Source organism: Pongo abelii, chromosome 8, assembly GCF_028885655.2.
Source record: "Pongo abelii isolate AG06213 chromosome 8, NHGRI_mPonAbe1-v2.0_pri, whole genome shotgun sequence".
NCBI classification, from domain to species: Eukaryota; Metazoa; Chordata; class Mammalia; order Primates; family Hominidae; genus Pongo; species Pongo abelii.
In genome coordinates, this window is record NC_071993.2 from 96,501,803 (window position 1) to 96,606,946 (window position 105,144).

Sequence of the window (105,144 nt, forward strand, 5' to 3'; positions counted from 1 at the left end):
GAAACACATTAATCTTACTATTTCTGCGAAATAAATGTGTGAAAATTCACACTAAGTGAAACAAAACCATAAATAATATTACAATTTATTTACAAAAATATATTAGTAAATTTATTGGTAAATAACATTTTTAAATAAATAAGTTTATTGGTAAATGAAATAGGAAGATAAATATAGACCACACATACCATAAGCTTTTAATGCGTTTTGTCACTTGTGAAAAAGCTTCTTATTTCTAAGGAAATTTTAAGTAAAATTTAAAACTTATACTGATGAAAACTAACCCATAACACATATACATGCAATGAATGTTCATTACCTTTGATTGTCTGAGAATCTTGGATACGAGGTTGTTCCAGTATTACCACTGCCTATGAAACCAGGTTGGAGCTGGACATCTGATGAGCCAGAAATAGGATTGTCAAGAGACGAAGCAGCATTACCACAGAGAGCTTTATTAAAGACTTTTCCCAGTTTCACCTGCTTCCTTAACACAGGTTTCTGTCTAAGCAGTTTCTCTTTAATTGAGTAAATTGTCATCAGCTCTTGCTCACTGATAAATGTACATCGTTCAAGGTCAGCAATTAATCGGTCACACATTTTCACCATATGATCTATGGAGATTTTTTTCACCCAAATTCATAATGTCATCATCATTACTACTACCATCTTCATATTGATCTGCATTTAACACCATCTCAGCAATTTCCCCATCACTCTTAGGATGCACAATGGGTTCACCATTATCAATGTTAACCATTTCTTCAACGTTAGCTTCTTCTAACTTATTTACATTTTTGGCTGATAAACTTTTGGCATAGGTAATGAGTTATGCTACCATTGTTTTCTCATTAGAGTCATGAAATCTTTCAAAATCTTCATCAGCTAGGTCACTTTCAAACATAATTGTAGCCCAAAGTCTGTGCCAAGCATTTGTTAATGTTGACTTATCAACATCATTCCAAGCATTAGCAACTGTGTAGATGGCATCCTTAAGACTAAATTCTTTAAGGAAGTCCTGGATTTTCAGGCCTCTGTTAACTGAAGCAAGGATGCTTTTCAAAAAAGTGTTTATACTTGCTCTTCACGGAGTGTAGAATTCCTTGGTCACAAGGTTGTATTACAGACGTCACACTTGGGGAAAGTCAATGACAAAAGCATTGCTCTTCACAAGATGTTCAGGAGGGGGTTGTGCAGAACAGTTATCTAGAAACAATAAAATTTTGCACTTGACTTCCAGTCCAGTTTGCAATGAGCTCATGCTGCTGGCACAAAGTGCCTATCAAACCAGTTGGAAAAGATTTCCCATTACTGATGCTTTCTTGTGTGCATAATAATGTACAGGTAAATTATGCATACCTTTTAAACACCTTGGATATAGGCTATTTCCAATCACTGCCAATTTTATCTTGTGTGTGCCTGCAGCATTAGCACACTCAAGAACAGTTAACTTTTGCTTGGTATCTTTGACATCTGTTGTTGCTCTTTTGTTAGCCATTGTTAAAGTTTTTCTAGGAACATAGCACCGGTACAGAGCTGTTTCATCAGCATTGTAAATTTGTTCAGGGCTAAGATTTTCATCAGATATTACCTTAGCAAATTCCTCAATGTAATTTTCAGTAGCTTCATCATCAGGAGAAGATTTTTCACCACAGATTTTAAGATACTTGATTCCAAGACACTTTTTAAATTTCTGCAGCCAGCCTCCTGAATATTCACACTCTCCTTCAAAGTTCAGTTCTTCATGGTATATTCTAGCTTGTTTCACGACCAACAAACCAGTCAGTGGTGTATCTTTACTTCTTTGTCGAATCCATTCAATCAACACAGGGTCAAGATCTTCATTTTTGGCTCTATGCAATGTTTTTCTATTTTTCATTAGTTCCTGGTTATCGCTGTCACTATAAAATTTCGACAACCTGTCTGTTTCTTTAAGTCATATATCGTGGTGGTTCCCATACCATATTCTTCAGTAAGACACCTCACAGACATACCACCATCAAGTTTCTGCAATAACTCCACTTTCTGAGATATTGATAAAGACAGATGCTTCCTTTTCTTCTTCTCACTGTTACCCATAGGTATATCTTTAGCTCTTTTCGACATTTTCCATGGAATTAATCCCCAAGTCAGAAAATATCAGCAAATAGCAAAAGCATGTGTGACTTACAGATACAAGTGCTGAGACAATAGAGGCTTCATATTTGTTCACAGTAGGTTTTCTTTGGCATATAATCCTGGTGCCAAACTTACAAAAACACGTTTGGGTTTCACAGTGTTTTGTTTTTTGTCCTGTTTTGGAATTGCAGAGTAAAGACTGTAGACCTGCATTAAAAATATCATTTTAATGATGAAAAGACTGAGGCTCAGTCAGTATCTTGCTCAAGGTTATGCAACTATTACTTGTCTTTTCTGCTTATATTTAGTCTCCTAACATTTGGTTACTTTAATAGAAAAATGTTTGTTTTTTCTGGTATTGTCTGCCAAGATGATTTGAGCTGGAATATTTTTAGCACAGGAACCTGATACTCTTATTTGATTGACACAGTCAGTAGTTGAGCCCCAATGCTGAATAACATGGAGATGCTGTGGCAAGAGGTTAGAGTTCCTAAATTTATAGTTATTGAATATAGATTTTTCTTTTTGTACCAAACGATCTGTTTGGTACTTACTGCCTGTTACTTACTGCTTCACAATGAGCAATCAGGAAAAATGAAAGAGCTCACTGCAAATGTCCCAAACACTCCCACAAGTTTTCCCTAAATATCCACTCATTTAAAAGGCTTTTTTGTTTGTTTCTAAACTGTTCTGAAAATTGTACATCCCAACTGTGACTCAGAATTGTTAATCAAGTTCAGAATTAAAACACATTTTAGACATTCTAATAAAATGTTTCTTTTAATTTAGAATTTAGAAAGAATTCATTAGCATTTTTCACAACTTTTAAGCTTCTGTGGTTTGAGCCTTACTTCATGTACTCTTTTATAAGTTCCTATTGGAAGGCCAGCTTTTCTTCCTCATTCTCATCTTCCCCAGATTTGTTTAGATCTTCCTCAAATGTCTAATATGAACTGCTGCAAACACCTGATTCACTCCTAAGTCTTTCTTTCTTTTTCTATTGGGTTTAAGAGCAGTCCTTTTGGCTGGACTGTTATAAAAATGAGTAAAGCACAGTTCTATAAGACAAAATTCTAAACCCCCCAACTGACTGAATGGACCCCTCTCTTGGCCAAGGGCATTCCAAAGTAAACCTGAAAAACTAGTTCAGGCCATGATGGGAAGGGCAGTGGTTGGGCATATCTCATTGTACCCTCCTCTCTTTGGAATTCAGGCACAAGTGATCAGCACTAACAATAAAACAGAGATCTTAAGACTGGCAAAACAGACACTTTGTAGCAATAAGATACCAAATTCTAACCTGACTCCTGCACAGCATCACATGACAGCAGGCCCTGAAAGAAACTGAAGTATTTTACCCCAAAATATATTTCTTTGACATATTTTGAAATGGCTCTGCAAAGCTGTCTCCTGTGGGGAAAAGGATTCTATAGATAATCCTTTTTCTTTTCCAGATCTTTTCCTGATCCAGGAGAGACTAACTAAAGGTCTTACATAATACCTTTTCAGGTCTGATAAGAGACATTTGCCATCTATTCTCTCTGAAGCCTGCTACTTGGAGGCTTCATCTGCATAATAAGAACTATGGTCTCCACAACCCCTTATTTTAACACAGACATTCCTTTCCATTGATTCCAGGTCTTTAGATAATAACTTAACTCTTTCAACCTGTTGCCAATTAGAAACCGTTTGAATCCACCTATGACCTGGAAGTCTCCCCGCACTGCCCACCCCCAATTTGAGTTGTTCTGCCTTTTCAGACTGAACTAATGCACACCTTACATGTATTGATGTCTGCCTGTAACTTCTGCCCCTCAAAAATGTATAAAATCAAGTTGTAACCCAACCACCTTAGGCACATGTTCTCAGGACCTCTTGAGACTGTGCCTCAGGCCTTGGTCACTCATATTTAGCTCATAATAAATCTCCTCAAATATTTTCCAGAATTTGACTCTTTTTCATTAACAGCTAGTATAATTCAGAAGTGTTTCAATTCTAGTAAATAATTGGGTATTACGTGGAATGCCTGGGTAACAAAATTATCTGTACAACACCTGTGACATGCAATTTACTCATGTAAGAAACCTGCACATGTACCCCTTGAGCCTAAAATACAAGTTGGAAAGAAAAAAAATTCTAGTAAATATGAGAAATGTATAATATTGAGAATATATTACATATTATATTATATTATATATTTATATATAATATATATAATTTTACTCTATAAACTTTTATATTTCTTTTACTTTTAACTTTTTGACTCTGTAATAACACTTAGTTTAAAATACAAACACACTGTACAGCTGGGTAAAATACTTTCCTCCCTTATATCCTTATTCTATGAACTCTTTTTATTTTAAATTTTTTTAAATTTTTTTTTTTAAACTTTTTTGTTAAAAACTAAGATGTACACACACTGGCCTAGGCCTACACAGGGTTAGGATCATCAATATCACCGTCTTCCACATTCACATTTTGTTCTACCGGAATGTTTTCAGGGGCAATAACACACTTGAAATTATCTTCTCCTATGATAACAATGCCTTCTTCTGGAATAACTCCTAAAGGACCTGTTTGAGGCTGTTTTACAGCTAACCTTTTTTTTTTTTTTTCCAACTGCCTTTTTCCTGAGGCTAAAGCTAGTCAAGTTGACTCTGAAGAAAAATCACCACGACAGCTTACATTTGGAAAAACTTTGTACATGCAAACTACAAACCAGAAAAATATGTCAGATTCCTTCACTAAGGAGGTAATGGGATCTCATAGCCTAATACACAGTAAATGATTAACAAAGAAATGCTTTTTTTTTCTGACACATTAAATTTTCTTTTTTTTTGTTTTTTTTTTGAGACAGGCTCTGGCTACGTTGCCCAGGGTGGAGTGCAATGGCATGATCTTGGCTCACTGCAACCTTCGCCTCCCAGCCTCAAACCATCCTCCCACCTCTGCCTCCCAAGTAGCTGGGACTACAGCTGCACACCACTACACCTGGCTAACTTTTGTATTTTTGGTAGAGACGTGGCTTCACCATGTTTTCCAGGCTGGTCTTGAACTCCTAGGCTCAAGCAATCTTCCTACCTCAGCCTCCCAAAACACTGGGATTACAGGCATGAGCCACCAAGCCCAGCTAGGACACATTAAATTTTAAAAAATGTTTATTACAAATTCAAAAAGATCTTATAATAAAAAAATCTCACCCTTTCACATCTCCAGGCCTGCTTTCCAGGGGCAACTATTTTTATAATTTGTTTTTAGTATTTTTGGCAATTACTATACCAAATACTATAAATACTATATCTTTAAATGATATGCTCCTCCTAATATTATTTCTTCATGTATCGATTATAGATATCTATTTACTTCCTACAAAGACAGACAAGCACTTAGCTCTAGATAGTTACATATATTTTTTCCTGTACTGGTTACCTTTGCACACTGAAATAATATGCTTAAACTTCTACATCCTGTTGTCTCATTTCTTGATTTGCACTTTGTAAAATTTTCGTATTATAGACATAAGACTCAATCCTTCTTCTTTCTTCTCTTCCTACACTCTTCCTTCCATACCTCTGCTGAGCAAAACCTAGGCCTTACAGAATATAATTCTAGCTCTTCTTTAGCATGTCATATAGGGCCCTTTATGATCTAGCCTCTGCCTATTTTTCTTATCTCCTGCCATTATCCACTTCAGCTAATGCTCACAGTCATGCTGAAGTAGGTATTTAGTTTTTGGAATCTTTTGTGAACTCTTGTTCTTTTTATCATTGTCTCACAGCTTTCCATGGCCTGGAATGGCCTCCTCCTGTAATTCACTGGCAAATCCCAATCATTTTCTTCAGCCTACATGCTACATTACGAAATCTTCCCTAGTAGACATCCCTTATTACATCAAAAAGTATTTATTGAGTACTCGTTTTGTGCAAGGTACGGTTTTAGATGTTGGGGCTATAGAGGACCAAGATAGTAATGAGTTTGCATTCTAATGACTTAATAAACAGATTTAATAAATATTACTACCATTATGAAACCTACTATGTGCCAGGATTATACTAAATAACTTACATATGCTATTTTAATCCTTACAACAATTTTATGAGCCCTATAAGTGGCTGGGCTTATATTCAATCTCAAGTCTGATTTCACAGCCATTACTTTTAAGCTATGCTCACTCTGCTCCCATTATTCCTTGTTCATTTCTATTACAACATTTGTCATGTTTTGAAATACTTTGCATATGGATTTCCCCATATGAACCACAGGAGATAAAAAAATTATTTTCAGGATGGTGTAGAACCAGTGCCATTCTAGATGTATATGAAAGAAGTTAATACATTATATACAATGGGTGCCTAAAGGCATTAGGGATTAATTGTCTCTTGAAATCCCAGGTTGAGAAGGGCTGCTTTAGACGAAGGCCTCTTAAGGGTCTCTCAAGGGTAGAGACATCTGTCACTTAGTGGGTGGCTGATAAATTTTTGTTCAACTTGTTATTTAAACCTTTGTAATTAATACATACTCAAAAGTATTATTTTGGGGTTGAAAAGTGAGCTGCTTCAGTCTTGCTTCTAGAGATGGCTTTGCAGGAGGAGTTAAGCACTTAGTATTTTTTTAAGAGAATTCCAGGGGTGTTGGATCCAAACTTTGAGAGGCCAAAGAATGCACAGACTCTGAAGCCAGATCACCCAGATTCAAATTCCAGTCTCACAGTTTGTTATATAAATTGAAGCAAGTTATTATTTAACATATGCCGGATACTTTTATAAATACTTCACACTATTACCTGATTTAATCTTCAACACTTCTATTTAGTAGATACCTTTACTATTTCCTTACTAGCTCCATGCCTCAGTTTCCTCTTCTATTAATTGGCTATAACAACAACAAATTGCCTTACAGAGTTACTGTTACGATTAAATGAGTATAAAGTGCTAAGAATACTACCTGGCATAAAGAAAGTTAGCTATTACTAACAGTAGAGACCGTGGCCAGGGCAGAAAATCAGCTTGATGTAACTTACCAAATTTTTCATTTTACGTTAATATTCATTTCAAGGGCACAGATGGAATTCTTTGGAATGGGTACTAAATCTTAAGCACTTCCCAATCAAGCTGGCTCTGCATCTCCCTAAGGGAAAAACTCAGCAGCTGGTGCTGAAATGAAAAACTTCGGAAAAAGTACCTCTAAAATCTGGATACTTTTCTGCAACACCTCTGCCATCTTCCAAGTCCACATTATCATTATCTTTTCCTGGGATCTCTTGCAACAGCCTCCTAACTGGTTCAACAGCATCCTCCCTGGCTGCCTCTAGTTTCTCCAGGAGATTAACCTTTTCAAAAGATAGATGCACATTGGATTGTACCATGCCCATGCTTAAAACCGGTTATCCAGTAAGCATTTTGTAATACTCAAGTCAGTAACTTGGCTAAGGCTTACAGGGTCTGGCCTTGGCCCATGCCTACAGACTCACTCCCCCTGACTCCTCCCCATGGTCTCTACCCAGCCACATCAGCTTTCATTCATTGTTCAACAAATATTGATTTGCTTGTCTTGTGTTACAGTCATTGGGGATACATTAGCGACCAAACAAAACACAGTTATTCTACTCACAGAACTTACATTTTACAGGGTAGGGGAACAACAACAATTGCTAGTTGTAAAAAGTATAAAAATGAAATTGAACCTGCAAATAAAAAAAGAGTGCTCACCTGAGATACAACAGTCAGGAAAGTCTTCTTTAAGAAGGTACTATTTTAGACGTAATCTAAATGATGAAGGGAAGTGCCACGTGTTGAATGGGGAAAACAGAATTCAGGTACAAGGAACAACCCATGCAAAGGTTCATACATGCTGGAAAGAAGTTGGTGTTTGAGGTATCCAGAGCAGATCAACTTACTGTACAGTTTGTGGGGAGTGAGGTCGGCCGACACTTGATTGTGCAGGAACTGGGAGGCCATGGTAAAGATCAGAATTCTATTCCTTTTTCTCCTCCTCTTTTTATTTTAGAAAATCTGTTATTTTAGAAAGTTGCAAGACTGGTACGATGTACACCATTATACCCTTCACCTAGATTCACCAATTACTAATATTTTGCCACATTTGCTTTCTCTATTTTATTTTTTTGCCATATCTTTTGAAGGTAAGCTGCAAACACGGTGACATTTTGCTAATTACTTTAGCAAGCGCCTTCCAAAAACAAAGGCATTCTTCCACTTAATCACAAATTAATTCTCACATGCAATCAATTTAAAATTGATTCAATATCATCTAATATGTAGTTCATATTTAAATTTCCCCAGTTGTCCACAAATGTCTTTCGAAGTTTTTTTTTTTTTTTAATCTATGAACCAGCCAAGATTCACAAATTTCATTGGGTTTCTTTTGACTCTCGACTAAAGCAATTTTTCACTTCGTTTTTTTCTTTTTCCTGTCATGACACTGACACTTTTGAAGAGCCTAGGCCTGTTGTCTTGTAGAATATTCTACACTGTTTTTTTCTGATTGTTTCCTCATGATTAATGTCAAACATTTCTAGCACAAATAGTATCAGGTGATATTAGCGATGCTAAGTATCTTCACTTGGTTAAGGTTATGTCTAATAAATCTCTTCAGTGTAAAATTCTATTTTCCCTTTATAATAAGAAATGATCTGTAGGGTGATTCTTTGAGATACTAACATCTTCTTTCCGACAACTTTCCAGTTAATTGTTTGTTTTAGCATCTTGCATTCATTAGTTTTAGCATTCATAAGCTTACCTATATCAATTTTTAAACTGGCAGTTGCACAATGGGGATGCAGCGAGGGAAGTGACCCTCCGGATCCCGGGATGCCGAGCCTTTTTCGGCCCCGTAGGGACAGGACTAGGAAGTGGCTAGCCCGCCATTCCTCGGCCCGTCCTTAGGGGAGTCGCAGGACTAAGTGCAGTGGCAGCGGCCTCACCTCGGACCTTCGCCACATCTTTATTGCCTCGAGGACAGAATCGAAGATCGGTGTCCCAGCCAACAGCGTGGTACTTATGACAGCCGCGAGAAAGCGCACTACTAATGCCCGGCCAGCCGAGCTGGGAAGCAAACGAGACGGTCGAAACCCGGGCGGCCCACGCCTGCTTCCGCCCATTGGCTGCCCGCGTTTCAAGACCCGCCCTCATATTGGAGAGCTTCTTCCGGGAGCCACTGGAAAGCCCGCAGCGCGAGCCGGCTGCGCTCCCTGGCGGAGCTCTGGACGCCCCACCCACTCCCAGCGTTCAGTGCGGTGGCCTGGCCGCCATTGTTTGAATTTGAAAACGGTAACTTCCCAGTGCTGCTCGCGGGTCCGGCTAGTCAGGCGACGTTTGCAGGTGAGGAGGTGACCCGGGGGAAGGTCTGGGGAAGGAGGTGGGTGACTGCGCATGTATGGGGCCTAAGGTGGGGAAACGGCTTTGGCAATGTGGACATGTTCCGACAGGGCTCGTACCCCCGTGGAGGTTACTGTCAGGAACTGGGTTGCGGAGCGATGCGAACACCGGGTACGCAGCGAGGATTGAGTCATACTAATTCGGTTAGGGTTTAAATCTCGCCTCCACTGCTTATTAGCTGAGTGACGCAAGACAATTCATTTAATCTCTCTCTGTACCTTAGTTTTCTTACCAGTTAAAAGGCTGCAATAAAGTGTCTATTTCTTTCGGCTTTTGTGAAGATTAAATGGTAATGTGTAAAGTTGTTAGTGCTGGCACACAGTAGGTACTAAATGCTTGCAGTTATTAATATTATTATTGTTGTTGCTTCTGTTGTTGTTGAGGAACAGGCCTCTTTTGCCACACCTAGTTTTCTGAAGCTCCGAGGTGAGCAGTTTGCTCGGCTGGTAGGTAATACGGCCTTTTTGTGGGGGGAGCCCTGTGGTGGCCTCTGTGCACTTATTTCCAGACTACTCCTACTGGTGCTTGGGGCTTGCCCTTCTAGGGTTTTGCAGTGCCAGGCTGAAGAGTTTGTGGCACAGTGAATGCTGTCATTCCCCAGTTTAGAAGGCTTTCTCCATCTCGATTCGCTCCCTGGTTCAGTGATGCCTGTCTGGCACAGTTCTCTAATATTTCTTGCTAAACTACTAGTTTACAGAAGTTCATGCCTTATGGGTTAGGTAGTATGACAGTGTATTTATTTTATTACATGTCCAAGACTCCATATTTTAAATTGTAAAAATAACATAAAATACTCATCGATTAGTTGTGAAGACTTTTTTTGAGGCTGTGTGTTGTAGACCACATTCAGAAACCTCATTCAGTAACAGATTCTGCTATTTTTCACCAAAGTCTCCAATTGTGGATTCTTATTGGAGAGAAGATAAAGATGCAGTTTTCCAGTCAGAGCAGCCTTTTGAAATGAAAAATGAGGTCTTGAAGCCTGCTGTCACGAAAGATAATATTACAGACTAAGACCGATATTTTTTTTTTGGAAGAGTATTTTCTTTATAACCGTTATTTTAAGTCATTAGTCAGGTAGTCTTTATCCTTACATAAGTCGCTGAATTTGTTATAGGGGATACAGAGTGGTATAAGACAAGTTTCTTGCCATCAAGAAGTTTCCAGTTTAGTTGGGAAGGCCATGTATAAGTAGAAGTCATCTAAAATTGCAAGAAGATACAGTACGTCTCAACACTTTTAGAAATGCTAGGAAGTAGTTTGTTCATTGAAAAATGAACATATGAACAAATACTTTATTATAACTGCTTTTAGTACATAGGAATATTCTTTTTAATTCAGCAATTTAAAAGATTTATCAACACTTTTCTTTAAACCAAAAATTATTATTTGAAGCCACAGGTGTTTTTTAGTTTTCTGGGCATTTCCATGAAGTCTGTGTTATGAAATGTCAAGCCGGTACTTTAACGTTTTGCAGATGCTCCCCACTCTGCACCCCCTTCCCCATGATCTAGATCAGTGCTTTCCTTAGTCTTTTTGCAATTTAGGGGAAAAAAGTCAACTATGTTCTTGTGATACGTTTAGGAATTTCAGCCTGATCAAGGAAAAAGATTGACAACAAGGTGGCAGGAATAAACAAGGACTTTGACAGGATTGTAGGCAAAGGAAATCCCTCTCAGTATGGGACCTTTTCTAGACCAGTGTGAGGGGCCACCATCTAGAGGAGAAAGAGGGCAAGGGGAATAGGCAGTGGGGGAGGAAAGAATCATAAAGGTGCTTACATGCCTAAATGATGTTGCACAGTGGAGAGTCTCTGGATCATAGAACTCTCAAGGGCAGCAGTGGCTTGGGGGTCTTGATAATCCCAGGTTTTATGTGTCTGGCAAATGTTGGGTGCAGTTTCATGGGGCATTCAAACCTGGCAGGCTCTAAATGGCTAAAAATATGCTTATTTTGGGCCATATTGAAAGTAAATGGATGCTTCAGAATTTGAGTTTGGCGCCCCAACAGGCTTTTCCTTTTTTTTTTTTTTGACGCAGTCTTGCTCTGCGTTCAGGCTGGAGTGCAGTGGCGCGATCTCGGCTCACTGCAGCCTCTGCCTCCTGGGTTCAAGGGATTCTCCTACCTCAGCCGCCTTAGTAGCTGGGACTACAGGCGCACGCCACCACACCCGGCTAATTTTTGTATTTTTAGTAGAGACGGGGTTTCACCATGTTGGCCAGGATGGTCTCGATCTCCTGACCTCCTTGGCTTCCCAAAGTGCTGGGATTACAGGCGTGAGCCACTTCGCCCGGCCGTAGGCTTTTTAATTTTTATTTTAAACATTTATGGTCCTTGATCCAGTGGGCTTTTGAGCTAAGATCCCTACCAGCTGTGAAGAAGTTTACAATGTAGGGCTAATTATGCAAGGGCCATCTTTGGTTCATTTCATATAATACCTGTGGGTGATGGTCGTTACTACTTTCTTGAGCTAGGAACCTTAGTTTGGGAGTCACTGATCTGGATATTTTTAAATCTTGTCAAAAAACAGCACAGAGTCCTCCCCCTCTCTCTGGTATTGTACATCTAGTAGATTCTCAGTAAATATTAGAATGTTAGTATTTTTTAGTTAAGGTTATCCTTAAGTTTACCTTTTAGTTTAGTGATTTGATGTTTAATTCAATTGTAATAGTTTACTGATGCATTATTCCTATTTAACTTAAAACCTGTGATGTGTCAGGTACTGTTTTGAATGTGTTTACATATATTATTTTACTTTTTACTTGAATTTGAAATTGAAAGTAATTTTTCAGATAACTGAGTTTTTTTTTTTTTTTTTGACGGAGTCTCACTCTGTCGCCCAGGCTTGAGTGCAGTGACGCGATCTTGACTCACTGCAACCTCTGCCTCCCGGGTTCAAGCAATTCTCTGCTTCAGCCTCCCGAGTAGCTGGGATTACAGGTGCCTGACACCATGCCCTGCTAATTTTTTTGTATTTTTAGTAGAGACAGGGTTTCACCATCTTGGCCAGGCTGGTCTTGAACTCGTGGCCTCATGATTGACCCGCCTTGGCCTCCCAAAGTGCTGGGATTACAGGCGTGAGCCACCGCACCAGGCCCAGATAACTGAGTTTTAACTTTTAAATGCTAAAAGAAAGTCTGTAAGTAACATTCTACGGGAGTCACTAAGTAGATGACACAAGGTTATAATTTACTCTGTGATCTCCTTACTATTTGAGTTTTGAGAGGATTTCAGGGAGAGAGTAAACATTTTTATACCATCTTTACAGATTACCTGTACTCATGAAAACTCTTTGAATGGATATTATATGAAAATAGTAGGCTGTGTTCGGTATTATTAGATTCAGAGTCTGTAAATATAATTTGATCTTTAGTTTTTCCTGTAGGGCATTGTGTTATAAATGAAGCAATGTAATGCTTTTCTTTTCTAAAATCTAGTTATTTGGAGGGAAGTAGTGGGCTAGACTTTTGAAAGTGTGGGTGGCTTACATGCTGACTTATTAAGGTTGTTAAAGAAGTTGCCGTTATTCTTGCAGAATGGAATCTAATTTTAATCAAGAGGGAGTACCTCGACCATCTTATGTTTTTAGTGCTGACCCAATTGCAAGGCCTTCAGAAATAAATTTCGATGGCATTAAGCTTGATCTGTCTCATGAATTTTCCTTAGTTGCTCCAAACACTGAGGTAAGTACAAGAAAAGTATTGTGTTGATTATCATGCCTCCTTCTAATGCAAGGGTTGGCAAACAGTGGCCTGATTTTGTATTACTCGTTTTTTGTACTTAGATACAAGCTAAGAATTTTTATATTTTTAAAAGTGGAAGAAAAATCAAAATAGGAATAATGTCACATAACATAAAAATTATATGAATTTCAAACATCACTGTCCATAAATAAAGTTTTATTGCATCACGATCGTACTTATTGGTTTATTTACTACATCCGTTGTGGCGCTATAATGGCAGAGTTGAGTAGTTGTGAGGAGACTATAGGGTCTCTAGAACCTAAAATATTAGCTATCTAGCTCTTTACAGAGAAAATTTATTGACTCCGATTGGCATGATGTTTTTGAGATTTGTCATGTGTCACACATCAGTAGTTTTTCCCTTTTTATTGCTAAGTAGTTGTCTGTTGTGCAGATATGCCACATTTCCATTTGTCATTTGATGGACATTTAGGTAGTTTACAGTTTGAGGCCATTATAAATAATGCTGCTTTGAACATTCATGTGCAAGCCTTTTTGTGGACTTGTGTTTTCATTTTTCTTTGGTAAATACCTAGGAATACAAACTGTGTAAGTTTAACTTTATAAGTAACTACTAAACTGTTTTTTAAAGTGGCTGTTCCAGCAGTGGCAATGTGTGTAGGTTCCAGTGCTTCTACCTCTTTGCCAGCGCTTGATAATATAAATCTTTATTTCTAGTGGATGTGTAATGGTATCCTGTTGTGGTTTTAGTTTGCCCTTTCTAATGAGCACTCTTTGAAGTATTCTTGGCCATTTTTCTACTTTCTTCATAAAGAGTCTCTTCAGATCTTTTTCCCATTTAAATTAGGTTGTTTCGTGTTTTGTGAGAAATCTTTTTGTATACAAATCCTTTATCAGATTAATAGTGTCTTGATGATCAGACATTTTAAAATTTAAAGACATTCAATTTAACATTTTCTTTTCTTTTTTGGTGAATTTTTGTGTGTGTGTGTTCTCTTAAGAAACTTTTCGCCTTCCCCAAAGTTTTTGTCTTACTTTTTCTAGAAATTTTAGTTTTCATTTGAGTAGTTATATCTGTGGTTCATTTTGAACAGTTTTTGTGTGCAGTTGATATAGGGACCCAGGTTAACTTTTTTCTTTCTCTTTTTAGCTTCCATACATTTTTTTTTTTTTAACTACATAAATAGTTATTTCAGCATTATCTATTGAAAAGACTTTCCTTTCCCCGTTGTTTTGGTGCTTTACAAATGGCTGTGTATATGTGGATCTATTTCTGGATTTTATTCTCTTCCTTTGACCTATTTGTGCTTATTCCAACACAATACTGTCTGTTTCTGTAGCTTTATAATGATTCTTGAAATTAGGTAGTGTGAATTCTCCAATTTTGCTTTTCTTTTCTAGGAAAATTTTGGCTTTTCTAGGTCCTTTGCATATTCATAAATTTTAGAATCAGCTTGCCAGTTTCTACCAGACAGCATCTTGGGATTTTTGACTGGGATTGCATTAAATCTGTGGATCAATTTGGAGAGAATTGACATCTTAACAATATTGAGTCTTAATCCATGAACATGGTATTCTTCATTTTATTTAGGTCTTTAATGTCTCAGCAGTATTTTATACTTGTCAATGTAGAGGCCTTTCATGTCTTTTGTCAAATATATTTATAAACATTTTATGTTATTTGATGCTATTGTAAATAATATTTTTAGTTGCTTTATTTAGGCATAATGAAACACTGCATATATTTCAGATACACAGTTTGATAAGTTTTGACATGTGCATACACTTATGTAACTGTCATTACAGTCAAGATAGTGAGTATATCCATTACCCTCAAAGGTTTCTTTGAGGCTCCTTATAAGTCCTCTCTCCCATCACACCTCCAAGTAACCTCTGATTAGCATTCTGTTAGTACACATTAATTTTTTGTAGATTTGTTGGATTTTGTATGCGTGTGTTCATGTTGTTTCTAAATAAAGAAAATTTTATTTCTTCCTTCCCAATTTGGATGACTTTTGTCTTTTCATTTCCTTTTTTTCTTTTCCTTTTCTTTCCCCTCATCTCCCCTCCCCTTCTTTCTTTCCCTTCTTCCCTTCCCTTTTACCTTTCTTTTTCCTTTCCTTTTCTCTTCCCTTTTTCTTTCCCTTACTCCTCCTTTTTTCTTCCCCCATCCCCTTTCCCCCTTCACACCCAATTACACCAGCTAGAACCTTTAATATAATGTTACTAGAAGTGGGGAAGCAGAAATCCTCTTCTTATTACTCATTTTGCTGCTCATCTTAGATTGAGTCTTTCCTGTTAAGTGTGTTGTTAGCTATAGATTTTTGTAAGTGCCCTTTATCAGGATGAGGAAGTTTGCATTCATTACACTTTGCTGAGAATTTTTATTACAAATGGACGTTGGATTTTGTCAAATACTGTTTTCCCATCTGTAGAGATAAAAGTTTCTCTTCATTTATTCTTTTAATATGGTTAATTGCCTGGGTTGATTTTTGAATGCTAAACCGACTTTATATTCCTAGAATAAAACATTCTTGGTCAGATGTATTATTCTGTTTTATATATTGGCTAGTATTTTGTGTGGGAAATTTTGCGTATATCTTAATGGGGTATTTTGTTTTCTAATTTTTTCCTGAGGATATCTTCGTCAGTTGTGTTATTCAGGTTATGTCAAACTCAAAATTAGTTAAGGTATTTTCTCTTCCTATATTTTCTTAAAGAGTTTATGTACAATTTGTATTTTTTTTTTTTTTTTGAGACGGAGTTTTGCTCTTGTTGCCCAGGCTGGAGTGCAATGGCATCATCTCGGCTCAGCGCAATCTCTGCTTCCCAGGTTCAAGCGATTCTGCTGCCTCAGCCTCCCATGTAGCTGGGATTACAGGCATGCCACCACCATACCTGGCTAATTTTGTATTTTTAGTTGAGATGGGGTTTCTCTATGTTGGTCAGGCTGGTCTCGAACTCCTGACCTCAGGTGATCCACCTGCCTCGGCCTCCCAAAGTGTTGGGATTACAGGCGTGAGCCACCGCTCCTGGACTGATTATTTTCTTAAATGTTTGATAGAATTTACCCTTAAACTACTAGGGCCTGAATTTTTTTGTGGCATTATTTTGTTTGAAAGTGATTCAGTTTGCTTAATAGAAATTGGGTTATTCAGATTTTCTAGTTATGTCTGTTTTGATTAAGTTGTGTTTATCAAGTAGTTGTTTCCTTTTCACTTTTTTAAAAAAACGTTAAAACATTTCTTTAAAATTATATTTTCTATGCACATTTCTTTCTCAGAAAAAGTAACAAGGAGAATCTGGTACATAGTAAAAAAATTCTGAATGCCTCATGGAATTGAGCATTTGAATAATAGAATATTCTAGTTACTTTTGATTTATTCTAGAGTTATATTTTCCAGTGACTTAGGGCCTCATTAATTATATTAGGCTTTTGTGGAATAAGGCTTTTTGTAAACTTCACCTGTAAATACAGGAGATGGAGGAAATTGGATCTTTTTTGGTGTATTTTGTTTTTATTTAAATAGATTTATTGAGTTTTTCTAACATTATTAAAAGCAGGATAGTGACTGCTTAGAAATTCTTTATCATCTCAGATTATTATGTAAAAAGTAGCCATGTTAAGGAAAAATGGTCTCTGAAAAGCCATATCTTTCAAAAACACAATGTTGTTCTCCTTTATTTTTTAAGGCAAACAGTTTCGAATCTAAAGATTATCTCCAGGTTTGTCTTCGAATAAGACCATTTACACAGTCAGAAAAAGAACATGAGTCTGAGGTTTGTGTTGAATTTAATAGAATTTTAATATTTTACTTTCATTTAAATTGGCAAAATACTAGTTTTTATTTATTGGGGGTATGTATTCTAGGGCTGTGTGCATATTCTGGATTCACAGACTGTTGTGCTCAAAGAGCCTCAATGCATCCTTGGTCGGTTAAGTGAGAAAAGCTCGGGGCAGATGGCACAGAAATTCAGTTTTTCCAAGGTAAAACTGAAGTGTTTTTGTTTTTTGTTTTAAAGATAAAGAGACTTGGCTTAGGCTAAATTGCTATATAATTATATATAGTGAACTACACATTTTATGCTTATGCAACTTAGATTTTAAGGATAAGACTCAAATCTCAGGTCTGGAAATATATAATTGGATGTAAAGAGATCACTGTAGTGTTCTTAAAGTTATTATTAATATATTTTTAAGAAATATTCTTTTTAAAACTTAGGTGAGTACTTGATTCCCTGGTACAGATTTCTATCTTGAAAACTTTCTGGTAGTAAAACTATCAAATGTATTTGTGGGAGTGGGGATATGGCACCTGTTTTAAGAATGAATCTTCTAAATTTTTAAACAGTAGTGTTGGGATGGAACACACTATTAATATTAACTTGAATTTTCTAAAAAGAGTTTTTAAAAAATGTTTGCTTAGGTTTTTGGCCCAGCAACTACACAGAAGGAATTCTTTCAGGGCTGCATTATGCAACCAGTAAAAGACCTCTTGAAAGGACAGAGTCGTCTGATTTTTACTTACGGGCTAACCAATTCAGGAAAAACATATACATTTCAAGGTAAATATTGTTTTATTTTGGTTGGAAAGGATAAGGAAGCAATAATAATCGCTCAGTATTTTTATAATACATACATGTAGTTATGTTGCTATTACCTAGTATGTGTTTGCTCTATTTTTAATAGTACTAGCATATTATTATGTATTGCTGTTTTTTTTTTCTCGGTGGGGGACAGAGTCTCACTATGTTGCCCAGGCTGGAGTGCAGTGGTGTGATCTCGGCTCACTGCAACCTCTGCCTCCTGGATTCAGATGACTCTCCTGCCTCAGCTACTCAGCTTCCCAAGTAGCTGGGACTACAGGCATGCGCCACCATGCCAAGCTAATTTTTACATTTTTGTAGAAATGGGGGGTTCACCATTTTGGCCACGCTAGTCTCGAACTCCTGACCTCAGGTGATATGCCCACCTTGGCCTTCCCAAGTGCTTGGATTACAGGCAAGAGCCACCATGCTTGGCCTTGCTATTGGCTTTTAATTCAAATTTATTTAATTCATTTGTAAAAATACTTTACCCATTGATAGAGATTTAGATGATGATTAAAATCCAGAAGAAGTATTGATGTGATACAGAGAATTAAGCATAAATGACCAGGAAGAAATTTTATAGTTCATTTTACTTTTATAGTTTGTGATTATGGGTGATTACAAATCTTAATATGGTTGCATTATCTGAATGTAAAGTTTCACGTTTACATCAGAATAATAGTCAATAAGATGTTGGTAATACAGTGAATAACAAAGTGATGGAAAACTGAGTAATCCTCACCTATCATTTTCGTTTTAGTTGTTGACTCTTGCCTATTGGTAGTATAAAAGGAGCTTTAATAAACAAGGAAAGTTTCCTCTTTCCTAGTAGACTGAGAGAGTATAACACAAAAATTCCTTTTGCAGGCACAGAAGAAAATATTGGCATTCTGCCTCGAACTTTGAATGTATTATTTGATAGTCTTCAAGAAAGACTGTATACAAAGATGAACCTTAAACCACATAGATCCAGAGAATACTTACGGTTATCATCAGAACAAGAGAAAGAAGAAATTGCTAGCAAAAGTGCATTGCTTCGGCAAATTAAAGAGGTATGGAAATATTTTAGTATGTAAAATATGTATAATTCCTGACTTCTTATAAACCCTTTAGGTTGTTTCACCATATATTGGAATCTGTTTTGTGGTGGTAGTGTTTTTTGTTATTATTTATGTTTTCGAGAAAAATAAAGCTTAAAGTGTGAAGACATCTTTTCTATTTATATTATACCAACAACAAGAATGTTTACACAATACAAATGTAAATGGTTCTGAAATCTTTTTTGATTGTTGTAGAGCCAGCATTGTGCTTTTTATGTAATTATTTTTTAAAATTCTGTTTTTTAATTGTGAAAGTAATATGTACCCAAAATTTAAAATAGGGAATGTGAGAAGTAAAAAGTAAAAGTTTCCTTTAATTTCGTTCCTAAAGAAAAAATTATTAATAGATTGGAAAGTATCGTTTTTGGACCTTTTCTCTCTCTATATAAAATCCATACACAGAGCTTTCTATCTGTATATACACAAATATGGTCATATATATGATGTGTATATCTTCATACCTTTGTTTTTGTATGTGTGATATAATTTTTTTTAAAAACAAAAAAGAGATCTTACTATGCTTACCATTCTATGACTTGGTATTTCATTTAGTGTATCTTAAATCTCTTCCTACCTTAAATCATGTGCCTTTTATCTGTTATGTCTTTAACTTGTTTTTTTAAATTTTAAAAGAGCTTTTAAAACTAAGTCTCCGTTGATGGACATTTGTATTGTTTCTGTGTTTTACTATTTTGAACAGTGTTTCAGTAAAGAAACATTCCATTGCAAATATATTTGGTGCTAATTTTCCCAAACTCAGGCCAAGATTGGATATTTAATAATGTCTGGTTTGATAGGTGTAAAATGGCTCCCTTGAGCTTACTTTATATTTCTTTAATTGTAAATTAGGTGATTAGTACATCTTAGAATTTTTTCCTGTGAATTGTCACATATGTTCTTTGTCCATTTATCTAGTATTGTATGACTTTTCTTGTTTACTGATTTATTAAAATATATTTAAAAAAATGAATACATTATTAATGTATTAATGTATGGGTTGCAAATTTTCTGGCTTATTGTTTGCTTCTCCCCTGCCCCCATTGTGTTTTCTTTTTTTTCTTCCTTTTTTTAGTTTTTAGAGACAGGATCTTGCTTTGTTATTCAGGCTGGAGTATAGTGGTATGATCATAGCTCACTGCTGTCTTGAACTCCTGGGCACAAGTGGTTCTCCTGCCTCAACCTCCTCTGAGTAGCTGGAACTACAGGGGCATGCCACTGCTCCTGGCTGTTTTGATTTTTTTTGTAGAAATGGGGTCTTGGTATGTTGCCTAGGCTGGACTTGAACTCTTGGCCTCAAGAGATCCTCCTCCCTTGGCCTTCCAAAGTGTTGAGATTACATGTTTGAGCTGCCAAGCCTGGCCCATTGTGTTTTTCAGTATTCATCTACTCAACAAATTTTATTAAGTCACCTGTTTTTTTTCCAGGCAATATTTTCAGTTTTGAGGACAAATGGTACTGCCCTCATGGAGACTGACAATAAATAAATACGTAATATACTGTGAGGAGGTATTATTTTATATAAGGTGGTACCATATAAACTTTTAAAAATGAAGTTATACTTGTCTGTTTATTCCTCTTGTGCCTTCTGGATTTTGTAGTATATTTTCAGACATTATTCTGTTCAAGCCTGTTAAAAACTACTAATTGTTTTTGTAAATATTTTTACCTTATTAATGCAAATTTATCTTTTTGAAACATTTAGAAACCAGGGTTTTAAGGCAGTAAAATGTGTGTTACCAGTGGAGTTCAAAGTTGAGTCTGTGACTATGGTCTCTGAAAGTAAAATAGTGTTTTAACAAAATTTATGGGGATTGGTGGATAACTCCATAGCCAATTCATAGAGGAAATTAAAATCATTAATAATGAAAAAAATTTTTTCACTGGGCATGGTGGCTCATGCCTGTAATCTCAGAACTTTGGGAGACTGAAGCAGGCGGATCACTTGAGGCCAGGAGTTGGAGACTAGCCTGGCCAACATGGCGAAACCCCGTCTCTATTAAAAATACAAAAAATTAGCTGGGCGTGGTGACTCACACCTGTAGTCCCAGCTGCTTGGGAGGCTGAGGCACAAGAATTGCTTGAACCCGGGAGGTGGAGGTTGCAGTGAGCCGAGATTGCGCCACTACATTCCAGCCTGGGTGACAGAGCAAGACTCTGTCTCAAAAAAAAGAAAAAATTCTAACAAGTTATCCAGTTAAAACATGATACTGTTTTGCCTATGAAATGATTAAAATGTTAAAAAAAAAATGAGATAATATACTTTCATACATCGTAAATGGTTCTAGAAAGTAAATTGGCAATAGTATGTTAAGAGTGAGAACATTAAAATATTTTATATCTTTTCATCCACCAGTTCACTTTTAGGTGTATACTCCAAAGAAATGGGTTTATTTCTATTTCTAAGGAAATAATTAGAATGCAGAAGAAAATACGTAAAGGTGTTTGGCAAAACTTGGTGAATAATTTAAATGTTTAATAATAAGGGAATAATTAAGTCATTTCACATGTGTTATATAGTCATCAAATGTTGTAAACAATTTTTAATTATGGGGAGAAAAAGCTTACAACATAAGTGTGGGGAAAAGAATAGAAGGGAAATATTTTAAAATATGAATAGTAACCAACCAGAGTGGCAGGGATTATACATGATAACATTCTTTTTCATAGTTCTCTGTATTTTTCCATGAAACTATATTATTTAACTAGGAAAAATTAAAGAATTCATTGAATTGAGTAGATGAAAGGTTATGATTTGGTAGTGACTTATTTGGATAGGTAATTAATATCTTGATTATTTAACCTTAATGAAAATGTTTTTTTAATTTTTAAAAACAATCTTTTTTTTTAGGTTACTGTGCATAATGACAGTGATGATACTCTTCATGGTAAGGTTTCATTGCTCACTTATCTTTGATATATTGATTATATGAAGTACATTTGAAAAGCTTTTAATTTTTAAATCACTTCTAATGTTTTATTTTTATTATTAAAAAATTTTTAGGCCGGGCGCGGTGGCTCACGCCTGTAATCCCAGCACTTTGGGAGGCTAAGGTGGGTGGATCATGAAGTCAAGAGATTGAGACCATCCTGGCCAACATGGTGAAACCCCGTCTCTACTAAAAATAAAATTACCTGGGCGTGGTGGCACGGGCCTGTAGTCCTAGCTACCTGGGAGGCTGAAGCAGGAGAATCCTTGAACTCAGGAGGTGGAGGCTGCAGTGAGCCGAGATCGCGCCACTGCACCTCCAGCCTGATGGCAGAGTGAGACTCCGTCTCAAAAAAAAAAAAATTTTTACATTGTATTTATTTATTTTTTTTCTATGGACCTCTTCTTTGGTTACTAAGGATTTAATTTCTATAATGACATAGTCGGTGATACCTGGAAAATGATACATATTTATATGAAATGTCAGTCATTGTAATGTTTTGTTTGTATTAAATATTACAGATATCCCTTTTACTGGTTACAATTTTAATATTGAATTTGAAAGACACTTGTTTTTCTTTGTCCTGTACATTTAATTTCTATTGGTTCATTAACATATTTTCAAAATAAAGGAATTATAAGAAGTAGTCTAACTTTGGTTAATCCACATGTTATTTACATCTTCCTTTGTTCCAAAAAGTGTTTAACGTAGATGGTCAAAAGATTAAGCATACTTGGTTTTTCAAGTCTGAGAATCGATCTGTACTTTGGTCACATTTTTAGTCAGTTGCTTACTTTTGTGATTATTGTTTTTTCTTTTTCTTTTTTTTTGTAGGAAGTTTAACTAACTCTTTGAATATCTCAGAGTTTGAGGAATCCATGAAAGATTGTGAACAAGCCAACTTGAATATGGCTAATAATATAAAATTTTCTGTGTGGGTTTCTTTCTTTGAAATTTACAATGAATATATTTATGACTTATTTGTTCCTGTATCATCTAAATTCCAAAAGAGAAAGATGCTGCGCCTTTCCCAAGACATAAAGGGCTATTCTTTTATAAAAGGTATACTAATGAATATTTTTATTTTATTGCTCCGAAGTTCTCTTCCTGGGCTTTGTGATAGCTGTAAGACTAAAGCAAACAGAAAATTGAAAATTGTAATGCTAATTATTAACATTAAGAGAAGAAGATAATTTTGTGCTTTGGAAGTATGTTTTGGTATATTTATTAAACTTGAATATAAAAGGGTCTATTTTGGTATTGTATTTGCTTGAGTATCATTAATTGGATTTGTGGTGATGGGAAAAGCTGTGTATGGTTATGTTCACATTATTCTCCTGCTTTGTAACAGTGTCCAAATTTTGGAGCTATGAAATGTTACTATCCTTCCGGAGTGATTTTTCTAACCTTTTAAAACAATTATTCACAGTAGGAAATACATATTAATAACGTCATGACTCAGTACCTACATGCGTGTATATATATACATATGTAATATTTACAACTCAAAAGTTTCATTAATTATACTTTTACTACAAGGAATGCGCTGTGATATTTTCTGTATTCTTTGTCATTTCTATAAAATGCTGGCCAGATGCGGTGGCTCACACCTGTAATCTCAGCACTTTGGGAGGCTGAGGCAGGTGGATCACTTGAGCTCAGGAATTCTAGACGAGCTTGGGCAACACGGCAAAACGCCATCTCTACAAAAAATACAAAAATTAGCCTGGCATGATGGTATGCATCTGTAGTCCCAGCTACTCAGGAGGCTGAGGCAGGAGGATCACTTGAGCCTAGGAGGTCAAGGCTGTAGAGAGCCATGATCACGCCTTTGCACTCCAGGCTGGGCAACAGTGAGACCCTGTCTCCAAAATAAATAAATAAATAAATAAATAAATAAAAATTAAAATACTGGTCATGATTCAATAAATCTGATTTTATGATTCACTAATAAATTACAATCTTCAGTGTTTAATAGCTAGGTAGTTTTACAGGTTTAATCTGTACTGTATTTTGCCTCTCTTTTTTTTTTCCCTGAGTGTCTAATTCTAAGGAATTGTTACTGTATTTAATTTTCCGTTTGGCAGACTCTGTTGACAAACATTTACTTTGTGTGTTTGTGTAATTTACATTCTAGAACATTGTTATAATCTCCTCTGGTGTAACCTGAAATAGCTGAGTTGACTCCAGCTAGGATGTGTTGTTAGAAGAAAGATTTCATTATATGTCACTAGGAAAAGACTTTCAAAGAGATTACATTGTAGAGCACATTCTTTGTCTCAATAAATTAATATATATCCTCTTTATTTTTTAAAGATCTACAGTGGATTCAAGTATCTGATTCCAAAGAAGCCTATAGACTTTTAAAACTAGGAATAAAGCACCAGAGTGTTGCCTTCACAAAATTGAATAATGCTTCCAGTAGAAGGTAAAGAATAAACTCTGTGAGAGTAGACTTGAATCACTGATAGTATTCTATGCTAATTTAAACACAGCTAATTTTACATTAAACTGGGCAGTAGGTTTTCTCGTGTTAAATCAATTCATAAGGCATAAAAAACATTTGGTATACAGAATAACACTAAACACATTTATCAATACTGTTTCCTGTCCTGACAGTAGATTTATTAATTTATAGGAAATCTCTGAGGTGTTTTTACTCTTTCTTTATGTCAGTATCTAAGCTCAGTATTTTTGGAGTTGGTAATAATGGTGGCCTTTTCTCTGGGTCTTTCTCACTTATCCCCTGAATATTATATAAATATACTCAGTGAGGGTATAATCTCAAGGGGTTATGGAAGGAAGTTTTGATGGGATTGGGGGATGAGAGGCAGAGGAAATAAGTTTAAGCAGTGAGATAATTAAAAAAAGGCAAAGGAAATAAGTTTAAGCAGTGAGATAATTAAAGCAGGCTTTTTCTTAGAGAAGGAGCCCTGTTTCCGTAGTCAGTTGGGCATGGGACAATACACGATCTGGATCTATAGGTCAAATGTATGCTTTGCTTTAGGTGTGTATTCAGAGTATTGGCTAGCTGTACATAATATCATTTTAACTAATATTATCTTTTCAAACAAAATGTCGCTTTATTATAAATGATATTATTAATAGAATTTGAACTGTCCGGAGATAATTTGAGGGATTTAGAGCTAGGCAAAAGGTGATTTTAGGCATTTGGGTATGTAAGTGACAGTAGAACACTGGCTTGAAATATTTAACAGCTAATTGGAAAATGCAATGGTGGACTGTAGTTATACTAGGGTATAAATAAGATTGATTTGAATACTTGTCTCTCCTATTTAGAATGCAGAAATTAAAAATGATAAGATAACATTTAATCTTTGTATTTCAGTCACAGCATATTCACTATTAAAATATTACAGATTGAAGATTCTGAAATGTCTCGTGTAATTCGAGTCAGTGAGTAAGTTGAATGTTCTTTAAATTTAATTATTTGTAATTGTTTTGAAGAACTTTTAAAGTACTTTTTTTTTCTTAATTCAGATTATCTTTATGTGATCTTGCTGGTTCAGAACGAACTATGAAGACACAGAATGAAGGTGAAAGGTTAAGAGAGACTGGGAATATCAACACTTCTTTATTGACTCTGGGAAAGTGTATTAACGTCTTGAAGAATAGTGAAAAGTCAAAGTAAGTGTTTCTGAAAGTGTTATTAGCATATTAAATATTATAGTGTTCAAACTTTCAACTTTTTTGTTTTTAGGAAGTTCTTTTTTGATTTTTAACCTGCTTCTTATGTAATGACTGTGTATAGATTGTGATTCAAGTACTTAAGAGATCTTGGATTAAAGACAATGATAGAAATGTCAGTTGATGCCAGTAACTCATCAGGTAAAGTCAGTATTTTCCATGGCAAATCTATACCAATAGACACTGTAAATGAGAAGCTTCTAATGCTGGTTTAGGATCTAAAACCACTTTATTCTTATTAATGTATTGTGTATAGTTCTAGATGCAATAGATTTTTGCATTAGCATTTTAGGCTGAGTAAATATAAATCAGCTTTCACCATTTCTATTTAGGGTGTTTCGTGACATCTCTTATATACTTGCTCTATGCTAGGGAACATAACCCAGTTAAATGTGGTTTTCTTTATATTTTACATAGTGGGTTATTGTTAGTAAGTAGCAGCAGTTAAACAGCCAGGCATGGTGGCTTATGCCTGTAATCCCAGCACTTTTGGAGGCCGAGGCAGGAGGATTGCTTGAGCCCAGGAGTTCAAGACCAGCCTCATCTCTACTAAAAATAAAAATAAAAAAATTAACCGAACGTGGTGGCAGGCACCCATAATCCCTGCTACCCTGGAGGCAGAGGCAAGAGGATCGCTTGAGCCTAAGAGGTTGAGGCTGCAGTGAGCTATGATTGTGCCACTGTACTCCAGTCTGGGCAACCGAGCTAGACTCTGTCTCAAAACAGAAACAAAAACAAAAACAAACAAGAAAAGATAAAAAGAAAACTGAGAAGGACTATTACATCTGAAACTAATCACTACCCTAAAGTTTAATTTCATGATAGGTGGCTTAATTATTTCTTTGTAAAATGTGTCAGCACCCCGACTTCATGAGATGTTTTTTAATTTACAATGTTTTCTGAAAATTTTTTCCGTAGGTTTCAACAGCGTGTGCCTTTCCGGGAAAGTAAACTGACTCACTATTTTCAAAGTTTTTTTAATGGTAAAGGGAAAATATGTATGATTGTCAATATCAGCCAATGTTATTTAGCCTATGATGAAACACTCAATGTATTGAAGTTCTCCGCCATTGCACAAAAAGTAAATATTTATTTTATTAAGCCTCTTATTATTAGAATATTAACAGTTTTTCTTGAAATAAATATTTTGTACTTAATACTGTAAGCCTAGGAAATAATTGAAAATTAAAAAGGTAAATATTTGACCAAGTAGGAAGACATGAGAAAGGATTGAAAGTTGCCCATGCTAGGATTAAAATGACCTTTAGTAATAAGAGTTAATAATAAACATCAGTTATAAATTAATGAGTATTTTTGGAATGAATTGTCTGCTCTGCCATTCATCTTGTTCATTTGGTACTTCTGGGTAATTGGAAAACCCTCTGCTAAGATTAATGCTGAGAACTTAGCCCAGGAAGATAGATTTTTCCTCTAGTTTACATGTGTAAGTAGCTTTTTTCCTATCAGAATGTTCTTTTAGGGATGGTGATTCCTGTTTGTATGTTTGTTTGAATAGTTTTTCCTTAACACTTGAGTTTTCATTTGACTTAAATTTATAAAATAATCATTTTCTAGTGGACAGTTCTTGTCTTTTCTGTTTTAAAAGTCACATTGAATATTTTAACAGGTTTGTGTCCCAGACACTTTAAATTCCTCTGAAGAGAAATTATTTGGACCTGTCAAATCTTCTCAAGATGTATCACTAGACAGTAATTCAAATAGTAAAATATTAAATGCAAAAAGAGCCACCATTTCATGGGAAAATAGTCTAGAAGATTTGATGGAAGACGAGGATTTGGTTGAGGAGCTAGAAAACGCTGAAGAAACTCAAAATGTGGAAACTAAACTTATTGATGAAGATCTAGATAAAACATTAGAGGAAAATAAGGCTTTCATTAGCCACGAGGAGAAGAGAGTATGTATTAAGAACTCATACTTCTATGCTTGTCTTCTTATTCTGAAGTTAAGGTTAAATCTTAAGCCTCTCTCTCTTCAGTTTTTTCAACAGTACACTGAAGTTTTTGTGTTCAACTTTATATTTTGAAAAATTTCAAACCTATAGAAAGACTAGTACAATGAATACTCATTTGTCCTTCACTTGGATTCTCCAGTTACCATTTTATGAGAATGTGAATACACATCTTTTGGTCTGTACGATTTGGAAATAAGATCCAGACATAATGACACCTTACATCTAAATATTTGAACATGTTTTTCTAAGAACATGGGCATTTTTGTCATGATCACAAGACCATGAAATTTTCATACCCAAGAAATTTAACATTGATACACTAATATAACCTTGTATACTGTTTGTATTGAGATTTCTCCAGTGTTCCCAATATGTTCTTTATAACCACTTTGTTTTTGTCTACAGCCAGAGTTAACACATTGCTTTTGATTATTGTGTTTCTTTAATCATTTCTAATCTAGCACTGACATTTTTGAAAAGTGGATCCTAGTTTTCTCATAGAATGCCTGCAATCTAGATTGGTTTGATTATTTCTTCATGATTTAGGTTTAATACATTAGGGAAGCTTTTTATGTAGGTTAAGTTGTAAATTTTCCATTGCATCACACCAAGAGCCACATGATGTCTGATTTTTCCATTCTTAGAGATGCTAAGTTTTGCTCACTTGGTTAAGATAACAGTATTTCAGATCTTTATTGCAAAACCATATTATCTGTGGGGTGATACTTACAGACCATGTGAGTATCCTTTCACTAAGTGATTTTATGTATTCCATCAGACTTTTATTTTGCAGTCTCAAGTACAAGTGCTAAAAATATCTACCAAGTACCTATGATCCCATATCTTCAAAAACACTAATTGTTTGTCAACTTGTTACTATGATAAATAAATAAGATTTAACAGTTGTTTTTTTAGCCTCTGTCCAATTATAGTATTTATTTATGTATTTTTGAGAAAGCGTCTTGCCCTGTTGCGCAGGCTAGAGTGCAAAGGCACGATCTTGGCTTACTGCAACCTCTGCCTCCCGGGTTCAAGCGATTCTCCTGCCTCAGCCTCCTGAGTAGCTGGGATTATAGGCATGCGCAACCATACCCAGTTAAGTTTTTTTTGTATCTTTAGTAGAGATGGGGTTTCACCATGTTGGCCAGGCTGGTCTCGAACTCCTGACCTTGTGATTGCCCACCTCAGCCTCCCAAAGTGCTGGGATTACAGGCGTGAGCCACCTTACCTGGCTACCTATTCCCCTCTTTAATTGGCCATAACTGTGAGTATAGATGGAGTCCTCTTACCAGTGTCCTAGAAACACTAGTAGACTGTGTTCATGGGTGTGCTTTAATGGTGTTGACATATCACACATCACAGTACTCTTTTGGATTGCAGAAGTATAAGTAGATCGATGATGTATTAGGCTAAATACTCTCATTTTAATAATTTACCTTCATGTCCCTGAAAGCGATTATTGAACATATGTTTGGAAACAAGAATGATAGCTTCAGATGTAGTACAAGTCCCACTTTATCTGGTCACTATGTGGTTAGACCGTGTTACTTGGGCTTCTGTAATGTATTAAATAGTACCTCCTCAGTGACGAAAGGAGCCATTAATAGTCTAGTTTGGCTGGTTTAGTGGCTCACACCTGTAATTCCAGCACTTTGGGAAGCTGAGGTAGGAGGATTGCTTGAGCTCAGGAGTTCAAAACTAGCCTGGGCAACATAGTGAGACCCCATCTCTACAAAAAAGTAAAATTAGCCAGGCATGATGACGCAGAGGTGTAGTCCCAGCTACTTGGGAGGCTGCAGTGGGAAGATTGCTTGAGTCCAGGATTTCTAGGCAGCAGTGAGCCATCACTGCACTACTGCACTCCGGCATGGGTGACAGAGTGAGACCTTGTCTTAAAAACAGAGAAACAAACCAAAAAACCCAGTTTTTTTTTTTTTTTTTCATTTCAAAGTTGAAATTTTTGTATAATGTTGGTTAGTAAAATTTCTGAAGTTACTAGAGAAAAATATTTAATGCTATAGTTTATGATGGATTATATAGTGTAAATGCTTATCATATAAGATTGACTAAATATTTTAAGGAAATTCATCAAAATGTCTGATATTTGACATTTAAAAATCAATATGATTAGGTGTTGGCATGCTTTATTTTTTTCTTCTAGAGACAAAGTCTTGCTTTGTTGTCTAGGCTGGAGTACAATAGTGTAGTTATGGCTCACTGCTGCTTCAAAATCCTGGGCTCAAGTGATCCTCTTGCCTCAGCCTCCTGAGTAGCTGGGACCACAGATGCATGCCACCACCCCTAACTAATTTTTAAAAATGTTTTGTAGACATGAGGCCTTGCTCTATTGCCCAGGCTGATCTTGAACCCTTGGGCTCAGGCAATCCTCCTGCCTTGCAAAGCGCTGGGATTACAGATGTGAGTCAGTGTGCCCAGCCCTTTATTCACATTTTAATTAAAGGATTGGGACTTTTAAAAACCATTATAAAATACCTTGATATTAGCATACATATACTTAAATTCATTTAGCTATAATAGCCAGCCTAAGTTTTTTCAGCAAAAACTTTATCAGATGCTAACAATGATAAAAACCTAATTATTGAAAACTATTAAACTTCCCGCCAGGCGCGGTGGCTCATGCCTGTAATCCCAGCACTTTGGGAGGCCGAGGCGGGTGGATCATGAGGTCGGGAGATTGAGACCATCCTGGCTAACACGGTGAAACCCCGTCTCTACTAAAAATACAAAAAATTAGCCAGGCATGGTGGCTGGCGCCTGTAGTCCCAGCTACTCGGGAGGTTGAGGCAGGAGAATGGCATGAACCTGGGGGGCGGAGGTTGCAGTGAGCCGAGATCACACCACTGCATTCCAGCCTGGGCGACGGAGCGAGACTCCGTCTCAAAAAAAAATAATAAACAAACTTCCCAAGGTTTTTCCACATTCATTCTGATGTCTCCTTCAATAGTTATTATTTATTGTTTTACACAGAAAGTATGTAGTTTAAAATTACTAAAATAATATTATATATTTATAGTAGAGTGAAAAAGAAAATTTAAATATAAAGATCTCTCAAATCTACCACTCATGTTAATGGATTTTTATTACATATTACTGTTTTGTAACCTGGTATTCTTTATATAAAAATCAATTGTGAAAAGTATGAATTATTAATATAGGTGATCATTATTCATTACAGTAGTTTACTGTATGGTAGTACCATAATTAAACCAATCCTTTAACGTTGGTTGAGTTGGGTTCACTTTTTCTTTATTTAAACACAACTACCATCACAAAACAACAACACTGTGATCAGCATTCATACAGCCAGAACATGGGGTTATATTATAATTATTTTCAGTATAAATTCTTGGAGGCAGAGTTTCAAAGTCTGGATATCTATAGAACTATTTTCAAATATAAAGTTGAGACATTGGAAGATCTGTAGCTTAGAGTTTATTGTTTAATTTGTTGTTGAGTAACTTTAAAATAGAAACATTAAAAAGAATATGTAGCTGTTTCCTTAATGCTACAATTTATGTTACGAATGTATAATGGTCATGTTAAGTGTTTTATTTATTGCTTTATATAGTACATTTTTCATGATTATGTATGTGTTTCAAAGGCTATAGAATTGCTGTTGACATCTGGATAGTTATAAAAAGCCTAATAAGATAAGTTTATGTAACATCTTTATTTGACAGATTAGTAAGTGGGTGTTTTTAGCAACTTCTCTAGTGTATATAATCTTTGGGCTTTAGACTTTTACAGGCCACTTTTAAACTCAACCTTAGCATTTACCAGAGATCTGATCCTTATGCTTCCCACCTATGAAATATGGATGATACCAAGCTCACAGAAAGTTGTGGATTAAATGAAGCAAACATGGAACTCCCCAGAGTAGTTCTTGATACATAATAAATGCACTAATTAACTTTACTTATTTTCTTAGTATAGCTAGACAGTGAGACGAGTTACCAAAGGTCTATTTCTAAAATGTGGAAAGGCCAACCTGATTTTTCAGTTAACAAATCTCTGCAAACATATAATTTTCAGTGAGAACATTATCACTATTAAAAAGGACACATAATTATAATTGACTAAATGTAAAGTTTTATTTTTTGAACAGTTGGACGGTATTTCTCTTGGGATAATATTTATTATTTTATAAGAATTTTATCATTTACATGTTATAGAAACTGTTGGACTTAATAGAAGACTTGAAAAAAAAACTGATAAATGAAAAAAAGGAAAAATTAACCTTGGAATTTAAAATTCGAGAAGAAGTTACACAGGAGTTTACTCAATATTGGGCTCAACGGGAAGCTGACTTTAAGTAAGTTATTTATTTCATGTCCAGGTAAAAATTGAGAATTTTATTTACTTTTTCAGTTTTTTTTTTACTTAATTTACTTTTTACATTAGGTGGCTTCTGAATTCTGATCTCTTTATACAAGTTTGAAAATAGCTGTTACTAGTCTGGTGTGGTGGCTCACGCCTGTAATCCTAGCGTTTTGGGAGGCCTAGGCAGGTGGATCACTCAAGGTCAGGAGGTCGAGACCAGCCTGGCCAACATGGTGAAACCTCGTCTGTACTAAAAATAGAAAAATTAGCTGGGCGTACTGGCATGTTCCTGAAGTCCCAGCTGCTTAGGAGGCTGAGGCACGAGAATCTCTTGATCCTGGGAGATGTAGGTTGCAGTGAGCTGAGACTGTGTCACTGCACTCCAGCCTGGGCGACAGAGCGAGACTCTGTCTCAGAGAAGAAAAAAAAGAATATAGCTGTTACTAATCCCATGCATGATTATTTAAATTTTCTCTCTTTTTTTTTAATTTTAATTTTAATTTTTTGAGATGGAGTCTTGCGCTGTCACCCAGGCTGGAATTGAGTGGTGTGATCTTGACTCTCTGCAACCTGCACCTCCTGGGTTCAAGCAATTCTTCTGCCTTAGCCTCTCCTGCCTTAGCCTCCTGAGTAGCTGGGATTACAGGCGCACACCACCGCGCCCAGCTAATTTTTGTGTTTTTAGTAGAGACGGTGTTGCCGTGTTGGCCAGGCTGATTTCAAACTCCTGGCCTGAAGTGATCCACCCGCCTCCGCCTCTCAAATTGCTGGGATTACAGGCGTGAACCACTGTACCTGGACTAAATTTTCTTTTAATCTAGAATATACTTAATCTTAGATGTTTAAAACAAAAACACAAAGTAGTTCCTTTTCTGTTTCTTAATGGGATTAATTTGTATTTTGAAGGGAAACTCTGCTTCAAGAACGAGAGATATTAGAAGAAAATGCTGAACGTCGTTTGGCTATCTTCAAGGATTTGGTTGGTAAATGTGACACTCGAGAAGAACCAGCGAAAGACATTTGTACCACAAAAGTTGAAACTGAAGTATGTTAATTGAAGTATTTAAAAACATCCAGTGAGGTTTTGGTACCGGGGTTTAGTGTACCACATCAATGATGAGAAACATCAAGATAGTTTAGAATTAAAACAATGCTTTGTGTGTAGCTTTATTATAATTAGGCATGTTTTGTTAGGAGTGTAAGGCACCAAGAATTTAAATATAGTGATTGGTTTTGAAAAATTTATACCTCTGTTATATTTATATCTTATTTTGGTATTGCTTGAATCATTGTATTGTAGGCAGATAGATTCTTTTTTGAGATTTGTCTTACTTAACATTTTTAAATAAAAAGTATTTTAAAGGTGTAAGAGACCTAAGTCGTCATTTACTTGCTGTTCTGATTAAAACAAAAATGTTTATATATAAAAAGGGTTGCCCTTGCCGGGCAACTACCATTTCTTACTCTTTTAAAATTTTGTTTGTTTATTTATTTATTATAGTTTTAGAGTTAGGGTCTTGCTGTGTTGCCCAGGCTGATCTTGAATTCCTGGCTTCAAGCAGTCCCCCTGCCCAGCCTCCCAGGTGGCTGAGATTACAGGTGCATGCCACTGTGCTCAGCTTATTCTTTACTTGTAATATAAGAAAAATTATCCTTTTCTGTTGCTTCCACTGAAGCTGAAATTGATCAGTTTTTTGGGGGAGTTTTTTTTGTTGTTTAGTTTTTTAATCACTCAGTTCAAGGGCCTGTGACAGTGGTGTTCTAGACGTCTGCTGTCAAGCAAACCTTATGTATCCTTGACGTGGTTTGGGATTGACTGAGTTGTGAAAATGGAGGTTTGTTTCATGCACTATCCCAACAAAACCTTTTAGGTCTCATTATATAATTGAAACTATACCTGAACTAGGTAATCACAATTGTTCTATAATGACTTGTCACAGTTTATAACATTGTTTTTATGTGAAAATATGCCTCATGGTCCATACAACAGAAAATAAATAATGGAACACAGGTTTTTCATAATTGGAGATGCATCTATATAATTTATTTTAAAGAATTTCAAGTGGTGAATTTTTTGCTTTTTTAAAAACTGTCTAAATTACATGGTACCACATATAAAGGGTGAACCCTACTGTTAATATTAGGCATGTGGTTTTTGCTATTTTTAGGAAACACATAATTATGTAGGATTTGAAGATATTATTGATTCTCTTCAAGATAATGTTGCTGATATTAAGAAACAGGCTGAAATTGCTCACTTATATATTGCATCTCTTCCTGACCCCCAGGAAGCTATTGCTTGTTTAGAACTAAAGTTTAATCAAATTAAAGCTGAATTAGCTAAAACCAAAGGAGAATTAATCAAAACCAAAGAAGAGTTAAAAAGGAGAGAAAATGGTAAGTGAATAAATTTTACTTTTATTTAGATATTGTAAACACATAAAAAGTACTCTTGGTAAGTATAAGAGATTTATGTAGCTCATTTACCATAGTGACCAGAAAAGTCTTTCATCTAGGTAACATATTTTAATATTTTACCATTTGTATGACTTTGTAGTAATTTACTACTAAAAATATTTTTTGACTTTCATTTATTTTAGACCAATATTGTTAGAAAATGAGCTTCTCAAAAAAAATCAGAACAAGTGTTAACTTTATGAGTAAAGCTGTAAATTTTGTTACTTTTTTTTTTTTTTTATGACAGTGGCTCGCTCTGTCACCAAGGCTGGAGTGCAGTAGTGGCATCACAGCTCACTGCAGCCTTCTACTCCTGGGCTCAATTACTCCTCCTGCCTCAGCTTCCTGAATACTTGGGACCACAAGTGTGCACTACCACAGCGGCTGCATTTTTTTTTTTTTCTTTTTGTAGAGATGGGATCTTGCTATGCTGCCCAGATTGGTCTTGAACTCCTAGGCTCAAGTGATCCTGCCTGCCTCAGCCTCCCAAAGTGCTGGGATTACAGGCGTGAGCCATGCTGTGCCTGGCCTTGTTCTATATTCTTTATGAATTCTTGCAGTAGAGAAGATTCACTCTTGGGATAGAGTGACTACTGTGGAGTGGTTTAAAGTAATTTGTTAGTTTGATGCTTCATTCTAACTAGGAGGGCATTTTCTTTTTCTATCTCCCCCCCCCCCTTTTTTTTTTAAAAAAAAAAAGACAGAGTCTCACTCTGTCACCCAGGCTGGAGCGCAGAGGCATGGTCATGGCTCACTGCAGTTTGCCACCTCCTGGGCTCAAGTGATCCTTCCACCTCAGTCTCCTGAGTAGCTTGGACTACAGACATGTGCCACCATGCTGAGGGCATTTTATATACATAAATAGAATTGTTTGTAATATCTGCATTTTAAGAATTAGTTGCAATAACTGCTCTGCTCTTTTTTGTGTGAAACAAGATGGGTAGAAAATAACATGTAAGTGGTGCCTTTGCATTATGAAATGTACTTAAAAAGCACTAGCTCCTTTTCTTCTCTGATGCTATGCCAGTTCTTTACTATTTAGCATATGCCGCCTATTTTTATCCTGAGTTTTAGAAGTGGCTTTTTCTGAAACATTACCCTGTTGTGGTTGAATTAGCAGATTTTTTTTTTTAATGAGTAGGGTGTGCTTCTAGTGCTATCAAAATCCTTTTTATTGAATGTAACAGTAAAGTGTCACTAGAGCAGCATATGTTTCATAGTTATTCAGTGATACATATTTTTAGATGCTTATATATTTATTTTCAATGTTCTTTATTTTTTCAGAATCAGATTCATTGATTCAAGAGCTTGAGACATCTAATAAGGTAATACTTTAAGTTTTATTTTGTCTTGATAAGTTATTTAATTAACAAAGGGGTATGAATGATGACTAGATTTATTTTAAAAAATAATTAAAGAAACAGTAATATAGTCTCTTGGTATGCATGGGGGATTGGTTTTATTCTGTTATTTTATCTGTTCTTCTCTGGCTTGAGTCTTATTTCAACTTATATTTATCCTTTCAAAAAGCTGAATATTTTAAAATATGATCAGATATAAATAATTCAAGATCTTGGTATCTAATATCCAGTATTTAAAGAACAAAAATGTACTTAGAAGACATTACACCTACTGTTTATACAATTCCTGTCTTTTCTTGTATTTTTTCTACTTACGAAAATAGTAGACACTAGTTGTATCAATTACATTAAGCTATATAAATAGAAAATAAAAAATTTCCCATAATATTCTTCCTAAATTTAAAGCAAAACCAAACCAACTTGTTTGGAAGCTCTTTAGACTGTTACTTTATGTATGTATTTATAGAACACTTACCATTTACCAGATACTCTTTTAAGTGCTTTTTATTAACTCGTTTAAATGTTAGAGCAACTTTATGATGTAACTTGCCCAGGGTTACATAGTTTTTTTAGTTTTATTTATTTATTGTTTTTGAGATGGAGTCTTGCTCTGTTGCCCAGGCTGGAGTGCAGTGGCATGGCTCACTGCAGCCTATGTTTCCTGGGTTCAAGTGATTCTCCTGCCTCAGCCTCCCAAGTAGCTGGGGTTACAGGTGGCCACCACCCCCGGCTGATTTTTGTATTTTTTAGTGGAGATGGGGTTTCACCATGTTGGCCAGGCTGGTCTCAAACTCCTGACTTCAGGTAATCTGCCCAGCAGGTAATTTGGCCTCCCAAAGTGCTGGGATTACAGGCATGAGCCACTGTGCCTGGCCCAGGGTGACATATTAAAAGGGATAGCAGCTAGGATTTGAGCCCAGGCAGTCTGGCTCCAGATTCCTCTTATATGCTATATAGCTTCTTTTTTCTTTGTGTGTGTGTGTGTGTGTGTGTGTGTGTGTGGTGTGTATGTAATTTTTTTAAAGGCACAATAAGATCATGCTGTGCATAGTGTGTTGCCACTGATTAGCTTTATTTAACTTTAAAATTTGAAGGAATTATAAAACCGTTTGCATTATTAATCATGTTTGCATTCTAGTTATCCCAAAGTATATTCACGAAACATTGCTTTTTCTTCTTTCCGAAGAAAATAATTACACAGAATCAAAGAATTAAAGAATTGATAAATATAATTGATCAAAAAGAAGATACTGTCAACGAATTTCAGAACCTAAAGTCTCATATGGAAAACACATTTAAATGCAATGTAAGAATTTAACTTTGTGTTATATTAATAAATTAGATAAACAAGTGTATGTTTTGGTTGAAAGGAAATAATTTAAAATAGCTTATGCAACTAAGACTAATTTACTGAGAATATTGAATTGCTTATGCAACATTGAACTCAATTTACTATTTTCCAAATCTGAATTTTTGAGAACTTAGACGAGGGTGTTTGACTTCTTTGAACATACTTTTCCACAAGATATGCTGGCAGTGCTTTGCATGTAAAAAGGAGAAGAATATGTAGCCTTTGGATGTTTAAGCCTCAGCTAGTTGGAAGGGGAGCTTTGAGGAGAAAGGAATTTAGGTATACTTAGAAAACCAGATTATAATGTTTCAGGGAACTATAACGTGAAATTCAGTAAAATTAGGTTTTTCCTTAGAGACTTGTTTTTATTATATGCATTGTTGCTATTGTTTATATGCTTAATAGCAAGGGTATTTTTTCTGAAAAGTTATATACACTGTGACATGTAAAGACTTAAAGGGTTTTTTGTCTTTCATACAAATTTAGATAATTTCATATTCAGTTCAGCTTGGAATGATCAGCTTGTCTTTTAATCCATGTCTTTTAAAATGGCTTTTGGTTTTCTTTTTTGGGGGTAAGCTCCTTCAAATTATTCTTTTATTTAGAAATGGTAAAATATATGGTAATAATGTAGTAAGCTGAGTAAACTTAGAGCCAAACATCTTGCTTTGTTGAAAGGTGCTTTTTTATGTCTTTTCTATGACCAAAAGAAGCAGGCGTGGTATCTTATAAAAAGTGACTGTTGAGTTTCTTTGTATCTTGATAGTCAAACTCTAATACCCACCAACATTCCCTGAATCATCTGAACTTTAGATGGGCTTTTGATACCACAGGGGTAAATGAGGAGCATTCTAGAAGAGCACTCTGTCTAATCTCCTATAGTAGGCCTTTCTTTTGGTATTTATTAGATACATGATTCATTCTCTGGTTTTTCTGTACCTGAACTGGGAGAAATATCCTAATATTTAATATGTTAATAATTAACTATTTAGTAAATAATTAGTATTTAATAAGGTGGAGGAGCAAGAAACACTTGTGGAGTGTCCAGCGTGTGCCAGGTACTATGCTAGATTATTGGAATTATACAGATTAATAAAATCTACTACCCTAATGATCCCCCAATAAGAAAAAAACAACAAAAATATAATACAATGTGCAGTCATAGTCAATGTGTGAATCTGTGAGTGGGTGGGGAGTTAGGAATACTTTGTGGAGAGGAAAATGATTAAGTTGAGCCTTAAAGGGTGAGTAAAATTTAGCCTTTTGAAGGTAGAGGAAGGGACAGTGGTAGTCATGAGAGACAAGAAGGTACATTGGCCTTCCGTGTACCAGAATCAGAGTGCGCAAAGTCGTGGAAATGAGAAATCTTTCAGTGAGTGCAGGAAAATACAAACAATTTGTTGTTTAGGAGGAAAGTTTGAAGCAAGGAGAGGTGAGAAATGAGGCTAGGAGTAGTAGAATAGGATAAGATGAAAGACCTTGAATACTGCATTAAAGAGTTTGGGAAGTCACTGGGGGAGTCATTTTCACCAGAGGAATAGCAAAGAGGAGTTTTTCATTTGAGCAGATATTTTTGGAAACTTGGAAGATAGGTTTGAGATAGAATTAGACTACAGGCAGAGAGACCAGATAGCTACCTCTTGGAAGAGTTCAGCTAATAGTTGATGAGGACTTCGATTTAGGGTAGTAGTAGTAGAGATTAAGGAAGAGGAAATTGATTTGTGAAGTAAGGGGATGTAAAACTTTTGAGACTTGGGGCAGTAAATTAATTGCTGGGCCTCCTGGCTCTCAGAACTTTTATTTGGTTAGTCATCACATGCTTTTTGCTCTCATCTCTTGATCTGGATTTTAAGTCTGTTCTTTGATTTGGTAAATAAAAACAAAAAGGAAAGTCAGAGACAGATCATTTCTGGCGACTACAACTTCAAATAGTTGGAAATTTCACATGGGATTATATTTATTGCTGTAGTATGTTTGCATACCATAATATATTAGCAATGTTTAAGGAAGTGATAGTAAAAAAAAAATCAATATTTGTAAATTAGTTAGTCCTTGCTTGTAAATAAACTTTATAGATGCTAGACCTTGTTTTATCAACTAAATACAGTGTGCTAAATTTAAATTGTTCACTTAAATACATAAAAATATGCAAAGTAGTTTGGAACTTACCTAATTGTGCTGATTAACAGTTGATCTAGGGTCACTGTTCCACATCTTGTCTTAAGAGCAAACTCTTTCCAATAATGAAAAAATTTAGTTTGAATTCTTTGCTTTTTCTACCCAAGCATACCCTGGGAGCAGAAAACCCTCCTTTCAATAACTATGACTTCTGAAGGATAGATTTTTGGTGAGGATTGTATATTTTGAAGCGGGGAAAAATGACGGGATCATTCTGATAGGTACTAAGGATCGGGGAAGGAACAACTTGGACTTGTTATGGAGCTGTGTCAGAGGTGTGATCTGCCTGTCCCATGATTTTGTCATTTATCAGTGACACTAAGGGACTAATTGTGAGAAAGCATGGAGATTGTTCTTTATGACATCCTTTGTTTAGAGATGCTAGAAAAACTTTGCCTTTTTTCTTAAATAACCCATTACTTTATGACTTTAAAAGGTTATTTTTATCTGTATCTCCTGCTAATACAATGTTTGCTGATTAAGCGGCACTCTTTATCATACACTTTGTTTTTTCAAATTGATTGCTACAAGTTTCTGCCTTTACCATACATTTGATTACTCCATAGACTTGCACTTAAATGCTGAGTTTTACCCTTCTTCTAAATCCATATTATACCTTTTTTTTTTGGAAATTCCCCCCCTCCCTCAGCTCCCCCGCTTTCTTTCTTTTTAGAGGTAGGGTCTCATCACTCTGTTGCCCAAGCTGAAGCGCAGTGACGTGACCATGGCTCACTGCAGCCTTGAACTCCTGGGCTCAAGAGATCCCATTGCCTTAGCCTTCCGAGTAGCTGGGACTGCAGGTATGGGCCACAACACCTGGAATTTTAATTTTTTGTAGAGACGAGTTCTCACTGTGTTGCCCAGGCTGGTCTCAAACTCCTGGGCTTGAGTAATCCTCCAGCCTCAGCCTCCCAAAGTGCTGGGATTACAGGCATGAGCCCCTGTGCTTGGTTGCTGCTAACCTTTTTAAGGGAGGCAGTCTGCCTTAAAAAAAAAAAGTCTAAATGACGTATCTAGAAGCTCAGTTTCAAAGCTGTCTGTAGGCTGTATATCTTTGAATATATATCGACTTAAAGCTAAGGGCAAAACTATTTTTCTAGGAGTTGTTAATGTTTAAGACAATACTAATCTTTAAGAGGCTTTGGCTACAAAACAAAATAAATAGTTGAGTCTCATATTGTTCTTTTCAAAGCATGTTTCTGATGTGACTTCAGAGATTTATCTTCTTAAGATTCTCCCGTTATCCCCAAATGTTACTTATTTGCTACAGCCATCAGTTATTTTAGGACGAAACTTAAGAAATAACTTAGAAAATGTCTCAACAAATTTGAAAATAAAATTTTTATGGTACACTATTGAAAGTAATTTATGTGATTTGTACATTTTTTGTAGCTTTCTGTATGTGAATTATTTTTAACTTATTTTGCTTTAGGACAAGGCTGATACATCTTCTTTAATAATAAACAATAAATTGATTTGTAATGAAACAGTTGAAGTGCCTAAGGACAGCAAAACTAAAATCTGTTCAGAAAGAAAAAGAGTAAATGAAAATGAACTTCAGCAAGATGAACCACCAGCAAAGAAAGGTACTACTTCAGCTGCCAGCAGCAGGCGTTTAAGAAAGCTAATTTCTAAACCAGTAAATAGAACAAGGCAAACAGAGGGGCATTCACTTGTCTAAGGAAAAATCTTGAGAAAATCTAAATGTCTTGAATTTTTATTCTGGAAAGTTATGAACTGTCTAGGGATGGGCATAGTTAAAGCTTTTATCTTAATAAATATGCTTTTAGAAATTGTGCTTTTATTGTTTCTTTCACATGTCTATGTAATAATTTCTGTGCTTATAATAGTTAAAACTCATTACTTTGATTTTATAAATGTAGTATTTTCTGCCTAAATCCCAGCACATTATTTTGTTTTCTTTGTTTGCATTCTTTATTCATTTGGAGAAAAGGATATTTTACAGTAAGACTTTGAGCTAAATATTACTAATAATAAATGTATTCAAGCTGTATTCGTGATACCAGGAGACAGTCTGATGAAAAATAATACAGTTGAAGTTTAGTTTTTAAAAAATCTTTAAGAGTTAAGTGGGCAAGTTAGTTGTAAATATAAAGAAGGGCAAACCTTTGAATTTTAGAGGAGGTAGACTCTTTAGAATAAACTGAAAATCTTGAGGAAATAAATAGGAAAATGTAAACTGCGAACATAAGAAAAGCTTCAAAAATAAACTCAGCAGCTTTTAAGAAAATACAGCAGGGATAATGGCTTATTTTACCCCTTCCTCTTTGAGGCTGGAGAGACAGTGTAAATTATAGATAATAAAACCTTGTGCACTGAGCTTTTAAAATTAATCTATATTGAAGAAAAGAGATCTTAGAATCCTGTAATGAAATTGCACAATTACAGCTTCCCAAGAACATTTAGACAATTGAGTGAAACGAAAAAGAACATGCATTGCATTTGAAAAATGAAGACTTACAAATAAAGGTTGTTTTTTGTATATACAGTTTCGAAGGTAAAACTAGATAAATTCTAGATGGGACAGGGAGGTAAGATTCCCATATTATATAGTGATTCTTGGGTGGGGGCATATTCTCACTGGGGAAAATCAATATCTTGAGAGAGCTAGGGGATTTTAATTTATCAAAAGGGGTCATAGGCTGGGCATGGTGGCTCATGCCTGTAATCCTAGCACTTTGGGAGGCCGAGGTGCGTGGATTCCCTGAGGTCAGGAGTTCGAGACCAGCCTGACCAACATGATGAAACCCCATCTCTACTAAAATTACAAAAAATTAGCCTGGTGTGGTGTTGCATGCCTGTAATCCCAGCTACTTGGGAAGCTAAGGCAGGAGAATTACTTGAATCTGGGAGGTGAAGATTGCAGTGAGCCGAGATTGCGCCGTTACACTCCAGCCGGGTCAACAAGAGTGAAACTCTGTCTAAAAAAATGAAAGTGGTGGTGGGGGGTCATAGTATTAAAAAACCTTGAGAACAAACAATCACATAAGTTTTTTCTTGTCCACATTATGGTAGTACCTGAGGGACCTTTCATAAATGCTTTGGCTTTTCCTTTATTTTGCTCATAACTTCAACTGTGATTAGTATATACGGAAATAGAAACTCGTTTGTATATAGCATGGCAGATTTCAATTTAACAAGCTTTGTAATGATCTCAAAAGTGCTGCCTTCTTCATCGAACAGATTCATTACATGTGCATCCCATGGGCTACTATCATCTCACAACTAGGATGCACAAGAGCCTGTGAGAGGCAGGCTAAAACTTACGGGTTTGAATTTCATAACTACAAGAGGTTTGACGTTTGGCTCTTAAGGAACAATTACATGCAGCAGTGCTGTCAGTTAAGGGCTTTGTAATGTAACAAACTGATATGTTAAGATCTCAAAGGTATTACGGAAGTCACTGTCAACTTCTAGAAATTTTCAAAAATAATACCCCAGAACACTAATTCTCAAAATGTTGTGTGTAAAATATATCCCAGACTTACCAAATCACTATCTTTGGTATTTGGTGCCAGGAATCTGCATTTTAATAAGGTCCCTGGATAATTCCTCCCAATAAAACTAGAAAATCACTCTTGTGTAAATAAATATTTTTCAGTGTTTAAAGAGAGAACATTAAAATTTTAAACAAAGTTACCATAAAGTAACAAAATTAATATAACTGGAATATGTCAGATTCATGAATTTACATATATCTAGAAGCAGAATAAATTACTATTGCAAAAATCTTAAAGATTATTTGTTTTCTATACCATGATATGTCTTAGAGATAGAAAAGAAGAACATACGTGGTGTAGTTAAGTTTCAAAAATATTACATTTAGAATTATTATTTTATTTAGGTTTATTGTTTGTGATGAGTGAGATACGGGGAGTCTGCTGTCAAGGAGCTTAAAATCTAGTAGATGAGAGAGACAAACATATTTCAATAAAATATAAAGAGCTGAGATGCGTAGGATAATATTTGGGACTCATTAAAAAGAAAACTGTACAATATACTTTTTAGAGTCAATTAGATACCAATGGAAAGTAGTAAGTTTATTTTATTTATTTATTTTTTTTGAGACAGAGTCGTCTTCTGTCACCAGGCTGGAGTGCAGTGGCATGATCTTGGCTCACTGTAACCTCCGTCTCCTGGGTTCAAGCCATTCTCCTGGCTCAGCCTCCCAAGTAGCTGGGATTACAGGCACCCACCACCTCACCCATCTAATTTTTTTGTATTTTTAGTAGAGACAGGGTTTCACCATGTTGGCCGGGATGGTCTCGATCTCCTGACCTTCGTGATCCACCCGCCTCTGCCTCCCAAAGTGCTGGGATTACAGGTGTGAGCCACCGCGCCCGGCCGGAAAGTAGTAGGTTTCTTAACTAGAAGGATCTCAAGCCAAACCTTATAATTGTCTTCTGCTCTTATAGATTAGTAACCCTTGTACTTCATATTATATCTGGGATCATTAAACATGAAGAATTTGATTCTTACATAGTGAGGATATCACATAAAAATACAGGTTAATTAAACAAAAATGGTCAGTGAGGGAGTGAATGGCGGTCAGAAGAACATATGGAATTGATTGTATTAGAGCAATGTCGTGTAGAAAATTCACATAAAAATTGTACTAGAACAATGTTGTAAAGTCCACTTGTAAACATCATATAAACATCAAACCATGAAGTATAACAAAACAGGAAAAAATTTCTAAAAACGAAGAGTCAGATTCTGGCCTGTTTTGAAGTAAGGTTTCGAGGATCTGAGACACTCATCTGACCCTTAATGGAAATTGTATGAAATATAAAAAGATATGTAGATATAAATTTATATATCTAGAAGATTGTTAATTGTATTTCAAGAATTAATTATGGAATCTATGAGGAAAGTTTAAAAGAATATAATTTATACTGGGCACTTACGTGGGGTGAGTTTTATTTTCAGAGTGAACTTATGAATTAAATTGTAGCTAATAGTGTATCTGTTCTGGGTATAATTTAATCTGTACTGATTATAATGGTTACAGTTCTTACATGTATACAACCTTTACATAGTCATTTAACTTACATTATGTGTTAACTCATTTTAATCTCTTAGCATTATTCTGTAGAGTAAGTTGGGCAGGTAAGGGTATCCTTATTCTAGCAATATACATATTAAGCCTGAAAAAGGCAAACTTTTGTGCATTTTCAATTAGTTGAATCCTTCTGTACAGATTTTCAGGTTCTATTAATAGTTAAATCTATCCAATGCACAGTGTTGTAAACTCATTTGTCATCTTGATCTTTACAACTTTGAGATAGGTGGTATTATTCCTGTATCACATTTGAGGAAACAGTCATAGTATGAAGCAGTTTATTGATGGTTACAGCTAGTAAGGCTATATTATATGAATTCCCAAAGTTTTAACATTTCCCTTCTAATTTTAGCTATGAAAATGTAAGATACTCCATTTGCCTATCGCTAATATAGTAAAAGCCACAATATAATTGTAGTTTAAAACTGTTCGTTAGGATATGGAATGTCTGTCTAGGGTTTCTCGTCATCTCCTCCTCTCTGTCCCATATTGAAATGATGATAAAGATTTGTGGTACAAAATTTAAATAATACTGAAAGTTAGAAATAGCTGGCAATGCTACTCAGAGGTAGGTGGCTGCCATCATTTTGGTGTACTTCCTTTGCTAACTTTGTATTACCTTGTGAAATAATAATTTTTACATAAATGGGCTCATACCACACGTTTTGTAACCTGTTTTTTTTTTCTCAACAGCTTATTTCATTTTTTTTTTAATTAGAAGTTTGCTTTTACATGTTTTGTATGTTTGAATATTGGCTTATATGGTGACTTTTTGGTTTTATTAAGGTTTGCCAGATAAATAACAATTTTCTTATTTTTAAAGGGTCTATCCATGTTAGTTCAGCTATCACTGAAGACCAAAAGAAAAGTGAAGAAGTGCGACCGAACATTGCAGAAAATGAAGACATTAGAGTTTTACAAGAAAATAATGAAGGACTGAGAGCACTTTTACTCACTATTGAGAATGAACTTAAAAATGAAAAGGAAGAAAAAGCAGAATTAAATAAACAGATTGTTCGTTTTCAGCAGGAACTTTCTCTTTCTGAAAAAAAGAATTTAACTTTAAGTAAAGAGGTCCAACAAATTCAGTCAAATTATGACATTGCAATTGCTGAATTACATGTGCAGAAAAGTAAAAATCAAGAACAGGAGGAAAAGATCATGCAATTGTCAAATGAGATAGAAACTGCTACAAGAAGCATTACAAATAATGTTTCACAAATAAAATTAATGCACACAAAAATAGACGAACTACGTACTCTTGATTCAGTTTCTCAGATTTCAAACATAGATTTGCTCAATCTCAGGGATCTGTCAAATGGTTCTGAGGAGGATAATTTGCCAAATACACAGTTACACCTTTTAGGTAATGATTATTTGGTAAGTAAGCAAGTTAAAGAATATCGAATTCAAGAACCCAATAGGGAAAATTCTTTCCACTCTAGTATTGAAGCTATTTGGGAAGAATGTAAAGAGATTGTGAAGGCCTCTTCCAAAAAAAGTCATCAGATTGAGGAACTGGAACAACAAATTGAAAAATTGCAGGCAGAAGTAAAAGGCTATAAGGATGAAAACAGTAGACTAAAAGTAAAGGAGAAGGAGCATAAAAACCAAGATGACCTACTAAAAGAAAGAGAAACTCTTATACAGCAGCTGAAAGAAGAATTGCAAGAAAAAAATGCTACTCTTGTTGTTCAAATACAGCATGTAGTTGAAGGAAAGAGAGCGCTTTCAGAACTTACACAAGGTGTTACTTGCTATAAGGCAAAAATAAAGGAACTTGAAACAATTTTAGAGACTCAGCAAGTTGAACGTAGTCATTCAGCCAAGTTAGAACAAGACATTTTGGAAAAGGAATCTATCATCTTAAAGCTAGAAAGAAATTTGAAGGAATTTCAAGCACATCTTCAGGATTCTATCAGAAACACCAAAGATTTAAGTGTAAAGGAACTCAAGCTGAAAGAAGAAATCACACAATTAACAAATAATTTGCAAGATATGAAGCATTTACTTCAATTAAAAGAAGAAGAAAAAGAAACCAACAGACAAGAAACAGAAAAGTAAGCTAAATGTTATTCAAAATATTTTAAAATACACAAAGCATTCATTTTGCTATGCAGCTTTAAAAAAGTTAGATAGTCATACTTAATCTGGTAAAGCGTAGCATGTATGATGAGTGAAGAACTTGAACTTTGTCCATATAAACCTTTGGACCATAGGTTATATGAAAAGATCAGCTTATAAAAATCATATGAAATCTTTTCTGAAGAACTCATTCATAGTTTGTTGGATATTCCAAATTTGTGAAAAGATATAATTTTGTAAAGATTGTTACCATTTCACATGTATGGTCGTAAGCAGTTAATGATGCATTACCATAGAAAAGTGGTATATGTTTTTTAGATTGAAAGAGGAACTCTCTGCAAACTCTGCTCATACCCAGAATCTGAAAGCAGATCTTCAGAGGAAGGAAGAAGATTATGCTGACCTGAAAGAGAAACTGACTGATGCCAAAAAGCAGATTGAGCAAGTACAGAAAGAGGTAGGTTATTTGAAAAGTTATATGGCCAGTTTATGATAAGATTGTTTTCCTTATATATCAAACTTAGACATTAATCTTAGGATTGAATAGAACATTTATCCACTTTATAATTTTTCTTAAAATTACAAGAACAGTTACTTCACGAGAGAAAATTTAGCTGATTTAAACAAGCTGAAGAATGTCCAACATTAAGAGAAATATGTGCCTTACGAAAGATTAGTCTTTTTCTTCTTTAAGAATTGCTAAATGTAAGTCCTTACAAAAAAGTAGAAAGCAACTTGTTTACAGATAGTACTTAGGAGAATGTGCAGTATGATTTTTTAGTTTTTATTATAACGTAATTTTTAAATAGGGAATGCAATCACATTATTCTAAATTTGAAATATAATAGATGTATACAATGAGAAGGAAATACTTCCCACTCCTTCGAGCTGTCAAGTTTACCTTCACAGCATCAAATGTTACCAATTTCTTTCTTTTTCTGCACTTCTCCCTCCTTTCCTTTTTCTTGTATGACCACTTCATTTTCTGTTGTACTTAGACCTTCTCTAAAGATTGGAGCACTTTTTTTTTTTTTTTTTTTAAACTTTGAGGTAGTTACCAAAGAATACTTAAATGTGTAAGGTCTGACAAATATTAATACAACAAATGCTGTTTCTACCACTATAAAAGTGACTACTGAATGTTGTGTTTATCCAAACTTTAGTGATTTTTTTTTTTTTTCTGAGACGGAGTCTCGCTCTGTTGCCCAGGCTGGAGTGTAGTGGCGCGATCTTGGCTCACTGCAAGCTCCACCTCCCGGGTTCACGCCATTCTCCTGCCTCAGCCTCCCGAGTAGCTGGGACTACAGGCGCCCACCACCACGCCCGGCTAATTTTTTGTATTTTCAGTAGAGACGGGGTTTCACCGTGTTAGACGGTTAGCCAGGATGGTCTTGATCTTCTGACCTTGTGATCCGCCCACCTCGGCCTCCCAAAGTGCTGGGATTACAGGCGTGAGCCACCGCGCCCAGCCTAAACTTTAAAAAATATAATTTAACCATATTTTTTGAATCTCTAAACAGTATTTTCTTCTCAGAGTTTTATTTTTCACATCATATTTCTGAGATTGATTTTGTACAGTCGTAATTAATCATTTTCACCTGACTTAGCGCAATTTATTTAGTCTCTTGTTGATGACCATTTAGATTGTTTATTATTTTTTGCCCATAGCCATAGTGCAAATATCTTCTATATGCTCTTGGTACACATATGCAAAAATTTATATACCAAGTGGGGAATTACTGAGTTAGAGGATATGAAGGGTTATCTCATGGTAGTTTTAATTTGCATTCTTTTGATTGCTAATGAAGTACAGCTTCTATTCATATTTTTATTTCTATTTGTCTATCCCAGTTTCTGCTCTGTTGAAGTCATTTATTCATTTTAATTGTGCTGTCTTTTTTTTTTTTTTAAAAGAGTATGTAGTTTTTATTTTGTATTTATTTATTTAAAAAAAAATTACTGGTTTATTATAAAGGATACAACTCAAGAACAGACAAATAGAAGGGATACACAGGACAAATTAAGGGGGACAGAGGGTGGAGCAGAGCTTCTGTGCCCTCTCTGGGTGTACCACCCTCCTAAGACCTCAGTGTGCTCACCAAGTGGGACACTCTGAACCTCACTGTACAATAGTTCTCATGACTCAATCTCCAACCCTCCTCTCTTCCACAGAGTTTGGTGGGTGGGACTGAAATTTCTGACGCTAATCATTTTTGGTCTTTTGGTGAGTATCCCTACCCTTAAGCTATTTCAAAGGAGCCTCCACTCAAAGCTATTTCATTAGCATAAATTCAGGTATGATTAAAAGGGGGCTCTTTTTTCTTAAGTTTATTTATTTTGTTTTGGGACAGGGTCTTACTCTGTCGCCCAATCTGGAGTGCAGTGGCGTGATCATAGCTCACTGTAACTTTGAACTCCTGGGCTCAAGTGATCCTCCCATCTCAGCCTCCCTAGTAGCTGGGACTACAGGTGTGCCACCATGCCCTAGCTACTTTTAAATTTATTGTATTGTTAAAGTCTTTTTTAGTGCTACTTATAGAGGTATCTCTTTTCAAGTAATGTTTTATTGTATAAATAGCAGTCCCCAGCCTTTTTGGTACCAATAATCGGTTTTGTGGAAGACAATTTTTCCATGGACCAGGGTGGGGGCTGGCTGCTTTGAGGATGATTCAAACACATTACAGTTATTGTGCACTTTATATTATTATTACATTGTAATATATAATGAAACAATTATACAATTCACCATAATGTAGAATCAGTGGGAGCCCTGAGCTTGTTTTCCTATAACTAGATGGTCCCTTCTGGGGGTGATGGGAGATAGTGGCAGATCAGCAGGCATTAGATTCTCATAAGGAATGCGCAACCTAGGTTCATCACATGCAGAGTTCACAATAGAGTTTGCACTCCTATGAGAATCTAATGCCTCTGTTGATCTGACAGTAGGAGCTCAGGCGGTAATGTGAGCGATGGGGAGTGGCTGTAAATACAGATGAAGCTTCACTCCCTTGCCTGCCGCTCACCTCCTGCTGTGTGGCCCCGTTCCTAACAAGCTATGGATCAATACTTGTCTGTGGCCAGGTGGTTGGGGCTCCCTCCTCATATAGATGACTATTTAACATTACTCTAATGATGGGTATTAAGAGTATTTTCTATTTCTCAAATGTGTAGTTTTAAAGCAAATGATAATAATTGTAGCAATTTAGTTTAGGCCAGCTACTATGCTGAGTTGACATATTATCTTAATCCTCACACAATATCGGGTATAGACACTGTTTTTAACTTCCATTTTGTTGATAAGAAAACAGACATTGAGAGATACAGTAGTCTCCCTTTACTGGTAGTTTTGCTTTCTGTGGTTTCAGTTACCTGTGGCCAACCATGAGCTGAAAATACTAAATAGAAATTCCAGGAATAAACAGTTCAATTGCAGGCCATTCTGAGTAGTGGGTCAAAAGCTTGTGCCATCCTGCCCTGCCTGGAGTTGGAATTATCCCTTTGCCTAGCATATCCACATTGTTAGTGCTACCTATTGATCACTTAGTCATCTCAATTATCGGATCACCTGTCATGGTATCAGGGACAGTGTTTGTGTTCAAGTAACTTTTATTTTACTTAATAATGGTCCCAACATGCAAAAGTAGTGATGCTGGCAGTTCAGATAAGCCAAAATGTTGTTGTAAAGGGCTTCCTTTAAATGAAAAGGTAAGAGTTCTTAACTTAATAAATAAAGAAAAAAAATTGTAATGTGAGGTTGCTAAGATCTATGGTAAGAACAAATCTTCCATCTGTGAAATTGCGAAGAAGGAAAAAGAAATTTATGTTAGTTTTGCTGGTGCACCTCACTGCAAAAGTTATGGCCACAATTCATGATAATTGCTTAGCTAAGATGGAAAAGGCATTAAATTTGTGGGTGGAGGATGCAAACAGAAGTGTGTTTCGATTGATGGCATCTGGGTTCAATACTGTCCACTGGGGATCTTGAAATACTATCCAATGTTTCAGATATCCACTGGGGATCTTGAAACATATCCCCTGTGGATAAGGGGGAACTTGTCCTTGTCTAAGTTCACTTGTCTTAGTCTTAATAAGACTTGTCTAAGTTCACTCAGTAGTAAGTGCTAGAGCCAGAATGGAAACTGAGGCAGTCCTTACATGCATCTTTGTGCAGCACATAGCCTCTATTATTGTTAGTTATATAGTTGATGAAGATGGTGGTTATTACTTGAAGCCTCATATTTTTAAACAAAATAAGCAAATACTATGAATATGTGATTATCATGTATGTATTATTGGAACATAAAGCTTAAAACAATGTAAGAATCCTCTGAAACCATACCACTCTGAGCTGCTATAAGGGCATCTTCAAGCCTTTTTTTTTTTTTTTGGGCGAAGTCTCACTCTGTTGCCCAGGCTGGAGTGCAGTGGCATGATCTCGGCTCACTGCAACCTCCACCTCCCAGGTTCAAGCGATTCTTCTGCCTCAGTCTCCTGAGTAGCTGGGACTACAGGCACGTGCCACCATGCCCGGCTAATGTTTTTTGTATTTTTAATAGAGACGGGGTTTTACTGTGTTAGCCAGGATGGTCTCGATCTCCTGACCTCGTGATCCACTTGCCTCCGCCTTCCAGAGTGCTGGTATTACAGGCGTGAGCCACTGTGCCCGGCCTTCTCTATGCTTTTTATGGGGCATCTTTTCATTTAATTTCCTTCCGTTTTTGAGCTCTCTAGTGAGTGTGAAAATGGAGTTTTGGCAGTAAAGCTCCACAAGGGAATAGAAGAGAAGGCTCTGCTGCCAGTTAGATAACTTCCCTCTGGAAATCCTGGCAAGATGTACTGAAAGGTTTCAGAGAGGGTTGGTATGATGGAAACTAGTATAAGGATGTACCTATATTAGCTTTTTTGGGTGAGGAATTAATATATATATTAGTCCATAGTACCTCGATTTCCCTATGTTTATGGAATTAGATTACCGGCAAGAGCAGAAATCAATTGACCTTCCCTTGCGTGGGTACCTTTTGATTTTGTGATTGTGCCATTTTCTTCCCTGCATGTCATTATTAGCTTTTAAAGTTTTTCTTGTATTCCTGGATTATATTACTCAATAAACTTTGGAAATTTGAATCAGTATTTTTCTCTCAGAATATCTTTATTGATTTTTCCTTGGTAATTATTTCCCTATTATGTATAGATGTTATGATGATTCTTTTTTGAGAGAACTTAAAAAGTTTGAGATTCTTAAAATAATGGAACAAGAAATTGAGTTTTTCATATGCATTCTTCATTAGAGTATTAAAACATTTTCTAATAATTTGAAGCTATAGTGTGTTTGATTTGTAGTATATTAAAATCTGTCATTTTTCTTTTAGGCTGTAAAGGATGTGAATCTTTGAACACAGTTGCCATGAATCGTAAATAACAAAAAGCAATTAGTATTTTTAAAATATTCCATTTGTTTTATAAACATGATTTTGTAGGTATCTGTAATGCGTGATGAGGATAAATTACTGAGGATTAAAATTAATGAACTGGAGAGAAAGAAAAACCAGTGTTCTCAGGAATTAGATATGAAACAGCGAACCATTCAGCAACTCAAGGTAAACAGTTTTGTTTTTAAAGATGATTTAAATGCATTCTCTTGGTATATTTTAGTGTACAAAAATGTACAAGTTTGTTTTTAATAATATCCTGTTTTGACTTTTTCTAGAATCTAGAAATAAATTATTTAAAATTAAATAGGCAAAAAAGAAAAAAAAAGATAAAATTAAGTAGGCCAGTAGTGACTCTCTTCTACCAAATAGAGTATGGAAAAGAAAAAATAATAACTTTATAGTGAAGAAACCTAGCAGATACCACTTTAACCAAGTGTTTAAGAATAACATTACCATTAGTCATATTGATGCTGTGTGCTTCCTGGTTTGATGTGACCAGAAGGGCACATCCCCTCTTTGGTATTCTTTCCCTAAATTTATAACCTCAGTCTCTTCATGAGAAAACATCAGACAAACCCAAATGGAGGATATTATACTTAGTGCTTGACCAGTATGAAGTATAAAGTGTCAGAGTCATTAAAGACAAGTAAAGACTGGTGAATGATGGTGAAGTCTGGAGTGTAATTAATAGTAGTATACCAATGTTAATTTCTTGATTTTTGATAAATGTACCATGGTAGTGTAATATGATAACATTAGGGGAAGCTAAATTCTTTGGAACTCTTGCAAAGCTAAAATTATTTTGAAATAAAATGCAAAAAAACAAAAACAGTCTAGGTCTTACAGCAAATTCCTTTTAAAAATGATACTTAAAAGGCAAAATCCCTTTATTGTATATGGTTATTTTTTGCTTGATATCAACCAAGTGGATGAGGCAACAATAAAAAAAAACATTTGTTATATTATTTTCATGTTTGCTTTTAAATGAAGCAAACTAATGAATATTCAGGTATAAATACATGATTTTAATTCTTAATGTAATCATAATAAAGCATTCTGTAACAATAGGATTTGAGATCTCCATGTTCCGTAATGATTCACTCTTAAGACTTACAAAGTGATGAGATAGTGGTGACGTTAGATGAGATTGGGGGTGAAGTTTGGATTACATGATAAGTTAAAATTAGAAGTGTAGGATATCTGGTACCCATAATTTAATCTTGCCTCTTAAGGCTTATTTTTTTCCAATCTTGCAGCTACTTTCTAGGTAAAAGGGGTGGAGAGCTCTTTTTTCCTTCATTTACCAATGAGGAAGCTTTTAATGGTTTTTCTTGTTCCTTCTATGTTACACAGTAGAACTTCATTTTCCCTTGTTTCTGCTTTTTGTGGTTTGTAAGAAAACATTTATCTAAAATGTTGAATAAGTAAAATAACCGGGTCATAACGTAGATTAAAAGTATAGGCCGGGCGCAGTGGCTCACGCCTGTAATCCCAGCACTTTGGGAGGCCGAGGCAGATGGATCACCAGGTCAGGAGATCGAGACCAGCCTGACCAACACGGTGAAACCCCATCTCTACTAAAAATACAAAAATTAGCCAGGCGTGGTGGCACATGCCTATAATCCTAGTTACTCAGGAGGCTGAGGCAGGAGAATCGCTTGAACCCAGGAGGTGGAGGTTGCAGTGAGCCAAGATTGCGCCACTGCGCTCCATCCTGGGTGGCAGAGGGAGACTTCATCTCAAAAAATAAATAAATAAATAAATAAATAAGTATAAAGTGTTTTTTTATATTTTTTAAATTTTAATTTTAATTTTTTGAGACGGAGTCTCGCTCTGTCGCCAGGCTGGAGTGTAGTGGCGCGATCTTGGCTCACTGCAATCTTGGCTCACTGCAATCTCTACCTCTTCTTTCCCCTGCTCTCACCCTACCCTTTTCTCCAAGATGAAAGACAGTTGGAAGCTTGAGACTGGTACCAGCTGGTATACCAGCTATATAGGAGACTGATTTCAAACTTAATATTGAGCCCTGTTTTCAAGATCCACTGTTAAATGTTGTGTTTTTAAGTTAATTTGCATTTAATTCATATTCTTTCAATTTGTAGGAGCAGTTAAATAATCAGAAAGTGGAAGAAGCTATACAACAATATGAGAGAGCATGCAAAGGTCAGGAACAAGTTTGTACTTCTGGAACCGGAAAAGTTCTCTTATTCCCCTCGCAGGGCATGCGATGGGGGTATGGCTTGCTTCATTGGTGCCCTGCAGCTCAAACCCCTAGGGGGAGCATGCAGACGGGCAGGTCTTGAGTGTGGGCTCTGACCCCATGGCAGCATCTAGGGTTGAGTGTTTAGAGCTCCTGAAGGCCCCAGTGGGCGTGTTCTACAGGGTGTTTTTTCAGCCTAGCCATCCACAGGCGGCTTGTGTTAATCAGCTCAATTAGACCCTCTGCCTTATTGCAAGGACAGAGGGCTTTCTGTATCCCGGGATTCTTGCTCTGGTGTACTGGAAAAATCGGATCACACGTGGGCATGGAGAAGGTTTTATTGAGTGGAGGTAGCTCTCTGCAGATGTATGGGGAGCCAGAAGGGGATGGAGCGGGAAGGTGGTCTTCCCCTGGGCGGCCGGACTCTCCGACTGCCCCCAACTGAATTCCGTGTCATCTCACAGTAGATGGCCTGCCAGCATCTGCTGGTATCTGCTGGTGTGTTCTTCCAGTGTGTTCCTCTAGGTGTTCAGCTGCTTGTGTGTGTGCCTGCCAGGGTCTCAGGGTTTTTATAGGCACAAGATGGGGGCGTGGCAGGCCAGGGTGGTCTTGAAAAATGCAACATTTGGGTGTGAAAACAGGAGTGCCTGTCCTCACTTAGGTCTGTGGGCACAGGCCCGAGGGTGGAGCCTTCACCAGGGACCCTGCCTTTCTGTACCAGCACTTCCCTGCCTGCCTCCCATATCACTTCCAGTACTAAAATTACAAAACAAGTAGTTGCAATAACAATTGGTTAACATTTCCTTTGAAAATTCTGAAGGGAAGTGAGGGCAACATAAGATGCAGCTTTATCAAAAGTGAAAAGTAGTGATTCTAATGAATAATTTATTAACTTAAAGCTTATTCTTAGAAAAATAAAATAAATACTCAGTCAAAGCAACATTGATTTCTTGTAATGGCCAGTATTTTGTGAAAAATAAAGCCAAAGTTTTATGTAGGTCACAATGAATGGCATAGATTTCTGGACGAAATTGTGTAAAGAATAAACTTCAAATAAAATATCTTTAAAATTAAATTAAAATGTGTATTTTAAAAATATTTTAAAAAGCTGCTTAATAATTTAGATTCAAATCCTAGGTGCTGAATTATGAATTATGCTTTTCTTATTCAGATTGTATTGATTTGTTGTTTGAAATATTACAAAATTACTTTTTTTTTTTTTTTTTGAGACGGAGATTTGCTCTTGTCGTCCAGGCTGGAGTACAGTGGCACAATCTCAGCTCACTGCAACCTCCGCCTTCCTGGTTCAAGTGATTCTCCTGCCTCAGCCTCCTGAGTAGCTGGGATTATAAGCACCAGCCACCATGCCTGGCTAATTTTTGTATTTTTAGTAGAGATGGGGTTTTGCCATGTTGGCCAGGCTAGTCTCGAACTCCTGACCTCAGGTGATCCACCCGCCTTGGCCTCCCAAAGTGGTGGGATTACAGGCTTGAGCCACCATGCCTGGCCACAAAACTTCTTTTATAGATGACACATATTTCTGTTTTTAAAATGATACAGACTCCTCTCCTCCTCATTACCCCTTAACTTCTTTGTTCTGTGAGTGCCAGAACTAGGATTTGAACCCAGGTGTGCTTCACTCTTAAGTCTCAGACTCTCTTTACTAATCCATGTTATTTGTACTTGGGCAACAAAAGAAAGGGTAAGACAACCAGATTATTACTTATTTAGCTGACTTGTACATTGGTGGGATTAACTTGGATGGATAACTTGGATGTGAAAATATATCTCTGCACACAGTACTGTTTTCTTCTGCCTTTCTTAGGCCTTGTCACCCTAACGTCTACTATTTCATAGGAAATAGTTCATAGCTATCTTTTAGGATTCCCCTTTACTTTGGCTCCTTTATCCCTCTTGGTGAATGTGGACACATCTTAGATATTCTGGAAAAGTCTACCCTTGGACCAGGTTGCCCTATAGTTTTTATCATATTTTAATTTTTGTTTTCTTTGCCAAATATGGAGAAGTATGACATAGGCCCACCGTGACTATTTTAATCTGACTTCCACCTTTTCTGTGCTTCTAAGTCACTTGTAACCTACATATGTTAAAATCTGTCAGCATTTTGCAATCCCTGCTTTTTATTTTTTATTATTTTGGTGTTATTGTACACTCTTCTTTTCCTCAGTTATATTTATAAAGTAGTATTTATTGTATGTGTAGTTTTTCTAAATATAAAGGTAATCTATAGCTCCTCCCACCTTTTGAAACTCTCTTGTCTCAGCTTTTATGATCTATTCTGTACTAGTTACCACTTTTCTCTCAGAATGAGTCTCAGCCACTCTGGCAACTTGCCTGATTAAGATGTCGTCATCTTTTTTTTAAATTATTTTTTCCTTTAGAGAGAAAATGCTCCTGTGATTTTAGTTGTGTATGAGACATTTCCCTACAAACAGACAACAAACAAAACTATATCTTTAACTCTTAAGGCTTTCCCTGCCTTCTAAATTTCTATTTATTTACGGAATGCCTTTCACTTACCTATCTTTAATAATGAATTATTAAACAATGGAGATCTAATACATGTAACATAAAATTTACCTTTTAAAAGTGTACAGTTTAGTGGGCTTTAGTACTTTCTATTCACAAAATTGTACAACCGTCACCACTATCTAATTACTGTATGTTTATAGTAACGTAAAGTGACAAAAAAGTGAACATTTTTGTCACTTCAAAAAGAAACCCTGTACCCATCAGCAATCATACCCCATTCACCCCTTCCCTCCAGCTCCTATCAGCCACTAATCTACTTTCTGTCTGTATGAATTTGCCTATTATGGACATTTCATGTTAAGTCAGTTCATACAATATACGGCCTTTTGTGTTTGACTCTTCTTAGAATAATGTTTCCAAGTTTCATCCATATTGTGTATGTATCAGTACTTTATTCCTTGCTATGGCTGAATAATATTCCGTATTTTATGTATCAGTTGATAGACATTTGGGTTGTTTCCACTTTTGGCTTTTATGAACATTTTTATATGCAAGTTTTTGGGTAAGCTTATATTTTTAATTTTCTTGGGGTTGGTAAGCAAGTGCTGAATATGCAGCACTTGATTGCTTGTTCATTTAATACTCATTTATTTCACTATGATTGCTCATAGCTATCCTTAGATAATATCTTTAGATAGCTATGATGAGATATCTATCTCAGACTTCTTTACTTTGCTTTATTTTCCATTTTATCAGTTGTGTATTTTGGTGTGTATTTTGGGGTTCTTTCCTGAAATAAAATGTAAATTGCTGGAGTCAATGACTGATTAAATAATTATCTTTTTGCCTTTACTGCTCTAGTTTGCTAGCTTTCAAATAATAGGTGACTAGCCATTAGCGAGGTTATCATTGGTGTTCTGGAAATTTTTTAATTGATAACTAGATTTGTAAATTCTTTTTCTAGTCCTCAGTTTAGAGTCAAAAATGCAAAGTGTAAGAGGGAGGGAATTCTTTGAATAAAATTATAATTAATTGTGTAATATGAATATATTTGAAAATCATGCTTTCTGAAAGAGATTTATATGATAATATGAAGGTGACTTTAATCCTAGGAGGAATTCTGTTTTACTAGCACACCTGAAAGCCTGCATCAAAGGAAAAATACTAAAAACTGCTCATACAGTTTTCTCTTACTGTTTAGTTTGTTTTACCTTTGTTTTATGTGTACTTTGAGGGAGCCATCTTTGGGTATTTGTGTTACTAAAAGCAGCCTGAGATTGAGCTATGCATTTATAGCTTTATCACCTCTGACATCAGTAATAGTTGGTAAGAGTTCTCTGAAATGAGCCCTGCTACTAGGTGCCATCACCAGAGGCAACAAACCGATCTTCCCTCTTTATCCATTTCCTTCAGACAGGGTTAATATATAGTTGCTTACAAGTAATTGCTGTAGTCATTCTTCAAGGGCCAGAAACAATTTTAGGAAGGCTGTTATTACTAGCTTTTCAAAAGCCATTTCTGAGGAGCTGGTTTTAAATAAAAATTTAAAATAGAAATAAATATTTGACTCTGAATATTTTTCTGGAAAAAGTAACTACTTGATTTAAAAAAATAGTTCAAATTGGGATTGAGCTTTTTTAGTTTTAGGAGGTAAAGGTTTTAGTTTGATTGGAGAATATTAACCCTGAAAATAAGTATTTTGCCAAATAATGTTTTTTCCCCCTAAATCCTAAGATTTATGTTTATAGTAATAGTTGTATTGGAATAGTTTAATTGTATTAGAAATTGTTAATTTTACCTGAAAAAACTTTTTTCCATTCATCCACTCTTGCAATCATCCAAGCATCCATCTTTACACCAAATATATATTTAGTATGTCATATATACCAGTACTGTTGTAGACATTGAGGATATTGTGATGAATAAGACAAAGTTTCTGCCTATATGGAACTAATATTCTATTACAGTTAATAAAAATGTATTTTAATTTTGGAAGAACTTAAGAAAAATTGGATATCTAGAGGCTATTAATTTCTAAAATGTTCTCCCCCAATTTTTAGATCTAAATGTTAAAGAGAAAATAATTGAAGACATGCGAATGACACTAGAAGAACAGGAACAAACTCAAGTAGAACAAGATCAAGTGCTTGAGGCTAAATTAGAGGAAGTTGAAAGGCTGGCCACAGGTGAAACAAGATTGCTTACATTTCTCTAAATATACTTTTTCATTTTTAAAAAAAATTTCCTAGATTTTTTCCCTTGTTAAAGTAGTATGTATTTTCAGTGATTGATAATGGAGAAGTATTTGGTGTTTTTTGAATGTCCTATTACTTGTCATTTTCCACTGTGATGAAAATTGTTTCAGTAAAATTATATGCAGTAAAGGAGTAAGGACACTGCATGATAACTTACGAATTATAAATTGCAAGTTATGGATGATAACTTGCAATGTTCCCTAGATGTTAAGAGTAAGTTTTCAACTGAGTTTCACCTTTGTCAGGCTTTTAGCATTATCTTGTATGTTGATCTCAATAAATACTTTGATTTCATTGCTTTCAGAATACCATCAGAGTTTTTCTAGAGTATATGGAAAAATATAACATTTACTAATAAAAATGTTATGTGTGATTCTTGTAGAAAGGGCAAGAAATTTAGAATTAAGAAATTGTCTATGCCATTTTATATATAACCTTGGCAGGGTACTTGTGCTTACTCAGCCGAATTTTCCTCATCTGTAAAATGTGGTTGATGATGATAATGCCATATATACTATTGCACATTATTCTTTCTTTAAAATCATCTGACTTGAAGATTCATATTGTACATTATTCTTATCAAGATCAGATGAGATGAAAAAATGTAATAATACTTTGTAAAGCCTAAAACTCTATTATAACTGTATTTTGGTGGATGAAATTGTGATGAGGATGAGGACAGTGAGTCTATGTGACTTCATACTTTTCTAGCCACTTTCATGGACATAGAAAACTTTTTTCTTGAGAACTGCATGAAGTTTTCTATATAATAAGGTTGACAATGAATTTATTATACTATACTTGAATACTATTCATTGGATTCCTGAGAAGTCCCTGTAGTTCCTCTTCACTAAGAATTTAGTAAGAACTCCTAAAAGTTAAACTATAGAATAGCCTCAGTTCCATCTTGGTCGGTGTTCTTTATCTGGGCTCTACTGATTTGTGTCTGTAGCCCATGTCAAGTGTATCTCTACATGGTATAACTTTTGCATATGCTTTAAAACATAATTTTATGTCTTCAAATCAGAACTGGAAAAATGGAAGGAAAAATGCAATGATTTGGAAACCAAAAACAATCAAAGGTCAAATAAAGAACATGAGGACAACACAGATGTGCTTGGAAAGCTCAGTAATCTTCAAGATGAGTTACAGGTATGACTTTATATATGTTTTTATGTATGAATGTATCTGTCTTCATTATATTTCTAATAAGAGGAGAATTCAGTATTTTATATTTTGTAATTAACTTAGATATAGGTGAAATAATACCTGGCAAATGTTAATATGTAAATATAACTTTTCAGTGCACATTGAAATGACATGGGGAAGAAATTCCAAGATACAGCCTATTAAGTGCCAGTGAAATATAGTGATTGGGTCCTCAGTTTTATATTTTACATATTTAATTCTTAAACCATTGCTTCTAATGTCCTTGTGCTCATTTTTCTACTCCTTAAACTTCTTGCTCATCAAATACTGCTGTGGAGAAAATGACCATCAGGAGAATTATTTTGATTACTTTAAATCTCTTCAAAGTTTAATTATTAAATTGGAATAGAATTGTATATCTGAACACGTATAAAACTATACTATATAGAAGATATTCTATTTTGTGTGTGTGTGTGTTTTTTTCTTGTTCAGCTTTAACATACAACATATGGAGGAAACTTTTTTTTTATAGGATTTACCAAATACTATTATATTTTGTACATTTTATTAGAAGTGGCATTCATAACAGAAGCTGTAGGATTGAAGGAAACATAATAATAATAGTTTTGGGAGATTAGCTGCCTCTAAATTTTTTAAAATTCTGGCTGTATATTAAATATATGCTGAAAACAAATACAAAAAACTACTTTTTTTGTTACATATTATATATTCTAGAATTTACCCTTTTCATTGTGAAATTCCAAAAGCAGTTAGAACAAAATAAATATTATGAAAAAAGTGTATCAACCATATTGAGAATGTTTGCATTAAAAAGTATTTGTGTATTTTGCAGTGTTCTAAGATGATATAATCACATTAGTGTAGATTATAAACTTTGTAATCCTGGAATGGACTGCCATACTTTGTAATATAGTGATTTTAGAAGTTTTCTTTTTGTTTTTTTGAGACGGAATCTTGCTCTGTCGCCAGGCTGGAGTGCAGTGACGTGATCTCGGCTCACTGCAGCCTCCACCCCCTGGGTTCAAGCGATTCTCCTGCCTCAGCCTCCCGAGTAGCTGGGACTACAGGTACACGCCACCTCGCCCGGCTAATTTTTTTGTATTTTAGTAGAGATGGGGTTTCACCATGTTGGCCAGGATGGTCTTGATCTCCTGACCTCGTGATCCACCCACCTTGGCCTCCCAAACTGCTGGAATTATGGGCATGAGCCACCACACCCAGCCTAGAAGTTTTTTAAGTGGTATTATTATTTTTATTTCAAATGAAGTTCTACTTGGGTTTTTTGTATATATTATTAAATGCCTCTGAACCCAAAGAATCTGTGGTACCAGTTTGAAAATTGCGGATCAGCAGTATTCTCTGTCCAGCTCTTCTGGATGTTCTTTTAATAAATATCCTGTTGCACAAGTTATTTTTTATTTGGCATCTCATAGGCCCAGGAATATTTTATTTTTAGAACCATCCAATTAGAAATGACCACCACAAACAAAGTCTTTTTTATTCTCTTGGCATTTAGGAAGATTTGAGTCAGTTTAACTGTTTCAGAAATTTGAATTATTTATTTTTTCTTAAGGTCACTGATAAAAGTATTTAAATGGACTTCATAGCAAAATAAATTTATAAAGGAAGTGCATTTAGGAAAGCAAACCAGTTATTTTATTATTTTTTAAATAATCTGAAGCTTTGATCTTGTCATTTTTTAAAGTGAAACATTTAAAGTTTATAGAGGTGAAAAGTAATGGATTGTATGAAAATGTTATAGAAACATGTGTTAACTACTTTGTAGGCATGTGATAATAACTTATACCATTTATATATACAGGAGTCTGAACAGAAATATAATGCTGATAGAAAGAAATGGTTAGAAGAAAAGATGATGCTTATCACTCAAGCGAAAGAAGCAGAGAATATACGAAATAAAGAGATGAAAAAATATGCTGAGGACAGGGAGCGTTTTTTTAAGCAACAGAATGAAATGGTTGGTAACAACTGTGTCTTTGATGTGTTTCACCTGCTTTCCTTGGTGTGTTAAATGTATTGCTGGAATTAACAGTTTCTACATGGTTTTCTGTTTTTGGTTTTTTAAAGGCAAGTTGTCATCTTTATAAGATAACTTCTGAGCCAGTTTATCTTGACATTCACTAATGTTCTTGTTTTAACTTGTTTCAGTTGATTTAGCATGTTGGGAGAATACCTTATTGCTTCTTACTGTCTAGATACTGAAGTTAAAAATCTCTTCCTTTTGACCGTTACAGAGTATTCCCTATTATATTTTAAAACTTTCTGCATTTTGAACTGTAGATTCTAATATTGTGTACATTTTATCACATAAAGTCACCTAAATAGTTTCTAAAAGACTATATATATAGTAGACATGACCTTCAGTTTTACATTTACTAGTTGTAGGTCTTGTAATGATTGTCTTAGCCTGTTCTTTTTTTCTAATTGGCACTTAGTCTGTTTGACATGCAATGTTGGCAATCAGAAAAAAGAAGCTAAACGTTATCGTTAATCCGAGGAAAGCTATTGAGCAACAAATATCATTTTAAAATGAAAAACCAGTGTCTATAAAAATAGTAACTTCGCAGTATCATATTGTCATCTGTTGGCATTTCCTTTTTTTATGACAGCATTTGACTAAAAACAGTTAAACTTTCCTATAAAAACTGGAAGATTTCCTTCCTTCCTTCCTTCCTGCCTGCCTGCCTCCCTCCCTGCCTCCCTCCCTCCCTGCCTCCCTCCCTCCCTCCCTCCCTTCCTTCTTCGCTCCCTCCCTCCCTCCTTTCCTTCCCTCCCCTCCCCTCCCTCCCCTTTCATTTTTCCTTTCCTTCTTCCTTTTCTTCATCCTGTCCTTCTTCCTTTCCTTCTCCCTTTCCTTCCTTTCTCTTTTCCCTTCCCCGTGCCCATCCCCTTCCCTGTCCCCTTCCCCTTCCCTTTCCCTTTTCTTTCCTCTTTTAAAGAGACAAGGTCTTGTTCTGTCACCCAGGCTGGAATGCAGTGGTACAGTCATGGCTCACTGCCTCCTCAAACTTCAGGGCAAAAGCAATCTTTCCACCTCAGCCTCCCAAGTAACTGGGATTACAGGCACATGCCACCACACCTAGGTAAATTTTTAATTTTTTTAGGGACAGAGACTTGCTGTGTTGCCCAGGCTGGTCTCAAACTCCTGGTCTCAAGCAGTCCTCCTGCCTCAGCTTCCCCCAAGTGTTGGGATTATGGGTGTGAGCCACTGTGCATTGTACCTGGCCTGAAATGTTAATTTTCAATAAGGTAAGGACGGTTTTTCCACTTTTTTTCCTCCTTAGCTTTAAAGCTGCTTTTAACATTGAATATTGAACAGAGTTGGCCAGTTTTTATTAAAATGAGGCTGTTGTGAGCTAAACTTTCCAGCATGCTTGCTAAACTCCAGACCATACATGTATTCTACTCCAGAAATCAAGCCCTTGGTTGAAGTATGTGTCCTTTCTGAAGCTAGAGAGTCTACCATTGAATGCTGTGTCCTCATGTCACATGGTGTAAATTTGCTCCCATAAAAAAGTTTACTTTTTTATGAAATCATTTTATTTACAGAATAAATTTTTTTGAAATCATTTTATTTACAGAAAAGTTACAGAACTAGCACATAGAATTCCTGTATACCTATCACCCAACCTTCCTGACCCAGTAGTAAGAGGCAATAAGTAAAATCAAAACAGAAGGCTGTCACAGTTGCTCCAATTCCAAACCAGTGGTTTCTCTGGTAGCAATGCCAGCAAGTAATCCCACTTTGAATTTTTAATCCTAGGGAAAGCTAGTTTACTCTTTTCTCTCATATGTTTCTTTATAATCATACTTAGGTTGTGTATGTGTCTGCCATATTTAAGAAACACATTTTTGATGTAATGTTAATTTTTGATGTAAAATTGTAACATATAACATGGAAAGCAAATAGAACATAGTTCAGTGAGTTATTGTGAAGCCAGTACCCACTTAACTAATACTAATACCTATTTCAAGAAGTAGAACACTGTTCCACCCCAGAAACTCCTTCTTCTGCCTCTTTTCCAGTGGTAATAACTAATCTGTCCTTCAGTGTTAAACTTCAGTTTTGTCTCTTTTTGAGTTTTATGTAAATTGAAATATATGAATACATTTGATTGTACCTGACTTCTTTTCATTCACTATTTTATGTTTGTGAGAATCATCCATGTTTCCATGCATGTATCTGGAGTTAGTCCACTTTCATTTCAGAATATATAAGTGTATGAATAAACCACTGCTAATTCATTTTAATGTTGAAGATATTTAGATTGTTTTCTGGTTTTGGCTGTTATGAATAAATTTTCCTATAAACATTTTTATACATTTATTTTGGTGCACATTTGCATATATCTCTGTTGTGTGTATATATATATATAAAAGACAATTGCTAGATGATAGGGTATATATATGTGAAATTCTAGTAGAATGCTGCACTGATTTTCAAAGCAGTTGTACCCATTTGTACCCCAACTAGTGTTGCGGTAGCTATATAGTCCCACCAAGGTATGGTATTGTCAGTCAGTTTTTGAAGTGGTTTTAATGTGCTTTTCCCTAATTACTAACGAAGTTGAAGATTGTTTCATTTGTTTATTGGCTGTGCCTATACAAGTTCCCTTACCTTTTTCTCTGTTGGATTCTCTAGCTTCTTATTTGTAGGAATTCTTTATACTTTTCGGGATAGAAGCCCTTTTTGTAATGCGTTGCAAGTACCTTCTTTCTATCTCTAGTTTGCTTTTTCTTTCTTATTGCCTTTTTATGAGTAGGAGTTCTCATAATTATTATTGTAGATATGGTAGATATTACAGTTTTGTAGATAATTTTATTAGTATTATTGTAGATAATTGTCCCAATATTTTTCTTTATGAAGCCCAAGGACTTGAAGATGGTGTGTTATATTATTTCCTGAAAGCTTTGAAGTTTTATCTTTCATATTTAGATACTAGAATTGATTTTTGTGTTGGTGTGAGATAGTGGTTAAAGCTCTTGATGTTTGTTTTAATGTGAATTACCAATTGACATGGAAACATTTATTGAAAAGACTGTTTCTTTCTCACTGCTGTGCCACTTTTGTTGTAAATCATTTGCCCACAGGTTAATTTTGTATGTGTTGTAAGATTAGGGTTGGGGTTCTTTTTTTTTTTCATTTGGTTATTCAGTTGTTCCAGCCCCATTTATTGGGAAGATTGTCCTTCCTTTTATTTAATTTTTTTGCCACTTTTTTAGGTCAGTTGACCATGCATTTGTAGATCGTCTCTTCTGTCCCATTGATTTCTCTATCTGTCTTTACATACTGTCTTGATTATTGTGCTAACTTGAAATTATAGATAATTGCTGTCATTTTGTTCTTCATTTTCAAAATAATTTTGAGTATTCTAGATGATTTGCATCTCCATATAATTTTTAGAGTCACCTTTTCCATTTCCACACACATTCACACATACCTGAATTTTGATAAAAACTGCTTTTACTCTCTAGATCTATTTGGAGGAGACATCTTAACAATATTGAGTATTTTGATCCTTCAACGCAGACCAATCTCTCCATTTATTTAGGTGTTCTTTAATCTCTTTCAGCAGTATTTTATGGTTTTTCATGTTTAGGTTTTACACATTTTCTTTATCAGTATTTCATGATTTTTGAACCTATTGTAAATGGTGTTGTTTTCTGTTTTCATTTTTCTGTTGTTTGTTGCTATTACTGTAATTTTACCCACTAATTTTCCAAACATTGGCAGAAATGTTGATACTAGTTTGAAAGCTATAGCTGTAATTGTGTATTGAAAGAAGTTACCAGTAAGCTGATTTTTGGAATGAGATGGGATATGGATAAAAATAACATGGACATTTAATTTATAAAATGATATGTATTTTGTTTTATGGTTAAATATTTTATCTAGACAATTTGTCATGTAATCTTGTTTGCAGCTATATTTATGGTGTTACATGTAATAATTTCTAAACATTCTTAGATTCATAATATATCAAGGTTGATTTTAATATTTTCTTTATTTCCTGATTAGGAAATACTGACAGCCCAGCTGACAGAGAAAGATAGTGACCTTCAAAAGTGGCGAGAAGAACGAGATCAACTGGTTGCAGCTTTAGAAATACAGCTAAAAGCACTGATATCCAGTAATGTACAGAAAGATAATGAAATTGAACAACTAAAAAGGATGATATCAGAGACTTCTAAAGTAGTCAGTAGTCTTTTTTGCTATGCCTTTTTAATTGAACATAGTAATTACTTAATTGACTAACTCTTAAAGGATAAAAATGTGTAAGTCTCAATAGACCAGAAAGGAATCAGAGTATTTAAAATGTGGAGATTTTTCATGATTTTGAGTTTTGAAATTTATCATTAAGATTGATTTGTCAATCAATGACTGAGATGTAGCATTTTCTCCAATATTTTGGTTATGTCTCTCAGGTAGAGTAATTAGGATCAACAATTTCTGGTTTAGTCCCCAATCTACGTTTAAAGTATGGAAATGTGATTCAACATGAACTCTTGGTGATTTTGAATACTTGGGCCTATCCTTAACTTTATTTTATAAAAATACAAATAATTTTGAAAGTAAGCCTAATGGTAGAGAGACATTATGAGTCTTTCAGCTGTTACTTTTATATTACCTTGGGACTGGAAATCCTGAAAGAGGAGAGAATTGCCTTTTACAGATAGCTGCTTCCCAGTAAATAGAATCTGGGTACATCTGAAGCTAGTCTTTCTGGAATAATCTGTACTTAAAAATCTGCTGCTTTAAAGCCTTCAGACAATAGGAAAAATATGTATGTGTCACATCAAAAGACTATTATTGTAAGAGAGATTACTTGCTTTAAAAAGAGGTAGTATTGTGTTGTTTAATAATATATACTAGAAAGTCAGAAAAACTAGGTATCAACTGCTGTCGCTGTGGTTTTGGGACCTTTGAGAAGAATTACTTAACATTTCTGATCTTTGTCTAAAACAGGTAATAGTGTTTTCCTAACAGAGTTGTGAAATTAATGAAGATTGTAAAACAAGTAGCACAGTTTTTACTCCAGTGGAAATCAATACATGCTAGTTACTTTCCCTTTTATGAATTCAGTAGAGTCTTTCTTATTTGGCAGTAATGGGGAGGTGACATAAGAGGTTTACTTGACTTTTGATTTTGATGGCTGTGATGAGGAGGACTGTGTTACAGTTTATGAAGTTTAAAAATGTAATCTGATATTTCTTTATAAATCGCCTAAGTAGAGTTTAGAAATAGAACTTTATGACTGAGAAAATAGGAGGAAGAATGTGCTGCAAGATTTAGTTTTCCTTATGGTCTTTTGTACTCTAATGCTATAGTTGCATTCCTGAGAAGCTTCCAGTTTTTCAAAATTGTGTTATCAAAAGCAACTGTTGGGATACTGAGCAATTCTAACTCAGTACAGACCTTGACCATGCCATTTAATGTGTGTAGTTCTCTATTTCCTCATCTGGAAAGTAGGAATAACGATTTTTGCCAGACCTACCTGCAGAGTTGCGACGAAAGTAAAGAAAGAGAATGTGGGCAGAACACTTGGAAGTTGCAAGCAGTCTTTCAAGTTTCTCCTTAGATCAGAGTCAATAAACTGGAAAGTCACCCAGCCTTTCCTGAGTCTCTGAGGTTGAAAGAGAAATAGGAGGGCTAGGTGGTAATTAAAGGTGTCTTTACTTATTTCCATTGTTTAGTTTCACACAAATCTTGATTTTATATTCTTTATGTGAAGTTTTCAATATATTTTCAGGTTACAATGCCCTGTTGCTTTAATATTTCCTTACTTTAGGAAACACAAATCATGGATATCAAGCCCAAACATATTAGTTCAGCAGATCCTGACAAACTTCAAACTGAATCTCAATCGACAAGTTTTGAAATTTCCAGAAATAAAGTAGAGGTGGGTATTTGGCAGCACAGTCCACTTATTTATTCTCTTTATCCACTATTACTAAATAACACTTGCAAGTCAGTTGCTGAAGATACCTTACTGCACAATTAGCTGTATGTGCTCTGGGCTGTGTGAAAGAAACTAGAGGCTTTTGAGGAGAGGTGAAATTCTTTTGGGAGATTATATCCCCAAGTGATGTTAATCTCATCTTAAAAGCAGTAGATCTGTTAATATAAACAAACTTGATGGTCAGAAATGGGAAATCCTACTAAAGAGAAAATAGGGATAATTTGCTCTCATAAAAGGTTGCTTTAATAAACATTGTGTTAAATAGTATTTTTTTTGGAATTGAATCCATTTAATAGCTTTGTCACCAGTCTTCAATAACAACTCGTGAGTTTCCTTAATTGGTATTGGGCTTAGGGTTCTGTGAATAACTTTGGATAATATAGAGATTCTTAGGTTGGATATGAAATAGATAAAAATTCTATGTTACTTAAAATTTTTGAAGGTAAAATTACTTTTTAAATTTCTTTTTAAAACACATTTATTGGGAGCATTCAGAGTTGGGAAGCTTTTTAAGCACTGAGGATACAAACATCAATAAGACTTGATTGCCATCCTCAAGGAGTGAAGAATCTAGTAAGGTAGATACATAAGTGAATGACTTGTTTGATTTTACTTCATGGGCTAAGTGTTATAGTAGAAATATAAAGTGAGTACTATAAGGAACACTGAGGAAGATGAAATGAATTTTGCCTGAGTGGTTGTGGAAATGGATTAAAGAAGGTGATGCCATATTGTATCTTATGAATGGAAGCTTATTAAGCAGACAATGGGAAGAAAAAGTCTAAAAAAAAAAAAAAAAAAGAAATGGGGTTTCACTATGTTTCTCTGGCAGCTGAACTTGAACTCCCAGGCTCAAGCAGTCCTCCTGCCTCAGCCTCCTGAGTAGCTGGGACTATAGGCATGTGCCACCATGGCCAACTGAGAATGACATTTTAATCTGGGAAAATAACATGAGCCATTCATTTTCTCTTGGTTTTTCCTTGACATTTCTTAGTAGTTTCAAATAATTAGCACTAAACTTGGGGACTAATACAAATCATAAATTTCACAGAAAAGTTTGAAGTTGATCCATAAACAAGGCTTAATTCTTGATTGCATGGACAAACACATATCATGGAACATTTCTTTCTCCATAAATTTATGTATGTTCTAAAACCTCCTGGTTCCAATTTTCTAATTCCAGCAGTTATTGTATATTCCACAATTTGGGGAATCATATTGTTAGGCTATTTTGTATGTTCTTGTCTTCATGTAATTGATATACTTAACTAGGCTGAAAGTCCAAAATGATTAATTCATTTAACTGGTAGTTGATTCTGGGAGTTCCACTGGACTTAATTTGTGGTCTCTCCCTGTGGACTGGACCTCTCACGGCATGGTAGCTGGTCTGAGATGGGGCATTTTGAGGGAGAGTGTCCTGAAAGTGTTCTAAGAGGACAGGACAGAAGTTGTAATGCTTCTTATGATTGAGCCTTAGGGGACCATAATGTTATTTCTACCACATCCTATTGGCTATAAGGCCCAAATTCAAGTAGAGGGGAATGAGAGACTCCATCTCTCAACGGGAAGAGTAGCAAAGTATTTCTAGCCTACTTTAATATAACCAGGCTGTTTGTCAAAAATCCCAGCCTCCTCCCTTGGAGATTTCTGATTTACTAGGTTTGTGGTAGAGTGCAGGAGTCTTTTAAACAAATTCTGTAAGTAATTCTTATGATCATACAAGTTTGGGAAATACCGATGTTGTCCCTAATTTTGACATACCATGTGTGAGCCTGAAGAAGGTAGATGATAACTCAGTCTTTCTGTTCTTGCTATGACCTAGCACACTTTTTGTCTTTCCCAATGCATTGTCTTGAATAGGCATTTGAGAGAATTAATTCTTTGTGGTTTATAAATGTATACTCTACAAATAATATTTTTCCTTTTAAATTCTGTTGTAGGATGGATCTGTAGTCCTTGACTCTTGTGAGGTGTCAACAGAAAATGATCAAAGCACTCGATTTCCAAAACCTGAGTTAGAGATTCAATTTACACCTTTACAGCCAAACAAAATGGCAGTGAAACACCCTGGTTGTACCACACCAGTGACAGTTAAGATTCCCAAGGCTCGGAAGAGGAAGAGTAACGAAATGGAGGAGGTAAATACCTAAGTGATGAGTAAATTTAACAAACAAATCTTATTATAAAGCTGTTACAGTATAGAGTTAAACTGCTATATTGCCCTCCTGTTCATAGGCACTGCTGTTAGAGACCAAAATCACAATTTATGCTATATTTTATACCCTTTAAGGATATCACTGTGGGCCAGGTGTGGTGACTGATGCCTGTAATCCCAGCACTTTGGGAGGCTGGGGCTGGCGGATCACTTGAGGTCACGAATTCAAGACCAACCTGGTCAACATGGTAAAACCCCGTCTCTACTAAAAATACAAAAATTAGCCAAGAGTGGTGGTGCACACCTGTAATCTCAGCTATTCAGGAGGCTGAGGCAGGAGAACAACTTGAACCCAGGAAGTGGAGGTTGCAATGAGATGAGATGGCACCACTGCACTCCAGCCTGGGTGATGGAGTGAGACTGTCTCAGAAAAATAAAGAATATTGCTGTGGTTTAATGGTCTTCAGATAAAAAGCTATGTATATTAAAATATATAGCATATCCGTTGCTTCAGTTAAACTATAATACATTAAATGATGGTGGATTTTACTGGAGAGCCATTTCAGTATACCAGTCCTGTTCATACTTGGTCACTTTCCCTGTATTGGAAGAGAAAAGGGGGTTATGTAGAAATCAGAGAAACTGAAATAGCTAACTTGCTTGAGTATAATCTTTGTCATTTAACTAAAATCTTTAGTCTGTATGGTCTTAGCAAGTTTTAAAAGAGAAATTCTTTTTTCACCAGCCACTGTTAAAATTTGGGCCTCTGTGTAGTGGTAGGCTAAAAGCTATTAACCTCTTCTTACTGCAGTTTCTTGATTGAAGGGTTGCCAAACCTACCATGTCCTAGATGTGGAGATTTGGCAAGTCAGATGAGGTTTCTGATCCTGTTTGCTCCTTTTTGGAACAATGGATTAATGTGTTGAAAATGCTTAGCTTTTGCTCTGCAAGTGGCAGATACATAATAAATAGTAATAATTATTTATTTATTTATTTTTATTATTATTATACTTTAAGTTTTAGGGTACATGTGCACAATGTGCAGGTTAGTTACATATGTATACATGTGCCATGCTGGTGTGCTGCACCCATTAACTCGTCATTTAGCATTAGGTATATCTCCTAATGCTATCCCTCCCCCCTCCCCCCACCCCACAACAGTCTCCAGAGTGTGATGTTCCCCTTCCTGTGTCCATGTGTTCTCATTGTTCAGTTCCCACCTATGAGTGAGAACATGCGGTGTTTGGTTTTTTGTCCTTGCGATAGTTTACTGAGAATGATGATTTCCAATTTCATCCATGTCCCTACAAAGGACATGAACTCATCATTTTTTATGGCTGCATAGTATTCCATGGTGTATATGTGCCACATTTTCTTAATCCAGTCTATCATTGTTGGACATTTGGATTGGTTCCAAGTCTTTGCTATTGTGAATAGTGCCGCAATGAACATATGTGTGCATGTGTCTTTATAGCAGCATGATGTATAGTCCTTTGGGTATATATATACCCAGTAATGGGGTGGCTGGGTCAAATGGTATTTCCAGTTCTAGATCCCTGAGGAATCGCCACACTGACTTCCACAATGGATGAACTAGTTTACAGTCCCACCAACAGTGTAAAAGTGTTCCTATTTCTCCACATCCTCTCCAGCACCTGTTGTTTCCTGACTTTTTAATGATTGCCATTCTAACTGGTGTGAGATGGTATCTCATTGTGGTTTTGATTTGCATTTCTTTGATGGCCAGTGATGGTGAGCATTTTTTCATGTGTTTTTTGGCTGCATAAATGTCTTCTTTTGAGAAGTATCTGTTCATGTCCTTCGCCCACTTTTTGATGGGGTTGTTTGTGTTTTTCTTGTAAATTTGTTTGAGTTCATTGTAGATTCTGGATATTAGCCCTTTGTCAGATGAGTAGGTTGCGAAAATTTTCTCCCATTTTGTAGGTTGCCTGTTCACTCTGATGGTAGTTTCTTCTGCTCTGCAGAAGCTCTTTAGTTTAGTTAGATGCCATTTATCAAATTTAGCTTTTGTTGCTATTGCTTTTGGTGTTTTAGACATGAAGTCCTTGCCCATGCCTATGTCCTGAATGGTAATGCCTAGGTTTTCTTTTAGGGTTTTTATGGTTTTAGGTCTAAAGTTTAAGTCTTTAATCCGTCTTGAATTAATTTTTGTATAAGGTGTAAGGAAGGGATCCAGTTTCAGCTTTCCACATATGGCTAGCCAGTTTTCCCAGCACCATTTATTAAGTAGGGAATCCTTTCCCCATTGCTTGTTTTTCTCAGGTTTGTCAAAGATCAGATAGTTGTAGATATGTGGCGTTATTTCACAAGCATTCTTATACACCAATAACAGACAGTGAGCCAAATCATGAGTGAACTCCCATTCACAATTGCTTCAAAGAGAATAAAATACCTAGGAATCCAACTTACAAGGGACGTGAAGGACCTCTTCAAGGAGAACTACAAACCACTGCTCAATGAAATAAAAGAGGATACAAAGAAATGGAAGAACATTCCATGCTCATGGGTAGGAAGAATCAATATCGTGAAAATGGCCATACTGCCCAAGGTAATTTATAGATTCAATGCCATCCCCATCAAGCTACCAATGACTTTCTTCACAGAATTGGAAAAAACTACTTTAAAGTTCATATGGAACCAAAAAAGAGCCCGCATCGCCAAGTCAATCCTAAGCTGAAAGAACAAAGCTGGAGGCATCACGCTACCTAACTTCAAACTATACTACAAGGCTACAGTAACCAAAACAGCATGGTACTGGTACCAAAACAGAGATATAGATCAATGGAACAGAACAGAGCCCTCAGAAATAACGTCTGTAAAGTATTTTATTTCTCCTTCACTTATGAAGCTTAGTTTGGCTGGATATGAAATTCTGGGTTGAAAATTCTTTTCTTTAAGAATGTTGAATATTGGCCCCCACTCTCTTCTGGCTTGTAGAGTTTCTGCCAAGCGATCCGCTGTTAGTCTGATGGGCTTCCCTTTGTGGGTAACCCAACCTTTCTCTCAGGCTGCCCTTAACATTTTTTCCTTCATTTCGACTTTGCTGAATCTGACAATTATGTGTCTTGGAGTTGCTCTTCTCGAGGAGTATCTTTGTGGCGTTCTCTGTATATTTCCTGAATCTGAATGTTGGCCTGCCTTGCTAGACTGGGGAAGTTCTCCTGGATAATATCCTGCAGAGTGTTTTCCAACTTGGTTCCATTCTCCGCGTCACTTTCAGGTACACCAATCAGACGTAGATTTGGTCTTTTCACAGTCTCATATTTCTTGGAGGCTTTGTTTGTTTCTTTTTATTCTTTTTTCTCTAAACTTCCCTTCTGGCTTCATTTCATTCATTTCATCTAAAAAGCAGAGCGCCTCTCCTCCTCCAAAGGAATGCAGGTCCTTACCAGCAACGGAACAAAGTTGGAAGGAGAATGACTTTGATGAGTTGAGAGAAGAAGGCTTCAGATGATCAAACTACTCCGAGCTACAGGAGGAAATTCAAACCAAAGGCAAAGAAGTTGAAAACTTTGAAAAAAATTTAGACGAATGTATAACTAGAATAACCAATACAGAGAAGTGCTTCAAGGAGCTGATGGAGCTGAAAGCCAAGGCTCGAGAACTACGTGAAGAATGCAGAAGCCTCAGGAGCCGATGCAATCAACTGGGAGAAAGGGTATCAGTAATATTTATTTTTAAAGTAACTTGTTTTAAGCTTAAAACTAATTACAGACTCTCTAGCAAAATAATTTTTCTTCAACTTTCTTTTACTTCTTTGAAGAGTAGTATATTTTCAAGGCTGCTGCAAGAGCAGAAATAGTATTAACTATACTCCTGAGGCTCTCTGTCAGGTAATAATTTTGCTGAGTGAATGTTATTTAGCATAGTTTTTCTGCTACACATGTAACACCTTTAGAGATTGTTTTATGGAGTCTTACTAGTTAACTTTTGTTTTATATTTATTTAATTTTTAAAAATACCATTAAAACACTGAGTTTCATCATCTAGTTGGCTTTTTCTTGATCCATTTTTTTTTCAACGAAGAAGGAAACACCGAGTGTAGTTCTCAAGAAGGTTAAAATATAAATATTTTATTAATTTTACTATTGGCGTATATCCCTCATGTATATTTCAGAAAAGATTTACAGGTTGTTGTAGATACATCATGTAGAAACTTTAAATAGTTTAACTGATTTTGCTCGATCTTCACTGCTATAATAAACTAAGTACATGGGCCCCTATGAAAATCATTTATGCAATCCTATTTTCTTTTTTTCTTCCACATACTCTTTTTTTTTTTTTTAATTAAGTTCTGTGGTATGTGTGCAGAATGTGCAGTTTTTTTACATAGGTATACACATGCTATGGTGGTTTGCTGCACCCATCAATCTGTCACCTACATTAGGTATTTCTCCTAATGCTATCCTTCCCCTAGCCCCCCACCCCCCAACAGGCTATATTCTAATCCAGTGAAGACTCCAAAGAGCTCCTTACTGACCACTGTGTGTGGAGGTAGCCTCATGGTCTCTTTTCACTTGCATCCTATGATTACCATCTGTCTTTTCCCTGTCGTGGCATCTGCTTCTTATGACCCTTATAACTTCTGCTTTGTTATTTGGATTCTGAGGTTCAGTCATGATCTTTTCTCTGCTTCTCTTCTTGTCCCCTTTTTCCCGAACTTTTATCTTTGGTACAACTAGGATTTGTAGCAGTTCAAGTCAGTGAGTATATCTGTAAAGGGCTTTGTCCTATGTGAGGTTATTTGGCGAAAAGAAGAGTAAGATGCCATACCCATGTTGTAGAGAAGAAAGATAATATTTTAAAAGTTTTAACATTTTACCTTTGGTTATTTGAAGTTTTGTTTTTATTTTATTTTTGATATTGTCAAATGTCAATGAGAGAACTTAGACATAGATGCTTGTATTATTTGGGAGTTAGGCAATAGGTAGGTATATTGCTATGCTGTATTTTAAAGCTCAGTTTCAAATAAAAGATATTATTCCTTCCATGTTTTTCATTTAGCTTATGTAATTTCATTACTTGTGATATGTTTGAAAAATTCACACCTTCAGTCAGGGTTTCTCAACTCCAGCACAGTTGACATTTTGGGCTGTATACCTCTTTGTTTTAAGGGCTATCCTGTGCATTGTAGGGATGATTAGCAGCATTCCTGACCTTTACCCACTCGTGGCCAATAATATTCCCTTCTCCCTGGCAAAGACAACCAAAAATATCTTCAAACATTGCCATTGTCCTCTGAGTTCAAAATTGCCCTCGGTTAAGAGTCACTGTTTTAAGTGATAATGTAGCTTTTTACATATTTTCTTTTTGGAGTCTAGAGAAATAAAATATTGTCAAGAAATTAACTGGTGCTGAAATTCATTATTTTTAGGACTTGGTGAAATGTGAAAATAAGAAGAATGCTACACCCAGAACTAATTTGAAATTTCCTATTTCAGATGATAGAAATTCTTCTGTAAAAAAGGAACAAAAGGTGTGTCTTTTAATTTGTCCAAAATTGTAGCAATTATCCAGAAATCCAGTTGTGTTCAATTATAACTCATTTATCTTCTCTTTCCCATACATCTGATTCAGTTGAAATATAACATTTAGCATTTGGCCAGTAGCATCTACTTTATGTGTTTACTTCTGACTTTAACACTCTGTCTGTCAAACTCTTTTTGCCATTGTCTGACCCTTTTATCCCTGTCCTTATATACTTAATCTCAAGTTTCCTACCTGAGAATTCATAACCTGTCTCTGGGCTCTTTAATTCAGCTGTGGCCATAACTATTTCCTTCTAACAGTTCTCATCAGCAATAACAAAAAATGTTTTGTTTATTAGGTTCCCATACGTCCATCATCTAAGAAAACATATTCTTTACGGAGTCAGGCATCCATAATTGGTGTAAACCTGGCCACTAAGAAAAAAGAAGGAACGCTACAGAAATTTGGAGACTTCTTACAACATTCTCCCTCAATTCTTCAATCAAAAGGTTTGCAGAAAATTAATTAAATGACCTTTTTTTGTTAGATGTAGGGTATATTTTAATACCTAATTGATATATAAACTCAACAACTGTTCAGGGAATATTATACTTCAAATAGGCATTGTCCTATACTAGGTACTGTGGGAAGAAACATGTAAAAGGATGATAGATCTAGGTGTTCGCTGTGTAGTAGAAGAGAAAGGCTTATATTTAAGTAACTGATCCAGAGCAGGCTACTTAATATAGTAATAGGGGTACAAGCAAAGGTATGATAGTATTGGAGGGAAAAGAGCTACTCTGATTAGGGGGCTTTGGGAAGGTTTTTATGGGAGAGATGGGATTTACCCTGTGTATTGAAATGTGGGCAGGATTACACTCTCTAGGGTGTCCAAAGGTGAGAATACAGTCATGGGTTCTTAGTTTCTGTTTTTGGTTGGGCCAGGAAATCCCCTTCCTCATCCCTGTTTTCTGCTTATCACTAGAGACAGAAACTAAAAACCATGGCTTCAGGCTGCTAAAAGCCTAAAACAAAACAAAACAAAACAGAACAAAAACAACAACAAAATAAGGTGGATTGGACAAGTTTGCCAGTATTAGTATTATGGTATATATCCTTCTAGTGTTTTTTTTTCTGTGCACATGTAAATATTATCTGTTTATGTACAATATGTCAAAACCACATTATTTTCATAGATACCTATTGAGTTTAGCTGCAGAAACAGTATGCTTAGTGCTTTTTTTCTTGATAATATAATGTGGACATATTGATACCTGTGTATATGTTAAGATATATACACATGTGTGCACATATGCAGAAGGAATGGTTTTAACACAGGTGGAGTATCAGAAAAATGTAGGAAATGTTCATGCAATTACAGGCAGCAATATACATCTGGCATGTAGAATGTGGAAGGACTATCTTAGGGGTGAGATGGAGTAGTGGGTTTTTGTGAGGTTACCTGAATGACAGCAATAGGATGAATTAGAGACCAGAGTGAGGGGTATAGGGAGGTAAAGGAACTAGAAGCAGGGGGCAGTTAAGTTGAATCAAATATGTTTTGTGAAAATACTTTTTGTTGAAGGCTTACCACAGACGTTTCCAAACTTTGTTGGTTCACAGTGCCCTTAATGTCTCAGTAATTAATTTCCATTTTGCCTCTGCACCCAAAGAACCACTAGTAGTCTCATGCATTAGAACTTAAGACCAAACAACCACTGAAAATTCAGCTGCTGAAAATCCAGATTGCAAAGATAATGTCATAATGAAAAGAAATGTAATTCAGTATCATTTTGAAATTGAACTACCTTGGGCTATTGAGCATCACTGTTTTCCCTGAAGATTGAAAATATCCTGAGCATATTACAGATATGCTTCTGTAACTTTGCTGCAGCATGCCTCAGTACACAGTTTGGGAACTTCTGACCTATCAGACCCATTTGTATATTTACATACATTTAAAAAATACATACATTTAAAAAATGTGTTTGTATAAACAGAGAAAATATCTGGAGGGACAAACAGCAAACTGTTAAATATCTAAATTTGGAGAGGAGGGACATCTTTCTTTAGAGTCCTTTAGGCTTACTGACTACCACTTTTATATTAAAAAGAAATTTATTTTCAAGGAGAGGTAGGTACCTATAATAAGTATGTAATCAGGTAAGGGTAATGATTCTCTTACTTCATTGACTTGGTTCCTTAACAGCTTCCCTACCAATGCACTTGACATAACATTTTTTTTTTCCTTTTTTCTTTTTGTTTTTACTTATTTCTAGAAATATAAGATATCCCTATTTTGAACTGTAACTGTAATACATATTTGTTGTTTTGGGTCACTTGGAAATACAGAGAAAAAAGAAAAAATGGAGATTAGTTCTTAAAATTCTGCTGCTCTGATAACCATTGTTAATCCATCACTTAGTGTCACTGGTCTCCCAGCTTGCCCCTCTTGTCATCTCCCATCCATTCATACATGACAGAATGTTCTTTTCAAAGTGCAGATTGAATTATGTTTCTCCTCTGATCCTTTAATGATTTCTCATTCTTCTGAATGACCTGATTTCTGACTCTCTCCAATCTATCTCTTATTATTCTGTGGTTTGATAACTAGCCAGCTTCAATCCTGCTAACTTCTGACAGTTCCTAGAATTTGCCAGCTTCTTTCTTACCTTCATATCATTGATTTCTTTTGCTTTTTCCTGTGCTTTCTTTTATCTGGAACACACCCTGGCTTTTCTCATAGCTGCCCCCTTACCCTTGAGCCCTCATAGCTGATGCAACGTTATTAGGGAGACACCTTCCTTCATCACCCTTTCACTACCCCTCATCCCCAGCATCACTTAATCTTTATTATTCAATCCTATTTTTTGTCTTAGCACTTTTTAAACTATAATTCTTTGCTTTCATATTGTCTTTTACACTAGAATATAATCTGCACAGGACAAAATGTCTGTCTAGTTCATACTGTCAGCTCTTAGTATAGTGGCTAGCACATAGTAGTGATGAGTTTGGCTCTAGGCCAACATATGTATGATTTTTAAACATTTCTATTTTTTTTAGGCTATACCATAGGCAATTATAAAAACTTACCTGACAAGCCTCCCTTTCTACACCAGACTTGATGCTAGCCAATGCAATATAATTTCTTAAGGGAGTTACAGTCAAGGATCCAGCCCCCACAAGCTAGTCATGCTCTTACTCATATTTGCATATTTAGCCTGAGTGCCTCCATTCAGAGCCTCTTTATTGAGGCCTTTGGTGGAGGCCTTCTTATGGAGGGGAACGGGAGGGGGAACCTTGAAGACGCTTTTCTCCACTGTAACTCGGTACTTTTCCACGTATAGCTCCCTCCAACCTCCAGCCCTGAGGTCTATAAAACTGCAAGAGCCTTTTGTTTGGGGCTACCTGGGTGGTAAAATGACCACCACTTCTATGCTGATCTGTATTATTCTGTGGTGGACTATAGAAGAGGGTGGGTAGGAGCTGGTGCTTTCTCAGGTTTAGCCTCTTGCATATACTGTTGAAATAAGTGGTTAAAAAGCTGGGTTGTTACTTTGATTTTGGCTTGTTGTCTTAACTGGCTCCTCCAATACCTGGATTCTCAGCTCTCTCAAGCCCAGCTCAGCCCTTAACAAGTAGTCTTCTCAATTTAGTCTAATGCCTTAAATGTTTTTTCTATTTTTTAAAAAATATATTTGATATCACATGTGTGTGAATTTCTATCCAGGAATTTTCCCAGATGGAAATATGTTTTCTATTAAAATAAAAAAAAGTACTATGTACTATGAACATAGTAAAGAATTTAAAAATTCCTGTTCTACTTCCCTAAAAGCAATCAGCTGTTAACAGTTTGGTTTCTGTCCGTTTGTGTGTGGACTCCAAGTAAAGGGTTTACAAAGTGTTTTCATGCAGCACTCATTGTGCATAACTTTATGCATGAGCATTGAACTAGATCATCTACCACCTTATTTTTAATGCTGCATGATCCACTATGTATATATCCTGCTCTTTTGCTTAACATAGCATAAACATTTTCCAAGTCATTAAAGATGCCTGAGATTTTTTACTACATTGAACATTAATCAAATGATACTTTATTTGCTTTTTTTTTTTGCTGTCGATCATTATTTCATGTTCTCTTGACATTTACTTTTTTCTTTGTGATTTGTCTATTCATGCCCTTTCACCATATATATATTGCAGTGTTTTTAGTTTGTGTATGTTCATTCTTTATTGAGGATTTCAAACCATCTTTATTAAGGATTTCAAACCACCTTTGCAATTAGAAAATTATTTCAGGAGCTAATTAACATTTTTATTTTATAGCAAAGAAGATAATTGAAACAATGAGCTCTTCAAAGCTCTCAAATGTAGAAGCAAGTAAAGAAAATGTGTCTCAACCAAAACGAGCCAAACGGAAATTATACACAAGTGAAATTTCATCTCCTATTGATATATCAGGCCAAGTGGTAAGCTAGTATTACTGTTTTCATCAATGTAAAACTGTTGATGTTCTTTTTAATTTTTTACAGTGGTTTGAATTTCAGTTCTTTAGATCTCTGAAAACACATGCTTTAGGTCATGCTTTTAGTCTCACGTGTTAAGTTTATACTAATTAAATGTAAATACTGCATTAAATGTATACAAGTGTCATGCATTTGCATTTGAAAATGCATCAGAGGAATTTATTTCCAATAATAGAATTGTCACCATTTAGTAACTTATTTGCCTCCAAAATCTTTTTTTTTCTTTCTCTTTTTTAAATCACGGGAGTTGTACAAATCTGGGCCCAAGTGTTCCTGGTAAAAATATAAAACTGACATTCAGCCATTTCCTCCCACCTTTCCCCTAAGCCTTTGAAGATCTATTAGGAAGAGACTGTAGTTATCACCCTGACTCTATGACTCATTCTCCTGATTCAGAACAGTATGTGCTGTCAGAGGGAAAGCTCAAATTTTCTGTCATGCTTGCATTTGCTTAGTGGATGAAAGTGAAGGTAAAAAAATAATTAAAAGAAATTTAAAAAATTAAATCAAAAAGAAGTGGCCAAGAAAAATCAGGAGAAACCTTTTTTGCAACAAGACCTTTCAGATATGAGATTGACACTTGAATGCAAGATGTAAAGAGTTAGGGTAAATTAGGGCATGGTGTTGTAAGTACCATTCTGTCAGTCATTTTTGAGTATCTGTTTGATTAGTACCTGATTTCTTCCCTTGGCTGAAAATTTTCTTAGTTACTATATAATGTGCTTTCTACTTTCTAAGTTATACATTTGTTGCCACGAAAGATCATTTCTTAAAAATTATTTAAGGCACTTGTCTCCAAATCTTTTAGTAATTATTTTAAGTTATATCTGCCTTGAATTCAATATGGAGTCTAGGGTTATTTTTCTTCTAGAATTTGATAGTGTTGAATCTTTTACAAAGTCCATTTTTTAAATAAATTTTTATAGAAGATGGCATATCTGTAGTCTAAGTAAAAAAATTCTCCAATGTATCATTTCAGTTACTAAGCACATGAATATGTCTTATTCATTATAAACAAGCTTTTATTTTTATTTTCACTTACAAGCTTTGAAAAACTATGAAATTTTTAATTTCAGATTTTAATGGACCAGAAAATGAAGGAGAGTGATCACCAGATTATCAAACGACGACTTCGAACAAAAACAGCCAAATAAATCACTTATGGAAATGTTTAATATAAATCTTATAGTCATAATCATTGGAACTTGCATCATGTATTGTAAAGATAAATGTATATATTATGATGCATTAAATCTGCATATAGATTGCTGTTTTATACATAGTATAATTTTAATTCAATAAATGAGTCAAAATTTGTATATTTTTATAAGGCTTTTTTATAATAGCTTCTTTCAAACTGTATTTCCCTATTATCTCAGACATTGGATCAGTGAAGATCCTAGGAAAGAGGCTGTTATTCTCATTTATTTTGCTATACAGGATGTAATAGGTCAGGTATTTGGTTTACTTATATTTAACAATGTCTTATGAATTGTTTTTTACTTTGTTATACAACTGATTTTACATATCTGTTTGGATTATAGCTAGGATTTGGAGAATAAGTGTGTACAGATCACAAAACACATATATACATTATTTAGAAAAGATCTCAAGTCTTTAATTAGAATGTCTCCCTTATTTTGTAAAAATTTTGTGGGTACATAGTACATGTATATATTTACGGGATACGTGAGATGCTTTGACACAGGCATGCAATGTGAAATACGTGTATCATGGAGAAGTATCCATCCCCTCAAGCATTTTTCCTTTGAATTACAAATAATCCAATTACATTCTTTAAATCATTTAAAAATATACAAGTAAGTTATTATTGATTATAGTCACCCTATTGTGCTATCAAATAGTAAATCATTCTTTTTATCTTATTTGTTTTTGTACCCATTAACCATCCCTACCTCCCCCTGCAACCCTCAGCACCCTTACCAGCCACTGGTAACCATTCTTGTACTCTGTATGTCCATGAGGTCAGTTGATTTTATTTTTAGATCCCATGAATAAATGAGAACATGCAGTCTTTGTCTTTCTGTGCCTGGCTTATTAACATAATAATATCCAGTTCCATCCATGTTATTACAAATGACAGGATTTCATTCTTTTTTTACAGCTGAATGTTTATGTTCCACATTTTTTTTATCCAGTCATCTGTTGATGGACACTTACGTTGCTTCCAAATCTTAGCTATGGTAAACAGTGCTGTAACAAACATAGGTGTGCAGATATCTCTTCTGTTTCCTTGCCTTTGGGTACATACCCAGCAGTGGGATTGCTGGACCATATGGTAGTTTTTTGAGGAAGCTCCAAACTGTTTTTCATAGTGGTTGTACTAATTTACATTCCTACCAACAGTGTACAAGTGTTCGCTTTTCTCTGTATCCTCATCAGCATTTGTTATTGCCTATCTTTTGGATATAAGCCATTTTAACTGGGGTGAGATGATATCTCATTGTAGTTTTGATTTGTGTTCCTCTGATGATCCGTGATGTTGATCACCTTTTCACATGCCTATTTGCCATTTTTATGTCTTCTTTTGAGAAATGTCTATTTAAATCTTCTTTGCCCATTTTTTTTTTTTTAGTCAGTTTATTAGATGTTTTCCTATAGAGTTGTTTGAACGCTTTACATATTCTGGTTATTAATCCCTTGTTAGCGGGATAGTTTGCAAATGTTTTCTCTCATTCTGTGAGTTGTTTCTTCACTTTGTTGTTTGTGTTCTTTGCTGTGCAGAAGCTTTAAACTTGAGGTGATCCCATTTGTCCATTTTTGCTTTGGTTGCCTGTGCTTGTGGGGTATTGCTCTAGTAGAAGTCTTTGCCTGGGCCAATGTTCTGGAGATTTTCCTCAATGATTTCTTATAGTAGTTTCATAGCTTGAGGTCTTAGATCTACATCTTAATCCATTTTGATTTGTTTTTTGTATATGTCAAGAGATAGGGGTCTAGTTTCATTCTTTTACGTGGGGATATTGAATTTTCTCAGCACCATTTATTAAAGAGACTGTCTTTTCCCCCATTGTTAGTTTTTGGCACCTTTGTCAAATGAGTTCACTGTAGTTGTGTGGATTTGTTTCTGGGTTACTCTGTCCCATTGGTCTATGTGTCTGCTTTTATGTCAGTACCAGGCTGTTTTGGTTACTATAGCTCTATGGTATAATTTGAAGTCAGGTAATGTGATTCTTCCAGTTTTGTCCTTTTAGCTTAGGATAGTTTTGGCTGTTCTGGGTCTTTAGTGGGTCCATATAAATTGTAGGATTATTTTTTCTATTTCTGTGAAGAATGTAATTGGTGTTTTCATAGGGATTGCCTTGTAACTGTAGATTGCTTTGGGCAGTATGGACATTTTAACAATATTGATTTGTCCAATCCATGAACATGGAATATTTGTTCATGTTTTGGGGTCCTCTTCAATTTTCTTCATCAGTGTTTTATAGTTTTCATTATAGATATCTTTCACTTCTTTGGTTAATTTCTAGGTATTTAATTTTAGTGTGGCTGTTGTAAATGAGATTACTATTTCTTTTTCAAATTGTTCACTGTTAGCATATAGAAATGCTACTGATTTTTGTACATTGATTTTATATCCTGCAACTTTACTAAATTTATCAGTTCTAATAATTTTCTTGTGGTCTCTAGGCTTTTCCAAATATAAGATTATATCATCAGCAAACAAGGATGATTTGACTTCTTCCTTTTCAAGGATGCCCTTTGTATCTTTTTCTTCTTGGATTGTTCTAGCTAGGACTTCCAGTACTATGTTGAATAGCAGTGGTGAAAGTGGGCATCCTTGTGTTCCAAATCTTAGAGGAAAGGCTTTCAATTTTTCCCCATTCAGTATGATACTAGCTGTTGGTCTGTCATATATGGCTTTTATTATGTTGAAGTATGTTCCATCTATATCTAGCTTTGTGAGGGCTTTTATCATGAAGGGATGTTGAATTTTTTTGAGGGCTTTTATCATGAAGGGATGTTGAAATGCCCTTTCAACATGAATTGAAATGATCATATGGTTTTTACTCTTCATTCTGTTGATGTGATATAGCACGTTCATTGATTTGTGTATGTTGAACCATCCTTACATCCCAGCGATGAATCCCACTTGGTCATGATGAATGATCTTTCTAATGTATTGTTGAATTCAGTTTGCTAGTACTTTTGTTGAGGTCATTTTGCATCAATATTCATCAGAGACATTGGCCTGCAGTTTTCTTTTTGGTGTGTCTTTGTCTATTCTTGGTATCAGGGTAATAATGGCCTTGTAGAATGCATTTGGAAGTATTCCCTCCTCCTCTGTATTTTGTAATTGTTTGAGTAGGATTGGCATTAGTTCTTCTTTAAATGTTTGGTAGAATTCAGCTGTGAATCCATTGGATCCTGGGGTTTTCTTTACTGGGAGGCTTTTTATTACAACTTCGATCTCGTTACTTATTGGCCTGTTCAGATTTTGGATTTCTTCGTGATTCAATCTTGAGTAGGTTTTGTGTATCCAGGAATTTTGTCCATTTCTTCTAGGTTTTTCAGTTTACTGACATGTAGTTGCTCATAGTAGCCTCTAATTTCTGTGGTTATCAGTTGTATTATCTCCTTTTTCATTTCTGATTTTATTTGAATCTTCTCTCTTTTTTTCTTAGTCTGGCTAAAGGTTTGTCAATTTTGTTTAACTTTTCAAAAAACAGCTTTTTCTTTCATTGATCTTTTGTATTTTTTATTTCAATTTTGTTTATTTCTGCTCTGATCTTTATTATTTCTTTTCTACTAATTTTGGGTGTGGTTTGCTCTTGCTTTTCTCGTTCTTTAAGGTGCATTGTTAAATTGCTTATTTGAAGTTTTTCCTCTTTTTTTGATGTAGGCACTTATAGCTATAAATTCCCTGTGAGAACTGCTTTTTCTATATCCCCTAGGTTTTGGTATGTTGTGTTCCTATTATCATTTGTTTCAAGAAATTGTTCAGTTTCTTTCTTAATTTCTTTATTGACCCACTGGTCATTCAGGAGCATATTAATTTCCATGTATTTTTACAGTTTCCAAAATTTGTCTGTTATTAATTTCTAGTTTTATTCCATTGTAGTCAGAGAGGATGCTTGATGATGTTTCAATTTTTTTGAATGTGTTAAGGCTTCTTTTGTGAGCTAAAATGTGGTCTTTGAGAATGCTCCATGTGCTGAAGAAAAAAATATGTATTCTGCAGCTCTTGGATGAAATGTTCTGTAAATATCTGTTTAATATTAGATCCATGTGGTCTGTAGTACAGATTGTCTGATGTTTCTTTTTTGATTTTCTGTGAAGATCTGTCCAATGCTGCAAGTGGGGTGTTGAAGTCTCCAGCTATTATTGTATTGGGGCCTATCTTGCTCTTTACTTCTAATGATACTTGCTTTATATATCTGATGTGCCAGTTTGGATTCATATATATTTACCATTGTTATATCCTCTTGCTTAGTTGATCCCTTTTTCATTATATAATGACTTTGTTCCTTTTTGTAGTTATTTTGTTGAAATTGATTTAGTCTGATATAACTGTAGTGACTCCTGCTCTTTTGGTTTCCATTGGCATGGAATATATTTTTCCCTCTCTTTCTTTCAGTCTGTGTGTGTCTTTATAGGCGAAGTGTGTTTCTTGTAGGTAACATATCAATGGATCTTGTTTTTTCATGCATTCAGGTCAGTCTGTATTTTAGATTGGAGAGTTTAGTTCATTTACATTTCATGTTGTTATTGATAAGTAAGGGCTCACTACTGTCATTTTGTTGTTTGTTTTCTGGTCTTCTTTCTTTTTGACTTCCTCTAGTGAAGGTGATTTTTCTCTGGTGATAATATTCAGTTTCTTCGTTTTTATTTTTTGTGTATTCATTGTATGTTTTTTTTGGTTTGAGGTTACCATGAAGCTTGCAAATACTATCTTATAACTCATTATTTTAACCTGATAACAGCATTATTTATTTACATAAACAAGCAAAAATAAAACTAATAAAAACTCTACTTTTTAACTTCATACCCCTGCTTATTAACTTTTTGTTGTTTCTATTCATATCTTATTGTATTGACTATGTCTTGAGTTGTTGTAGTTGTTATTTTTGATTGGTTTGTCATTTAGTCTTTCTACTTAGGATAAGAGTAGTTTATACACCATAGGTACAGAGTTATAATGTTCTATGTTTTTCTGTGTACTTACTATTACCAGTGAGATTTGTTTTTTCAGGGGATTGTTTATTACTCATTAATCCCCTTTTCTTTCTGATTGAAGTGCTCCCTTTAGCATTTCTAGTTGGACAGGTCTGTTATTGATGAAATCCCTCAGCTATTGTTTGTCTGGGAAGGTCTTTATTTCTTCTTCATGTGTGAAGGATATTTTTGCTGGATATACTATCCAGGATAAAAGTTTTTTCTCTTCAGCACTTTAAATATGTCTTGCCACTGTCTCCTGGCTTGTATGATTTCCACTGAAAAGTCTACTGCCAGACATATTGGAGCTCCTTTGTATATTATTTGTTTCTTTTTTCTTGCTGCTTTTAGAATCCTTTCTTTATCCTTTACCTTTGGGAGTTTAATTATTAAATACCTTGAGATAGTCTTCTTGGAGTTAAATCTGCTTGATATTCCATAACCTTTTTGTACTTGGATATTGATATCTTTCTCTAGGTTTAGGAAGTTCTCTGTTATTATCCCTTTGAATTTCTATCCCTCTGCCTCTTCTTTAAGGCCAGTAACTCTTAGATTTGTCTTTTTGAGGCTGTCTTCTAGATCCTGTTGCCATGCTTCATTGTTTTATATTCTTTTTTCTTGTGTCTCCTCTGACTGTATTTTAAATGTTTGTCCTCAAGCTCACTAATTCTTCTGCTTGATGAGTTCTGCTATTAAAGGACTTGGATGCATTCTTCACTATGCCAATTACATTTTTCAGCTTCAGAGTTTCTGCTTGATTTTTAAAAATTATTTTAATCCCTTTGTTAAATTTATCTTACAGAATTTATCTGAATTCCTTCTCTGTGTTAGCTGGAATTTCTTTGAGTTTCCTCAACACAGTTATTTTGAATTCTCTGTCTGAAATGTCACATATCTCTGTTTCTCCAGGATTGGTCCCAGGTGCCTTATTTAGTTCATTTGTTGACGTCATGCTTTCCTGGATGGTGTTGATGCTAGTAGATATTCTTTGGTGTCTGGGCCTTGAAGAGTTAGGCATTTATTGTAGTCTTCACTGTCTGGGCTCATTTGTAGCTGTCCTTTGGTAATGCTTTTCAGATATTTGAAAAGGCTTGGATGTTGTGATCTAAGCTGTATCTACTTTAGGGGGCATCCGAAGCCCACTAACACTGTGGTTCTTCCAGGCTTATAGGAGTATAGCCTTGCTGGTCTTGGACGAGCCCTGGGAGAATTCTTTGGATTACTAAGCAGAAATTCTTTTTCCCTTTTCTTATTTTCTCCCAAACATACAGAGTCTCTCTCTATTCTGAACCACTTAGAGCTGGGAGTGGATGACAGAAGCACCCATGTGGCTACCACCACTATGATTGTACTGGGTCATACCTGAAGCCAGTACAGCACTGGGTCTTGCCCAAGGCCTGCTGTAACCTCTCCCTGGCTACTGCCTATGTTCGCTCAAGACCCCAGGATTCTACAATCATCAAGTGGCAAAGCCAGCCAGGCCCGCATCCTTCCCATGAAGGTGGTGAGGGCTCCTAAACCTTGGATGGGCCCAGAAGTATTGTCTGGGAATCAGGGACTAGAGTCAAAAACCTTAGAAATTTACATGGTGTTCTGTTGTATTGTGGCTGAGCCAGCATTCAAACTACATGATGCAGTCTTTCTCACTCTTTTGTCCTCTTTCCAAAGGGAGCGGAGCCTCACCCCGTAGCCTCACCACCTCCTGCCACAAGGAGTACTGCCAGAGTATCGCGGATGTTCCCTTAAGGCTTAGGTTCGCTTAAGTCAGCTTGTCTTGAATGCTGCCTGGCCTGGGACCCACCCTTGAAGGCAGTGGGCTCCCCTCTGGCCCAGGGCAGTTCCAGAAATTCCATCCAAATCCTGGAATTGGGGACCCCAAGGGTCCACTTAATGCTGTATCCCACTGTGGCCATGCTGGTACCTAAGGTGCAGGACAAAGTCCCCTTTACTTTCCCCTGTGCTTTCTCAAGCAGAAGTTTTACCCCATAGCCACCAAAGCTGGTTATGTGCTGAGTCTCAACTTGAAGCCAGCAAGCCTCAGAGATTCACCCAGGGTCTTCTTGTGGTATCTGGGTATTGCACTGGTTATTCAGGGCCCAAGGGCTCTTCAGTTAGCAGGTGATGAATGTTGGCTGGGATAGGTCCTTTCTTTGAAGGCATCGGGTTCTCTTCTGTCCCGGGGTGTGTCTAGAAATATCTTCTGGGAGCTAGGGCCTGGAGTGGGTGTCTCATGACTCTGACTAGGCCCTGTCCTGCTGTGGCTGAGCTGCTATCTAAGATTCAAGACAAAGTCCTCCTCACTCTTTTCTCACTTCTACTCAAGTGGCAGAAAGGGGTCTGTTTTGGAGCCATGAGCTGTGTAGCCTGGTGTTAGTGGAGGGGTTATGCTAGCATCCCCTTGGCTGCCCCAGATGTCACGTGCCCCTTCTGTCCAGTGTCTCTGGGCCTAATTTGGCACTAAGACTCTCCCAGGAGTTGCTGTCCTTATGGCCTAGACTTCTTTCAGGTTTACTTGGAGACACAGAGTCCTGTAGCTGGCATTTGTGAGGTTTGCAGGAACTCAAGTTCTGACTGCTGATGTTGGTGGTTCCCCTCTGGCTAGGGCTGGTTTGATTGCTTTCTTCATGGGTGGGTGTCAGTGGAGTTTGGCTCAGCTTTCCTTTCTGCTCTAACAGGACAGCACTGAGTTCAGTGCCTCATAATTTTCTGTGTTCTCCCTCAGTGCCCAGAGAAGCTCTCAACACCATGCTGCTGCTGGGGGTGGGGGAAGGGTGGCATAGGTGATTCAGGATTACTTTTTTTTTTTTTTGTCTCTTCACTGCCTCTTTCAGCTATATGAAGTTAAAACCAGTTATTATGAGTTCTCACCTGATTTTTGGTTCTAATGAAGGTGTTTTTTCTGTGTAGATAGTTGGTAACTGTTAACTTGGTATCCTTGTCGGGGGTCGATTGGTGGGGCTTTCTATTTTGCCATCTTGCTCCACCCCCTCTTGTCTTTTATTTTTTAATAATACGGTTGGCTTTCTGAGTTTTTTTCAGGACACAGAAGATTAGACATAGAAAATTAGGAAGAAGAGAGAGCATGTAGAAGCCAAAACAGTGACAGTTAGAAAAGAAATAGAATTTAGACCTAGGGGGACATTAGAAATACATTTTCTTCATTTTACAGATGAGAAAACCCAGAGCCATAAACTTTACTTAATTCTGCAAGGTCATACAAATAAGATGTATTGAGCTATTGGTTTAAAAAATCACCAATGAGAGACAAAAAACACAAGGTAAATAAAGCAGAAACCTTAAGAATTGTTGCCAACTGGGGCTTTTAAATTTAAGAACATACATTTATACATCTAAAACAAAGGTTTTATTGAATTTTAGCATTGTTGACTTGATTATTAAAATGATGACCCTGAGTCAGGCAAGTTATCTTCGATTCTTGTTTAGGAGCTCTACACATTATATTTACGGAAATTTTCCATTAAAGTCATTATATCAACACAGCCTTTTAAAAGCATTAAAATGTTTTCATTATGCTATCTAGAAAAACATAGTTGGTCTTCATTATTCATAGATTCTATATTTGTAAATTTGCTGACCTGCTAAAATCTATTTGTAACCCCTAAATTAATGCAGTGCTTTTGTAGTTGTGGATATGTGCACAGTGGCAAAAATTTGAGGTTCCCAGTATGCACATTCCCAGCTGAGATTGAATAAGATAAACACTCTACCTTCTTGTTTCAGCTATTATACTGTAAATAAGTGTCCCTTTCTAGAATATGGATTAAAATCAAGCCTTGATCCACAAGGGAGTCAGAATTTACAGAGTGAGTCCTGCCAAATTAAAAGGACTTGTGAAACACCTTGAGCTTTTCACAGATCTACACTAACAAAGCATAAAACTAAGCCTACTTAAGTTGAAAGCAACCAGCTAGTAATCAAAATGCCAGCTGGAACAAAAATCAGCACTTTTAGAGGAAGATACAATGCAGATTTTTGACAACATATCTTTTTTTTTTTCTTGAGATGGAGTTTCACTCTTGTCACCCAGGCTAGTGTGCAGTGGCGCAATCTTGGCTCACTGCAACCTCCGCCTCCTAAGTTCAAGTGATTCTCCTGCCCCAGCCTCCCAAGTAGCTGGGAGTACAGATGTGCACCATCATACCCGGCTAATTTTTGTATTTTTAGTAGAGATGGGGTTTTACCATGTTGGCCAGGCTGATCTCGAACACCTCAGGTGATCCGCCTGCCACGACCTCCCAAAGTGCTGAGATTACAGACGTGAGCCACAGTGCTCAGCCGACAACATTATCTTTTAAAATGTATGGTATATAGTCAAAAATTACTAGGTATGGAAAGAAACAGGAAAATCCCACAGTAAAGACAGAAGGCAGTCAAGAAAAAACCTTGACATTGCTTAAATGTTGAATTTTGCAAAATCTTTAAAGGAGCTATTATGCACATGTTCAGGGATATAAAGGAAATGCCATCTTGATGAGTAAAGCAATAAGGAAAGAGAAATGGAAAGTACAAAGATAGAAACAAATGGAATTGTACAACAGAATGGTAAAATAATGAAATGGAAAATCCACTAGATAAAATTAACCACACATTGGAGGTGTCACAAGAAAGTGTCAGTGACCTTGAAGACAGATCAATTGATACAATCTGAATAAAGGAGATTGAAGGGAAAAAACAAGAGTCTTGAGGTCCTGTGGAACAATATCAAAAGAGCTAACACATGTAGTTGGAGATTCAGAAGGATAAAATAATGAAAATAAGGCAGGATAAACTATTTGAAGAAATAATGGCCCACAGTTTTTCCAGCTTCTATGAGGATGTATTGACTTAGAAGCCTTGCAAATCCCAACTAGGATAAATCCAAATAAAACTGCATTTAGGAAGATTATTGTCAGACTGCTAAAAACCCCATAAAGAGAATATCTTTTTTAAAAAATTTTATTATTATTATACTTTAAGTTTTAGGGTACATGTGCACAACGTGCAGGTTTGTTACATATGTATACATGTGCCATGTTGGTGTGCTGCACCTATTAACTCGTCATTTAGCATTAGGTATATCTCCAGCAACCTGAAAAAAACACAACACATTGCATACAAGCTGCTGACTGGAAGGAAATATTTTTTGCAATACATTAATCAAAAGATTTATGTATAGAAATACGTAAGGAACTCCTAAAATTGTAATGAGAACACAGTCCAACGAAAATCTCGTAAAAGACTTGAATAGGTGCTTCACTAAAGAAGATACAGGCAATGGTCAGAATGCATATGAAAAGATACCGGAAGTCATTAGTTATCAGAGAAATGCAAATTAAAGCCATAAGGAGAGACAAATCTATAGGGAGAAAAGGAAGATTAGGAATTTCCTGGAGGCTGGGGTCAGGATGTGGGATCAAAGGACATGAGAACCTTTAGGGAAATGGATCTATCCTATACTTTGATTGTTGTGTATACAGTTGATAAAAATTAAGCTGTCCTTTCGAATTGAGTGAATTTTATTGTATGACATTTTACCTCAATAGAAAGCTGAAAAAGGTAATATTTTCTCTCTCTGTCTCACACACACACACACGCACACACTCATATGATACTATTCCTTAGAGACTAGAAGCTAAAATTAGAAAACTGGCATTACCAAGTAAAACTTTCTGGCTTGTAGCACATATTTTTCCCCTTGCTGTAGAGTTAATGTTTATTATTAAAAGAGATCATGTTGTGGATAAGCTTTTAGACACATCTTTTGACAAAGAATTACAAGACGTGGTGAGTTAGAAATACAATTTATAATTGAAGCATTTTATTAAAGTTCACTTTAGAATACAAGTTTTAATAATTTCAATTGATGAGAAGCAGATTTTGGGACAATTTGAAATTCCATAGTGTTATGGGTGGAGGGTGTCCAGGTTCCTGGCATATCAAACAAAGAGTTGGACAAAACAAAAACAAAGTGAGGAAAGAATGAAGCAACAAAAGCAGAGATTTATTGAAAACGAAAGTACACTCCACAGGATGTGAGCAGGCCCAAGCAAGCGGCCCAAGAGACCAGTTGCAGAATTTTCTGGAGTTTACTCTCTAGAGGTTTCCCATTGATTACTTGGTGTACACCCTATGTAAATGAAGTAGTGGCCCACAATCTGTCTGATTGATTGAGTGAGGGGACCAATCAGAGGCTGAAGTGAAGTGACAAAGTTACACCATATGCAAACGTCTGATTGGTTGTGGAGAATGACCAATCAGAGGCTGAAGTGAAGTTACAAAGTTATACTCTATGCAAATGAAGACTTGGCCTGCCGCAAGCCTGATTGGTTGCAGAAGGGGACCAATCAGAGGTACTTTCAATTTTTTATCTGCCACACAGAAAAAGTGGCAGGGATTGCAGAAGGAGTAGCCTCTGATCCCTTTGTTACTTGGGTGTGGAAAGTTGGGGTTTTACTTTTGATTTAGTTCTAGGAAGTCTATGAATCGACCTTAGATTCCCAGCCTCCAGACCCTATTCTACCTCAGTAGATGATACTGGAAATGGTGTATAAGTTGAATTAATTCTAAATGCCGTAGGGCAGATCATTAGAGGAATCCTGTTGTGAAGCCTTTTGTAAAGGAAATAAATTTTAATTATTAGTAGAATCACTTTCTAATCTGTTTTACAAGTTTAAAATTTTATTTTTTTCTTAACAGAAGGTTATGTCTGTATATGATTATAAGTCATTTAGCAAATGTTTACCAAAAATTGATAAGCACTATCTAAAAGCACAAGAGAAGAAAGCCATTTATTTTGTATCTAAAAATGGAAATAGGATATGTGCTACTGCATTCTTCTTTCATTATGGTTTTTTAGTCTTCAGTAGCATTCAAGAGAGATTAAGAATATTAAAGTCAAGAGAATAACTTCAAAGAAATTCAGGAAAATATGATTTATTGGTGGGCATGTTAAATTATGGTTTATCCCAATGGCTTTTCAGAAAGTTTGTTCATCACTTGGTCCAATTGGTTTTTGTAAAGTCACAGTCCAATATACTGAATATTCTCACTGACCTGAGTCTCCTATTATCACAGCCCGAAGGAGAAACAATAAATGAGATGTCCTGGTTACCCTAATCTATTATATGAAATTGCACTTCATCTCCTGACTGCCTGGCCTTCCTAATCTTGATCTTCCCTTCACTACATTGGATCAAGATAGAAGTGCTTTAGATATTACTTCACCTCTGCTTTCAGCCATCACTACAGCTGTAATTGCAGCGATTGCAGTTTAATCAAAATGGGCATTTTCTTTCCTCTCCATATATTTTGTAAAGCAGATAGGCTGCAGTATGCTTATGCATGAGTATATAGGTTGCTTTGGCCAAATCCCAAAGTGTGACTAGCCGGGACATTCCATGGGAATTTTTCTTACTTGCTGATTTGATTCCTCAAAGTCCTTTGTTTATTATAGGTGACTAACACCTTTGAGAAAATATTTGGCCTCTGTCAGAGTTTTGCATACACATTAAAGTCCCTGGTTTCCCCAAATATTGAATTCACTAAAAAACTGTTTATATGTACAGACCAAGAAGTCATTATCTCAAACTGACACTGAATGACAGTCCAAACTCTTAAACTGTCACTAAGCTTCAAACTAGACTACTTCTTCGCAATATTTATCCCAGTAGCACTATTTGTCACCTGATATATTGTGGAATTATCAATATGATACATAAACTCAGACTATAACATTAATCTTTCAAATATTTACTTATTTTCCTCATCACAATATTAATTCTGGTTACCGCCAACAACCTCTTTCAATTCTTTATCGGGTGAGAGGGTATAGGAATCATGTCTTTTTTACTAATTACCTGATGGTACGGCCGAGCAGATGCTAATACAGCAGCCCTCCAAGCAGTTCTGCACAACCACATCAGAGATATTGGCTTTATTTTAGCTATAGCATGGTTCCTCTTATCCTCCAACACATGAGAGCTTCAACAAGCATTTATTCTAAATCCCACCCCCTACTCCCTTCCATTAATTAGCCTTCTCTTAGCAGAAGGCTAATTGTGAATCGTGCCGCTATAAACATACGTGTGCAAGTGTCTTTTTCATATAGTGACATCTTTTCCTCAGGGATACCCAGTAGTGGGATTGCTGGATCAAATAGTAGATCTACTTTTAGTTCTTTAAGGAATCTCCACACTGTTTTCCATAGTGGCTGTACTAGTTTACATTCCCACCAGCAGAGTAAAAGTGTTGCCTTTGCACCACATCCACACCAACTTCTCTTATTTTTTGATTTTTAAATTATGGCCATTCTTGCAGGAGTAAGGTAGCATTGCATTGTGGTTTTGATTTGCATTTCCCTGATAATTAGTGACGTTGAGCATTTTTAATATGTTTGTTGCCCATTTGTATATCTTCTTTTGAGAGTTGTCTATTCATGTCCTTAGCCCAGTTTTTTTGGGGGGTAGTAAGTAACAAGGCAAATATTTTCTATATATTTTTTAAACTTTATTTTTCTATAGGTTATTGGGACACAGGTGGTGTCTGGTTATATGAGTAAGTTCTTTAGTGGTGATTTGTAAGCTTTTGGTGCACCCATCACCTAAGCAGTATACACTGCAGCCTATTTGTAGTCTTTTATCCCTCACCGCCCTCCCACCCTTTCCCCCAAGTCCCTAAAGTCCATTTTATCATTCTTATGCCTTTGAGTCCTCATAGCTTAGCTCCTATATATTGGTGAGAACATAGGATGTTTGATTTTCCATTCCTGAGTTACTTCACTTAGAATAATAGTCTCCAGTCTCATAGAGGTCGCTGCAAATACTGTTAATTCATTCCTTTTTATTGCTGCATAGTATTCCATCATATATATTTTTAATAATATATAATATATTGAACTATATTAATTATAATATATTATATATAAAAAGACAAAGATATATATTATATATAGTTATATATAATATATATTATATTTTATAATTTTATATATAATTACATATTTATATATATTTATTATAATTGTATATAATTATAATAATTATAGAATATATTCTATATAATATATATTATATAGAATATATTCTATATCATATATAATTATATACAATTATTATATATCATATATAATATATATATGATATTCTATATCATATATAATTATATAGGATATATTCTATATCCTATATAATTATATAGGATATATTCTATATAATATATAATTATATAGGATATATTCTATATAATATATAATTATATATATAATATATATTCTTTTTTCTTTGTCTTTTTCAGATTGGGTTAATTTGAAAGACTTGTTTTCAAGGTCTGAAATTTTTTCTTCTACTTGTTGATTCTATTGCTGAGACTTTTCAGTGCATTTTGCATTTCTGTAAGTGTGTCCTTCATTTCCAGAAGTTGTTATTGTCTTTTATTTATTCTATCTATTTCACAGAAGTTTTTTTCTTTTCCAATCATATATCATTTTTTTTTATTTCATTAAGTTAGACTTCACCTTTCTCTGGTGCTTCCTTGACTAGTTTAATAGTTGACCTTCTGAATTCTTTTTGGGGCAATTCAGAGATTTCTTCTTGGTTTGGATCCATTGCTGGTGAGCTAGTGCGATCTTTTGTGGGGTGTTAATCTTGTTTTGTCATATTAGAAGGATTGTTTTTTTCTGGTTCCTTCTCCTTTGAGTAGACTGTGTCAGAAGGAAGATCAGGGGCTCAAGGGCTGCTGTTCAGATCTTTTGTCTCACGGGGATGCTCCCTTAATGTGGTGCTCTCCTCCTTCCCCTCGGGATGTGGTTTCCTGAGAGCCGAACTGCAGTGGTTGTTATTTCTCTTCTGGATCTAACCACCCAGCAGAGCTGCTGGGCTCCAGGCTGCTACTGGAGAGTGTCTGCACAATGTCCTGTGATGTGAACCATCTTTAGGTCTCTCAGGCATGGAAACCAGCCACCTACAGTGGAGGTGGCAGGGGAGTGAAGTGAAGTCTGTGAGAGTTCATGGTTGTGGTTTTGTTTATTGTGCAAGTTTTGTGTTGGTTGGCCTCCAGCCGGGAGGTGGCGCTTGCAAGAGAGCATCAGCTCTGGTAGTATAGGAAGGATCAGGCAGTGGGTGGGGCCATAGAGCTCCCAGGATGTTATGTCTTTTGTCGTTAGCTATCAGGGTAGGTAGAGAAAGACCATCAGGTTGGGGAAAGGTTAGGTCTATCTGAGCTCACACTTTCCTTGGGTGGGGCTTGCTGTGGCTGCTGTGGGGTATGTGGGTGTGGTTCTCAGGCCAATGGAGTTATGTTTCCAGGGATATTATGGCTGCCTCTGCTGTCATGCAGGTCTCCAGGGAAGTGGGAGAGAACCAGCAGTTATAGGCCTTACCCAGCTCCCACGTGGCCCCAAAGGCCAGTCTCACTCCTACTGCGCCCTCTCAATAGCACTGAGTTTATTTCCAGTCAGCAGGTGAACAGGGCTGAGAACTTGCCCCAGGCTACCAGCCTCCCAGCTGAGAAAGCAAGCAGGGCTTTCAGGTTTTGTTCTTCCCCACCTGCCGCAGTTTCTGTGCTGTGTCTGCACTCTCTATTCACCTTCCTACGCCAAGTTCTGTCCAGGAAACTTTGTGTTTGGTCAAAATGGTTACAGAGTTCAGCGGGAAGTTTCCTTCTCCCTGTGGTCTTTTCCCAGTTCCTCTGGCAGCCCTCCCCAAGGACTCCTGTGAGACCAATCAGAAATGGCTTCTGTGGGGACCAAGAGTGCCCACAGGGCTCTTCCTGCTGCCTCTTCTACACCTGTATTTCACTTGGCTCTCTAAATTTGTCTCAGCTCCAGGTAAGGTCAAATCCTTCTTCTGTGATCTGGACCTTCAGGTTCCCCGTTGAGGGTTTGTGTTTGGGGGCAGATGATCCTTCTTTCACACTTTGGGCACTCACAGTGTTTTGGCTGTCTCCAGGTGCCTGCAGCAGCAATCTGCTTCCTTCAAAGGATCTGTGGATCCTCTAGACTTTCCTGGTATGTTCCTGTGGTAGTTCTTGGAGCAAAAATTCATTATGCGAATCTCCACACGCTGCTCTGTCTGAGTGGGAGCTGCAGGTTAGTCCTGCCTCCTATCCACCATTTCTTTTTCTAGTGTCCTGGATAGTAACTTCTGAGTGGAATGAGGCATCTTTTACATGTCTCTTCAACCTGAGGAGTAGACCCCTTCTGACCTTGCAGCTTCTTTTCTGAGCTCTTGCATTGAGACGGTGGCACCTGTGTACTGAGGCACTGTAAGGAGAACAGCTGCCTGCTGACTTGCTCAGCCTACAGAGTACTTGGTGCCCATTTTGACTTCCTGAACATAAGTCTTGATCTAGCATAGCCTTTTCTAATTAATAGTACATACAATAAAAATGATTGCTTTTTGGCTTTAGTTAGCTAAATTTTGGTTAGTTTAGTATTTTCGTTCTAATACACATTTTAAATTTTGTCTTGTTATACATTCCATGTAGATTAAGGGCATAAATCCAAGTAAAATAACAAATGGACCCATGGTGTTGATTCAGCATGATTAAGTTCTATATAGAATCTAGAGACAAATTTAGAGGCCCAATTTCAGGTACATAATTTCTGTGCAGTTTGTATACCAATTAGCAAGAAGATGATTGATGGTTGCTAGTCCTGTGAAACAGTAGTAGTTAGGTGGTATATGTCCTAGTGGTATATAGTTTAAGAACGAAAATTTTATCCTAAGACTTAGCCCACTTGTATCATCACTCTATACATCATTTATTTTGGGACTGTTCTTGCCCTAAGATGACACTTTAAAAAATTATTTGTCATTTCTTTAATTGGTATTTGTATTTATGTCACACAAAGGGCTTGAATTTGTGTGTCCATCAGTGGCACGTTAAGCCCACTTTAGCCCATCTGTGTTACTCAATGTTGTAAAACGTGCATTTTATACTAAACAGTATCTACTTTGAGAGTTTGTCAGAGAAACTGATGCAGAACCAAGATGCCAGTTTTGTGTTTTTATTTCCTACATTGCTTCACTTATAACAATAATACATGATCCTCCAAATTTGCCCGATGTTTTTCAAACTGCATTTTCTAAAAGCAGATATCTTCTGCGGGCTTTTTTTGTTTTTTAAACTATGTATCTATGAATACTTTTAGCTACATATTATAAATAACAAAAACAATTAAAAAAAGAATTGTTGCTAGTGACAACTCTAACGTCAAGGAAATTTTGTTTAGATTGGGAAAATAAAACAGGTGTTTCAGTCCTACGTCAAGTAATTTTATTACTCTTAGTCTTGACAGACATATTGATTCTTCATGAAAAATATAAATTCTTACCATTACTTTAGAAGACTTTTTCAATATGCTATTAAAATGTTCATAAAAAATTGACTATGAGTGTCATAACACCAAAAAGTCATACTTGAGACATAATGTGTATATCAGTTATTAGTCAGCTAAAGTTAAAACTCATTTTTGAAATTTTTAATGGAAAGAAGAAAAGTAGATCTTAAATCTCAAGTGTTTCTCAAGTGTTTTGTGGAAATTTTAAGACAAGGTACTTATCTATGACCGATGATCCAGTAGACCAGGGGTCTTTTTATTAGGCCACAGCCATGTCCATCCACTTACATGTTACCTATGGTTGCTTTCCTGCTATTCAGTAGTCCTTTCTTACCCTTGGGGGATAAATCCCAAGACCTCTAATGGATGCCTGAAATTGCAGATACTGAACCCTATATATATTACATTTTTCCTATACAAACATACCAATGATAAAGTTTAATTTATAAATTAGGCACAGTAAGAGATTAACAATAATAATAAAATAGAACAACTATAACAATATGCCAGCATCATTACTGTGGCACTTTGGGCCTTTATTAAGTAAGCACTGTGATAACTGATGGTCAATCTGATAATCCAGAGGGCTACTAAGGAACTAATGGGAAGTGTTCACAGTATGGATGATTCACATCCTTGGTTGGATGGCGTAGGATTTCAACACACTATTCAAATGGGGCACAACTTAAAACTTATACATTGTTTATTTCTAGAATTTTCTATTTAATATTTTCAGACTGTTTTAAACCATGGTTTACCACGGGTAACTGAACCTACAGAAAGTGGAACCATGGATAAGCAGAGGAACAACTATATCTTGAAGATTGAGCCGTTATCCTTTGAAATTGGTTTGACAAACTTTTAAAAAGGATAACGACCTTTTTCCATCTATTTATGTGTCTTCCAGAATATGTAATAAATAATAAAATGGACCTTCCACGCTACATGTATAACTCCTATAATTGTATGTTTGCCTTGGATGTATTTTCCTCAAGATTATCAACTGTGTGTTTGACAAGTGAATATTAAGTAAATCTGTGACCATTTTTTTTTTTTTTTTGAAGTTGAGCTCAGAAAGAAGCAGATCCTGGCAAAGTTAGTTTTAATGAAGAGAAGATGGAGGAAAAAGCAGTGCCTGAGCGGGCACCCAAGGCACTCGAGGGCCCTATGCTCTTTGTCAAGTATTGGCATTCAATAGGGTTAAATGAGAATATACACAAGAAAGTTCCCTGTTAACACATAAAGTATCAAAATCAGATGGAAACTGCAGTCACCTCTTGGTATCCTTGGTGCATTGGTTCCAGGACTCCAGCAAATGCCAAAACCTGTGGATGCTCAAGTCCCATATAAAAGGGTATATAGTATTTGGACATAACCTACACACATCCCATCATATACTTTAATTCATCTCTAGATTATTTACGATACCAAATACAATATAAATGCGATGTATAGTTGTTATGCTGTGTTGTTTTAAAATTTACGTAGTTTATTTAAAAAATATTTTTGATCTGTGGTTGGTTGGATGTATGGATGTGGAACCGGAGGACATGAAAGATGGACTGTACTTGACAGTTTGGCCCAGGGACAAATCTGATTGTGTATTTGTATGTCTCTGACAGCACTTTCTGCCTCATCATAGGGAGAGTTGCACAGGAAGAAATTTGGATTTAGATTTAGATTTCTTACATTGCTAGCCACTCATTGGTGATTTCTCCTCTGGAATATGTAAAAGGGCCTTTGGAAGATTATGTAGTTTACCTATATAGATTGCTCTTCTTACTTTATAGCAGTCTTATACAAGGAATTGTCCAATATTCATCACTAATCTGGAGCTTTTTCTAACTCAGTGGTTCTTAATCTTATTTATGCAATAAAGTTGCCTACAAGTCTTAAAAAAAATACTAAGCCTGATTCTATCCTACACCCTCTGACTGAATTGGTCTGGGGAGGGGCTAGGTATTAGATTATTTACAAGCACCACTCTGATCCTAATGTGCCTCCAGGCTTCAGAGCGTCCACTAACGGCTAACATTGCGAAGTTATGATTGTCCACCAGATGGAGACAAAGCACTTCTCAATGAAAAAGACCCCGGACAAAACCCATTCTCTGGCCTTACATATGCAACTCCAATTTATGTAATATACTAAACAGGGCAAAAATGTGGAAAGATAGGTAAAATTGTCTTTGGTACTGTTGCTTGCCAACCAAATAAATTCTTGCTACCACTGGGAAAGATTCCAGGAACTAATTAAAAAATAACACATGGCCAAAAATATATTTTTTCATCCAGTTACCTGAATTAGCATGTACAAATATTTTCAAACCTTTTCCTAGTTTACTTTGATAAAATAGACCATATAAATGAGAAGTGTAATATTGTTCATATATTATAGAGTGGAAAATTTTGAAATAAGATCACTCCAAGAATTATGCAAATGGAAATCAACATCAGCACAAGTAAATTAGCGTAAGATGTGTTGCTCACAGGATTTTAGGAAATATGCAGATGCAATAATGTGGTTTCGATTTTTTCTTAAGTCTGAAGTACTTGATTGGCAACTCCCACTTTCATTTCTTTCATCTCATTTGTCTAGCTCTGTCATAGAAGCTGTAAAAGCTACAAACTCCGTCTCTCTGTTCCCTTGTAGGGAGAGATGGTCAATGAGATGTAAGTGAAATCACTAAGGAGGACTTCCCTTCTTGAATAAAATGACAATACTCAGTACAAGAAATGCCTTTTTCCCTTGTCCCTCCACCCCCGACCTCTTGCTACTATCTTCCCGGAGACATGAAACTTAGAAGTGGAGCAACCACCACTGTCCATGAGATGACAAGTGTGAGGACAAAAGCCAGTGTAACAAAGAAGGGCAGAATGGACAGGTGAGAGCAGCCTGGGTCCCTCTTTTATGGCAACTCTGAGCAGCTGCTATGCTGACAGGGGACTGCCTATGTTTGCACTTGCTATGAGGGGAAAAGCAACTGTTGATCAGGCTTCCTATTGTTCTCAGATAGATTTTATTCCTAACTGATCCATCACTGAGAAGTTACTATATTGGCATATAGACCATAAATATATTTATAATGTTGACTTTAGACATTATCCTTTCTAAAGAAGCCCTGTGGGCTTTAGACAAGGCTAAGACTTTAGAAGTTTAAGCTTCTTTGTTGTTACTTCTAAAAAGCATGTATTAAGTGCCTAAATTGTCAATACCAGGCAATCTGCCAAGTGTTCATGCCCTAACAACATTTCCTGAGCCAAAGGCACAGTTTGACATAACACCTGATTATGGGGTGAATATTTTCAACAGAATCGTGCTAAAAAATCCAGGCTGTCTGTTGTTCTACTTGACACAAGCTGTAATTTCTTCACGGTAGGCACCAGGTCAGAGCAAATACATCACTAGAAACAATAAATGAAATAGCAACAGACAACAAGGTGTTTGCATTCTGACAGGCCAAATTTGATCTAAAGGGTAAACAACAAACAAAGGTATCTAATTGGAAAAAGAACTGAGAAAGGGTAAGAGTTTCACATTTTGAAAAGCAGATTGGTAATTTGTTATTTGATGGTAAGGATATTCAGGAATGTTGCTATTCTGTGGTTCACAGCAGGAGGATTTCATGGAAGAGGATTTCCATGAATTCACAGGCTGTTTAAAGAACTGGAGAGAACTGAATTGGCAAATGGGGGAAAATATTAGGTTGGTGCAAAAGTAATTGCAGTTTTTGCCATTAATTGCAATATGTTATAGGCACGTGATTCTGCCTTGGAAAGTCATAAAGACAAAGGTTGGCCTTCCCTGGAGCAAAGCATAGAAATATGTCCCCTGGGGCCATGTCATATGCCAGTCCTGTGAGCAGCATGGGGGACAGTGATGGTCTACTTGGATAAGGCAAAAGTGATTGACTGAGAAGTAGAAGGAAGTAAATCTCATTAAATGTTGAATTTCACTGGGGTCTGTTTCTGACACACTTCTTACTTTTATGCCTTTAACTATGTGCTGGATAACTTTCAGATTTTTATTTCTAAACTGTCTTAGTCTGTTTATGTTGCTGTAGAGGAATATCTGAGACTGGGTCATTTATAAAGGAAAGAGCTTTACTTGGCTTATGGTCCTTCAGGCTGTACAAGAAGCATAGTACCTGCGTCTACTTCTGGTAAGGGCTTCAGGCTGCTTCCAACCAAGGCAGAAGGTGAAGGGGAGCTTCTGTGTGCAGAGATCACATGGTGAAAAAGGAAGCGAGAGAGAGAGTGGGGAGGTGCCATACTCTTTTTAACAACCAGCTCTGGCAGGAACTAATAGAGCTAGCACTAGAACTCACTCATTACTGTGAGGACAGGCTGCAAGACATTATTGAGGGATTTGCCCATGACCCAGACACCTCCCATTAATGGCCTCTCCTCCAACATTGGGGATCAAATTTCAACATGAAGTTTGGAGAAGTCAAATATCCAAACCATAGCACAAACCTAATATTCCAAATTTTCCAGCTTTCTCTCCCTGAATTTTTGCAGTTACATCTAATTCACCATATCTGCAAATAAACGCATTAAAGTGTCTTTTCTTCCTGTACATTATGTTTCTCATTCTGTATTTTTGACAACTATTTATTGAGTGCCTACACTGTGCCACTCAGTGTGCTAGGGCTGGAGATACAAGGGTGAGCAAGACCAGACACAGTTCTACCCCAACATATTTTTGGTCTAGAGGAGTAGACTGCTACTAAACAAGTAAGCACACAAATATTAACGTATTTTGACTTGTGATAATGAAGGAACAGACTTGAGCTGAGAGTCAACAGGGAAACTTCATGTTTTAATTTGGCAGAATTTTTATCTACCTAGTCACCCATACTAGAAAACTGGGTGTCATCCTTTCCTTTCTCTCTCTCTTAGCAGTCACATAAAACCAACCACCACATATTGCCTAATTGACCTCCTAAATATTTTTCAAACCTATCTTCCCTTTCCTTTCCTCATTATCTTAGTTAAGACTGTCACCATCTTCTATATGGACCATGCATTACTCTTTGATGCCAAGCTTCATATACTTTCCCCCCTTTCCTTTACTCCAACTTCCATCTTTTTTCATGCTGCTTCCAGGCAGCTTTATCCAAAACTCATGTCTCAATTTTTTTTTTTTTTTGAAATGGAGTCTCACTCTTCGACTCTTCGTCACCTAGGCTGGAGTGCAGTGGTGAGATCTCGGCTCACTGCAACTTCTGCCTACCAGGTTCAAGCGATCCTCCTACCTCAGCCTCCCCAGTAGCTGGGATTATAAGTGTGTGCCACCATGCCCAGCTAATTTCTGTATTCTTAGTAGAGATGGGGTTGGCCAGGCTGGCCTTGAACTCCTGACCTCAAGTGATCCACCTACCTCGGCCTCCCAAATTGCTGGGATTATAGGCATGAGCCACCGCTTCTGGCCATGTCTCAAATTTTTATATCCAAACTATCTTAGTGCATTTGCATTGCTATAAGAGAATATCTGAGACTGGGTAATTTAGAAAGAAAAGAACCATTTCACTTTCCTGGCTAAAGCTTTTCTAGTGATTTAGTGTTTTATGTTGTAAAGTTACTCTAGATTTTTAGCTTAGTTGTCGTTTTCATCTTCCTCTTGAACTTTACATTTGAGCAACATCAACCTATTCATAGTTTCTTGAGCACGCTATGGCATTTCATGATTCTGAGCCTTTCATCATTCTGTACGGTCCCTGTAGATCCACTTTGTTCTTTCATCTTGGTTTAACTCCCACTTTAGTTCTGTCTCACATGCCGTTTCTATGCTCATAGTGGTTCTTATTTACCTCGTTATAGCACTCAGCACATGTGGAGGAAAAGTTAAATATTAAATTTGAACTCAATTGAACGTGGACACAAACAGTAGTCACCAAGTCCTGGAACAGGTTGTGTGAGCCCCTTGAGGCATTCATTCAGCACTGTTTCGGAGAAATCTCTATTTCAATCTATTCCTATATGTTAGTTATCGAAAAGCAACAACAACCGCAAAAACAAGTTGACCTTTTTGTGCTCCTTGAGCCAAGTCGTGAAGGGCCCTCATGACTGGGCCTCAGGCCAAGCAACTCACTACAAAAAGAGCTAGGGTCCCAGACCATGCTGAAGCTTCATGAGACCTCTCCTCGTCTGTGCATAGATGGGTGGCTGACTCTGGAGCCCAGGCTGTTGCTTCCCAGTCTGGTGATGATTCCTCCATAGTCTGGTGAATGTGTATCTATATCTTCTCCCTTCTCCCCTTCCCATTGCAATTTGCTTATTATATCTGCATTGCCATTTATGTGGGATGAAGGTTGTTTACCCTCAAAGTATTGTGTGTATGCCTTTTATTTTCTCTTCACGCGTCTCCTGCACAGAATATCACATTACACTGTATTTGTATATTTCATATTTGACTCCTTTTCTGAATGAGTGCACATTAAGGAGGGAGACCTTTATGTCCAGCACTATGCTTGGCAAATGGAATTTGTAATGAAGCCCATTATTGAATGGAATTGGAAGTGAAGAGATAGTTTACTTGGAAAGAAAAGTATTTTGA

At 36.0% G+C, this 105,144-nt stretch overlaps 2 protein-coding genes across 7 annotated transcripts; one reads left to right on the top strand and one right to left on the bottom strand.

Annotated features, from left to right (window-relative positions):
• Nucleotides 1-435: 435 nt before the first annotated feature.
• On the bottom strand, nt 436-8,995 carry LOC134762064 (tigger transposable element-derived protein 2-like). Of its 3 annotated transcripts, XR_010141590.1 has the most exons (3): nt 7,827-8,260; nt 7,300-7,447; nt 436-2,325 (listed from the first exon to the last, which is right to left on the bottom strand). XR_010141590.1 is itself a non-coding variant. In XM_063727656.1 (2 exons), exon 2 carries the CDS (start codon nt 1,877-1,879, stop codon nt 1,283-1,285), a length of 597 nt encoding a protein of 198 aa, XP_063583726.1. In that variant the 5' UTR covers nt 1,880-2,325; nt 8,875-8,995; the 3' UTR covers nt 436-1,282. The 3 variants fall into 3 exon arrangements, 1 of the variants encoding a protein (XP_063583726.1); XR_010141589.1 differs by lacking the exon at nt 7,300-7,447; XM_063727656.1 differs by lacking the exons at nt 7,300-7,447; nt 7,827-8,260 and adding an exon at nt 8,875-8,995.
• Nucleotides 8,996-9,331: 336 nt separating this feature from the next.
• On the top strand, nt 9,332-82,107 carry KIF20B (kinesin family member 20B). Of its 4 annotated transcripts, none has more exons than XM_024254023.3 (33): nt 9,332-9,455; nt 13,048-13,195; nt 16,910-16,996; nt 17,088-17,204; nt 17,644-17,782; nt 18,674-18,858; nt 21,755-21,791; nt 22,668-22,895; nt 24,150-24,261; nt 25,183-25,254; nt 25,335-25,481; nt 26,460-26,622; nt 27,169-27,456; nt 31,707-31,846; nt 32,761-32,899; nt 34,023-34,251; nt 35,596-35,636; nt 36,859-36,978; nt 40,634-40,787; nt 45,108-46,344; nt 46,688-46,826; nt 51,847-51,966; nt 53,904-53,964; nt 58,555-58,680; nt 59,777-59,901; nt 61,742-61,897; nt 65,960-66,136; nt 67,731-67,841; nt 69,842-70,039; nt 75,452-75,553; nt 75,905-76,055; nt 79,876-80,018; nt 81,152-82,107. In XM_024254023.3, the coding sequence occupies exons 2-33, from the start codon at nt 13,049-13,051 to the stop codon at nt 81,227-81,229; spliced, it is 5,469 nt and encodes a 1,822-aa protein (XP_024109791.3). In that variant the 5' UTR covers nt 9,332-9,455; nt 13,048; the 3' UTR covers nt 81,230-82,107. The 4 variants fall into 4 exon arrangements, with proteins under 4 accessions (XP_024109791.3, XP_024109792.3, XP_054378592.2 ...); XM_024254024.3 differs by having other exon boundaries at nt 34,143-34,251; XM_054522617.2 differs by lacking the exon at nt 75,452-75,553.
• Nucleotides 82,108-105,144: the final 23,037 nt, after the last annotated feature.

Coding starts and splice junctions, on each gene's coding strand:
- LOC134762064 (XM_063727656.1), bottom strand. CDS start 1,879: ATGAAAAATAGAAAAACATTGCATAGAGCCAAAAATGAAGATCTTGAC.
- KIF20B (XM_024254023.3), top strand. CDS start 13,049: ATGGAATCTAATTTTAATCAAGAGGGAGTACCTCGACCATCTTATGTT. Junction 21,792..22,667: donor CAGTGATGATACTCTTCATG/GTAAGGTTTCAT, acceptor TTTTTTTTGTAG/GAAGTTTAACTAACTCTTTG. Junction 66,137..67,730: donor TATCAGAGACTTCTAAAGTA/GTCAGTAGTCTT, acceptor TCCTTACTTTAG/GAAACACAAATCATGGATAT.